This window comes from Melospiza melodia, chromosome 1, assembly GCF_035770615.1.
Source record: "Melospiza melodia melodia isolate bMelMel2 chromosome 1, bMelMel2.pri, whole genome shotgun sequence".
Lineage (NCBI taxonomy): Eukaryota > Metazoa > Chordata > Aves > Passeriformes > Passerellidae > Melospiza > Melospiza melodia.
In genome coordinates, this window is record NC_086194.1 from 156152622 (window position 1) to 156296800 (window position 144179).

The following is a 144179-nucleotide window of genomic DNA, read 5'->3' on the forward strand; positions in this document are numbered from 1 at the left end:
TCAGAGCTGGGCAGTGACTTCCATATTGGCCCTGTTTTTGCAGTGTTTTGTCATTTTACTTAGTTTTGCGCATTTTGTATATTTTTATTCCATTTTTGGCATAACGAGAGATTTTACTGCGGCACAGCCCGACTCCTGTGCAGCCTGACAGAAATCGGGAGGTTTGTCTCAGATTAGCAGCAGAGGGAAGCGATTCCTGAGCAGTTCCCGCCCGCCTCGCCGTCCGCCCATCCGTCCGTCCGTCAACCGCGGAACCAACGCGGGCTGCGCGCGCTGCCGCCGCCCGCTCCCCGTTGGCCCGGCCCGGCCTGGGCGGGAGGAGCGGGGCGGGGAATGGAGGCCGCGGCGGGGCGGGGAATGGAGGCCGCGGCGGGGCGGGGAATGGAGGCCGCGGCGGGGCGGGGAATGGAGGCCGCGGCGGGGCGGGGAATGGAGGCCGCGGCGGGGCGGGGAATGGAGGCCGTGGCGCGGAGTTCGGAGCGGGCCGGGGCCGCCATGCGGAGCCGCGCCGAGGTGGACGCCACGCTGCAGACGGCCAAGCTGAACCCGGCGGAGCTGCTGCCGGCCGTGCACTGCCTCAGCTTCGGCCCGCAGGCCGGCGGCGGCGAGTGCTGCCTGCTGCAGCTGGAGCCGGGGCTCTGCGCCGAGCTGGAGGCGGGGCGCAGGTACGGTGGGCGCGGGGCTGTCCCGGACACGGGGCTGTGTCCGCACTTCTGTGTTCTTCTGATGCGGTGGGCGTAACTGCCCCTAAAATCCCTTAAACCTGTCTCAGTTACACTGGAAACGAAAAGCCATTTCCTTATAAGCAGCATAAGAAGCGTGTTTTGTTTTTTTGGGTTTTTTTTTTTTGGTTTTGGTTTTTTTTTTTTTCCTCTGTGTCTGTGTGGTGTTTTAGTTTTTTTGTTGATTTGGGGTTTTTTTGTGGAAAGCTTTCTGCTGTGGAGACTTCTGAACAAAACTCAGAAGATGCTGGAATAGGCTCTCCAAAAAGTGGTCAGAGCACCAAGGCTGCCGCAGCTCAAGAAGCAATTGCTCAGCGCTCTCGGGCACCTGGTGTGATCCTTTGGGCAGTCCTGTGCCAGCCCAGGTGTGATCACCTGGTGTGATCCTTGTGGGTCACATCCAACTCGGGATATTCTATGATCAGAAATACAGGTTTAGAAAAGATACCATGCCTCTAAAAGAATTCTGCTGACTTTGTGATTTTCCTGTTAGAACTCTTGAGGCCTGATGGATGGCAGGGTGCCTATAAGTTAGAAAATTGCCAGGGAAGGATGTGCAGTATGGACATGCAAATTGGCAGGAAGGATGTGCAGTATGGATGTGCAAATTGGCAGGAAGGATGTGCCCTTCTATGCATGGGCATGGGGTAGGATGGTTATGTGACGCCCAACTCTGAACCAAGAGCAGGTTCTACGCAAGGTTTTGATACTGTTTTAAATTTCTTCCTTTACTGCAATGCCAGTGACACAAGGAAAATCTTTGAAGTGATACAAAATGAGAAGTCCCTCTAAAGAAGGCAGTTCTCTGAGATGCATGTTAGCCATTCCTATTTCATGCAATACTGATGAAGTATTATCTGTTAGAGGCCTGAATCGTGTGGATCCCTTGGGACACATCTGAGCTTTGTTCGTGCATGCAGGCTTTGGCAAACAGGAGAAGCATTGAATTGAATTGAATCTGAGCACTTAAGTTAGTGTTTGTAGCCTGGGAGGAACTGAATGTTCCCCTGTCGTGCTCCTGCTTTGGTATTATCACGTCCTCATGCAGAATCTTTACTTCATCAAGTATGTGAGCTGAAGAGGGTGCTTTACATTGTCTCTTTGTCCAGAATTGTTCTAAAAGATTATTTTCTTTCCTGCTTGGAATTACTTGCAAGAAAATAGGTATTAATTATCTGAAGGGCTCTGCACAATAAACACAATTTCTGTTTGCTTTTTTGTTTCACAGTGGGCCAGCTTCAGTCCTCATTAAAGAACAACTCTAGTTTGTTATCTAATTTTTAAGATTAGTGAACTAGTTCACACATTAAGCATCACTTCAGCGGTGTTTTAGGGGATTGAGAGAATTGGTGTATGACTATAGGCATTCAATTGTGTTCTGCATGAAAACTTGGAATGCTTGTCTTTTGAGTTCCCACACTAAAAGGAGAGGGAAAACCACAGTCAATTAGATTAATTTACATTTTTTTGGTGAACTGTGACTGCTGCTACCAAACAAACCTGCACTTTGTAATTTCTTTACAAATGTATGAATGTGAGAAAATATCAAACAAGTTTAATAAGAGTTCATCCTGAAACAGAGGTAAAAATGCATCATTATTTCCATGTTGTTTTTTTTTTTTCCAGCCTAATAATCCGTGGTGAAAAGGATGAACATGCAGTGTTGTGCAGCAAAGATAAAACTTATGACATGAAAATAGCAGATACCTCAAATATGCTGCTGTTTGTTCCTGGTTGCAAAACTCCAGAGGAATTGAAAGCAGATCAGGCATCTTGTAATATTATTCATTCACAGGTATGTCTTTCAGGGTTTTATTTGTTTGTTTTAATTCTGTGCTTTCTTATTCTCTGTAATTTCTTGTATTTTGTCCAAGATGCATATGTGAAACCCAGCTGGCATTCAGTTGCCTAAACATAGACTTTTAATGCCATTTTAGACACCCTGTGGTATTGCTTAGCCACTATTGCAGGTTGCCACTGGAGAAAGGACGAGTTTCCTGTAGCTTCTTTGTGTATTGACCAGTTCCAGGAGGATGGATTTATAAATGTGCTTTTTATACAGGGCCATGCTATGCCTTAGGGTGTCCAAAATGGCTTTAGAGCCTTTCTTCAGGCAGCTGAACTTTCTCTGTAATGTATGGTTATTATTTCAGAGAAGTTAAAACTGTGCTTTATTTTCATTGCACAGTAATTACTTGTGGTAGGTATTAAAAGCTTGCAAAGAAAATATAATTTCTCAGTGTTAGCAACTGTTTTTAAAGTAAGCTATTTACAGGTTGATTTTTAGGAGTGCTTTTCCCAAAAGGGAGATTTTACCATGTTGTATTTGAATACTATTTTTTAAATATAGAAATGTATTCTAAGGTGGCTCTTTCAATTAGTGTATCAAAATACTTGTCAAAGTGAATGATTTTAGAGTTCTCAGTTTAAGAATTCATTGTTCTCTGCCCTCCTGAAGCATAGTTAATAAAATTCTATTAAAAATAGCTAGGCAAACATTATTAGTTAATTATTTTCTGTAATGGACATAATGGCGTCATTGAGGAATAATCCTACTTCAACATCAGTTCTTCCATGAGGTCTAATGAGCTAATGTAAAAAGTTAATTCAAGCTGAAGTAGATTAATGAGAAAGTAATATTCTTTCATATACTTTTTTTTTTTACTACATTTAATCGTTTCACTATTCCTGTGAAGTTACACATCATAGAAATGTGATTTGCTTAGGAACTATTTAAAAAGTTTTATTTCTAAGAGCTCTCAAAATTATATCAAAAAGGTAAGATGGTTCATTAACACTGCATATTGTGAAACATAGCAAAAGATACTATGTGTACTCAGTACTTTGGGGCTTCACTGCCTTTCACTTGCTGTCTTGGTGCTGATCTTTGTATCACTTTCACACTGATACAGCCAAAGCATCTGCCATTTTATTCACCTCACAGAGCTTATCTCAGGTTATGAGCTTTGGAATATTAATTAGAATTATTTATTTCCTTTTCTATGCAGAGTATCTTCTTATTACCAAAACGATCAGAAAACAACTTGGCAGGAAAAAAACCTAGCACTTAAGTAAATGCTAATTGACATGAAGCTTGGAAGTTTGTCAGGAAGTTGGTGTTTAGCTGAATTTTTTGCCAAGCCAGTTATGTAATAGATTAAAATCGACAGATTTCTGTGTATTAGAATTTGTATACAATTACTTCTATATATAGGTGGTTTTGCTTATAGTTGATTTAAATGGAAAATGATTTTAAAGCTTTAGTTGTTGTTTTTGGTTTGTTTTTTTTTCAATGGAGGACTTCTAAAATACCTCAAGTACTCCAGTAAAGCACTTAGGGTATTTTAAAGCACTGTCTAGAGGCTTTTTCATAGAAGCTGTTTTAACATGGGGCTGGTGATTGGGTCAGGAGTCACTAAGCTGGAGCCTGTTCTGCCTCTGCAATTCTATTCCCATTTCTGTTGGTTTGGTAAATAGTAGAAATGATGCTGAAAGGCCTCCAATAGTCTGGCCTCTTCCAAGAATCTTGCAATAAGTCAAAGCTGTACCCTGTGAAGCATCTCAGGATTACTCTGAAAGTAAAGCTTTGGTAAGTCAGTGTTGTTGAATCAAGAACAGCCAAACTTCCTGTTGCACACTCCTCATTTTTGTGTTGACTCAGGGAGAGGAACAGAGATGTCTTGTCAGTTGTGTGCAAGTGTAGCTTTCTGTCCTTGTTACTGTCTGCTTTGCTTGAGCTTAGGACTATGATGATTCATTAAAAAGACCATGAAGTAGATCCCAAGCTTGGGAAGAAGTGGGGAAGATGGACACAGGTTAATACAGGAAGGCTTTTATGGCAGTAACACAATTTACTGTTAAGGCAAAAAGCAGTTTTGAGGGGAATTGTGCAGAAATATATCCTGTGGTGGTTTCCTATCATTTGCAGGCAGAGTTGAGTTGTTACCTTTGTCTTATGCACTACAAAGATATATTTTATCAATCAACTGTGGATTTTTATTCTTCATTGTTTGTACTATTTTTTTTTCATTGAAAACATTGCAATGATTGTTTTATCTTTAAAGTAATTACCCTATTAATAGTTATTTGTTTTCAATGACTGGGTTAACACTGCTTGCTGATAATTTTTGGTAAGCAGCTTTGAATCCAGATGCTACATTAAAATGTTTAAAGAGTTGCTGTTTTCTCTTGTAGATTGCTGGTTTCTCCAAGAACTATTGGGAATTAAGGAGATGTCGACCAAAACTGAAGAAACTGAGGACGCTTTTAATGGAAGATCCATATGAAGGGCCTGATAGTCAGAAAGATCAGACGTCAACATTTTCAAAGGTAAATCAGCTGTGTAAATTGCTTTCTTGTAATTGGTAATGAGCAAATTAAAGTGAAGATACATCCTTAAGTAGAAAAATCCCTTTCCTCATATGATTCACAGTGCTTCTTTGAGTTAATTTTTTAACTCTTCTATTCTAAACAAGTTGATTGTTGCTAACACTTCCAGTGAGTACAGGTAAGCAGCCTTTTTATTAGTTAAAATGAGGGACATGGAAGGAGACTGGGCATTTCCCTTTTCCTGTAGGAAGTTTCTTGGAGCACAACCTTCAGAATCTTTTCTAAATTACTTGAGAGTAACATGACTGCTAAGGTATAGTGCAGCCTTTCCTTCTTTGTGTCTGCCATATATGAGGTCAGAGCACACCATCTGCAGATTGCTTGCTAATCAGTAATTGGTGATGACAAGGAGAAGAAGGGAGTTGAAGAGAGTAACAGGATTATCTAAGGCATGGAATAAGACACACTAAAAGAAGGAAAAACACAAATGAAATCCTGTCCTGCTGTCTTACAGTGTTTTCAGGAAATTCATTTTGGGACCTAAAGAGTAATGGGGAGACCTGGACTGTGCAGCATATGATCTCAGCTAAAAGGCTGATAGAAATTATGAGACTTTGTTAGCTTGGTTGGTTCTCCTTTTGACTTGAAGACCAAAAAGTAGTTGTTCCCAAGTATTTTATGCTGAGGCATGATTGAAGCTGACACCACCAAACCATCTGCATGTGTTTGGATGTGCAAACACAGATGTTACTTTTCTCTGGAGAAGAAGGATGCTTCTCTCTTCCCGGATGATTAACAGGCTGATTTCTGATCAGTTACAGAATCTTGCCCCCAGAATTGCCTACCTGTGCTGTTCTAGGCATAGCAGGACATACAGCAAAATAAGGGATGGCAAAGGTTCGAGGGCTTAAATTGTCTGAAAATTATAAGCATTGTCAAAGGCTAGCAACATGAAAAAGTCATATGAAATAGTGTTTATTCATAATATCGAGTATTATTAAAAGATGTCAGTGTCTCCCAAACATTAATGACTGATTTGAGGATTCATCACTATTTATTTTTGAAGGAGAATGCATTTCCTCTATGAGCTTACTGAGTAACAACAACTAGGTATATCTGATAAATGTAGACAAGTGTTAAACTTGCCTCTGGTGGAACTCCTCAATGAATCTGAAAGCTCTCCAGGGGAAAACTCTTTCCATGGGACTAATTTTCTCTGAAATCCCAAACAGTATATGTGTAGTAATGATTTCCACTGTTTTGTTTGCTTACACTTAATATTTATTGTGTGCTGGGAATTAATTGGCCATCTTTAATCTGTTTGAAAACAAATTATTCATTTGTTTGTTTACTGTAAGCTTAGTCTCATGATTTTTCAGGACTGTATCATACACAGAGAACCCTAGCAGAAGAGCCATAAAGATCTATAGCACTGTAGGGAACCTGTTGCATTGTGTTTTGATTTAGCACACTAGAGGAAAGCTTAAAAATATATAGGCTAGTACTGAATTTTACTGTGAAATGACAGGGCATACTCAGATGATCACAGACATCTGATAAGAAAAAGAATAAGAAACATATTAAATACATTATCTGGAAGTTGCTGGTGTGGGCGTGGTGCAAGTCAACGCATTCCATTTTATGTTTGCAAGGGCAATGCAGCTGATAAAAGCATCAGAGCTGAGAGCAGTGATGTATTCAAAAAAGCTGTTGGGATTGCTGGGCTGGCCTCAAAGCAGAAATGTGTCCCAAGGACTTCTGTGCAAGGCATCTGAATGGCAACAATAATTAAAACACACATGCTGATTTGGGGATATTTTTGCTCTCAATTGCTAGCAGTGTGGTTTTTTTAAGTATTGTATGATAGGGTCATCCCTCATTGACATACTGATGGGAGCTTGGCTTGGTGATAGCAACAGTATGTTCCAATCATCTGATAGGAATAGCATAGCAGGAAGTGGAGGCCTTTCTGTATTTATTAAGTGGTTTTTTAACATGTGAATGTTCCATATTTAGTGTTGGTTTGTTCCATTTGTGTTCTCATAGTCTGATAGATCTTAATCCAATACTTAATCCAATGTTTTTTTTCTGATAGGAAATATTCTTGAGCTATAATCAACAGAACTTTAACATTAGAGTTGATATAAAAGGCTCTACTGTGAATAAAGGAATAGGTGTACTATTTCCAGTGCACTGATGTCTGGTATTTCTTCTATTTACTTCACTCCTCATGATAACTTCTGATCCAGCCACACCTTCATAAACCCATCACCACAGCCCCTTCCCATCTCACCACAGAAGCGTTCTGCAGGGAGGTGTTTGAGTTCTGGCTGGGTCTGTGCTGTGCGTGTGCCAACTCAATTGGGAGACACCAAAGCACAACATGTAACTGTTGAGGTGATGGTGGAGGAGACTTTCCCTCAGTGGAGGTACTAAGTGCAGGTTCTGACTTTTATCCAAAAGTGATACGTGATTTTTGCTTTGCCTTTACTTTGAATCTCACAGATTAAAATATGTGATTTCAGAAAAGCCAGAACACATTCACTTTTTATTCTTGCTGGGATAAGAATCTTCTTATTCTTCACTTGCAAGGTCTACTTGTGCTAGTTTGACATTCTGGAAATATAGGTATATTACCTAGATCTGGTACAAAAATTTTCCTGTAGTTAGACTGCCTTTTATATTGAATAACCCTTTGAGAAAATGTTTTAAGTTACAAGAAGAGTTTCAGAGAATGTGGCAAACCTTAGAAAATTCCGTCTGGGGGAAAAAACATCTGTCTTAAGTCTTTCCTTCAGTATAGCTTATAATGCATTTAGTATGGTCACTGAAGCAAAGAAGAAGTAAAAAACCCTCTTTTATTTCCTTTATTTTTCCCTTGTTGCAGTATACAACAGAAGATTTGTTAAATCTGATTCAAGCAAGTGAGGAAGAAATACTCCACCAATTGCAGGTCATAGATGCCTGCAAAATCGAAGGTATTTGTATCTAAAGAATATTCTTACCTATGAGGAAATAACCCTCCTATTTTCCCCAAAATACATGTCTCCCTTTTTTAAGGCCTATTCTATATCCTTGTCTTTCAAGGTGCAAGTTGCTTTAAAGTTCTAAGACTTGTTCCCATAGATCCATGTCCTCTGCTGCTGTGAATCTGCTAAGAAGGATGAAGCTGAGCAGGCACTGCCAGTCTCTCTCTTTCAGGATAATTCCTTTGCTGCTGCAAACACTGGCATCAGAGTATCCCACCCACAGCATGAATATTTTTTTAGCTGGTCACCCTCTTCATGAAGGAGTGGGTGCTGCTTTCTGTAGTTCTAGAGGCAAAAATAGCTGATTCTTAGGTAGCCCTATCCTTTTCATAGTTCTTTCTTCCTCCTGGACTTGCTTTATGTCAGTGTCTTCCTACCATGTGAGGGAAGGCTGGAGCAATGCCTCACCTTGGGACAGGTCCTATTTATCCTATACTTGGCCATGCTCAAACATTCAGTAGAACACAAGTTGATGGCAGTCCTAGAGTCATCTGGATTTCTGGATTTTTGTGAACTTCTCTGGACCTGAGCTGTTGCTTTGCAGAGCCAGTGCAGCCCATCCTGTTCATGCAGTTCTGTTCCTCAACTAAGCATTAGTTCTTCCACATCTTGGAGTGATATTTTCAGTATCTTTGTATCTGTGGCGGTTAAAGAAGTACTGAAGAATTCCAAACAGTTGAGATAATTAAGTTTCATTCTCCTTTACATATGCTCTTATTATTTAGTTCCTTTTCTGAGCTTTTAATCCTGAAAAGAACACAATGGTACTGCATATTATAAAGGTGTGACCTGAATGTCCAGACTCCAGTAATGTATCTTAATGACAACAGAATTAAGGTGTTAATGTTTTCCTTCTAACAGTGTTCTGTGGTGCTCTGTTTGGCAGGATATTGGAGAATTCTAGACTTTGACTATGAGATGAAACTCTTGAATCATGTGACTCAGCTAATAGACTCAGAGTCCTGGCCTTTGAGTAAGGTTCCTCTCTGTGCCTGCCTTGAAGAACTTGGATCTCTAGAACCCAGGTAAACAATTATTTTAGTACTTAAAATTGCCTACATTCATTATTAACTATGTGTAATTACAGTACTTGTTAACTGTCTATTAGAATTATAGTCTTGAAAATCTGGATTCTACTTACTGTGATATAAATGATACATTTTCTTTGTTTCTAAAAATACTTAAGGGAATTTTTAGACAGGTGAGTAAACTGATTTTAGTGTTTATTGTTAGTATTTTCATTGATCCACAGTAGAAACATTACTGCTGAGTTGTAAATGATGGAAGGAGCGTGTACTTAAGTTGTAAATTGCTCAGCATCTTGAAATAGTTGTTCTGAAGCTATAGCTAGCCAAAAATGTTTGGTTTACCTGTTGCATGCTAGTTGAGAGGGGGTATGTTTTCTGGTGTAATTCAAAAGTACCATTCAAAGAAAGTCTTAAGTTTACAATATGTAGCATTTTCCATTTAATTGCCTTTTGGCTCAAAAAGATATCTGCAGTTAGGCTATAATTGATGACAGAGCTTCAGAAAATTGCCTATTATTCAGTAAGGGATAATTAATTGCCAAATTTTTGACTTGCATCATAGGATCATTCAGACTGGTAAAAAACATTAGGATCATTGAGTCCTACCATTACCACACCACTGCCAAGTCCAGGACTGAACCATGTCCCTAAGTGCCACATCTACGCGTCTTTTAAACACCTCCAGGGATGGTGACTCCACCACTTCCCTGGGCAGCCTGTTCCAGTGCTTGAGAATGCTTTCCATGAAGCAATCTTTCTTATATCCAATCTAAATATGTCAGGCCATTTCTTCTGATCCTGTCACTTGTTACCTGGGGGGGAAGAGACTGACCCCCACTGGCTACAGCCTCCTTTGAGGGCGTTGTAGGGAGTGATAAGGTCTCCCCTGGGCCTCCTTTTCTCCAGGCCAAACACCCCCAGCTCCCTCAGCTGCTCCTCACCTGAGTTGTGCTCCAGACCCTTCCCCAGCTCTGTTGCCCTTCTCTGGACATCCTCCAGCCCCTCAATGTCCTTCAGTTCTGGTCTGAGGGACCCAGAACTGGACACAGGATTTGAGGTGCAGCCTCACCAGTGCTGAGGGGAACAATCCCTGCCCTGGTCCTGCTGGCCACACTTGCTGATACAATTCTTTCTCATTGGAAAAAAAAGGTATTGCAAGAGTCTATTCCTTATTTCCCTTACACATTTTAGTCTTTGCTAGTTATAACGAGATTGTGGAAGAGACTTTTGGGGGAGATCCTTCTCTCTTCTATTTTTTACCAGTTTATTCATTTCACCCACAAAAATGTGTCTCATCATCTGTTCTCTTCAGTTTATTTTCTTCTCCATATCTGTTTCTTAATCTTCTTGGTAACTGTTTTGGTAGTGTCCTAGTAAACGCTAGTATTAGAACATGTTTTCTGATTTTTTTTTTTTCCAGACAGATGATAGAACATGTTCTTTTAAGCTATGGCAGGAAATATGTTGATGATGGTAAGTTTGGGAAAGATAACATGGTTTAACTTTGCATAAAAGAAATAGTTCTTAGTGAGGAAATGTAGGTTTTTGAAGAATGGCCCAAAAAAATTACTCTGCTGCAGTGCAAAGGAGAGAGGGAGGAGGGAGCAAACTGGCTAAAAATCAGTACAGTTGTTAAAGGAAGTTTCATAGGTAAAAAAGGCTATTAAACTATACAAACCAATTGTAAACAGAGGTACTGGAACTGATTTATTAGGTGTGTACAAGCCATAATTTCGTGACTAAAGACAGCTCACTAGTAAAATTTAGATGACATCTCTCTTTAGATACCCTAGAAGATCTCAGATATTTAAGTAATTAATTGTGCTATTATGAGTAGTCAATGGCATGAATTCAGCTTGCCTGGAGTAGGTATCTGCCTGTGATCTCTTGAACTGCACCACAAGATCTGCTGGTTGTAGGGATTAGATTTGCATTGTCCATCTCATACACAAATACAATACTGCACTGCTGTAATTCAGTCTGAATTCTTCCCCACAGTGGCTTTCATCTCACCTTTGGCTGAAGCAGGAGTTGCACTCAACCTTAAAGAACATAAGGAAGTCATTGGAGTGACAACAGACTCTTGTCGTAGCGTATTTAGGCAGTTTGCACAAGGAACAAGTCTGAATTACAGAGGTGGCTGAAACAATAGAAGGAAGTGTTTATACCTGATTTGGGTCAGAAATTTTAGCCAAGTCAGTGTGAGAGAAAATGAAATCTCATCTCTTCATGATCTCATAAGGGTGATTAAAGAAGTGAAAGTTTTGTTTACAAGCCATTCAGAAATAGGAGGAACAGTATACTGAAAGGGGAAAACATGGAGGGCAAACACATTTATTGATACAGATTAATACTGTAGTTGGGACAGTACTGCTGTATTCTGCCTGATTTGTTCCTGAGAATGAGAAGATACCATAATTTATCCAAATTAATACCAAGTCAAATTGCTTCCCAAGGGAAAAAAAAAAGGATGCTTGGTGTATAGAAGACTGTAGAACAGAATGGAAATACAAGGCTGTTCTTTTATCAAAAGGCAAGAACCCAAGATGACCTAGTTTTTGCTTCTCTACAGGGGAGGTTTTCTTTGAAATGCATGAAGATAAAATATGCAGAGCTATAGCACAAATGCTTTTGCAAAATGCAGTTAAATTCAATCTATCAGAGTTTGAAGAAGTCTGGCAACAGAGTGTCCCTGAGGGGATGACAACAAGGCTTGATCAGCTTCAGGTAAACATGTAAAGAAGGATGGATTATTTTGTGAATGGGCTGTAACTGACTTGTGTCATATATAGATTTTAGCCATTAATGGGTATTGTGTTGTTTCTGTTAGCTTTTGAATTCAAGTATGCTTTATGATATCCTCAATGAGCACCAGTAGTCTGGAATCATAATTCAGGTTTCTGTAACTAAGGCATGTTTCACTGTTTGAAGAAAGGTTGCAGCTATAATTTACTACTTGTAAATGTGACTGGAACAGAAGCTGAAGCTGTTGTTGAATAGATGGTAGTGACAGCCTGTAGAGTAGCAAACACTCCTGGAATCCTTTTGCTTAAAGCAGGCAGAGAGATGTTGGAACCCAATGGATTCTCCCTTCCTTCTTATCATAGAAGAAATGATAAATAATGCCTGTAAAACAATGCCTTTATGATACTTCTTCACTTTGCCTCTGGTAGTGAAGTTCTGGAAGGCTTTGGATCTGCAAAGAGAAACTTGCATGGGATGTTGTCAGAAAGAAGGAAGCTTAATTGTTCTGTCAGTACTTTTTATTTCATTTGTGATGGTGTTCTGCAGGGCTTGGCTCTTGTGGATAGAAGTTTAAGACCAGAGACCATCTTTCTGCTGAAAGTGGAAGACTTACCTGAAGACAATCAGGAAAGATTCAACAGCTTATTTGGCATACGGGAAAAGTGGACAGAAGTGGATATTACCCCTTATATACAGTAAGGATGTATTTATTTTTATTAAAACATAATTAGTACCATATTCTTCTCTTTTTGTATAGCTGGCTTCTGATGAGCCATCACTGCCTCAGTGATACGCTATACTTTGCATTTTAAGTTTAGTGGATTCTCTATGAATAGAATACCCACCTCTGGGATCTGTAACTCTTTTTTGGACTTAAATGTGTGTAAGAAGTTGATCCTACTGAGTTTAAATGGGTGATAACTCTCATTTGATTAAAGCAGACAATTCAAAGGCTAAACTTGCTGACATTTACTCTATATTTACAACACTAGAACTATAAAGCAATAGTGCTTCCTGTACTGCATCTGTTGTTCCTTTGGTAGTTAAGACTTACACTGCACATTATCTGGAATGTCCAGCTGTGATATATGTGAGAAGATGTTGATGCTGTCCCAGAGGTAACTGCATCAATCCTTTATGAGTGACTCTAAATTTCCTGTAATATAACTGAATTGTTCAGAGCTAGCTAGATTGAAAACTCTATTAGAGAACAGTAATAATAAAACTCTGCCTAAAACCCCAAATTCTTTTTCTGAAGTAAGTAGTGTAGTTTTGCCTAGTGTGTAAATGTCAAGGTAAGTTCTAAACTTGAGGTAATTTAAAGCATTATGTGACAGTTACAGTAGTTCTGGTTTTTTTTCTAACATCCAAATCCAGTTTATTGTTGTAGTTAAAAATGTTTTAGATTAATTTTGTGTGATAGTATCTTTAAATGCCAATGTCCTGTGCTTGATTTCCTCTGTAGAGACTTGTGTGCAGAGAAGCAGACTGTTGGTGCTCTTCTGACAAAATATGCTCGCTCCTCAATGCTGAATGGTGTTAAAGTTTATAATTCTAGAAGACCCATCTCATAACAAGTATTGTTTGAAGAACTGAGGATACTGAATGTAGTAACAGTGAATGTTACTTGCTGCTGCCTTCTGGGGAAAAGAGTGGCCAACCATCATTATACAGCTACTTGAATATGTTGTGTTCTGTGCTCAGCTAAGGAGAGTGTGAGGACACTTGTGGCCTCTGAGGAATGATATTCAGCTCACCTTCCTTTGCCAGCCTTCTTTGCCAACCTTTCTTTTCCCAACTTCTACTTCTTGAATACACGTAATCTGTTTATCCATAAGTCTGAAATGAATATTAAAAACCTTCTTGATAATAATTCAATGAATTCAATTGAATAGCAAAACAGAAATTTTAGTCTTCTGCCCATTATTGGCCATTCTTAAAGATTAAGGTTTCAATGCAGTGTTCACATTTTGAATGGCAAAAAACTCATCAAGCTCATGAACAAATCATTCCCCACTGAGACTACATCAGTCTTGATTTTGAAAATGGGTTCCTTTTAAGGTCATGTCTATGAACAACATGAGCACCTGACACTTTAATACTTGGCAGAATGGCCTTATATATATTACCAAAAAAAACCTAATTGCAGTGAAGTGTGAATATAAGAGAGAGTAGTTGGATGTTGTGTTACAAATTTCCTATAAACTGTCATTAAAATGTAGCTGAGGTAAAACTAATGCTTTACTGACAACTACTTGTGCTTTTTTAAAAAGAACCTACAAAACATTGTAGTACAATTATTTTTTAAAATTTTGTTAGGGCAAATGACAGCACATAGAAATTGTGCCTTACAGTTTTGTAATGATAATACTGTTTTATGTAAATGAAACATTCTGTTTTGATGATACTGCCATGAAGTGGTGTACCTGAGATGGTAATTTTGTAATCATTAAAAAGGATTGTTTGCATGTCAGTAAACAAGAGTTTCATATTAGATCGTTTTCAGATTTATATTTTAAGCTTAACAGTTGTTGGTTATTTGATACAAAAAGTATTCTTTCCATCAGACTCAGATGTGAGGTAGGAAATACCTTGGAACTGCCAACATTTCAGCTGTAGAGTGAGTGGGGAGAGTAGAGAAACTCCTCCTAAATCAAACGTAACTCAAGATGCACACTGTGTGCATACTTGGAATTTGGTACAGATAAAAAGCTGAATAAAAGCTTCTTCCTGAGCTCTATTTATTGTTGCCCAGTGCTGCAAGGTCAGTGTCCTTTGCTGCACATTGTTGGTGCAGGGCTGTGGTGTTTGACCAGCTGTGTGATGTAGAAGGGCTCTCTGCTGGGAAGGACTGCCTTGTTTGCTGTCTGGTTCCAGCAGCTCTGGTCCCCCAACAGCAGCAGCAGGTTCACTCCCAGAGATCAATGGTTATATGAACAGAAAAGCCTTGGAAATTCCTTCCTTTGCATCACAGAAGGCCCCTTAGTTGAAATACGCAACACAATTGATACTTTTATATTTGTGCTCCAAGTTTGTATTTACATAGGTGTTTCTTTGTAAAACAAAAAAGAAATTAAGTGTTTGATGAATAGAACTTTATTACGGCTATGAGAAGAGTTTGTTTACATTAATTTTGTGTGTGTTATAATTCCATGCGTGCAGTGCTCCTGCTTGGTTTTGTTACACATTGAAAATGAAATGACCCTTTCAAACTCCCACCAGTTTCTTCGACGCGAGCATTTATTTTAACCTAAAATAGATGATGAATCTGAAGTTACTTATAACAGTCTTGGTTATAAAGCAACTGTGTCTCGCGTCACCTGCTCCCACCAGCGGCGCCCCCCGTGAGGCGGCAGGCGGAGCTCGCTGCGGGCGCGCGCCTCTCCCGCCGCTCCCGCCGCCCCTTCCCGCCTTCCGCCCGCCCGCGCCTGCGCCAGCTGCGGCGCCTGCGCACGGGGACACGGCGCGGCCCCTCTCCCGGCTTTTGGGTGGTTCGAGAGGGTTATTTTATTCTTTCTTTTTTTCTTCTTCTTCTCTCCGGCCACCGCCGCCGCTGTAAAAAGCAGCTGCCTTTCTGTAAAAAGGAAAACTCCAGCAGCCTTTCCGGCTGAAGTGACAGAGCTCAGTCAGTCGGGCCGTGACCTCTCACCCGCGGGTCGGAGGTGACTGCCAAGATGGCGGCGGCTGCGGAAGATCCGCGGCTGGCGCGCTGCTGAGGGAGACACGCGGGGCCGACCCTGCCCCGGGCCCGGCCACCGCCCGGCCCGCTCCGCCCTCTGCCAGGCCTTTCCCAGCTCTCAGCGGACGGCGCTGCCCCAGCCGGGACTCCCAGGAGCGCAGACCCCGGTGCCTGCCCGGCCGTCCTGGCCGCGGCCCTCCTGATTCCGCCGCTCTCGCCGCCCCTGCCCGCTGAGCCGGTTGTTTTCCGTAGTTCCCGTGGAGAGGAAGCGCCTCTGGACTGGTTCCGTAAGCCCCGCAGACCGAGGGGCTGCGTGTGCACCCACGGGAGGTTTTACACAAACACTGCTTGGTGGTGATGCTGTGGCGATGGCGCTCATTGGAGCTGAGGATTCCTGACTGCTGGGGGGTCACACATCGCTGAGGAGATGAGAGATCAAATACGGCGTGACACGGGGGAAAATCGAAGGACCCGCTGAGTGAGGATGATGTTGGTGCCAGTCTGACGGTCAGCAGAGTGCGTTTAGTGCTGCGGTTCAGGATGAATAGGAAGAAAGGAGACAAAGGATTTGAAAGCCCAAGACCCTATAAATTATAAGTATCCAATTTTTTAAATTGTTGTACTTGAAACCAATGCACACTGAATCAGGCCAAAGGCTGATTAATAATGATTTATTTAAGAAGGAGCTGTTGCTTGTGGTGTAGCTTGCATTCAGAAAAGGTGTGTTGCAGATAAATGTTTGAGTGTGTAAATGGACTTACTCAGGGGCAGCAAGTCTGTCAAACATGCAGTCTCATAAAGATATTTACATTATGCTCTTCAAACTTAGGACATCTCTTCACACAGTGTCAGTACTAAAGACCACCCTACGATGTTCCATATGTACTGGTGTGTCAAAAAGCCTTTTGACTTAAGGGCTTTTTATGTGTAAAAAAAATGTTTGCCTTTGCAGCAAGCCGCTTTGTTAAGCAAATTGTCGTTTTCACGCGTTCACTATTTGGCTTGTAACCAAGCTATAAAGCAGTTGGTGGTGGATTTCAGTACATTTTAATAGATTTCTTGTTATACCTCTTTGATTCCTTTATAAATCTGTTACACAAATGTATTGGTAAGTAGAATCAGTCTTCTCATACACACTTAATGTAAGTAACGTCTGAATCTGTTTTTAGATGTAATTCTCTTATAAGAATTTTTTTATCTCATCTGAAGCAATTTCAGTTCTTAATGCACAGGATATGTGCAGATAAAGCATGACGTGCCACAGAAGTTGAATTACTTCAAGGTTTTGTCTTGAGTCATGAAATGCACTACTGTAAAGATGACACCCACTACAGAAAATTGTACAGAAATAACTTACAGGATTTTTAGAAAGTTGGCATTATATTATCTCCTACCTTTTCAATCAGTTTTATTTGCCAGGAGTTCTAATATGTCACTCAAAATTTAAGCAAATGCATTTGACTAGTATAAAATACATATCTTGATTCATGTATTAGCATTATTTTAAATTATAAATTCTTATGGCATGCTAATTGTAAAAGCACATACTGTATGTTTTAATGTGTAATAGTTGCTTATATAAATGATGTATGAGTGTCAACTTTCCACAGGTTTCTGATTGCAAGCTCATGCCATTACTGATACTGCTCATCACCACAGTGTTAGACCTGGACACTGCTATTTCTAATTCTTTATTTTTGCATAAAAATAGGTGTTGTTCAAAAATTATGTTATCTTCCTGTATTACTGGTAATGTTCATCCTGGTATGATAAGTGTTTTATTTTTGGGGGGGAATTTCCTGACATTGTGGATAACTTCTATTCATTATTTGGTTTGGACCGCATAAAAGATTGGGACAATCGTTAATGATTTTTATAGAAGTATTTTCTATTGGGTGTATTTATGTACATATATCCTCTGTGGCTCTCTCTTAAACTGGGTTAAAGCATTATTTTAAATGCTGGCATTTGTGCAAAACCTTACTTTGTTTTTTTTGTTTTTTTTTCTTCCAGCACAACTCATCAGGTAGTTTGTATCAACAACATAAATTTTCAGAGAAAGTCTGTTGTAGTAAGTATTTCTTAATAAAGTGTGAAGTAGAAATTAAGTGTCTGGATTTTCTTCATACTTTTAGAGGAAAAAACTGCACTCACAAGCCATTTATGCTGTTCAGCTACTTTAAATGTTATACTTTCTAATCTGATGCTTCTCATAAGTCTGTCATTGCTTGACATAAAGTTCTTTCTAACTGTGAGCACTTTTAGAAAAAGATTTCTAAATGAAAGCTGCTGCATTGTAAATATTACGGAGCAATTTGCAGTTCAGAATTCATGCTCACACTGTGTTAGCTGATGTTTGGGATAGACTTACAGTTTCCTCTCTTGTATGTGAGTTCACTTGGGCTTTGAAGAGACTTTCATCATTTCAGGCCTAAAGTCTTCAAGGGTCTTTGTCAATTGACATATCTGTTTAAAAGCATTCTGCTTAGGTTTTAAGAATTCTTGTCTCAAATTCAAGTAGCAAAACATAATGATGCTAATAACTTGAAATCTAGTCAATAGAGGCAGATTTTCTCCAGTAAAGCAGGCATGATTGTCAGTCACATTGAATTTTTTGTTTTGTCTGTTTCATTTACAGCTGCGAAAATTCACCTGTTAAATGGCATGAAAGAAAATGCAGAAAATCTAAAGGGCAATTCATTTTCCTTTTTAAATATGAAAATACCATCTTTATACCAGTGATTTTTTTAAAATTGTATTAGTAACAATTTTTCTGTATGTCTCTAGTTTTTAAGTTGTTAAAGATTTTACAGAAGATTTTGATTTGTGTTTTCGTAGGGTTATGTGGAACTCACGATATTTCCCACAGTGGCAAACCTGAACAGGATCAAGCTGAACAGTAAACAGTGCCGCATTTACAGAGTGAGAGTCAATGATTTAGAAGCAGCTTTCATCTATAATGATCCCACACTGGAGGTCTGTCACCATGAGTCAAAGCAGTAAGTGGTGTGTTTAAGACTCTGCACATGGAGTGTTTTCTGTTGCTCTTAAGTATAACCTATTCTCTTTTACAATCAAGTTTTACCTGGTAATTTCCTAATGGTAACTTTTGGTCTGGTCTAATTTTGGGGAAGTATTTTGGCAATAATTTTGATTCTTACACTAGTCTTCTTTAGAGTTTCCTCTGCTCATTTATCTTTGTATTGTTTTGTGAAAGTATCAAAAAAATTTCTGTAAAGTACTTCATGGGGAAAAAGAGCCTGGGATTTGATCTGTGTGCTTGAGACAGACACTGTGTATTCCTTTTTTCATCAATTATGCAAGAGCTTCAATAATTCAGTTTGCAAATACGGTGTTCATTTATACAGGACACTGAATTTATTATCAGTTACGAAATTTTCTTTGAGTTTTGATACTGAACCGTTTGGGTATATTAATTCTGTAATTCTGTTTGCTTTGTGACTCGATGTTTTTGTTGTTGACGCTTTTGCTCATCATGTCAAAAATTCAGAATCCTTTATTGTAGGGATTCCAGACTGTTGTGAAGTGCTAAAAAGTAAAGCTTTTGGCCTTTCCTAAGGAATCAAACTTTCATTATTTATTGTTGTAGGTAACAGTATAAGTCCTAGAACCTGAACTCACTTCAAAATTTGAAAGGAAAAGTTTCAAATTTCTTCAACATCTCATATTGAAGAGTATGTTCAAAATCATGTGGCATTCTGTATGTTCTAGGGAGCTGATATGGGAGGGGCTTTAGCAAAAGATCTTGTAGCCATTTCATTTTTGGTGAGAGCATGATGAGCAAATGTTTTCCCTAGATAATCTCTTTTGATTTGCTGGCACATTCATACTCTCACACCTTCTTTTGGCTGGCTTGGTTGAATTTACAATTTGCTGAATTGTTGAAAAACTTCTAGTGAAAGTGTCGTTTAACAGCAGCTGATAAAAAAAATCAGTCCTTTAGGCTGGAAAAGACTGACTGAAATAATCCAGTCCAGGTCCCCTCAGGGTCAGGTAGAATGGATTCCACAGGGCTGTGTCCATTTGGGTTTTGAGTATCTTTGGGGATGGAATCTCTGCAGTTCTCCAGGCAACTTTGTCCAGTATTGATGACCTTCTCAGTAAAAAGCATTTCCTCATATTCTGATAGAATTTCATGTATTTTAGCTTACATCCACTGACAGGAGCAGACACAGTGGGCATGATCTGAGACATAGGAGGTTCCCTCTGAACATCAAGAAACAGTTTTTACTGTGAGGGTGACTGAACACTGGGACAATTTATTCAGAGAGACTGTGGAGTCTCCATCCTTGGAAATATTCAAGTCATCTGGATGTGCTCCTGAGCACCTGGTTGTAGGTGACCCTGTTGGAGCTGAGGGGTTGGACTAGAGGACCTTCAGAAATTGCTTCCAACCTCAGCCATTCTGTGATTCTGTAATAACTGGAATCCTGTGTAATTCCTGGAAGATGTGAAAAAGGAGCAGCATTTTAAATTATAAGAGTGAGCACTCCCATTATGTTAAAAAAGGGATTAGGAGAGAGAATTCTGTCATTTTGTGGAGAAGGTGAGGAGTTTTTTGTTCAAACTATTCAAACTTAATGGAAAATCTCTCTGTATTTTATAACTCTTATGTTATTCATAGTTATGAAAGACAGAGGTCACTAAATATTCATAACAAAAAACTAGTATGCTTCTTTCTGTATCTCAGAAGTTAAAGGCAATGTGAGTTTCAAAATGTTAGATGAAGTTAGTTGTATTTTTCCATTGAAATACCTGGTCACATTTAGGTAATTAAGTACAGCATCTCTGCTCTTTAGGCAGGATTGCAAGCAGAATTACTAGAAATCTAAAAACTCTAGAATTAGTTCCTCAAAAAAATCATCAGTCTGTTTTCTCTGCCCTTCTTTGCACAGAACTTTCTTTACATAGAACTGCTTCTAGAAACAGTGGTTTGTGACAGTAGTCTTCAGTCTTTATAACTAATCATACTACTAAAACAGTAGTCTTTATATCTGATGATCTGGTCATCTCTTCCAGGTTCTCATTCGTTATGGCAAGTTTAGTGATGATGTCCTTTTGTGCCCTTGAAGCTGAACTAGCTGCAGCAATTATTTTGAGCAGGGCACAGATTAGACATGATGATTTGTTTCTGGTCTTACAGGGATCATTACCTTTTGCACTTTTCTTAAGTAGTCTGTTGAACTAGTAAATGGGAAATGAAGATGGTTCTTGGTAACCTGTTTATTTTAAATATTTTGTTTTCAATCTTTAGTTTTCCCTGTGATGTGTAAAAAGTATAAGTTTGGGTTATACATACAGGATTATATGTAGAAACATTTTCTTTTGTTTTGATAATGCTTTTAGTTTCCTAGATACTGTTTTCTAAAAGACTTAAAATCATGGAAGCATTGAAATTGGAAAAGACCCATAAGATCATGTCAACTATCAACTCAGCACCACTATGACCAGTAAATCCTGTCTTCAGGGGCCATGTCCACAAGGTTTTGAACACTTTCAGGAATGGTGACTCCATCACTTCCCTGGGTGGTCTGTTCCAACCTTTACAGTCTTGTCTGTGAAAAAAATTTTTCCAAGTAGTTTATCTGGGGCATAAGTATTTGGAAAATTTGTTAATTTAATGGACACTTCCCTACCATTTTATCAAAGTAAGGGAGTAAGACTTCTTACTCCCTTAGTTAGCAACAGAATTCTACTTAAAATTGAAAACTCTGTACGGAGTAAAGATTAAAAAACCTGCTACAGTGTCTCTGACTTGAAAGGTTGTGTTTGCTGATAGAAGGTTAAGAGAAGTGGTTTACTGTTATGTTGTGCAAATTTTGGCATGCAAGAAAACAGTTAAAAGAGGATTGAGAAATTCAGCTTTATGTATGACACAATTCTTCTTCAGAATTCTGGCTTCACTATGATGTTCTTTGCTACTTCTTGGTGAGATATGTGAGATCACCTCTTTGTATTCTGAATTGAAATATTCAACTTGTTTTCAGTTGAAACAGTACTATTGGGTTTTAGCATACTTGAGGAAAAAAAATCATTGACACATGGTCTCTGTCATTTCACATTTTCAGTGTTGAAGAAGGTGAAACAATTTTTTTCAGTCATGTATTTTTTCAGTTCCCCTGAATATTAGAAAAACTCTTACTAAAAAAGTAATTAAAATTTTGTGAAATTTGTAGGAAAGGTTAGAAGCCATTAATTAGCTCATTAAGTATATTTTTAGCTTTGATGCCATTTTCATATCAGAATAGGTGGATGAACTTAGATAATGCAGTCACTTCCTTCCTGACGGAGCAAACACCTGAACAGGGGTGTAAGGTATGAAATAATCCACAGTGCTTTACTGTGTGTACACAAGATGGCAGAGAATCCCATTTTACTTGTGCTTTTGAGAAGAGTTTCAGATCTTCTGGAGACTGCATGTAGTGTTGGAGATTGTCTGTTTGGGTCATGTTTTGTGGCTGCTGTTTTTGAATGTTACAGTTGCCTATCCTCCTCATCTTTCTTTTTCTTGTAAATTGTTGTGGTTTGATTCCGTCAGTATAAGAGAAATGAGCTTGCTTTTTCTGGGCTATACTTCTACATTCTGTGTAGAAGTCCCAGTACATATTCTGAATACTGAGACAACTGCTTGTATCTCAGCCCTATTTATTTAAAACTGGCAAGGGAGATATGTTTTTTCCTTAATCTTATGGTTGAGATTGTAAACTGTTAAATAGGTGCAGCAAAAGTTTGTGTGCAGTGGTTTGATCTGTGATAAGTGAAGTTTGTGAGGATCCTGTTGCGCCTGCTTATGTGCTTCACCTTTATGAGATAATTAGGGTGCCAGGCTGAGAAGCTGTTGCATTTTACTGTTATTATTGTGTAAAGGAAGCTATGTTTTTGTATAGCTAGCTAATGTGCACATAATGCTTTCCTGTGTATTGCTGGTTCATTTGTCTTTTTTTTTAGCTTGAAGCCTGTAGTATTTAAACATTACAAATAGGAAGATGTTCTGATATCCCCTGACTTCACTGTTGCTTTAATTACAAGCAGCAGTAAGCTGTGAGAGGGAGCAATGTGGTAGCCTTAAGGGCATGTCAGTCTTGCAGTATTTTTTCTTCTGGGAAGTCAATGATCAAGCCTTTAGACTTTGTACAAAATAGACAGATTTCTGGTGGACTGAGCATGTGTTGCCTTGCTGCAATAAATAGCCTTTATTTACACTGATATAATGCTTGTCTAATTGAAAATTCATTATAGACTTTGTTAGATATAAATAAAGTGTCGTGGCCAGGACATAATTCATTTTTGCAGCAGTCAGGAGCAGGGAAAGGCTAAGATCTGGAGATTATTCTCTACCACCTTGCCTTATTTTCCAGGGATGGGAAAGAGGCTCGCTTCCAGATCCCATAGCATGGCAGGGGGTCAGGTGTTTTCATGAGTTACCCGGGTGAGCAATGCCATGTGAAACATTCGCCTCTTTTCTCATACATATTGTCATTGGTATTGTTACTGTTACTGTTTGTTGTCTTATTTCACTGCTGTCTCTGGTAAATTGTTCTTATCTCAATCCATAAACTTTACCTTTTGTGGCTCCAGTTCTCCTCTGCAGCCCACCACAGAGGCAGGGTGGAGGGATGGAGTGGCTCGTGGTTTTAAGTAGTTTCAATGGAAACACTAAATGGGACAATTCCTAGACCACGACACAAAGGTGCAGAGCACTTTTGAAAAGAGATGACAGTGCCCTTAAACATGACCAGGAATGAAAATCGGGTTTTTCAGCAAAGGTTCAAATCATTGTCCTATTAATAAATCACTTATCTGTGCATGTATTATATCTTTCACATGGTATATCATGTATGTACTCCAATATCAAGTGCTTATTCTGTATGGGAAGCAAAGTAAAATAGTAATTGAATTACTGGTTATGAAGAGTAATGCATTACAGGCAGAGCAAATAACTTATTGGCCAAGTTGATGTTAAGTACTGTAGGAAAACAGTGGTTTATAGACTATATGTTTGGCACATACATTTGTAGCACTGGTGGAGCTACTAATAGCAAATGCTATGGAAAGTTTGAAATCAATTAGTAATTTTAAAAATAAATCTCTGTAGCATTGCTTCTTTAGTCACTCAAGCTGCATGCACTTGGGCTGTAATTGTGTGTTTGGGGTGAATGCTGATAACAGAATGTATCTCTGCTGGGAAAAGACCATGAATACATATTTGTTTTTTCATTGTCAATCCACACTTAGCATTAGGAAAATTTATCATTGTTCCTTGAACTGTAACTTTTGGCATGTGCTCTGTTTTTCTTAAAATGGCCATATGTAGTTTATTGAGAATAGTTCAATCTATGAAAAGATTAATCTGTGGTACTGTGCCTTTAATGGATTCCTTTTACAATGAATCACCCATTTGACCTAGAACACTTCAAAAAAATAGAAATATAAGAATAGACTTGTTTTCCATAAAATGTTAAGCTCTGGAGTCTCCCTACTTTGCTGTAAAGTCATAACCTTTTCCTGCCTGTGAACACAGTGACGTTTGAAGTGTAGCCACAAGCTCATGACAATTCTCAAAGTTTGAACAAATTCTCACTGTGTAGGAAAGGGATCCCTATCAATAACAGTCAATTTTCAGAAACAGTTTGGATTAAAATTAAACACAGTCTAACAGAACATTACTGTGGTTTTCTGTTGCTGGCTTTTTTTTGATTACTAATAGTTCTTAGTCATACAGACTTTTTTTAAATTGAGTTTTCCCAGTGGTATTTATTTGCCTTTATATAAGGTATAGGGTGCCATTGGAAGGACAGCTTAAAGCAACTTTGCTCAGGGAGGTTCTTTGACCCCTCAGTATGACAGATCAACTAAAAGCTGCCTGATTAGAAAAAAAGGACATACTTTCCCATTTGACACTTTCTGCTGCATCCCTGTAGGATCATATGAACAATCTCCTTAGTGGGTGAGGTAGTAGTGATGTGTGAGTGAGGCTAGGAGGCAGCACATCAGCTGGAGTTTAAGTGGGCTGGAATTGTTCTGGAGCCATACCTGAACTAATACTGTATTCCAGGGTACAAACTGAACCTTTTCCTTTTGAAACTTGTTGGCATTATATCCTACCTTTAGGTATAGTTAAGTGTGAAAAAGGAAAAGAAAAATATATTCAGACTTGAGGTTTGTGAGTTTCTCTACTGAAATGTTCCCATTTGCTATTCAGAAGCTTTCAAGCAAAGTAGAAAAGTTTACTGCTCCTGACATTCTCGGCCATGGTAGTGGTGCCAGGGAATTTGTGCACTATTATTGCCAAAGATGAAGAACTACATGAAAATGTGTTCTCAATATATTTCAGAGTTTTAGCAAAATTTTTTATAGTTGCGCAAGACTCGGAATATTAAGCAGGGTGTTTGACATACCTAGACTTACAGAATGCTGCTGGTGGCATGGTTAATTACACTTTGTTCTTCCAAGTAAGGTACTGTAATGTGGGTTGTTTTCTCCATGAATGGTGAATGGAGAATGGTTAGATGAGAGCAGAATCCTGAAATGAGATCATGTCTGCATTGTGTAGACTTCAGATTCCATGGAAGGTGGAGTCTCCAGCCAAAAGTTAATTTACTCCATTGTAGTGCTCTAATCCTGCACCTGGGTCAGGACAACGGCCAGTATCAGTACAGGCTGGGGGATGAAGGGATTGCAGCAGCCCTGCAGAGAAAGACTTCAGGGTGCTGATGGATGAGAGGCTCAGCATGAGCTGGCAGTGTTCATTTACACCCCAAAAAGCCAGGGGTGTCCTGGGCTGTATCACCAGCAGTGTGGGCAGCAGGGTGAGGGAGGGGATTCTGCTCCTCTGCTCTGCTCTGGTAAGATCCCACCTGCAGGGCTGTGTCCAGCTCTGAGGCCCTCAGTGCAGAAGATCATGGAGCTGTTGGGGCAGATCCAGAGGAGCTCACCAGGATGGTAAGAGGGATGGAGCACCTGTCTGTGGGGAAAGGCTGAGAGAGTTGGGATTGTTCAGCCTGGAGAAGATAACAGCTCTAGGGAGATCTTACTGCAGCCTTTCAATGCTTAGAGGGGGCTTTATAAAAAGGATGGGGCAAACTTTTTAGTAGGGCTTGTTACAGTGGGACAAAGGGTAATGGTTTTAAACTAAAAGAAGGTAGGTTTGGACCAGGTGCAAGGAAGAGCTCTTACTGTGAGGGCAGTGAAACCTTGGAACTGGGTTCCCAGGTAGGTGGTAGATGCCCCATTCCTGGAAACATTGGAGGTCTGGTTGGACAGGACTCTGAGCCACCTCATCTAGTGCAAGATGTCCCTGTCTTCCCCCAGGAAAGTTGGACTAGATGCCTTGAGAGGTCCCTTCCAACCCAGAGTGTTCTGTGGCTCTGTGATTCCATGACTGCTTTTTGCTTGATTGTGTCCTGCTTGCGCTTGGATTCATCAGCAATACCTAAATTCTGTGGAAAAGGTGATAAGTTAGTCAAACACTTTCTCTTCAGATATAGAGTTGTGTAAGCTTTTGGAAAACTGCGTGTACTGGAGAATTAGAATTAAGAAAGATTTTGCTCCCATGCTTTAAACAGTTTAGAAATCCATTTTGAAAAAGTATAAAAGCTATCACATACAGCTATAAAAGCAGGGTTATTTTTGAACTTGACTGGTCATACTCCAGTAGTTAAATATAATCACATTAAGTAATAAGGTAACATCCTGCTCATAAGTACTTTAACAGAAGACAGATGCTTGTTCCTGCTAATTTCAGTGGAAAACAATTAATCTAAGTCATAACTGAAGTAATGATCTGAAGTAATGAAGTGAGCAGTTAATGAGCAGCTGATTTGTAGCAGTGTGGGGTTTAGATGATGGATGCTGTTACCTGTTTCCCAATAAGCATCTCCTGTGGAAAAGCAGCTTGGGTGAGCACTCAGGCGAAGCAGTCAAGTCCACACGCACCACTCACCACAGCTAGCTCAGCAAAGAGAGGCAGAAGGGCCTTTTGTATGCTAAATTCCAGCCAAGGTGTATTCCAGCACAACAAAGGGGAAATCAGGGACAGAAAACCAAGCCACGTGGTGTGCACAAGGTTAATTAGGGATCAGTGGTCTGAGGGCTCAGGGGTAGTACAGAGGGCAGGACTAAGAGTATTGCCCTACAGGGAAAATGGTGCTGGCCACCAGGGATACCACAACCAAGGAGGAGACAGGGAAAGGAGAAACCACAAGCATTGGGAACACATGGGGAATGAAAACTAGGGTGGATCAGTGCTGGGAGGCTCCATAGGGAAGTCTTCTTTTTCAGCCTAGGTGGAGGCTCTATGGTATATTCTTCCAAGGTAAGGCCCTGGGGATTTTCCTGAGGGGTTCAAAGGAATCCACACTGATACATAGTTGCTCAAACCTGATTACAAAAACTGTGTTTGCATCTTAAATAAATAATGGTACACTTTAAAAAAGAAGAATGTTTTGAAACTAAAAATTATAGCACATATTTCTGTATTTGTGTATTAAGGCCAGGACTCTTAACATATTTTATGTGTTATTTAGAAGTGCATTTAAAAACCCCTATTTCTGTCCATCAAGCTAAAGGGGAAAAATACCATTGCCAAGCTAAAATCTTACATTTAGAAAAGCAAAACAAGAGCAAGACTGCAATATATGAGGATGCAGATCTTCAAGACAGAGCTTTAGAATAAAGATACAAACTTCATCCAAATAAAACCCAGAATTTTTAATTTCCATTCCAGTAAATGTAGTTATTACTCTTATTGGCGGGAAAACAACACTGAGCATTTCTCAATTTATTGGGAGTTATTAATGTTTAAGTCTTTTTGATCACAGATCACTTCTGCAAGAGCCATATTTTAAGTTCTGGTTGTTGAAATCTAATCTTTACTCCTTTTCTCTTCCACTCCTCCTTTAAAAACAAAACAAAACACTTGGTTGTCCATGCACCTTGAAATTCAGTGCATAGAAACACAGTCTTAACATCCACAGCTGTTTTTTGTGGTTCACCACAAGTGTACTTTAAGAATTAACTGGCTATTTCTGACAGGAGGAATCTCAACTATTTCTCCAATGCCTATGCTGCCGCTGTCAGTGCTGTGGACCCGGATGCTGGAAACGGAGAGCTCTGTATTAAGGTTCCCTCGGAGCTGTGGAAACATGTTGATGGTAAAGAGACCATACTGAAAAATTAATTTAAGATGTCAGAGTTGTCAGCTACAAGTTTGCTTAGGAAGATAGTAGCTTTGAAGAAATAGAAGTAGTATAACATTATTTCATGAATTTGTGACTACTGTTTCCTTTTTCCTCTCCTTGAATTCTGAAAAATAATTTCACTTTTTAGTAATAGGGAGGAGTGTTGCAGGGCTTCTTGACACTATATACAAGTGTACTCTTCGGTGGTCATGACCCCAGGAGAATACTTGGGGAAGTGGGAATAATGAAGCTTGCTGGAGAGTTAAATTGTAATTTTTAAGCTGCTTACAATATATATGGTCCAACAAAAAAATCATTTACAAGGATATAGTATATACATCTTTTTACAAAGCTCTACTAATTTTATGCCACCTCACTTTGAGGAATGGTCACTTTAAAATTGATTTGGTGTGAAAGTAGACTCCTGTATAAACTGGCATACTAGATCCTGGAATAAGGAACCGTTTTAATAAGTTACTCTCTGGTGTTGTGTATTTTCTTACCAGGATCTACTAGTTTCTTGTATTATTTCTTGCATGGTTTTATTGGTTTTTCCCATGGATTTATGAGATCTCTGAGAGAATAACACGAGGCTGACTCGTGCAGTATTGTCAGATGCACCTTAATGGGAAAGACATTTTTGTTTATTTTATTTTTTGTGTAAGTTCCTGTTCCCTTACACAAGACGAGCAAGACTAGAAGGGAAAATATTCAAACATGTATGATTTCACTTTTCAATGTTTGAATGCCAAAATATGGTGACACTTGTTGGATAAATTTCAGCCTATTCTTGGATTGCCAATCTATTCATAGGTGAGATTACTGTGAACCTAAACCAAAGTGAAGACATGTAAGTTACAGGAAAAGTATTAACTATAATAAGAGATTTTAAGCAACTGAAAATGATAATAATATGTCTTTTAAGAATGTGCCTACTTCATAGAGTTTTTGGAGAAAATTTTTTCAGCAAGATGCCAAGATCATGGTTAGGATACAGACTGTATAAATATGCTTTAGTGTTGGGGAATTAGAAGATGAAATGTGACTCCAATTGCAGTTTTTATTAATTAGTAAAGATTTTTGTAAATGCATCTCCTATAAGTTGTGCTTAGGGAGGTCTCAGTTTTGTAAGCTTTGAGCTGTACTTTGTAAGTGGACTGGGAAGTCCATGAGAATGAAGTTATCATAGTCTTTAAAGACCTGGAGTCCAAAACTGAGTTACTATTCTACAATAACTTTCATGTAAGTTGTATATACTTACTCAGTTTTGGTCTTTGTGCTGCAGAGTTAAAAGTCCTGAAGGTGCATATAAACTTTTCTCTGGACCAGCCAAAAGGAGGCCTTCATTTTGTGGTACCGGACATGGAGGGCAACATGGCAGAAAGAGGGGCTCATGTCTTTTCATGTGGTTACCAAAATTCTACAAGGTAAGAAAACTGTCTTTGAATGTTAGATTTGTATTTCTTATTTACTCTCAAAGTGTAGGAAATACAAATAATTTCTTTTAATTATTTCAAGTTTAAAAAGTTATAAAATTTAATTTGTGCTTCAAAGGAGCTTACTGATGTGAAGTAGCATCTAATGACTAGTAATTAGAATGTCTCGTCTTTATAGCTCAGCAAGAGGTAAAGACAAAAAAGCTTGTAAAGCTTTATAAAGTTAATGTATTGTAGAAGTCAGTATGTCAACATTCATATATTCTTAAAGTATTTAGGGATATAATTTGGAACTTGAAAGAAAAATCACCTGTGAAAAAGAGTATGATTATTAAGTATAATTGATAACCATTTTCCCCCTAATCTTCGCTTTTCTAGATTTTGGTTTCCTTGTGTGGATTCATATTCTGAGTTGTGTACCTGGAAACTTGAGTATACTGTAGATGCTGCAATGGTGGCTGTTTCAAATGGAGATTTGGTAGAGACTGTTTACACCCATGATATGAGAAAGAAGACTTTTCATTACATGTTGACTATTCCAACTGCAGCTTCTAACATCTCCCTGGCAATTGGACCTTTTGAAATCCTTGTTGATCCATACATGCATGAGGTAATCTTCATCAAAGAAGCCTCCTTTTTTTTTTCTAAAGAATGACTGGTGTTTCATGTTGCAGTCAGTATATATTAGTCCAAGAACGGGTATTTCTAGATCAACCTTCATTAGTACAGCTGTATGATAAAGCTTGTCTTGTAATGCCTGCATTTAAATTTATCTCCAAAAAAAATGCCTTTAAATAAGCAGCAATTCCATTTATGTCTTAATTTATGGGGCAAATGTAGTTGAAATTGGGTTTCTTCCCTGAGATATATAATATACTTGATTTTTATGTGTTTAAATATGTTTGTAGGTCTTGTAATAATTTTCCTTTGTTTGTAGGTGACTCACTTTTGCTTACCACAACTTCTCCCACTGCTCAAACATACCACATCATACCTTCATGAGGTGTTTGAATTTTATGAGGAGATTCTTACCTGCCGCTATCCTTACTCCTGTTTCAAGACTGTTTTTATAGATGAAGCTTATGTTGAAGTAGCTGCTTATGCATCCATGAGTATTTTCAGGTTAGTATTTGAGAAAATGACACCTTTTAAATCCACGGGCCTAGGAGCTCTAGATCCAAGACTGTTGAGAAATGTGTGAAACTCTAGTTATTTTTGTAGCCTGACTGTTGGGCTTCCCAGTTTGAAAAGGCTTGTTTTTATTGACATTATGGGCTTTTAACGCCATTTCCATTTTTATCTGTTATAAAGATGTTGCATTTACTTTAAGAAAAAACTGGTGGTGATTTTCCTTCTGAATTAGAAATGCCATGCATGAAGTAGTTAATCTCAAATTAAGTGCAGAAATATGATTGTGTTTTATTTTGCTCCCGCTGGAATAAGGTATCAGGAATCCAAGAGAGTGTCACCAATTAAACTACTTAGACTCCATACAGACAGTTGTGTATAGATGATAATAGCAGGAGATCTGCCTGAATTAAGATTATTAAAAATTACAAAATCTGTTACTATCTCACTGAAAAAACACTGAGGAAATTATTTTACTTGTTTTGGTTTTTAAGGCAAGGTCTCTTTTTGTTTCTTTGGAGCCAATGCTCATGTTGTGTTATTTTCTTTTTGTGGGGATCCAGCACAAATCTCTTGCACAGTGCAATGATTATAGATGAAACTCCACTGACAAGGAGATGCTTGGCACAGGCCCTGGCCCAGCAATTCTTTGGATGTTTCATATCCAGAATGTCCTGGTAAGTATTTTACCACAGTATTCTGCAAAAAATGGGGAAGATCTAGGAAGTTCAAAGTTTAATTCGCAAATTGCATTTTATCAAAAAAATAAGTCAAACAGTAATTGTAGAAGAAAGCAAAAATGGGAAAAAATGTAAGAATAATGAGCTCAATAAATGAAAATCCATTAGTATTTTTTGTTGTTTTGAAAGGAGAATGTGAGAAATAAAAGCTCCAAAGATTGTATAGATTGAATATATCTTCCTGAATGTTGTAGTGTGCTTTGGTGTCTGAAAATTTTAGAAAGCTGATTCTTTTGCATTATCAATTTCTGTTAGATATTTTGGATAATAAAGTACAGCCTGCATGCAAAGTACTTGTGGAGCACAGAACTAATAAGTTAAGTTTTTCAGGGAGGAGAATGCAGAAATTAGTGTCAAATAGGAAAATACCTGCTAAGGTGGCTATAACTCCATGTCTCAGAAAACCTCTCCAAATGGCGCTTGCAGTTCTGATCAGTATTTATGTTAAATCCTTTTGCATGCAGTTTACTTACTAGGGATAAGTAGCCCATTACTGTTTTTAATGGCAAAAGTCTATGTCCCAGAGCATATTTGTCTTAAAAACAAGGGAAATCAACATGTTCTTAAATTGATGTTTGTACTGTTGTAATTTCTATGGCTTTTTTCTTTATTTCTAACCTACTTCTGTGATGAAGGCAATTTTTTGCATCCTTCATTACTCCATTTTCATATGTTCTTGTTCTGTTTGCTTCATCATATCCTGTGTACAGTGTCATTTTTCTGTTTAAGGTTCTAGTCATGATCATGATCTAGTTTTAGTTTTTGTCTATTTTTTCTCTCTTAGAACATAACTTAGAGAAGGTGTGTTTAAAAGGGTGTTCACCAAATTGTGAGATAGGTATTTTGTCGACTTGCTGTCCAGGCCTTCTGCACTTCACAGAGTTGTGTATCAGGAAGTAAAGATCATATTGATTAGCAGTTGCCTTAACTTTAGTGTCCATTTCCACCTGTTTATTATTATTGTTTCAGCTAAAATAGGTTTTATATTTTAATCTGGATTTCTGTGGTAAAAGTTTAGTTTTCACTGACTTTTCAGTTTCATTGGTTCTGTCCAGGTGCCATGTTCCATAAATGAGTTAACAGCTCATCAGACTTCTGTTGACTTAGAGAAGTTATACAACCTCTTGAAATTTTTGGCTATTTTTGAGCTGGTCAGAAATACCATCCCTTACAAAATATCCTCTGAAGTGATATAATTCATGTTTCTTTCTTATACTAGGTCAGATGAATGGGTGCTAAAGGGAATCTCTGGTTATATTTATGGCCTTTGGATGAAAAAAACCTTTGGTGTTAATGAGTATCGCCACTGGATTAAACAGGTAACATCATAGCATTTTCTATACCTCTCAGACATTTTGCATCAAAGAAAATACAGTATAAAACCTGAGTATAATATAGCTTTGCATTGCAATCCAAAGACCTTTATAGTAGTGACAAACCTCAGAGCTAAAATATTTTTACCACTTGCTGCAAGGAAGAACACCAAGCATACAAACCAAAATAGATTTTTGTGACTGACATATGAATAATGAATAATAATTGTTGTTGTCTCTCCATGCAATCAGTTTTCCTCTTTTTGTTTGGACTCCTGAACAAAAAAAAAAAAAAAAAGAGTCAAAAAAAGATACTACTTTTGTAATATTTAGAATAGAATATAGGATTCATAAGTGTTTGTATTTGGTGAATGTCTTATACTGTGATGGCTATCCATATAGCTCAGAAAGGCTCCAGTATTAGCTAGGATCAGTGGTGTTTCAGGTATCTTTTAGTATCATTAAAGTACTAAATGAAGTAATGAAACAGTACAAAACTCCCTGTTTGAACTGATTTCTTTTCTTGGAAAAAAAAATTTCTATCTAGAACTTACATTTCCAAATGTAATCTTTGGGACAGGTACTTTCTAGTGATAGCAGCAATGACTCCTCATTCTTTGCAAGTAACATTTATTCACAAAAAGATAGGTATCTTCTTTCTCTCATCACCTTCTCTTACTCTCCCTATTCCAAAAAGTAAATCCTAACTCTACTTGCTCCATTTACATCCCTTAGTCACCTGGGGACCCAGTACCATGTCCTTCTCTGCCTAATGCTTGTTCAGTTCACCAGTCTGGTGGTGTCTGTGCTAGAGGTGTGGGTGCTGCAGCGAGCAGTAGAACTGGGTGGAGGTCTTTTGGAAGAGTTCACTGCTGTCTGCAGCAGAAGTTGCTCATGTTGTTCCACATCTGTCCACACTAAACCAGAGGTGTCCACGTAGAATTTGAGGTGCTACTGTCACAGGCTCCAGTTCTGCCTTTTTCGTAGTGTATTACCAATATATGAAGGTGTGCAAGTTGATATGTATCAATAAATCTCAACACATATAAACATTTGGAAGATCTTTACAGTACACTGTAGACAGGCAGCAGTTTCCATTTCCTGTCCTTAAGCTGACACAACTTGATTCATGCTGACTTTTGGGTGACAAAAGTCACCCTTACAAACATCCTGCCTTAAGGTGTGCTTGCTAACCTGGCATCACACAAGTTCAGACCCAGCACAGAGCTTGGGCCAGACATATATATATATGTTTATTTATATCTATATTTAATATATTGTATTTATTTGTGTGTGTGTAGCTGTTGCTGTTTTCCACTGCATGAAATACTGATCGCATTTATTTATTTTGGTCAAAGACAACTTATTTATTGAATAATAATACTCTGGTTATAAGGTAGTTCAGCACTGTTGGGCATTAGCCCCCTGTTCAGCCCCTGAACAAGTATGAAATACTAATTTCTACTATTTTATTATTGTTTGTCATTTGAGGAACATCCCTGATTTTTAAAATACTTATCCAAACTTATTAGGAGGTATGACTTGAACAATATTAAAAGCTTTCCTGTCTTCTTTAAATAATTTTTCTGCTCTTCAAAATTATGCTTACTTATGTATTTTGTTCTTAGGAGTTAGATCAAATCGTGGCATACGAACTGAAGACTGGAGGAGTTTTACTGCATCCAATATTTGGAGGAGGAAAAGAGAAAGACAAGTATGTTTATTTAAGCTGCAAGTCATTGCAGGGTATGTTTTTATGGGGCCATTAATATATGCCTTGGGTGTGTTGTGTAGCACAAGGCCAAAGGCTGAAGATGTCAAGCTGCCCAAGGCATGTATTACCAGTCCCATAAAGTACATCTTGAGTATATTCTAACTGTTGGGGTTTTTTTTCCTTTCAATTTGAATCTCAAAGGAAATGAAGCATAATGAATGTTTTTAATGCTGTTATGAAACTGCTTTTTAGTAAGAGGATAAGAGAGAACATGGAGCCAGAATTTTGATGTGAGCTGCTTCTGGAGTGATTAGTGATTTTCAGGCTTTTTCATGGTATCATCAGCTTTCTATTTCTTTGCTCTTTTTTCTTTCTGCTCTCAGATACCACCTTGTAGTCTTAGACTGAGATTTCTTAGTATATTGGGGGTAGAAAATTATTAGATCAGTCATCTGTGAAGTTCTGTTAGTTACCAGTGGGAACTGGCTGGGTTTTTATTTTCCCAATAATTGTAGCTTCGGTGTGTCCAGCTTAGAATTTCTGATTCCCCTTCCCTCTCTTGTAATACTCCAGTACTACCCACTGAGAAGTGCTAAACACTGGAGGTGGAAAATACTGCTACATGTCAGATCATTAAGTTGATATGAGTTTCAGTGACAAACTTGCTGGGTTTTTCTTTTCTTGCAAATGTTGATCTCCATTTAACACAGCCTCACAAGAGTTGCTTTTGGAAACACACAAGCAGCCTGTGCACAGCTGCAAGGTTGAGCCTGTGCAGGTAGACTACTATGTCAACTTCTGTTCTTTACTGCACAGAAGCCCTTGTCTTTGGAAAATACAACCAAAATTGTCTATAACAGTGGTTCTTTCACACTTGATAGTGTGCAAATCCTTATTTTGTTAATTTAAAGTTAAAACTCCGGGTTTAGAACTGAATGAATTTTGAAAATCACTACATTCATTGTAATAAGATCAGATGACACTAGAGATAAGGGGCACATTTTTAGATAAGGAAATTCACTAAAATCAAAATCTCTTTCTAACTCTTAATTTTACTAGTTGCACTATATTTATTCTAGAATTGGACACAAATAGTTGACAAAATCTTGTCGAAGTGCTCTTAAAGTTGTGTTTCCTTGCTGTGATACATTGTTGGAAACTGTTTCTAGTTATTTTACTACTTCATTGTGTTGCAGCTTGTTAATAATAACCACAGCATCACTTAAGTATGAATTACAACTTGCTGTTCTTTGTAGATTGCTATGTAAATTATGGATGTGTTCCAGATTCTGAGAGATAATTTGTATTGAAGGAAAGTATTTTCATAATGGGGCCTAGAACATTTTTCTCCAGTACATTCTATGCATTTCATTTCTTTGTTCTACTTGTTATGATACAGCTGGCAAATGTATTTGCAGCACAGCAGTTCTAATTAATAATAATATGAAGGAAATTTGTGTTAAGTAATAATCTCATTTTTCAGCTAAATTAGAAGTAAAATATAATAAATCATCAGGGGAAATAAAAACCAAAAACCCAACTTCCTTCAGACACACAAATTAATTTGTGTGCAAAACAAAGGTCTCAGATTCTTCCTGTTTATGTCTGGTGTAGTAGCAACACTGCACTCCAGAGTACTTATTCTAAAAGTCAAAGTCCCAGAGCCTGGGAAAATGCAGGAAAGAAAACTGCAGATTAACTGCTGTGTGGATGAAAGCTTCAGAGGGAAGCTTTGTGTGTAACCTTTTCATTTCGTGTCCTCCTCTCTCAGACTGTGGTTCTCTTCAGCCTTTGATTGTGCTGGTACCACCCTACTGTAAAAATTCAAAACTTTGTTTCATATGAAAGAAGCTTACTAACAGGGTTTATGTGGAATGGCTGGAGTCTTTTCAGGAGCATGAGCATTATAAAATTCTGTGGAAAAGGTTCTTCATTTTCTCCTTTGACAAAGGCTCTAGGTCCATATTGGTAATTTTAACACTGTTTTGGTGCCAGTTCAATAAAATAATGATTGAAGAAAAATATAATATGAAGAAACATATTAATATTGAGTGAACTACAAGATGTAACTGTCAAATGCAAACTTGTGTCAGTTTGTTTTGCAGTTAAATAATGTAACCAGTACCAAAATCAATCAACACTTAGTAAATTTAAAAAGAGATCTTGGAATTGTGGGTACTGACTCAGTTGTAATTTGCAAGAAAGGAATTTTACAAAAGTCAATCAACTGTATAATTTGAAGCTGGATAAATAGTTTTTATTCTGAGACCAAATTATTATATAATGTCTGAGCCACAACCTCAGTTTCCTCCTTGAATTTCAATTCTTTCATGGTTACTAATCCTTCCCTACCTCAGAATAGAGAAGTATCCAGAATAACAGGAGAGTTGTGATAAGGAGAGCTTCAGCAATGCTTATCAACTACAAAGAAAGAGTTAACCTACATCTTTTTCACAAAATTACTGTACCTTAGAAGGGTAATACTTGCTTAAATTTAGAAACAGTTCTCTTTTTGTATCTTCTTAAGATGTTTAAGCAGATACTCATGAGCAAAGTCAAGAGATTCTCCCAGTACACAGAAGAATGGAAAAGTTATTAAGGTATTGCAGCTACCTTGGTTCTTGCCATCTGAAATATTAAGGGCTGCAGTCAAGGAGCTAAATGCTGGTACTGTCTTTCTAGAACACTTGCTAGTGAACCTCAGCAAACCTGGTTTCTTCAGATGTGTGTTACTCATTCATGGAAAACTCAGATGTCCTGTGAAAAATACTAAAAGAAGAAACATAGCAAAGCAACATACAGTTGCCATAGGCTTGGTTCATCAAGAAAATTAAGTCAGACTATTAATAATTTCTTCTTCTCAAATAAGAGTCTCTTTAAAAGGAGGCAAAAAAGTCTTCTTCTTCTCAAGGATTAAATATTACCTGCCTAGTGTTCTTTGCCATGTTACCTGATTTAGAAGATACCAAGTTTGCCAAAATATTGGAAGATAAAGTTGCTAACTAAAATAAAAGGAAAGAAATTCCTTAGGCCCATTACATGAAAGTATTCTGTGAATTGTAAAACTCCTACTTTTCTTGAATTGCAATAATAGTTTATTTAAATACAAAATATTTAATATATACAGTCACTCTTAAATGGAAGTGGTGCAGGAAGATTGCTGATTCATGAGTAATTTCCAGACTCAGTCACAGGTTCCTTGCTCAGTGTGCCAGTGCTCCCATTGTCTCTACAGCCCTAGACAGCAGCTATCTTGTGCCATTAATCTCTGTACAGTACTTGCTGTATGCCAGGTGCATACACCCCTGTCACCTCTCTGGATAAGTGTGTGGTCATTTTCAGTGTGCCATGATTTGTAACTGAGGCAGTACAAGAAATCCTAAGTAATTGGTGCAGCTCAAAGCTTGGTTGCTCAGGTACATTTTAAATTTCATTCAATAAAATGCAAAATAAAAGTTTTTTTGATTTTTTTTTTCAGCCCTGCTTCACATTTACATTTTTCTATCAAACACCCCCATACACTGTCCTGGGAGTATTACACGATGTTCCAGTGTAAAGCACATCTTGTTATGAGACTGATTGAGAACAGAATTAGCATGGAGTTCATGTTACAGGTAGGTATTTAGATGATTATGTGGAATATAAAAAACTCCTTGTCTTCAATTGCATTTCTGTTCATTAAATAGAGTTCAGAGAAGTAGAGAACAGGTCATCATAGGATTTCATCTGTGGTTTCAGTTTTAGCAGGACTGCACAAACATTTGGTCATTTGGGTTAGGATTCTTATGCATAACTTACAGTACTTTTTATATGGTGCATATTCTCTTTAATCTTAAGGTGTTTCGTTGGTTTGGGTTATTTTGATTTGTTTTTAACACTGAGAGCCAGTTTTCCTGTCCCTGACTGGTGTTGCTGTGAGCTAACCTAATGAAGTTATAAATAATGAGAATCCAGCTCCAGCTCTCTCATTATATGAAGTTTTCAGTGCTAGATGAAACTTAGATGCTTGTATTAGAGAAGCATTTGAATAGAAGATTGTAATTTTATTCTGAAATACTGAACTTCTGCAGAACTGTAGTTTCTCTTCTTCACTAATTATCTTTTGTGACATACTTTAAAAAGAATAGGGTGCTACAAATAAACAGTTAAAAATTAGTGATATTTTCTCATCTGCTTCAGGTTTTTAGGGGGTTGGGAGTTTTTGCCTTGGTTTGAGGTTATTTTTAAGGAAAACATACATGTTATTGTGCTAGAGCTATTTTAGGTGGTGGTCAGGTTGAAAATACTGCAGAGAATCTGATGAATGTTTAATTTCTGAAAAAGAAGATATAGTCAGTGATTTCTTTTACTGTAGATAATTGTTGAAAGTTGATAATCTTTTAATGGATTTTGTATATGTATGTGTAACTTGGAGGAAGATACATTTGGACTGAAAATTTCTGATACGGTCAAGCAAATAATTTCCTGTTAAGTCTTTATTTTGCAAACCTTTTTTTAAAGCCAGTTATCAGAAAGTGAGTTTATTGACCTTTAGTTGCAATTAAACAGAAATTAAACAGAAAAGCTTATTTTATATATAAGTGTTTAGGGAAAGTAATAACGTTTTATCATTTTAGGTTTTCAACAAGTTGTTGAGTCTGGCCAGTACTGCTTCATCTCAGAAGTTCCAGTCACACATGTGGAGTCAGATGTTGGTTTCCACATCTGGGTTTTTGAAATCTATCTCAAATGTCTCAGGCAAAGACATCCAACCTTTAATAAAGCAATGGGTGTATCCTTTTTATTCTTGGTCTGGATTGTTAATATGGAAAATGAATTTGGTTTTTTAATTGGCACAATCAAAAGAATGTGAAGAAGGGCACGAAATATTTTTGCATAAAACAGTTAAGTACATTATTCTGTGAATTAGATATATGTGTGAGCCACAAGTTCGCAATCTTTTCATAGTCCTTTGAACTGCACTGGCTTTTCTACATGTTCTTTACTAGAAGGGATTTCATTATTTTAAGTTTTCATTTGAAAGAAACACAGGAACGCTGCTGGAATTTAAGGCCAAATTATACTAAAAGGATTCCAGAGGACACTGCCCATAGAAATATGCTGAACTGGGACATGGAAAATACTATAGTCTGGTGCATTTTAATATGTGATTTCCAGTAAATCACCATGAAATTAGTAACCTAAAGCACAGACTATTAGTTTGCAATATACTTTAATAGCTTGGTAGCTTGTGTTAATAATACAGTTTCAGGTAAAATAAACCTCTGTGTGTTGATTCTTCAAATTTAAGTGATATTAGTCAAGAAACAGGGTTTCTTATTTTGAATTGATATGAGGGGCAATTTGAAGTGACTCCGTTTAGCAGGTTTCATTGTTAGTTTTATTTAATGTGACTCCAGGCTAGAGTTGTATGTGACTGCAGCAAAAACTTACCTTACTGTTGTAACAGACAACAAAAGAAGGTATTTAATTTGAGCTGACTTAACAACATTCATGCATCTCAATATCTTAACTAAAAAGCACTATATAATTAGTATTTATAGAGTAATTTGTGAGATTAGTATTTTATTTGCATCAGAAGTGTTCATAAAATATAAATACACATTATTCTGATTTACATACCTTGCTGTGCCAAGCACTTAAGAAAAATAGGAGTTCTGTGTTCCCACTGCTGTGACAGCTAAATGTCAGCATTACTATCTGAGCTAGGTGAATCTTAACTGCATCTGTTCTGTAAGGAAGAAAGAATTGTACCTCACACATTTGGGGATTATTTTCACCTTTTCCATACTTCGGCCCCAAGGTTGATCCTGGTAACTATAACTTGTATTTAATTCTGTGATTGCAACTTCCCTAGCATGTTTCAAACACTGCTATTCCTGTGACAGTGGATTTCCTACCCTGTAAGATCCTATGATCTTACAGAAGGTCTTCATGTTGTTTGGGAGATCTTACTGCTGTTAAGTAGTGCTGGCTGTATTATGCCATTAGCAAGGGTTATGTTGATGCTGAGTGTAAACCTCATGCTGAAAAAACACTAAAAATGTCTTAAACTGTACCTGATGACAAAGTCCCAGAGCTTCATGAAGGCAGCATCCATGAACAGAACCAGTCTGAGATATTTAGTCAAATGGCCAAATTTTGAGAGGAAAGTTAATAACCTCTGTATGAGAAGAAGTGTCTTTGAATATTGAAGCTCTTCCCTTAAATGTTGGGACATGAAAGAACAGATTTTCCTCCCTTGCTTTTGTCTCATATTGTCAGAGACTTGTGAGCGTGTGCATTAGACCAAAATGCTTCAGTTTAGGGTTTTAGTTTACTATAAGTCAAGTGTAGTAATGGCTGTGATACAGAAATGAAGAATGAAAATATTCACAGGAAAAATTGTCTTGAAGAACTCATTGCCAGGGCAAAAATTCAGAGTGAGATTGTTACTTTTTATCATTCATATTGTATACTTTGATGTATACCTGAACACACACACACACACACACACACACACACACACACACACACACACACACACACACACACACACACACATATGCATGAATGCTCACATGACCTAGTTTGGAAAACTATAATAAAATAATAGAGTTAAATGTAGTGTGGGTAGAGGACAGAAATTAATGTCTACATTTTCCCCTTAGTTTTATTTAACTAAAATACATAGTAAAACCATATTGAAATTACTGAAGTCTTACACAATTACTTTTTCTGAGAGCATGCCAAGGACATTGGATGTGGTAGAGTCCAGAATAGGTTTTCATAATTAATTTCCTCATACTAGGTAGTTTTCATTTAATTTCAGTTTTTCTCCATAAGAAACATGAATGGGAAAAAAATTTAAGGAATGTAAAACCCCAGAATTTCATGAATGAACATGAGTGATTTTATTTCCAGATTTTCTTGGAATGGGAAATTCTAGGAATAAAGAAGCATAAAGCAAGTTTTAAGAATTGAGAATTATGGATTTTTATAAAAATTGCATTGTGCACTAGAATTCCTATACTGCTTATTAGGGATCAGAGTGGAGTGGTAAAATTTTATGGTAGCTTTGCATTTAATAGAAAACGGAATGTCTTGGAATTGGAAATAAAACAAGATTACACATCTCCTGGGACTCAGAAATACGTGGTAAGGTGCATTTTCCATATTTAACCTACAAGTACAAGTATGGTGTATACATTAATAAACATAAGTTTAATGTTAATAACAAAATCTTCTGAACTTGAAGGGTCCTCTTAAAGTGACAGTGCAAGAACTTGATGGCTCATTCAACCATACATTGCAGATTGAAGAAAACAGTCTTAAACATGATATACCTTGCCATTCCAAAAGCAGAAGGTAAGAGCTGAAATACTAACTGCAGATATTTTTAGTATGGATTTATGAAAACATTTAGGGCATTTGATGATAAATATATGCTTCTTCTTAATCTTACTGAATAAGATTTACCTGTGATGTAAGTGGAGAATTTCATACTCTTTAAGGACAGCAAGAAACCTTACACAGTTCTTAATTATAAGTAATTTTGTAGAAGTTTTATGAAGACCTCATTTATATAGAATAAGTTGAATGAAGACTCTAATTAATCAAATTATTCAAAATGTCTTTGAATGAGAATCACAAATTAGAGGGAAGACACATGTAGGCCAGAGGAGTGCCTCAAGTGAAGAGAGTGCTGGGACTGTTGGGTAAACCTAAGGAACAAGGAAAGTGACAGACTTCCCTCATAGAGTCTTTCTATCTTCTAATGGGTTTTGATAGTTACTTTGAATTCTGCTTCTCAAGCTTCTGTGTTTATCTGTAATTGTAAAAATAGTGGGACTAAAAATTATGGAAATGGATACATAGCTCAAATTTGTGAATATTATGCTTTTGTGTGGTGAAAGGCATGGAGTACTTTTGCATTCTTAAACTTAATTTTTAAACATATATTTGCCAGTCTGGTAAGTAATACTTTTTTTTTCCCTCTTTTTAAATAGAAATAAGAAGAAAAAGATTCCATTGATGAATGGAGAAGAGGTGGACATGGACCTTTCTGCTATGGAGTAAGTTGGCTTGTTGGAGTTTCTCAGTGTGAATCTGAGCCATCTTCCCCTTGTCTAAAGCATGCTATTTTGAGGGATTGGATAATAAAGTTGTACTTTATTATATGACTGACAACTTTCAAGACTATCTCACATTTCTCTGTCTTTAGTGAAACTTTTCTGCTGTAGCTAGGAAATGCTGGCAAAGTGTAAAAAGTATGGGTTAACCAATATAATCAGATTTTATAAAAAATCTGGACATGGTATGGTGATAATAAATTTCTTCACACTAACACATTTCCAGTGATAACCTTTCAGCTGACTTCATAGGTAAAATGTAAACAAGAATTTGTTTGAAACAAAGTGAGAGCAATTTTTATTGGATTTTGATGAAGACCATTTAACTGCCACTAATACAGACAGGTTCCTGAAATCTGTAATTACAAAAGAATTCCTCTGGATTAAAATAATGATGAAATGCTTTGTACTGAAATCCACACTGACATTCATTTCAGTTGGAGCTGTTAAGCCCTTTGGAAGCAAGTTGTTGCTCAATGTAAATACCTGCCTTACCCTCCTTCACTTGGAGCCATCTGTACCCTCAGAGACAGTGGAGGTGTTGGCACCTGGTTTTCTGGCTGAGGGAAGTAAATATTCTGCTCTTGAAAGCCAGTGGTGTCTCTTTGAAGAAGGATAGATTGCTTGTCACCTTAAAAGTGTTGCAGATTCTCATAAATTTAACCTCATCTAATACATTATGAGAAAAAAATTTGTAATATGTATTTACATTGAGCAAGTCATTGCTACGATTTCCATATGACAGCTGACATATGAATAGTTTAATTGTATTGAAGGATAATTACCCTTAATATTTGTGACTATTTTTGCTCATTTGTGTTCAGGTCCCTGCTGCATTACACTGAGCTGATACTTCAGTGATCTTAGAATGACCTTTGAACTGGGATAGGATTTTATGCAAGACACTTGCATTTGATCTGATAACCTGATCTGTGGTGTGGTCGTTCTGCTGTCCAGTTTGGGCTTCTCTGCTCCAAGCATGCGTGATAATACACATTCCATTTTCTAAATCTTGTGTATACACTCTTGTACTGTTGTTTCTTCTCTAGCTACTCACTTGGTGGCAATTCTGGATTTTCTAAAAACATATACAGAAATACACATCATATTTATAATGATGCTCTTTTCATCAGTCCAAACTGTCTCCTAATGCCTTACTGTATTTTGATTTTGTGATTTTGTATGGAAAAATGAGTAAGAGAATGTATTGCATAATTTGTGCTTGTCGCTCCAAAAATTACTTCTGCAGTCACGGTGCTGTGTGAATAATAAAATGTAAAATGTGTGTTTGGATGGAATACAACTGAGTCATTTTATCTGTGGGATAACTTTAATCCTGATTTTTATCATTTTCATGGTTACCCTTGTCTGCTTTCAACATCATAGCATGTGAGTGGTTGTAAAGGAGTTTCACATCTATTGATTAAAAAAAGTATATTTACCACCAGATTTTCTTTCTTGGATTTTCTTTTTTTTTTTTTTTTTTTTTTTTTTTTTTTTTTTTTTTTTTTTTTTTTTTTTTTGTAGTCTTATCCTTTGGAAGGTGATAAAGTGCTTATCAGTTAGGAGTTAGGAAAATTGTAGCATCCAAGCACATAGAATTAAATATACTGGGATCATACAGTAGTTTACCATAAACAAAGATCTGTAGGTTAAAAATACTAAACCACTGTATTCACTTTGATATATTGGAGGTGTGGACAGATTGCCCTGGGAGGCTGTCGAATTGCCATCCTAGAAGCAAGAGATTGGAGCAGAAGACTTTCAAAAGTTCTCTCTAACCTGTATTTTGTTATGGTTCTTTGAATTTAAATACTTTCCAAATAACTCATAACAAGTTAGAATATCTTTAGAATTTCTATAGTCTTGAAATTTTGTAAGTTATTAATGTTTTTTATGTCTGTCTTAGTGCTGACTCCCCCTTGCTCTGGATAAGAATAGATCCTGATATGTCAGTACTGAGGAAGGTGGAGTTTGAGCAGTCTGATTTCATGTGGCAGTATCAGCTGAGATATGAGAGAGATGTGGTGGCACAAGAAGAAGCCATTCTGGCCCTGGAGAAGTTCCCTACTCCGGCATCCCGGCTTGCCCTGACTGACATCCTGGAACAGGAACAGTGCTTCTACCGGGTGAGAATGCTGGCCTGCTTCTGCCTTGCAAAGGTGAGCTTGTGTGCAGTGAGGGAGGAAATCCACTAGACTTTGTAAATGGCTCAAAATGGGTCAAAACTCATCACAGTTCCTAAACTGGCATGAGATTTAGCTTCTTAAATGTATTCGCCAAGTATTTTTAACATGACTGATTTGAAAGGAAAATTGTATTATTTTAGTCTGTAAATGGAGACTGTAGAAGGCTTTCATAATTGTCAAAATTGAGATGTCAGACATGAAAACCACAAGGGATTTTTCCAGATTTCATTAAGTAGCTGAAATAAAAGACTTTTGTTTCATTTTTTTCAGAACCAAAGTATATTTTTTATTATTTTAGTGGGAAGTTCCTTGGCCAGTCTGTTGAGAACTCTGAAGTGCTGAAATTCATCTTTTCTTAATTGAACTTCAGGTTGCTGCTCTGTATCACTTCAGACTGAATTGAGTCACAAAAGAAACATCAAGTTGTGATACAATTAAATATTAAAAAACCAAATAATTGTTGTAAAGGGAAGATCTTTTTTTTCCTTACACATAAATTTAGCATTAAGAATGAAAGTTAGTAAACTCCTAATTTTACAACAAGTGGGTGGAAACACAGAAAAACAAGAATTTCTAAAATGGCATATTGGTGACTTTTATGCACATGAAGACATATTGATAGACAATTTGTTCAGATTATTGACATATAGCTTACTTTCTGCTGTGTACCTGTTGGGAATAATTTCATTCCTGTACAGAAATAAAACCTTCAGCCATATTTTGAGAATGAAAATCCCAGTGTTTTTGACAAACTATTTTAATATGAGACACTGATATGGAACTACCAGTTTATGTTCTAGTATTGGTGCTGCCAGTATCTGACTTAAAATATGCACTTTTTAAAACAAATTCACTTCTAATATTTGTTTGTATATATTCCAGAGGTAAATACTAAAAGTGCAGTTGTTGCAACTTTAAATGCTATAGTTTTTTCTATCTTTACTGTAACTTATTTGGCAGTTGGGCTGCAGATAATCATTGCTAGTTTTGTTCAGTTGTAATTGTATGGAGAATCTTGGGTGTGTGGATAAGGTGGTTGACTTGCAGAAAAGAAGATAATAAGGCAAGCAAAAAGTATGGCTGTGACATGAAATCAAGGTGAAGGAGAATGGCAGAACAAAGTTGTAGATATGTTTATGGAAGTACCTGGGAGGAAAGTGTAGTACATTCTATTACTGATTCCAACACCAGGACATTAATAAGAGTAACTTCCTGTTATCGTCGAGTTTCATTTTCTCAGGTTGTAAATATTCAGGATTTGTATTCTTTATTGAAAAAAGCCAAGTCCCTCGTGATTATTCAGGAGGAGGGTTCTTTTTTTGTTGATTTACAGTTTCTAGCTAGGTTGCAGTTACTGTTGTCAAATACTCTCAGTGTACTCATGTTGATACAGAGAAATGATATGTGACAATGCAATTGTCAAACTGAATTTGCTATACTTTTTTGGTATACCTCATTGTAAAAAAGGACTTCAATCTCTCAGCAGTGAAGTATCCAGGAGACGTATTAAATCCTTGTTGATAAATTAAGGATATGTGTGAACATGTGTGCACACACACTGTGAGTCTCATTCACGAGTCCTTCAGGACAAATAACAAATACAGAGAAAGGAGAAGATCATGTCACAGTCTTAATTCCTGAGGTTCCACAGGCTGATTTCCCAGTTCAGGTCCACTGCAGTGTAGGTGATGTGTTATAAACTTTGCAATAGGAACACTACCATCACAAACTTCTCCCTCCCAAACGTTGAGGAGATTCATAGATGTGCATGTGAGTTAAATCTTTGTCTACATTTTTACGCTGTGCTGAATTGAATGGTGCAGAAATGGAGTGTGCCTCCTGCCTTTTTAAGTAGAAATGCAACACTGGTCATTTGCACTACTGTATGGGGAACTTGCAGTTACATTTAGTTCAGAATGTGTAATGTCTCAGTAGACTAAGTAGAAAAATCAGATTCTGTCAGTAAAGAGAAAATCAAATGAGTGACAATGCATGATAAGACAAAAAAATACTGAAAAGATGATGGTTTAACTACTGTTGATTTTAATTGAAAATAGTTGTTTATCTGCAGACTTTGTGAAATTAAATGCTTACAATAAGAAGTTAATATTTTAAAATATACACCCTGATATTAATGGAATGGTGAATATCACGTAAACATAGGACACTGTGATCTTTTGGGGATTGAGTTTTATTGGACATTGCTACATAAATTTTGTGTATGTAGTTTTAAGTTCTTTATCATGGTTTCTAAGCCATCTTTGGGATTAATCTTCCTCTGCAGGAAGAGTTACTGTAGCTTTCATAAAAGGCTACATCTTCAGAAAAACCTTCATCTTTAGTTCAAACACTTCAGCTATTGCAAGGGGAAGATCAATTGCAGTATTTTCCCTCTCTGACTTTCCCTTGAAGCCTGACTTAGTGGAAAAATGGTTTTTAATTATAAAGCACCACACTTCCCCAAAAGCAATGATGAAGTGAATTGCTGTGCATTTTCACATAGCCTCTTGATTTTTCTTCACTTACTGCATATGTAATAGCCTTTGAAACAAGCTACCTAATCTAAAAAGAAATCATCAAATTCAAGTTTTTCTTTGTAAGAACAGATTTTTCCTTAGTTTGTGGTGGGTCTGTAATGGGAATTCCTGCATCTTCGTAGGGTGCATTGGTCCCATTTGTGCGCACACACACATCAGGCAGATCAACCATCAGCAGGCACAGGTGTTCTGCAGGCTTTCAGTGCTTCTTACAGCAAATGTGTGAAACCCAGGGTGCTGGGAAGGTACAAAAAGCAGTTCTGTCTTTGTGGAACCTTAACTGTCTTAAACCAAAGCAGACTATAGCAATAAATTGTTCCCAGTGCACAGTCTTCAAAAAATGACAAGTAAAGTTAGAGGGGACTGCCTTGCCTTTAACTTTAGGGGTGGTCTTTTATTCTTAGGGTGGCTAAGGCCTGTTTAAAGTCTAGGCTGAGGTTACTGGCAGGGTAAATTTGGGAAGTTGGTATTGCAAAATCCCCTTTCATGACTGGCTTCTGTAGAGTCAGAGAACTTGGCTTAGTAAACACAGAATATTAATCTAAAATATATAAAAGAGAAAATAATTAAGAACAGAAGTTTATCATGGAAGGATAGTTAGTTGCAGATGTCTTCCAAATGGAACAATTTCCATAAAACTTAACTTTAATGTAGATAAGATATATTGGGAATGACAGTGAAAACTTAGCTAATATAAGATAATACACTCATGAAAGTAAGTATCTATTTAAAGGAGAGAATGTTCTTGGCAATTACCCTTTTTGATCATGGAAATGTGTATTTTTCTACAGCCAAACTAAACTTGCAGTGGTCATGTTAATATGATTTCCCTTCCCCCTACTTATTCAGATTGCAAATTCCATGGTAAGTACGTGGACAGGACCACCAGCCATGAAGTCACTCTTCACCCGAATGTTTTGTTGTAAGACTTGTCCAAACATTGTGAAGACCAACAACTTCATGAACTTTCAGAGCTACTTTCTTCAAAAGGTAAAATTAATTTTTCTCAATGAATGTTTTAAAAGAATTGTCAAAAATGTAAAAATGTTCCTCCAGTTGACAGTTACAGGAATGTGGATAGCATAAACCTGATTTATTCAATCTTATTAAAATCAATTAACAAATTATTAGCTATTTTTATCTGATTAGCTGAAGTTAAATTAGCAGTTTCTTCAGAAGAATGGAGAATTATAAATTATTATATAATTACTTGCAATTATTTGTGAGTTCATTCTTAAATAGGACTGTAATTACTGTACTTTTATCTTTTAGGTGAATTCAGCAACTGCCTTTATTCTTTAATAGCAGTTATATCATACTGCAAGTAAAATCTTATAACTCTTAAATTGGTGGACATCTTTAGTTCAACACATTGCGTAATCCTTCTTGCCCTCTTCTTTCTACTGTCAGCATCACATATTGCCACTGTTTATTTTGGTGTTAGCACAGGTTTTTTTGCTGTAACCTATGGTTGTTCATTGAATAACAGGGTTAATGACAATGTTTTTCTCTCAAGATTCACTAGACTGGGTGATTGAGTTCTTATTTCATAGATTTCATATCAATGATTTTATAGAGGGCTCCAATTTTGGTTTTTTCACTCTGTCCAAAACTGTTTCATTCTTCATGTCATTCTTGGACCTTCTTTTTGCATTTTTCTGTTTTTTGGCATTGTTCAGTCTTTACCACTAAATCTTATCTTTTTCTACCTTTTTAATCCTGTGTGCCAAGTTTGTAAATCTAGAGTAAGATTCTTAAATCTGTGTTGAGTAGAGCCTAGAGATCTGCTTAGCTCACTCTGAAATAACTGCCTATTCAGAATAACAGCTGTCTGGCTAATAGTTCTTCAGGCTTCACTGACCCTGTTGGGTCTGTATGTCTCAGTGAAAGTGGAAGCTTAGACATCATGTTCACATGAAAACTCTAAAATTCAGTGTCTATCTCAAATTCCATCACAATTTTCTGTGTCTTCTTGTTTTTCATTTGATACCTTTTTGATAATGTCTTGACTTGAGAGTCTGTTTTTTGGATGTACATGTTTTTTAAATGTCTGTATTGTGACTAAGTACTGAGCAATAACTACGTACTTTTTTTGATCTGAAAATTATAAAGTACATGGTCTTACTGTCAAAAATTATGTAAATACAGCTTTTCATACACCTGCTATTGTAAATTTGTTAATTGCTGATTTTCAGGATGTACCTCTTTTCAGGGTGTAACTATCATTTCAATAATGTAAAGAGTGATATTAATTAATTTTATTACACAGACTATGCCTGTTGCCATGGCCCTTCTGAGAGATGTTCACAACCTTTGTCCTAAGGAGGTTTTAATGTTTATTTTGGATTTGATCAAGTATAACGATAACAGGAAGAATAAGGTAAAGACAGTGTTTATTTTAATCTCTCACTGATTTTCTTTTGGTGAAAAAAGTTTTAGTTAGTACACTGCATGATCTTTGATGCCACTACTGCAAATACCTAGCTCAGAGTTGATGAAAAGGTGATGTGGTAAATGTTAGAGAATGTTCTGTAGCTGACATCTCTATGGCAGCACTTCTTGGATGTTTCAAAGCTCTGTGTGCTTGTTGTTAATGCTTGTCTTCCTTTGCGCACATACTTTTCTTGCTTTACTCTTTTTCATTCAAAGACCCAAGTGTTTGGAGAAAATGTAACATGAGAAGTTCAGCACTAGTTTTTTGATGTTTATTTACCTTGAGAGGAGTATTTGAAAGAGCAAGGAAAGGAAATAATCTTTTTTAACACTATACAGGACTCTAGAATTCTGTGTTCTGAGTATCATTTCTAGCTCACAAAACTAGGTTGTCTTCATCTGCTTAAATAACAGGTGAACCACAGGTTTATGTTGTTCCATCACTAAACTGAACCATCTGAGTTGGAAATGTTGTCACCCCAAGTTCCTTCCCAAACAGATCGCTTCTGAAGGATGATTAGAGGACCTTTAAGATCCTGAGATGATACAGAATTCCATCTCTGTAGCTAGGAGCCTAGCATAATCTTCCCAATAAGTATTCAAAGTGAAGTGGAACCAGTCTAATGTGTCTTAAACTTCATTTTTTTGTGTGTGTAGAACACATACTGTAACAAGACACGTGCTGCTTGTTACTGAAATAAGGATGATGGATGGAGAGAGGTAGAGAGTTGGACATATGAATGCAGGCATCAGTAGTCACATAAAAGGGTGACATGTGCTGACATCTCAGCCTCACCTTTCCATGTGTCCCTTCTACACATGTTTAACATCTACTGCTGGATCTGACAGATGTTGGGTTTCTTTAGGTTAAAGTAACTAATACTCAAAGCTAGTACTTCTTTCTGATTTTTTAAAATTTTATATGTTTTGCTGCTTATTAACACAACCAACAGATGCAAAAGACAGCATAATGGAAAGGGTGAAACTATGAGCCCAGGTAAGAAGGGTGAAGGAAGAAGAAAGATTTTTTTTTTTCACTAAGCACCAGTGAGCTTACTCGTTTGCTTCAGAGGCTCATGAAGTTGCTGGCTGGATTAATAGTATGATTTTCAGGACCTTTTTTTCCTGTTTTCCTTTCTTATGCAGTTTCTCCCATGGTCTTGATTTTAAGATCTGTTCTGTAACAGGGCTTAAACATTTCTTAGCTTTGAAAAGATATATATTTTTATATTTTCTTACGTTAAATATCGGTTTTATGTAGTTTTCAGACAACTACTACCGTGCTGAGTTGATTGATGCCCTAGCCAACTCTGTGACTCCTGCAGTCAGTGTGAACAATGAAGTTCGAACATTGGATAACTTAAATCCTGATGTGCGACTTATTCTTGAGGAAATTACCCGTTTTCTGAATATGGAGAAGCTTCTTCCCAGTTACAGACATACTATCACAGTCAGGTATGGTTTAATGACATTGCTTTTCTTGGGTTTTATGTACCTTTCTGTAGTTAGCTTTTGAGATTTTAGCTTGTATGTCTTAATCTTAAATGTCAAATTCCTTTCAAGTTTCAAAAGCTGATAATGCTTGATAATAAGTTTGTCTTAATTGCTTTACTTTTCAGCATTAGTTTTTGTCAGTGTAGTGTTTGTAGATCTTTTGTAGCAGTCATAATTTGATCATCCCATGCCTCTTTAAGAAGAGTATTTGTGAAAGTTTTGCCTTGTAACAATAACTGTAGGGCATGCAACATCATCTGAGCTGTGTTTTCTCTAAGTTATTGTGGCTGTACTGAAACCAATCAATGGATTTGACAGAATGGAAAATTTTGTTTGTGTTTCTGCCTAATTCAGAGATAATAAGAGCTGTGTGTTAATGCTGTGAAAGAAATTGTAACATGTTCATCATGTTAATGTGGATAACATAATTCAGAAGATTTGCAGTTCTTGATTTGGAAGAAAGTAATTTTATTTTTCTTGGCTGATATTCCATAAAGCTGATGTGTATTTTATTCTGCTACCATTTCCAGCTGTTTAAAAGCCATTCGGGTGCTTCAGAAGAATGGCCACGTCCCAAGTGACCCTGCTCTCTTCAAGTCGTACGCAGAGTACGGGCACTTCATCGACGTCCGGATAGCGGCGCTGGAGGCTGTTGTTGATTATACAAAAGGTACTTCCTTCCAAGTACTTTGACATTTTGTAACAATTCTCATACAAATGTAATGCTTACCTCATTAATATTAGGTTGAAATAGTGTCCACCATTAAGACACCATAGGTATATTAATAAGAAACTGAGGTTTCTATTACTGTTTTGTCCCAGCAGGTACGACTGTTGTGAAGATGTGCTGAGTATTGTTTCTCAGTGCTTTGCAAATTGAATCAGATACCAATGTTTTGAAATAATGATGGCAGTAAGGGGATTTGGTAATTTGTCTTTAACACTCCAGTGACTTTGATTTAGTTGATTTCAGCCATAATTGCTAGTCAAAGTCACTGATTTTGCTTTACCTTTTTCCTGATATCTTAATTGTGCTTTTTGCATGCATTTTGTGGTTATAAATTTTAGAAACTTAGATTATTGTAGAGATATTTTTGCTGATTCTGTTTTGCCATTCCTTATGCGTAGCTTACGTTTGTGAGATGCATTCTTTTAATATTACCTTAATCCTGGTTGACTATTGCAGGTCCAAGAAAAAAAAATCCCAGGACAGTTTCTTAAATGATCTGTAGTTTATACACACTCCTGACAGATTTCTAATGGTAGTTAGAAATTACAGCTTCAGTGATTTGCATTACATACAGTTAATTTAGGGTTAAAGTTAATTTAGACTTCTCAAAGTAGATAAGCAGTGGGAGGTTTTAAGGCAATTGGAATCTTTGAGTGAATGCATTCGGTGAAACTCAGGCATCCAGTCACAGACTGAAAGCAGGCTGTCATTCCAAACAGCTGATAACTGTGAGGGAGGCTGTGCACCCAGCAGGCTCCCTCCTGTAATCCACCAGACACTCTGTATCCTTAATCCACTGGTGATCCTGTGAGTGATACGCTGCTAGAATTCAGTGCTGTGCTGGTGCTGTGCATATCTCTCTCTGGTGGGCTAATTGCTTACTCATCAGCTCTTTTCCTTTAGAAGAATCTCCTCACTAATTCATCCCCCCTTGTGGAAAGACAAACTGATAGAAATAATGTTTTCTCATTAAATTCTTGACCTTCTATGGATGATATCTATAGTTAATAACTGGCTCGAATAAGGAAGTGTTTGTACTACAAAGTAATAAATTACATATTTAAAACAGCTGATCAAACGGGGTGTTATATAAGCAAGACAATAGGGTAAGTTGCTTGAAACCTACAGGAAGCTAAAACTTGAATGGTGAAAAGTAGTAGATTACTTGAAATCAGTGGTTGAGCTGAACAGTTTTTGACTGAGCTCACTGAGATCTGATAACGACAGACTAGACTACTGCTGTACCTAACTGCCTTGCACCTTGCTAACAGCTTTTTTTTCTGATGCAGAGGTAGCAGATGCAAAAATCTACCTTCTATAAAGTTACTGCAATTCACCACACAGCCTGCTATCTAGCTGGTCATCAGTCATTTTTCAAATACAAGCTTCCAGTACTGAGCACAGGAGCTCCTGCTCCTGCTGTAAGACTGGTGGGTTTTTGGTGGAGGGATGATCCAGAAACTCAGTGTGCTAACTGACTTCTTCCTTTAGCTATAGAGAAATTAGCAGTGCTTGTCTTGCAGAGCCCTAAACCTGGCTTTGGTAGGAGAAATGATTGGCCCTCTATTGCCAAGAGATCTGATTCTTGCTGTTCCCAGTTACCTGGTTTCCAGTTCACACTGGATGCAGACCAGCAGCTGTCAATGCCTGTTGCTTGTGCCAAAGCTGGCTTTTAACAGTTCTTGTAAAGGAAGCTGACAGATTTTGTAATTTCCATAAAAAGGAAAGTCTGTGTTTTCTGGGTGGAACTTTCAGAGTAGGAATAACACTACCTTTTTTTGAGTTACTTGAAAAGAAGTAATTTCTTCATGGAACTGAATAACTTGTTTTCTTTGCCATTAATAGCAAGGGGTTTTTTGAGAAATGGTAACTTTTTAAAATGCTTGAGGCAGCATACAAGGCCTTGGACAGTTTATCTGAAGTGGCTTGAAGTGGACAGAGGTTATTAACTTTTTAAAGTTAACTTGTGAGAGGCTATATTACCATTAATAGTTAGTTGTATAGAACAAGGCAGTTGCATACTTAGAAGAGATAACAAACTATTCTAAATAAATAACCATTATCAAATTTGATGGATGTTAATGTTCAGTGTCAAAGATATCTGCTGCAATTGAGAACTGAGACAACACTGCTTGTAATTTGAAAAAAAAATCACAAGGGGATTTTTGTTTCAGAAAGGAATCACATGTGTTTATATCTACCAGAAGTATGAAAATCTACACATGTTGCTTTTCCCACAGCCTTCTCCTACACAAACTGGCAAGCTACAGACAGGATGGGTGGTCAGTGCAGTGGGTAAGAATTCAGATCATGGTCCACACTCAGAGGGTGGTGATCAGTGGCTTTTACTCAGGCTAGCAGTCTGTCACAAATGGGTCCCCCAGGGAGCATCTTCAGAAATTATGTGGAGAACAGCACTGAAAGCAGCCTCACCAGGTTTATTGATGAGAATGCTGGTGGCAAGGTGGACGTGTCAGAAGGGAGAGACATCTCACAGAGAGACCTAGACAGGCTGGAGAGCAGGAGAGCAAGAGCTGGATGAAGTTAAACAAGTGCAAGGTCCTGCACCTGGGACAGCATAACCAAAGAGCCCAGAACAGGCCAGGACCTGTGCTTGGGATGCAGCATCACTGAAAGGGACCTGGGGGTCTTGGTGGATGAGAAGCTGCCCACGAGTCAGCAGTGTGTGGCTGCAGCAGATAGATCCTGGGCTGCCTCTGCAGGGGCAATAGTAACGAGACCAAGATGTCATCATCCCACTCTACTTTGTACTCAGTCTGCACTTCAAGCAGTGTGTATAGCTGCAGCCCTCACAATTCAGGAAAGTTGTGGGCAGACTGCAGAGGGTCCAGAAAGGAGCCATGGAGATTATCAGAGGGGTGCAGGACCTGCTCTGTGTGGGAGGAGTGACAGAGTTACCTCTTTTCTCCCTGGGTAAGAGAAGGCTTAGGGGGGCTTCATCACAATATTCCAGTACTTAGAATGCAGCTGCAAAGTGGATGGAGTGTCTGTCTCCTCCACATGGAAAGAAAGATTAACAAGTACAAGTTGCACCAAGAGATGTTTCATCTTGATACAAGAAGAGATTTTTTTGCAGTGAGAGCGATCAGTCAGTGGCACAGCTTCACCATGGATGTAGTGGAGTCACTGTTGCTGGAGATTTTCAAGATGCAGTTGGGCAGAGTGCTAGATAATCACATCTAGGCTCCCTTCCCCATGGAAGGCCAGAGCAGATGATCTTGTGAGGTCTCCAAACCAGGCCTAGTATATGGTTCTTCTGGCTAATAAGATTTGTTCTGCCTGAGGTCAGGTTTAATTTGTCATTGCTGTCCACATTGTTTCATAGTTCCTATATAAATTTGAAGAGCAGGTCAAATGCATTAGTAGCAAAGCTTTGGAAGCCTAGAAGGCTTAGTTTACACTATAAGGCAAATAGCAGGGAAGATTTACTTAATTTCTAGCAGAAATAAGTTTAAAACACTTTTTTTTAATCACAAAAGTGTGATTACCTGGTTTTGTTATCCAGCACAATCAGCCTAAAGGATTAATCTCCCAGACTTTTCATTTTCTAATTAAAAAGCATTTTAAAATCCATTTTGTTAGTCAAAATAATTACATTTTCCTAATGAGTGTGACTTCATGTTTGCAGTGTTGCAATTCGTTGCTATGTGGTAATAAAGTACTATTTTTGTTTCATGCAAAACAACTTTTGTTTGCAGTGTTCTAGCTGCCTTCTCTCCCAAGCCAGAAAGAGCAGCTGTGCATTGAGCTGAGCACAGGAAGTCACTAGTCCCTTAAAAGTATGTTCTCTGCATAGTTTTTCAAAGGTTTCTAGTTTTTAAGGCAAATCTGAGATTGTAGTTCTGATGTGTATGGATACAGATTTGCTCTGGCATCATCCAGAACTGTGTGGCCATGCTCTGAGCAGTGCACTGTGGGAGCTACACACAGGGTACATTCTGCCTCTAAACAGGGCTTAGTGGAGCCTCACCAGTGTAACCAGCTTTGTTTTGGCTGGGAAGAGCAGGGCTGGCTTGCAAGTGGCCTGCAAAAGACTCTCCAGCCATCCTCTAAGCAATATTTTAATGTAGTTGATTCTCCTAGCCCAGAAAGGGGTCTTATGTTCTAGTTGTCCAAAGCATTTTTAAAACTTATAATAGAATGAAGTGCTGGTTCTTATATTACAAACAAATGCCTCTTCTGTTAAAAGCAACTTACTGTAGTGAAATAACAAAAAAATAATAGGTATTAGAATTAATTGGACTAAACAAGATATATTTTTAAATTGTTGGCTGAAAACAATCCAAAATAAGGAAGAAAATTTGAACTTAGGCATTTAGAGCTAAAAAGACAATTAGCTAGGGGGAGAAAGAAATGTATTGCTAGGACCACAAGATGGAAAGCAATAGAAATGGTTTTGGACCTCTCTATTCAGTAATGATTAATACACTGTCTTCATTGTTTTGAGAAAATGAGAAGAGAATGCTGCTGTAAAAATCTTTACAGTTATGCACCTGACAAAAAGATCACAATAAAAATTCTTTCTTGTTTTGTGTAATGAGTGATGATGATTTCCTGTGTAGTTTCCTATTCTGCAATATTACTCTGATAATCAAAGAAATTTTGTAATATAAGTTAGATTTCAAACTAAGAAGCTGACTTTGTTTCCAATTTTCTACAAGCATGTGCTGATAGGTTTCAAAATCCATTTTAGCTGCAAAGTATAATGATTTGTAAAACTAATGAAGGCTAATGAGGGGAGCATGATTGCAGTTTTATATAATCCCTGTAGTAGTCCTCCTTCTGTCCTATGTAAAGATAGTAATCTTTCACAGATTCCTGTGTATGAGAATTGCATATTCTCTGCAGAAGATGTTATGCTTCTGATTCTTGAAAGGATATTAGAATGTGTTCATTTTAGGAAGCACACAATATCTAGATCAGCCTTTACTCTGATTTTCCCAATCAATGCTCATGCAAATAGTCAAATTGATTGGTATTGAACCACTGAAGCATGTAAGAGTTTTGTAAATGTTCATATTTCCATGTAAAGTAAGACAGTTTTTACTTTGAATTTACTCTGTAATTAGTGGAATTCCTCTTTAGTTGCAATGATTCATGCTCTTTATGTGCTAATTCACAAACTCATGATTGTCTTCATCGAAATCCTTCCAGTTTATATATATTACTAGGCATTTTGTTTTATTTTGCTTTGCAGTTGATAGGAGCTATGAAGAATTACAGTGGCTGCTCTCAATGGTTCAAAATGATCCTGTACCCTACATAAGGTGAGTTAATAAAGAGACAGTTTTTTTTACTAATGCTGAGGCTATTAAATAAATTCTTCACCTGGAATCACTAGAATAGATCAGATCCTTAAGTGCTTCTTCTCAAAACTGTTTTTCCTTCCTGTTATTTTACATTAATTTAAACATGTTTAGATGTTTCAACAGTTCACATCTCAAAAATTAGTATGTTCTGTTCTTATTCTGCATTATGTTATTTTTGTCTTTTTTGTTCTACCTTGTGACAGAAGTCTGAAGTTAGAGATTCTTTCCTGATCATAAATAAAGAGTATAAATATGATGTTGCATATGGCAAAAAAGTTCTTCATGATATTTAGAAAAGACAGAGGCTGAGACATAGTGCACACAATATTTGGACACCAAGGGGTGTAAAACAATTATCAGACTGTAGATGGGGTGAAAGGATCATGTGAAAAATGTGGTGAAATTTCTAGTATTTCTTGTTTCAACTTCATTTTCACATGAGTGGTTGGGTATTTCAGCCAACCACGTTTATTACAAACCTGTGAACACCAAGGTTCATAATAATTGTTTTTTCCCAACACTTTATTGTTATTACTAGCATTGAAATACTGAGTTTCAAAGTTAAATAATATTACTTTTACTCTCTTTTTATAGGTGATTACTTAAAATACCATAGCTGCAAGGTTGTTCTATTTCATTTCTGTCATTCTTGTTAATGGAAATAAATACAGATTTAGCTTCAGTTTAAGAAGGAGATGTAATTTTATTTGTATCCTTTTAAAGAGGAGTTTAAATTTTGAATTGAGTGCAATATTTTAGCCTCTTCTAAAAGAAAATGCAAAAAAAAAAAGTATCTGCAAGAGTCTTCTGTTCCAAATGTGTCAGACTGCAAGGTGAAAGCTGGCTATAAGTAATGAAACAAAGAATTCATTAAATGTTTTCAAGGCCAGGTTTGAAGAAAGAAAAATGTATCTCCTTTCAGCTCAGTCTGTAAATACTGTAAGCAGCATGGTAAGTTCGGGATCTTCAGTAACCAAAGTAACATAAGAGATGGCATTGTTTGTTTCCAGGAAAGCGTGCAAGTCACTGGTTTTGGGCCTGCCATTTTGTATCAGTCATAAACATTTACACTAATTTAAAAGCTCTTTGATATCAGTATGTAAGCAGTTTATTTGCCAGTGTTACATCTTCTTGGTAAACTTCCAAGTTAATGTGCAAAAAATGATCATGACTAAATAGAAGAGCTTAATGTAGCCTACAACTGTTAACAGTTATGTGTAAAAACATCCTGCTGCTTTGCACCTTACTTTTTATCTCTGAGTTATACTGCTGATGGTGAATGTGTGTCTAATGCTTATTGTGGACAGAAGGAAGAAGAAAGAAGGCATAAAACATTGGTTAAAAATTTGGAAGTAATCCTGTAAGTTTAATAAGTTTGTAAGAATATTGGAAACTGAACAGACTTTGTATCCTTAGGGTTTTTCTTTTGGATTTAATAAAGATTATTTTTGTGCTTCTTTCAGGCATAAGATTTTGGATATGCTGACTAAGAATCCACCTTTCACCAAGAATATGGAGTCCCCTTTATGTAATGAAGCTTTGGTTGATCAGCTTTGGAAACTGATGAATTCAGGTTAGGGTTTTCGATTTGTTAGTGGTTTTGTTGTGTTAGACTTTTATTGTGAGGTTTTTTGAAAGAAGTATTAAAAACTTGCTGCAGAATATGCCAAGAGCTCTCTTAGTTTCAGTAGTCAGAAATTGAAAATCCAGTCTCAGAAGCTGAATATCATCTATGTACTTCCAGAACACTCTTAGTGACATAGGCTACCAAACCTTGTTTTTAATTCTTCTGGTTACTGATGTAGTGTGCTTTGACGTCCTTCTGCACAGAATCATACTTGGAGTGTTCAAAATTGTACAAAGCAAGTGTTTCCTCAGATAACAGTGTCTGTGTTACGCTTAGAGTTTGCTTTACATTAGATGGTCTCTTTTTGTCCTCTTTTTCTAAACTCTCAGAGAATATGAGAGGACAGCATTGATACAGATAATTTAAATGAGATTTTTAGAAGTGCATTATAGACCTAAAACTCAATTTGCCCTGTGAGATTACAAATGATCCTAGTGAGAGAAGGGCTTGCATCTTTACCATTGACTGTTCTTCATTACAGAAGCAGTTTTATCCAGTCCTGACAAACTGCCCTTTAACATTTGGCACATTTCCACACAGATTACATATAAACATTTATGTAGCTTTTTTAGGTCATTGCAGGCTTTCTGTTCTCTGTGTGTCATTATATTCTGTTTAAAAGTTTACAGCTGCACTCCAGGGGTTGAAGTGGAGAAACTACTAGTAGTTCAGTTTCATAGGAATTGCCAAGTGTCAGACACAGAAAATAAACAATTTTGATGTTCCCATCAGAGAATTTGTTTTTGCTTTTTCATGAGAGAAGAGTGTGTGCAGTGTTACAAGCATTACTTCTTTTTGCAAGTAACAAATAGGGTATACATGCTTATTAAGGTTCATGGGGCTTTAAGCACCTAAATTTCTATGCCTCAAGATGACATAATGTTTCAGTTAATTTTCTGTAAGGGATAACTGTGGCATTTCAGGGTGCCTTGAGAAAAATTGTTGAGATGTGACAAGCTAGCAGCCAGGTTTAAAGGTGCATGATTCTAGAATCATGAGTTGCTTTCATTTAGCATAAGCACATGTAATGGAGAACAGACTCTGATTGATATATGTAATGGGGTTTTTTCTGTGTAAATCTGAATTAAATTGATAATATCATAATAGTTCTACAATTAATATTTTTGAATGTGTCATTCTCTGGGGAGTATTTTAATATTAAAAATGTCCAGATTAATATTCATGTTGCTTTCATTTGTAACTGGGTATGTGTAGCTGGTAATTTGTAAGGTGATTTGCTCTGGTAAGGGCAAGCTAAGCTTACTCCAAACACTATTTTGGCCCTATAAAACTACTATTTACAGGGATAGATCTTGTAATTTTATTTTGTGCTAAGTCTTGCACAGCCACATTAATATGGCAGTTGGCACATCTGTGTCTTGTTTACCAGATATAGTTCAATTCCTGCTAGGGAACAATATGTTCAATAAACTTGCAATCAGTCAAGAGCTGGGCTGAGTTAACACCAGAACTGCTGTATTTGCAGCACTGCACCAGATGTTAAATGTCTTTCTGTTGTGATTGGTGCCAAACGTGCTTAGACCATTTGTCTATGAAGATATTAAAGCAGTACACAGTTTGTACTGAAAAATAATAAAAAAATAAAGCATTTCTTTATGCAGTAAGAATACATACTTTGAGTATGAATACAGATTAAAGTATTGAGTATTCAGTGAAGCTCATGACGTAGTAATGATGTTAAAAAGCATGCTTGTGCATTTCTCTTATTAGTGCAGTTTCCAGAGAGTAAAAATCTTAGTCATGCTTAAAGCTCTTACTATATTTTGTGGAATATCCAGAAATATTGGAAATAATATAATACAGTATAATAATATCCACAAATATTTGTGGATATTCCAGATTTATGGAATATCTGCAAATCCATTGATACAGGAAGCCAGTTTGGTAACAAAGTCTTCTATTTACTTGTCCAGTAAAAAAAACTTAAAGAGTGCAGCTTGAAAAATAAAGGCATATGGGTGTGGTTATTTTTCTTCTATTTTTCATTATGTTATTATAGCATTTACTTTTCCAGTCTTGGTCTACTAAACCTGTCTAACTTGGAACTCAGGAAACTTAAAGCCTTCCTTTAAAACAGGAAAGTTTACAAAGAAAGCAAGTAAGAGCTAATAAGAGGCAGGAATAATGAAGGAAGTGTATCTTAAGCACAGAAAATGCCATACTCTGGTGGGCCTGGATTACTTAAACTGTTATATTTGTGGGAGAGGAGGAGATTTTATCTCTGTATTAACAATCTCTTTTGTATTTTAGGAACTTCACATGACTGGAGATTACGATGTGGTGCTGTGGACCTCTATTTCACACTCTTTGGCCTCAGCAGACCTTCCTGTTTACCATTACCAGAGCTTGGACTTGTTCTTAACCTGAAAGAAAAGAAGGCTGTACTCAATCCAACAATTATCCCTGAATCAGTTGCAAATAACCAGGAGCCTGTGATCAGTTCTAACAATCACGGGCAGTCAGTAGGATTTCAGAACACCGTAAGCACAAAACATCTGCATCCATCCTATTCAGCTGGCTCTGAGTTCTTGCATGGGTTGATGATTTAATTTTGTATTGTGTTCAAGCCTCTCATGCTTTACCTAAGCTACCTTCTGACCTCATTGCTCTTTATTCTGTCCTCTTGAAAAGCTGGTGGTGTACCATGACTTTTTATACATTTTTTAACTGTTTTGCATTGCGTATGCAAGCTTTTTACTTGGTTTTTTTTTCTAGTCTCATCATTTCTGTTCTTTATGAAACTTTATATATTGCTTATGAGATATGATTCACAGAAATGTTTGATGCTGTGATGAAAGCTTTTTTCATGAGACTGTTTCTTATAGGCAAGTTATCCAGTTTTCCAAAACAAAGCCTTTTATCAGTAAATCTATTGCATCTTAAAATACATGGATACTCCTCATTTTAAACAACTTAAGGTGATGTGAAAGTTGAAATTTTAACATATCTGCATTGAACTTTGGTATTGTGCTCTGAAGGATTTGTAATACATACAAATTCTGAAGAATACATACAGTTTGGTATCTTTCTGGATTTGGAGGCTTCAGTCCTAACACATATTCCATTGCATAGTTAGAAAATAAATTTTTATGAACTGTTAAGGTCATACTTTCCTCAAGAATAGCTGCCACTGCTGCAAGACCAAGTATTTTTTGTTGGACAAATTTAATTGTGAGGGGGGGGAAAAAAAATCAACAGACATGGAAATAAGTGAATTTTTTTTAAGTTTCAAAACCAGCATGTGATTAGCATGTTTGAAACTCTTTCCACCCTTTTGAATAGGATGGTTTACTCTTACTTTATAATAGTTAATGTCTAAATAGTTTTTATTGAAAAGTATGCTGAGAGTACTAATTAACAGTACCCTGCAAGCCCTTTCCAGCAGGGGGAGAAAATGCTGGTAGAGTCAGATATTGTTAAACTTGTCCTGCATATTTACAGAGCTTGTTGTAAGTCCTAATTTGCTGCACCTAATCATTAGAATTAAATAGCAGGAGGCATTTTGTTGGCAGATTTTTAGGCTGCAGTTTAATGAACACCCAAACTTTTTTTGCAACTAGACTAACAAAAGATTTCTTCTTCTTTTTTTCCTAAACTTTCCTCTCCCTTGTGCTAGCATAGTAGTGGTTGCTGCAACAGTGAGCTGGATCAGGGAGGATCTGGTTGAACTGTACCTTTTTATGAACAGATATTTGAGTTTCCTGAGCCAGTTTGTCACATAGTTGTAAAAATGCTTGTGACACCCCAGGAGAGAACTGTGTATGGATGAGGCTGCTTCATTTAGCAGTGTACTGGTTTGCACTGGTGTGGAAATACAGCACTGGTATAAGCCTCAGTTTGTATTTCATCCCTTGTATCTTCTCCTATTCCTCATCTTCATTTTCCTACCCCTTACCTTAAGGTTACCATTTTCACTGTAACTTCCCCAAAATTCAAGGAACTGATTTTCCAGTAGTGTAAAACAAAGACTGCCTCTTGCATCAGACAAAGTTAATCTAGAAGTGTTTCACGATAGCAGTGCCTTGGACAAAGTAATAGGCATGAAAAAGGGAAATGCATATTTGAAGGGAAATAAGAGTAAACAGGTGATAAAATTTATCAGATTAACTAGATTCTTTAAACTAGACATACACTGAGAGCATAAATGTGTTAAAATCAGTACTGATAGAGTAGTGCCACTGAAGCTGCTGAGGATGATTGAAGTTACCCACTTCATAAAATGGAGCTTGAATTGTTCAGGGCAAGAGTTTTGGGGCTCGAGTGCCCTTTGTAGGATAGAAGAAGAGCAGTTCAGGGGAACAGTATATGCCCTTTAGAGTGTATGGTATCTATGCCTGTTATACTTTTTAGTGAGCTTTTAATTATGTTTGCTTCTGTGGATGCTTTATTTTACCTTTTAAATTTAGTCTGTTGGATTTCTTGAAACACCTATCTCCTATTTTCATTACTATATGTGTAACTTAGGACTCTCCTATTTTTCTACTTCTTTGACCTTGCTCTTTTTATAATCTAAGCAGTAATTTACAAAACAGTTTTATTCTTTTTTAATAAATATTGTAGAAAAATAAAGAAAAAATTATAAGTACTCATGATTTGTACTAAGTAAAGTAAGCTTTAGCTTTTAAAACAAACTAAAAGAAGATTTAGCTAAATCCCATGTGTAGATCAGAGGCTATCACAGTTTTTCAGCTGAGATTTGTCCTGAGGAGAGTCTGCAAGGCACAGATTTATAGACAGGCTATTCAGAGGCAGCAAATGTTGTTGCACACCAACAGTACCATGATTGTGGGAAGCGACAGAAAAGATGCCAATGCTAGATATGCAGAGGGAGCAGGGATAGAACTAAAGAGAAACTATGTTTGTAGGAGTGGTTGGCACAAATCCATACAGGATTTTAGAAAATACTTCTTGCCAGAACTACAGAGAAAACTTTGTTCAAATCACCCACTTTACTCAGAAGATTTTTCAGGTATCAGGTCGCTTTCTCTGAAACATGGATCTTGCTATCTTCTAATTTTGGTCTTTTAATGCTGCTTCAGGAGGATGATCATCTTATTAAGGAAACAGCATCCAGCATTTCTGGTCATCAGCAGGGGGTGAAGAGGAAGGCTGATATGCCACTCGGGTCTCCATTGGAGCCAGGGCAAATACTAGAGAAGAATGAAGACAGTAAAGTCAAACTCAAAATCAGAGTAAGAAATGGAAATTCAACTTGCACAATGTGTAGGGTGTTCAGAATAACAGCAATGGCGTCTGCTGGCTTCCCTTGAAGCTGTGTTGAAACAAAAGGCTTGCTGTGTATATATGTACAGCAGTTGTTTTGCTTGCTTTGGCAAAATCATTTCCTATCAGATTCTTTATTGGCTGGCAAGAGCTAAAGTTGACAGATAGTGCTCTTGTTCACACAGCTTCACAGTAAATTAGAAAGAAGGAAAGACACTGACCCTTTTTAATTTTACTGAATTTTTATTCTTTTGCAGTGGTAGATATCACTTCCTTTCCCTCTCACCCCCAGTTTACCTCAAAAATAAAATACATTAAATTCTGCTTAGTAATGTTTTTATGAATTATTAGCATCTGCTTATTTTTTTTCCTGATGTCTTAGTTCTCAAACTCTCAAGAGGAAGAGGAAATTGATATGGACACAGTTCATGACAGCCAAGCCTTCATTTACCATCATTTGAATATGCTGGAGAGACCATCCACACCAGGTATGAGTAACTTTATAGGCAAGGTGGTTGTGTTTTTTTTAACTACTTCACTTGTGTGGTGTTTTTTGCTACTGCTTATTTTCATACTTACAGTGTTGGTAAGTGTTAAATGTTACTGGAATTCCAGGAACTGCAGAAAGGGTGCATAAGAATATTTCTTTAGGTTTCAGTAGATGCACAGAGAAGTGTATACATATGTATTTTTACACATATCTAAGTAAGACAAGTATAAATCATGCTGATGAAAGTGAAAAGCTAAGGAATGAATAGAACAGCACCAAGTTTAATTAGAATCCCATAAGTAATTAGGTAAAACTTGTTTTGAAATTGTTGTCATTTAAAAAATTACAATTTTGAAGATTAAAAAAATAGAAAGAGTCCTCAGATAAAAAAACCTCTCAAATATTAATGATTTATACCTTAACATTGGCAAATGTCAAAGATATTTAGAAGGGCTTTCCAAAGTTGAAAGGATTGCATCTGTGAGTGAAATTGTTTCATTTCAAGCCCTTACTTTCTTTAATTGCTTCTCTTAGTATCTTTTTTTATACAATACTTGACAAAATTATTCTTAAGTCATAGTGTTTCTTAGAAACTTTAAAACAGGTTGAACTTCCACCTTTTTTGTTTCTCTGTCTGTAGCCAAAAAAATTGGTGGTTTGTCTCATTTTCTCAAAATGTTTTAACAATGTGTCTGAAGTTCAGTTCCAGAATGTGCCAGTGGAGCAAAGCTGAGGTCATGTGACAATGTACCAAGCATTTTGAGGGATCTTCCATACAGATTCAGAACAAGATTTTAAGGTTGCAGTACTGTATTGTGTAAAAGTGAAGTTTTTGTGTTTAGATTTCAGAGTAATTACCCTCTTGGTTGTTTTTCTGTTTTTATCCAGTGACTGCCCAGTGTAAAACAGAAACAGACCTTAGCAGCAGGATCTGGAATGTTGGTTCCATCTTGAGTTGCCCTAGGTCCTGAGCTATGCTGACAGGTGACCTTACCTGCTTTCCCTGTGACCAGGCAGTTTAGTGGCCCCATTTAAGAGAAGGGCTGGTGGGAGCTGCTGCCCTGAGGATCCTGCTGAGGTTGGTGCCTTGGTGCCAGTGGTGCAGAAGCTGGAGGCTCATACCCCGTTATGAGCCTTGGGCATAACGTTTTTCCTTCCTTGGCAGATGCTCTAGCCACTAAGGGAGTTTATTTCTTTCTTTAGATTTTTATTTTTTTTAATAAAAGGTTACTCCTGTCACTTCTCAGCTAAGAAATTAAGGTCATATGGGGACATTAAAACACAGGGAGGTCTAGTTTCTGGATTCCAGATGGCCTTTAGTTAATGACATGTGCCTACAGCCAACTCCACCAGGACAGCTTTGCTGTTAGGTATCTAGAGTAGCAAAACCCACAGCTTTTTTACTAATTTCAACAGGGTAAAGGGGCAGGTTGCATATAGGTTACTCTCATGAACTTAGGAGCCTATATCTGCAAAGCTTTAGTTTAAACTTCTCAGAGCTGCTTTGAGTTTTGTTCTCAGTGTTATCAACCATCAAATTTTCTGTTGTGGCACAGAATAAAGCATCCAGGGCATGCAAGTGCAAAGCTGATCTGCTGAGGATTAGTATCTATAACTCTTACATGATATTTTGGAACAAATTTTTCACTAGATTTACACACTCTATGGAATATAAAGTCATAAACAAAAGTCTGCCAAATCCATCACAAATGGGACTTAGGGGACCCTCTGTGCACCAGCTCTGTGCTCCAGGACTGTTGTGGGTTGAGTTTGTGCTGGGGGTCAGGAAGGGTAAAGTCTGACCAAGAGTGGAGCAGTGGCCACTTAACTGGTGCTTATATAGACTCTCAGCAGACACAAGCTACTTCAAGTCTCACTTGTGTCCTGAATGACCTTCTCACCTCTGTTGTTTACACATTCAGCACACTCGGGTGCATTTTCTTTGATAGGTAATAATGAGACAAATGCCAGGTTTTGCACCAGAATTCATTTTAAATAGTAAGCCTTTGAAAAACATTGTTTTGAAACACTTCAGATTATTTTATTCTTTTTATTTTTGTTTGTGTGGTTAGAAACAGTTCCACTTCACATATTTTTTGCTTCTAAAATTTCACCTGTTTCTTATTCATGGCATTTTTCTTAGAAGCAGAGATATATGCTTTACAGACTGAGTATATAAAGCTAGTTCAATCTTTAGGAAATGGTATACTGCTGAGAAGAAACAGATGGGGAAGAATAAAAGCATACATAAATAAAATTGTTCACACATAGGAGTGTTCTGTTTTACAAAGGAATCCCAGGGCCTGTGAGGTTTTACAGCAGTGATGGAGGATGGGTGCATTTCAGGGAGTGATTATTGTGAAACAGATTGATAGGAGGCTCTGAAATGGTCTCAGTGTCTTGTTAGTAAATCTGCCTCAGTTCTGACTCCTTGGAAGGAGTGAGCTCTTAGTCTGCCCACAGTGCTCCTCCCCCAGCTGTGGGCTCTGTCCCCACGTGTCACATGAGGTGTTAGGTCATCAGCTGAGCACAGCATGTGAAAAGCAGCTGCCAGGAGGAAGTTCACGTTGGGTCCTGTAGTATCTGTGGTTTTTTGCTGGATTGTTGTGTTATTGTTTTTTTCCATTTCCCAGACCACCCCAAATGATCATTTGGATTTGGTCAAGTTGATGTAACCCCCCTAACAGGAAAATATTTTCCTTTAAAAGTCAGGGTTGGGGGAGTGAGGGTGAGAATGTTTTTGCATGGTTCTACCCATGGATGTGAAAAGTTAAGGCTGAGACAATAACAAAAAGTTTTCTAATACAACACGTGCTGGATTACAGGTTTCAGTGTTATAATTACAACGCCTGTCCCAGTTCATACAGAAAATAATTGGTTTAAATCCTACTAAAGCATCCTAACTATGATAGTAAAACTGTGGACTCTGGCAGTTATAGGGGAATCTAATAATTTTATCAAGAAACTATTAAAACAAACAAAACATTAGTTGTGAATTGTTTAAAGAATGCTGTTGTGATGATTACTTATCTGCCCTTAGGGCTGGAAACTTGGTAGCCTCCTTTGAACCTCCAAGGCTCTGCAAGGTTACATTTCTAATGTGAGAACAGATTTTATTCGCTATTAATCATCAAGAATATTAGGAACACTCCCTTCACTTAAATCTTAAGATAAAAGACTTTCAAGATGAGATTTTCTGTAAGCAACAGATTTGATCTCTCAGGCTGCAAGGTGACTTGTCTTGCTTTGTTGACTTCAGTGAAATCAGATAAAGGTACACTTCTTTAATATTTCACTCATCTGAAAGTACAGTATGTCAGAAGTAACCTTTAAAAGGTTCTGCTGTATCTGTCAGTGGTTATTGATTGGCCTAGTCTTTTCTGCTTCAAAAATAAATGCCTGGCTGTAGGCTGGATGATCTGCCAGTGACATGTCATTATAGCTCATCACTGATGAACACTTAAATGAACTTTTTCCGACTAGTTTTGATGGTTTGAAAGTTGATAAAAAGCAGCATCCAATTCTCTCTTTATTTCTGCAAATGAAAGAAAAATGAGATACAGTGATGTTGTCTTAGTGCACTGGCATTCTTTTTCTGATGACATTCAGGGGCAGTGAGCTTTGAGGACATCCTGAGCATTCAGACTCAGTTCAAACAGATTCCTTGGCCATTCTGTTAAATCCTTTGCAGTTTTCTGGGATAGTCAAATTGGAAATTGGTGCTGCTGACTTTGTGGTTGCTCTGTTTACTGAGTAGATGAAACTTTGGAGGTCTAGACCACAGTCATAATGTTGATCAGATTGTGGTCTTGTTTATCACAGTTACTGCACTTTCAGGCAATTATAGTTTATCTGGATTGACTTTTTTCTGAAACATTTTGAAACTGGATATACTGCATATGCTGCAGTAAAGTGTAAACTACTGTAGTTATTATGTTTAAACAGTACTTTTACAGCAGCAGATCCAAGCCTGGGGTGCAAATCACTGCACCTGGAGTTTGGATGCAGGAGTAAACAGGAATTCAGTCCAAGCTGTGTGAGAAGCCCAGTCCTCTGCAGTTAGCTGAGAGTGCACCAGTACCTCAGAGTCCACCCTTTAGTGGCTCTCTGCCAAAAAGTGCTCTGAAAACATCAGCACACAGACAAATACATAAATGAACACTTCTTGGATTTGAGGGCACCACTGACAATGATGGCTTTTTGCTTTACATTCTAAGGAGGTAAATGTTGTTACAACTGTTCTGATAGAATACCTTTTCATAACATATAGTATTAATACAGTATCTGTTACACTTTATTACTCAAGATATAACTGCTTCCAAAGTGGTAGCTCATAGGCTTTGAGGTTTTAGATAAATTTGTCTCACTAAAGTAGTATGTGGTTAATAGTACACTTCACAAGGAATGGTGTTTTCCAGTGATTTACTCTAAAAAAAGCAGATTTAATATAAACAAACCCTACAGATAGTGACAACAGAAATGAGAATTGCATCAGTATGTGGCTGCAGTGTGGCAACTCCATGATTTAATGAAAAAAACATAATACTGTAGCTATGTCTCTGAGAAAACAACTAATCACTCTCAAATCTAGTGGATGAGTAAGGCTAGCAAGTTTTCAAGTGAACTACCTGAAACTGATAGAGGAACACAAAGTATTCTGAATTGGCTTCCTGATTTAGATGTTCTTTCTTTCAAAAACAGGGATTTCACTAGAAAGTTCCAGAATACTAAAATAAATGTAGTAAAAGTAACACCTCATTTAAGATATTATTTTAGTCTAAGGCAATATAGTTGTTAAATGAAAGTCAGATGAGAAAAGTAAACTTTTTACCAGTAAAAACTGCATTTTAGTTAAAACACCAACTTGTCTATACAATACTTTAGTTTTATCTGTGGTATAGGTATAAGAAATTGTCTATCTGGTTTTAAATCCCACTAAAAAATTGAAGTCAAATTAATCTGTAAATTTTAACTAGTTAAAATGTTTATGTTGGTTCCAAATTAACTGATTTGTTTACCATATCTTCAGAAAACCTTTTGGCTGGTTTTGTTTTTTTAACTAGACCTTTGTTTTTCACCCTCAAACTTTAATTTTTGTCCCATGGACCTTAAAAGAGCACTTTTCTAGAGAGAAAATTGATAACCCTTTTCAGAGATGTATAATTTGAAAATTCTGGTGCTTTAGACTAATTACAGGACATGGCATTCTGGAAACCTGAAATCATTTATGCTTGGTAACTTTTTCTATGTACTTTGTTGGTGGTTCAACAGATGCATAAACACAGCATTAAATTAAAAAATAGTGTGTCTTGGATGTTTCCAGAGTAACACTAAAAAGAAAAGAAGAAATAAGGAAAAACAGGGTCATTTTGAAACTGTTTTTATGGTATTTTCCATTTTCTGAATGTTTTCTCTTTAGAGAAAATGCTAGTCAGAGATGCACGTCAGCTGCTCTGCAAAGAGAGTGCATTACCTTTCTCATTGGTGAGCTTTCTTTGGCTTCTGAGGGAGACACATGAAGTGTTTCTGCACTTGTATCAACCTCCCCCTCTTCCCAGAGCCTGTCCTTGTCAGGTGCTGCAGCACCAGCCTGTCCTCAGGACCAAGGGCTTCAGACTTTGCTATGATTTGTGAACTTGTCTTCTCCCTCTCTGATGTTTCAGTAAATTAGGGTGCAAATGGGATTTCAAACAAGTGTCAATTTGTAAAAATCCTGTATCAGCCAGCTTACGTTTATTGGCCATGCAAAGAAACAGAGGCTGTAAGTTTGTGGCATCCCACTCTCTTCACACAAAATCAGAAGCATAGGAGGGACCATATGAAACATCTCACAGAAGCCTGTTGGCATGTTAAAGTCTCAAGTTACAGGTTTTCATACTGTAAAAGTTCAAAAATAAAATATGGGAAAAATAGGTGAAACACTCTACCCAACAGTATAGTTCAGTGCTAATGCACCAATGAGCACTAAAACTTAAGTGAACAGGGTATTAGAATTATCTGACACCAATTTGTATTATGACAGCAAATGTTACTTTAATGCTTATCAGGATCCAAATCCCTTTAATTTACAAGATCTGTGTTTTCATATTTTATTCTCTCTCACAACATCTACAGCATTTGTATTTGTCCCTGGGGCAAATGGTACACAAATATTCTGATCTTTCCCCTATAGTATCATAATCCTGTCTAATTTTAAGCACCTACCCAGCTAGCTGGAACACCACAAACCCAACAATTACATTGGCCTTTCCACATCCTAAACAGGAGATCCATGTGGACAGACACATGTATGTGCATTTTCTTCCAAGGAATGCTACTAACCACTTCAGAAGGAGCTCCTGGGCTTGCCCTCCACTCCACTTATTTTGTGTTTGTGTGTTTTGTGAAACCCGGGTTTCAGTCGTGCTCTCTGTGCCAGGAAGAAGTGGGTTCCCTGCAGGAAGAGGGAGTGCTCTGTGCCTCTTTGCATCAGTCCTTCTTCCCCTGTTGATAAAAGGATGATTATACTTCCCTGTGAGGCAATTTCTATTTAGTCTTATTTTCCTTAACTACACTTGTCATGTTCCTGGCATAGGCTTTAAGTAGGAAGAAAAAAAGGTTCTGTAGATTCAACACTGAATTTTACGCATGGAGATCTGTAACATTTTTGATAGAGCTTTTATAGGTCTGTCCATTTTGGCATACAACTGAGTTTAGTAGTTTGTGACCAGTCTTTTGGAGCCATCATCCAGGATCGATATATTTGATTCTTGGTTTCAAAGCACTCTTTAACAGTAGGAGGAAATTTTCTGGATAGCTTTTATTTTTGCATTTAAAAACCCAAGAGACTAGTGTCACTATTGTGGCTCTCTGAAGAAATGGTGTGTGTACTCCTGTTGCTGGCTCAGTAGAAGCAGATTTTTGTAATGTCATTCTTTCATTTCTTACTGATGTCTTTTCCATATTACCAATGTTTACTGCCTCCCTAAGTGTCAGTAGCCCTTGAGTTGCAGTTGGATCTCATTTCTCCCTTTCCTGAAGATCATCTTGCCTCTCTAGGTGGTCACCACCACCCTTTGGTCCTGATAGTTTCAACTACTGTTGTATTTGCTCCCTCACTTACACCAGTCACTGGTGTTTAAATGCTTTAACAAACAGATTTCTTGAATAACACGCCTAAAATAAGTAATGAGGTGATAATACAGTGTTGCCTTAGCAGAGCTGGAAGTTTAGTAAACTGCGGGAAATTAGCACAAGTGGCAGGTCATGTAACAGAGTCAGGAAAGTCTGTTTGGTTGCATCCTCCATCTTCACTTGACACTACTGCTACATCATCCCTGCAGATTTTAACCAGTGTTTTTATACCAGTTCTGGTTAATTTTTTTTTAGTTCAGAGGCTTAGCTTCAGTTTGAGGTTGTTACAACTGTAGTGTCTAGACTTACAGGTTTAGTTTCCATACAAAAATAACTCCACAATTTGGAATTAATGGAGCTTAGAAGTTTTAAGAGTTTGTGTCATGTTGTGTGGGTTTTTTCTTCTATTTGAAGTTGGTTTGATTTTGCCATGTGTATATTAATGTATCATGTGCCTGTAACTTGAGAACATATGAGAATGTTTTCAGGACTTTAGGTCATCTTTTGTACATTTTCCATACAACCAACCAGTGGTCTTCAGGCTTTTTGCCAAGACCTTTATTTCTGTGTTTCTGGGAGCTCTGTTTGTGTCACTGCCACAGTTCACCTGTAACTACTGCAGCTTATTTTAACAGTATCAAATACTGCCTGCTTTGGCTTTCTGAGATACAACCTCCACCCTTTCCTTTTCTAATGCCCTGAGCCAGATATACTTCTTTTTTCACCATTGTGTCATCTGTTTAATGGCTGGTTTTGTATTCTTGCAGCTGCTAAATAAAGTTGTCTAAACAGTGGATGTTTAGAGAAAGGAGTCCAGGTTATGGGGATAGATTTAGATATGGGAGGAATTCCTTTTAAAAATAGAATTGGAAATAGTTACATAGTAAAGCAGTCTTGTACCTTTTTGCATCAAATGCAGTATACTTGCACACTTGTCTTCATTGTTGAGAATAGCACCAGACAATGTAAAAAAAGTGGTAGTAGAAATGCATTAAAGTCAGCAAGTGGAAATTGAAATTGGTGTGCATCTCCTCTACCTGCCATAAGATACATAAAAAAGTAAAGTTGTGAGTTCCAACAATAAATTTTTGCATTGGTAACATGAGCTTACTGCTGCTTAGTTCTGATTAAATAAAATTTAAAGCCTTTAAAAATAGCTTTATATTAGAGATATATATTTCAAGTTTATACAAAACTATTGTACTTCAAACTAGCCTCCTTCATAACCTCAACAGAATTTTATATTGCGCCATATTCCTCTCTTCTGGTTAAGACCAAACATATTTCTAGAAAGACATCATTTTGCTGCTTAAGACTTCAAGCAGTAGAAATTCCACCATGTCCTGTAGTAAGTTATTAACTATCCTCACTGAAAAAAAAAGAAAAATTCTGTTTCTATTCTGACTTCTAAACACTTCATATAGATGTAGATTTTGTTTTTCCCAGACGTATTTATAAACAAACAAAATCCAGAACAGCTGTACATATATGTATGCACATATATAGGAAAATCTAGAGTTTTTCATATATATATGCAGGATTGAATCAGTCTTCAGTCTTTCAGGTGAGGATGGAAAGATTGCATGGAAATTGTTCTCAATACTTGCTTGTCATAGTACAGGGAGCTGTCTTTTTAGACTTCCAGGAATCATTACCACAGACAAATCATTCTTGCCTTTAGAGTTACACAACCAACCAACAAAAAGATGTACTGGGAAATAAATGTGTTTTCAAATATACAGAAAAAGATAACTGCACAGGAACATCAAATAACATAATTTCTTGTTATTTAATTGGGATATTTTCACCAAAAACTGGATGGGAGAAAGCCCCATATTTAAAGTAGTAATGAAGAAAATCTGTTGTAAGTAATACTTAGAGGATTAGCTGCCTTCAAAAGTCTGCTGGTGCTTTTCTACATTTATGGAGTTGTTAAAGCATCCTTGCAATGTGAGTGATCTGATTCAATTTCTGAATAAAGCAATCTGAGTATTCCTACCTTCCAAGTGTTTCCACTCTTCAACAAAGGTATCCTTAGAGTAATGCCCTGTAATCTCTACTATTGGAGCTATTGTAGGCTGTCTGAAATAATGAAATATTAAATTAACCAAAGAGAATGAAAAAGTCATTCCTGAATTGAGATGTCATGGATCATATCTCCTTCCTCAGGTTCAGATACCAGGCTTGCTCAGGATATAACTAGTTCTAGTCTACTTGTGAAATATATAGTGATAAAGATGGTATCATTATCTTTATTGGGATTTGGTTGTGTTTAAGAAAAAAACACTTGCATGATCTTGAAATAAGCTAAATTGGTTGCAAGAGGCAATTTTTAGAAAAATCAGTTTAGTTTTCCACTATCAAAAGGTTTGTATGTTCTTGCAGGGAGCTTTACCTCCCAACTAAAAAGAGTTCACATCCCAAAAATGCACTTTATTATGCCAGTCTTAGCACTTTATATGAGAATTTTCACAAGCAATTATATTTGCATTATTCAGTGGCCTTCCTACTCTATTTAGAAGTGAATTTCAGGAAGCTAGTATGACTTAAAGTTTCTTAGAGCTCTTTACAGTTCCCAGTTGTCTGGGACACTTTTATGCTATTGAGGAAATAAGGACCATCTCTAAAAATTGTCAGCAGTGTGAGAACTTGAATGGAATGTTCAGAACCTTCTCTGAAGCTAAATGGTACAAGCATTGTAACAGATTCCGTGGTTTTATGTTTAAATGATAATGTAGGTTTTATCTAATGCTTCAGAATTCCTTATGTTTGGAAACAATGCAGGTTAAACATTTGCTAATCCCACTGAATCCATTCTTTCAGGTAAGGAACAATCTTCAGGGGAGATAAACATGCACCCTGTCTCAGCAGCTCCACTCTCTGTGTTCAGCAAAGAGTCCAACTCCTCAAAACACAGCGACCACCATCACCATCACCACCATGAGCACAAGAAAAAGAAGAAGAAACACAAGCATAAGCATAAACATAAACATAAACATGATACTAAAGAAAAGGAAAAGGATCCTTTTGTTTTCTCTAACAGTCCAGCCAGTGCACGATCAATCCGTTCCCCATCACTTTCTGACTGATACCGATGGCTTCTCTGGAGTTCAACTTGAAATACTCTTGGAGTGGTTAGAAGGATGTACATAACTATAGCTTCTATCTTTTTTTATGGAACTAAGAACATGTGAATTGTCTTAGCAATTCAGAAGCTCTGCCACCTTTGAAGCCTTCTTTTTGCATGTGTGGTTGTTGAAATCTGATTCAAAAAATATGGTTTATGATTCTGACTCATTTTGTATTTCACTGTTCTCCACACCTCCCACTCTTTTTTCCATTTTAAACAAAGAAAACAGCCCTTTATGTAAGGGCCCCATGTCCACTGACAACCCCCTGCACATCACGCTTACCATGTGTATTGCCAGAATCAATTATGGTTTAATACTTTGAAGAATGTTAGAAGCAGAGTATGTTTTGAGCAGAAGCCAATTGCCAAGCCTTTGGTGACAGCCTGTTTCCAGAGCAGTATTGTATGACTAAGTGTAGGTCTCCTCAAAAGACAGGGATTTTCTTTAGTCTTCAGCTGACCTGTTTCTTGCTTTAACCATTGCAACGTAATGTCAGACTTCTAAAAGAACAACAGTATGTAGAACATTTGCATTTGTCTGATACTAAAACTCATGAAAAATTTCAGGCTGCTTTTAAGCTGGTGGTATTTATTATGGATATGAGCCTTTTAATATGATTAAATTCTGCAATTGTTTTTGGAATTTTAGCAAAATGCATAATGCATGTTTTGTCCTGTAATTAGGCTTTTAAAAATCCAATAAAGTTTGCGAATTATTTTGACAGAGGCAGGATTTTTTTCTTTAAGCTTACATTGGAATATGTTTTTGAAAGATGCTTGCTAAAATTTTAAAGATTCTTAAAAGTTTAAAAATTAAAATATTGAAAAATACATATTTCTTCCTCCTGACAGGTGGTTTGTTCGAAAGCAAGATCAGCTCAGGAATCCACAGGAGAAATATGTCAGATTTAACTAGGTCTGGGAATTGAAATGATGGATGCATTTAAATTTCTTTAGCTGTGTTTTATGCAGTGTACTGTTTACACCTAGGAAGTGTTTTATTTAAAAACTTAATTTTAAAAAAGTTTTAATAATAGAGATAAATAATCTCTGCTACTTTTTATCTCTTCTCTTTATATGTGTAGAGGCAGTGTTTTTATTTCCATGTACTGGTTAGCTTCTGTTGCCCAGAGTTCACATAGCATTCTATAAGATGATTGTATTTGGGTTAAATATTTTTTTATCAATTTTCACAAATTTTCATGAGAGACTGATTCTCCTTCTTAGAGAAAGAGAGAAAGTTCAAGAGGGACGTAATAAGACTTTTTTAAGCCATATTCTGTTTCATGAAAGTTAATAAATACTTTTGTATTCTATACCTGCTGGTGAATCCTGTAGTTCTTGGAATAAAAAGTTATCTGTAGGCTAGAAAGATGATAGGCTCAGGTACTTTGTAATATGCACATACTTACTTTGTTATTCAAACACCACATCCTTTTAATAGTGCACAGATAGTTGTGCTAATAATTGCCCTTGGAACCCATTTGGGCTGGATTCAGACACAACAGGCCTGGGCAGCCCTGCAGCCTCTCTTGATTTGCTTTGCCAGGTCAGGGAAAGCCCTCCTGGGTTTCCTTTTATCAGTAACTGCGAGCTCCTGGAGCTTAGGTGAGCTGAAGGTGCAAGAGGAACACCTAAGCATGGGCTGGATGAGGTGCTGGGTGTGTTCTGGGTACTCGCCATGTGCACAGCTCAGCTCAGCACTCCTTGTGAGACAGCGAGTCATAGCTCAATGGAAATATTCTGAGGTGTTTTTCCCTTGGCTAAGCAGTGATGTAACAGTGCCAGGGGTGTTTGTGGGAGACCTGGGCTAATAAGCAATGAAAGCTGGCATTGTTTGGGAGATTGAAGGCAGATGCATTTATGTTTTAAAAATGAGGTCATGGATAATTTATATTGGTGTAGTTTCTACTTTCAGAGATGTGGATTTACACTCTTAGGCTGAGAGGAAAAGTATTGTTCAGTGATACAGGCACAGAACTGAGGCAGAGCTGTAGCACAGGAATTCTGCCATCAGAGGTTTTGCTGTATGACTAATTGAACTATTAAATACATGCTGAGACAATATAGTGAAGATACTGCCAACAGAAAATTGGAAGGTAAGGGAGGGAGGGGGAAAATCTAAAAAAAGTTTTTCTAATGCAGTTTCTGAGGTTACATCATGTTCCTGGTTCAGAATATCCATTAGTGTATTTGATGGAATACAAAGTTTGAGGTCTCCAGGTGGTGCAACATGGACAGGCTGTGTTCACAAACTGGTAAGTGTGCTCAGAAATCAGAATAATTTGGCAGATTGCACAGGTGATTCAAAGAAAGCAAACTGGAATTCAGAAGGAATGAATGTGAAATACTGAACTCCAGGGAAAAAGAAGTGCATGAAAGCAAGCCATTCTCCCCATCTAGTATGCTGCAGTGAAAAAAAGCATCTGCTTGCACAGAGGTGAGCAGTTTGATACTATGGCAAAAGTAGAAGTTACTTAAGGATTAACAGGAATTTTTCAATATAAGATCTGAAAGTAATTGTTCTATTGAGTGCCAGTGATTTGGGGCAAAATATTTTAAGAAGTGGGCAGATGGAAACAAGATTGCATATAAGAAAATACATAAACAGAACTGAGTATTCCTGTCTAGAACAAATTAGGTCTGAGGGAGGAATTCCCCCTTCACATACCTAAAATATTGCTACAACAAAAAGTGTTTATCAGTTGTTATATTTCCCTTGGGATGGGAGGTATTACCTTTATTCACAAGAAAAAATATTTTTGTTGAATATTAAGATAAAAAGCATTCCAGCAGGCACCCAATGATGAGGTGAAAACTCATTTCTTGTAGGCTTTAAAGCAGCAGATTGGCAACTGTTTGGAGGGGATGTTTATGGGATGCTGCACCCTGCTGCAGTGCAGGGACCTCACTGCTATGGTTGTTTTTGTGGTTTCTTTAATCTTCCATTTTTGTCAGTGAAGTTCTTGTGGGGCCTCCCTGGATGTGACCAACACTTGCAGAAGGTTTAGGAAACTGAGATCTTTGCTCTCACCAATTGTGTTTTAGGTTGAGTTTTTCTTCTGCTGGAAACCTGATGACTATTTCAAAGTTATAACCTGACATTGATTCAAGTTAAAATTTGATATTTGGACAGTGGATAAATCTCTCTGTTCTCTCCACCTTCAAACCTCATAGGTTGCCTGTAACCCATGCAGTTGCTTTTGATCTGATTTTTAGTTAAAACTCCTGCTTTATAGTGCATTCTTCTTAGAACAAAAGTAAAAATATTTTATTTGAGTGGGGTGTTATCCAAATACTGCAAGAATGCACATTATACATATAAGTAGAAATTAATGTGTTGTTGAAAATAGGCAAAACAAACTGGAGAATTTATTTCTGTATAACAGCTTTTAACATTAATTCCTTTATTTTGTCTATTTTGTAATATAAACATTAGAACCCACATAAGTGTAGGGCAAATATGTAATGCTGAAATATCTGTATGTGTTTCTAATGCAGACTTTTCATTGGGTTTTTTCTTTATTTCTCAGTATAATTATAGAATAAAATGTCCACAAAGTAAATCCTGCATCTCTTAAATTTGTAGGCATGCTGAAGCATCTAGTGAGGACATAGCTCCTCTCCTTCGGAGTCCAAGTAAGCAGGAGTTTCAGGAGTGTCCCAGTGCTGTGGAGGGAGGGACAGCAGGATGTGAAACCTTCTTGGAGTCCTTGGGTGAGCTCAAAACATCCCTGTATCAATAAGCTCTGCTGTCCATAAAGCGCTCAGGCTGACACAAGGACTCCTAGCAATGAAAATTGGTGTCTTACACTGTTCAGCCTTTGGGAATAAAAGAGCTTCTTAGTTTTAGTTGATTTCATATTCATAGGAATAGAATTTTTTCAAATTCAGATACAAGAAATTTTGAGTCGTGTCATTATTTTCAGTTCTTTATGATAGTTTATTCTCAGAACTTAAGAACCCAGATTTTAATGGAGCATTGGTATTAAACAACAGCCCTTAAAATACACAAAGTAAGTAAAAATGTTTTAGATGAGATTGAAATACTTTTGTATGTTTCAATGTTTATATATTCATTAAAATATATATTCTAAAATACATGTTTACTTACTGATTTTATAATTTTAAATGACAATAAAATATGAGTGCATATGAATTAAGTCACAGCAGCTAATATTTAAAGTTGCATTATTGCATAGGCATCTGGTACCATAAATATACATATTCTAAACACATTTCTAAGGCTTTCTTTTACTATTATTTTTGTCCTGATAAATCTTCAATGTTAGCAATCTTTGTAGATGTAGAAGAGTCAGGATTTCATTTGAACCACTTTGCATTTTACTGAAAAATCCTTCAGTTAGTATGGTGCTTAGGTTGTGATAACCACTATAAACTGACAGAGCAAATGAAAGCATATGTAGCTGGATTTCCTTAATCTCTGAATGAAAGTGAATCTCTGTGGGTATGCTTTGGGCTGGTTTAACAGCTTGTCTCTCCTCAGCAAGAAGCTCTTTTTTCCCCACAGCTCCTGACCCCACAGCCACATGTAGGATTTGTTTTTGCTATCATGCCACTGGGCTCTTCAGTGGCATGATACAACTCTCTAACCCATGAATAAAATTGGAGTTATTCTTGCACTGTTAGTGAGCTGAAACTTTTGAGCAGAGGCTGAGTAGGCAGCAAGACTCATGCCTGGCTTGTGAAGTCAAGGGTGGAGTGAGAAGAGGGAGGGAAGCGTGAGCAGGAACAAAACCCTCTTTGGCAGCAGCAGCCAGTTCATCTGGCTCCACTGCTTCTTGGGACTTTGCTCCGAGAAAATCATACAATGGGGAGAATTCAAGTTTTCACATCTGCACCTCTTTGGGAGTCTTAATTTTGTCATGAATTGGTTGAGTGATTGTTTTGAATCAGATTCATTTTGGACATTTTGGAAGGTTGGAGCGAGATGAGCTTATGACTGGCAGTTACATTTTTAATTTGCTGTGTTAAAAAAAAAATGGTCTCAATAATAGAGTGGAAAAGAAACTCACTTCAGAAATTACTCCAAAAGTCATTTCAGGTCAAATAGAGTTTTGTTAATTACTTTTGTTATTATTATTAGTAGTAGTAGTAGTACTAGTAGTACTACTCCTACTAATAATAATAATAATAATGTGTTTTTCTATCCACAGAATTGAATTTCACAAGAGTTAATCTGAAGCAATTCATTCTGAAAATGCACTTTTCATTTTCTAAATATTCCTCTGTTTTGTAAATAAAGCACACTGTGAAGTGTAAGTAACTGGTTAAATCTCTAAATTTAAAAATTCCCTGAAAAAAGGCAGAGTTTGAAAATAGAGTACAAATGAAAGCATATTGCAAGACCTGATTGATTCTTCCCCTTTTCAAAACCATATTTCTGGGGAAAAAAAGTCTCTTTTGAAATTTATGTGCTTTGTAGCTCATTCCCCACCCAGAAGCTGAATCAAAGCATATGAGGGAAAAAGGTTTCTTAGAAGTTTTGAAACTATTTGTCTACAACTTTTCAAGCTGATACAGAGCTCAAGGAAGTTTTCACAATGCTAGTTTTAGTCACTTAATTCCTAGTTTTTCTGTACAGAGAAAAACTTGAGATAGGGAGGAAGAGAAGGGTCTGGGGTGGTCTGTTACCTCAGGGAAGAGAGGCTTGGCGACATTAAAGGTCTCCCATCAGCTCTGTCACTCATCCTCCTGAGGCAGCTTCTGCTGCTTTTAGGTATCACAGATACTGCTGCTGTCATCACTTGTTTTCCTGTACTGTTTCTTTGCCTTCAAGTCTTCTTCCAGTTTATAGATGTAATAGATGTCAGAGGGATGTCCAAGGTTCCAGAAAGACAAATCACTCAAAGACATCCACTAAAGCAGAGGGTTTAAGCTGCTTAGGAGCAGCTATCCTACACTTGAGGGTTTGAGTCTTGTCATGGCTTTTCATGGTCTGTTCCCAGTTCTGTGGCCAGCAGGCTGCTACAGCTTATTTCTCCTCTCTGAGAACCAAACACAGACATTCCTTGTCCCTTACAATTCCTTGTCCCTTTACAGTTCCTGAGTCTGTGCAAGCATCTTGCTTGCGTTTGAAGCAGTATGTATAAAAAATACTTTTCCATCTCAAATGTCATTTTATAATGTTGGAATTCTGTTTGTTACTGAGTAGTTGACTAATTTCAAAATACTGAACACTTTCTGTTGCTTTTATTTTGAAAGTCGGATTTTTACAGAGACATATTTTTTATAGCACTGAAAATCTTCCAGGTGTTCTGTGAAACACAGCACTTAAGTAGAATTAAGACACAAAGTAGGAGAGAGAACAAAAGGTTTTTGTACATCTCTTCATGGAAGAGAAATACAATTACACAGTAGGAGAACTGATAAAGGACTTCAAGGAATTGGTTGTTGGCTACAGTTATGATCAAGAGATATGAAAACCTCAGAGTAAAATAGTATGGAAAGAGCAGCTGATAACAGTACTCTTTTTGCAAAAAAAAAAGTTTAAAAATTTAATTGGAGATAAAATCACTTGGGAAATGAAAACAAGAAAGTGGTAATGTATGTAACGTACAACAGCTGCTCAATTTTTGACCACTGTCCTTGAGTGCTGTATTCTTTAACTGAGAACCCAGCAAGAGCCCCATTTCTTTTTCAGAGTCAAGCAGTTTATCATGACTGAATATCTGTCATCCCACACAATCTAACAGCTTGGAGGTTCACTTTTCATTTTCCTTTAGTGATTTGTGCTATCAGTAATAGAGAAAGCTTCTAAATACGTGATTTACAGCTGTTTTACAAAAATCAAATAGACTTTGAATGTGATTTACCTGTTCTGTAATAATGTATGTGATGTATACTTGGGCTGCACAGAAACACAGTTGGGAATTAACCTTTGAGCTGTGTTTTTAGCAGTGTTTCTGATTGTGGCTGTGAGTTGAGGCAATGACTTGTACCTTTCCCTAGAGTCTGAGATGATTTTGGGTAATCAGTGCCACCATTTGAAGAGATATTGCAATGCCATTGAGAGCCCCTTCCAGCTTCCTCAGTTTGAGTGCCAGTTTTTCTCATTCATCCACCTTTCTTGTACTTAAATATGATGGAGGCTTCACCCAAGGATGATTGGAGGATTCAGTCTGGGCAGATTTTCAGGCTGAGGTGATCCTGCTCCATGTGCTGGGCTCCTGAAGCAACTCCTGGCAGTTACTTCTCTGCTACAGAAAAGAGGGAAGCTGTAAATCCTAGAGTGTTTTTTGGTAACTGATGTATAATGTAAAGATGAATTAGTATAAAGCATCCACAATGCTATTACTGTTAAAAGAAGGTGGTGAGTTGTTGCATGTGTAATACTTAATATTCTCAGGCCTTTGACATTCATTGGAGGGATCAGACCATCCCAGCTTTTTGGATCCCAGTATAATACAGAATTTTTTAGTTTCTTTTTGTATCTGCAGAGTTCATCTCTGTGAAGGCAGCATCTCCCTCTTCCTTCAAATTACTGCTCAGATCCTCTGTTTACATACTAATTACTTCTCTGCCCTTTCAGGGGGGCAAAAAAGCACTTGCAGGCGCCTGGGCTGCAGTGACAAGTTCCAGGACTTTTTCTCCAGCACACCTTCTGCATTGTAACTGAAATGTTCATCAACCACACAAATGAGCTGTTTTGGACATTTCATGTGGCAGCAGGTGCTGTAGCAGCACCTTGCCAGGCAAGGAGGGGATGGGCTGGAAGGTGAGCCCCTGTGTACCTCTCACTGTGTACCTCACACCCCATCAACTCTCAAGCTCCTCTTCTCCCCAGCCCCATCCCCCTGCTCTTCTGTCTCCCCTCTTCCTTCTCTCCATTTTCTTTTCCTCGACTATTGTTTCACAATCATCCAGCTCAGACATGATTTCAAACCTCCTTGGGATGAAGAGCTAAACCAGAAGATGGAAGTACCTTTATGCATAGGCCATCAGTACATGCCACCAAACAGTCTCTCATGGCCTTGAGACCCTTACAGAGGTGGTAAAATCTGCACATGCAGTGTGCAGGTGAGGGCACTCTGCTCATTTGCCACTGTCTACTCCCCAGACTTGTTGTTTTGCTTTTGCAGAGGTTTTGACTGTCTCCAGTGTTTTCTATGGCCCAGATGGATGCAGTGTTCTGCCCTTGGCACAGCTCTGGGGTGCTGGAGTGACTGGGGACAGGGAGCAGCACCAGTGCCTGGCATGTCTCTGCTTTCTGGACTGGGGGTCATGCTGGTGCTCCAGCAGCAATCAGAGATCTGTTTGATCAAAATACAGGCAGCAATTCACCTCCACATACTGCTCATGTCCAGCACTGTCTACAGGCTGGCCAGGGAGCAGGTGACTGAGCAGCATTTTCAGCCTAGAGGAAAATAGGTCATTTTGTTTAGGATTGGGTATTTTTTCCTTTTTGGAAGGCTACTCTGTTAAACATCTTAAGCATACAAAATTGACCTAATAATGTACTATGTCCTTTCCATTCAGAGACTGTAGATTTCCTTATATATATATAAATAAATAAAATTTATTCTGAGTAATTGCAAGATTTCTATATAAATTGACTTTATATGGCACCGATCATGCCCCTCTGGGTTAATAATGCTCATACTAAGGTTTGATTCTGAAATACAGCAAAACCTTAGAAAGGCATAGGGAAATGAGAGGCCCCATTGTGAGCTAATGACCTCTGTGAATGAACCAACATGTCAGCACTGTAAAATGAGATACACTTAATAGCTTTTCAAATGGATGCTTGTATACGATACACATCAGCGTACTGTGAAGTGGCTTGTTATGATAAGACCATAATATAGAACTTTTCTGTTGAAATGGTTCTCTCTCCCTACTTCTTGGGAAATATTTGTTCAAATAAATATGTGGGTTAGTGAGGCAACAGATAGTTATTTGTCTCTCAAGTGTGAGTAATGTAATATGAACAAGCATTAATGACCTAACTCTTTAATTCAACAGGAGATCCTTATTTTTCTTACACGCTAGCTTATTTCTTAATATTTTGGAATCGATTGCTCAGTGTGTGTTGTGTGTTTCCCAGGGGAGCTGAGAGCAAGTTACAAGCTCTGGATTAACTTTCAGTTTTGCTCAACTTTATTATCTCTTGACTCTCTCTGGGGCTTCTTCAACTCAATGGTTGGCAACCATGTGTATCTGCTCCCTGCATCATCCACTAACATCTGCCTGAAATACTGAAAGACTCACATTTTTCAGTGGACGTGAAAGGCAAAACTGGCCAAACCATTCACGTGATTTAGAAGTCCTTGCCTGATTTCCAGAGGAGACTCCAGGATGGCAAAACCAAAGCCCTGTGAATTTCTGTGAGTTTGCACCTTGATACAAGGCTCAAGCAGTTCACATAATCACTGCCACCAGGGCAGAGGCAGCAGAAGTGAGGGAGCTAAGTGAAGCAAATGGATCAAGAACTGTGAAAGGGAGCCAGTGACAGGCCATAAAGTCAAAGAAATTCTGAGAGGCAATAGCAACAAGGAAGAAAAGCTGGGCATCAAGGAACAACGGGCAAAGATGATGAGACAGAATAATTTAGAGCCACGATCCACTGGGTTGTAGCCAGAGGTTCAGGAGTCTCACTGCTCCTGGCCAACAGGTTTCATATCCATTTGCTTAAAGCACGTGTTTTATTCCTCTGTAGCTGTGAGTTACCAAAGGGATGGCAGCCTACAGCAGCTGTGGTTGCCAATCTCTTACCTCATGCAAGCCAGACATGTTCCAGTACTGCTCTTGAACCATGAAGGAGGCAGCACATCACCAGCACAATAGGAATTGCTCTTCTTTTTCAGTCTTTTAAAATTCAGTCTTTTAAAATAATTAAAAAAAAAAAACAAGCCACAGAGCACTCTCTTTGGAGAATATGAATAAGGCCATTTGAATGGGCATAAGACCATCTGGGCAACTTTATGCAGTACCTTGGCATTCAATGAGACAATCTCAACACAGTGTCTGAGTGGGGAATGGGGCTGCAGGGAAATCTGGTCATGCTCAGATCAGCTCAATCTTTTTCTGGAGAGCTGGATCCTGTTTCTGTGTCTCCATAGACAGAATTGTTATGAGATGCTGCCAGGTCTTTTAGAAAATTTTTAGAAAATGTTGGCTTTTAGCTTCTCTGAGTTCAGCACTCAGCAGAGCCCAGCTCTGATTAGGAGAACTGCTGAGTCTTGATGGGTTCATGTGAAGGTAACAAGTCTGTGCTGCACACATCCAGTACAGCCAGTCTCTGGTAGTGCTTATTACAAACTGTGGTAGTAGTGTATTCTTGAAATTGGCATTCTTGAAGTCTTAAGATAGGCTCTTAAATGTAATAGAAATGGTTTGTTAATGTCCCTGTCTCTTATTTGCAAGTGGTGCTGCCTTTACCTGAAAGGAGTGCTGTCAATATATTTTGGTAGCTGCTTGGACACCACTGCAAGGACATTTTTTGATCATCGTGTCCAGAGAGAAGCTTTGAATGGTGCTCCTTAGTAAAGAAGTAAGGAATTTGTATGCAGTGACTGTGCTGAGCTGCTACGCTGCTGTCAGTACCACTGGCAGCACCTGGAAGATTCAGCTGGTCCTACAGCCTGATGTGCAGCTCTGTAGCATTTGAACAGCGAGGGTGTGTTCTGTGCCCTTTTTTTCTCAGCAGCATTTAGCATTGCTAAATGGATGTGTCTGAGAGCAAGCTGGTTCAACATTTCTGATCTGGAACAGCTCTCTGCCTGCGTTTGCTGAGTGGTGTTCATGTGAGAAGCAGATGAAGCAAGGGTTTAAGAACATCTGTTTGTTGCTGTGGCTGATGTTGCCTTAAGCAAGGGTCTACAGCACCAAGACCTGTACAGAAAGCACCTGAACAGGACATATATGAGCCAGAGCAACAGACATGAATCAGTGTCTGACCACAGGACAGAGTGGCAGTGGAAATCTGTCCTAGTCTGAGTGACCTAGAGTACATTTTGGGTGACGTATTTGAAATTTAGGTGATAGTGCTGATACCCTAAGAGCATGTTAAAGCTGGCTGTTGCAGAGATATGAACATACTAAAAAGTGCAGGAGAATTGTGGTCCTACACTGGATGTCTTCTACAACACAGAATTGGTTGCCACCTTGATCAGGTCCCCACTAGCAGAGAAGCACAAAACCAGCTGGGAGCTCCTTCTGCATTAGGCAGGAGGTTTTCCCTCAGCCACACTTCAAGCTCCCTTCAGCCTTGTGCTGCTTGTTGAACACTGTGTGGCTTCTCAGTACTTGATCACTGTTTGTATTTGACAGGTGACCTTCGAGTCAAGTCAGCGGCTACTTGCCATCCCTTGTTAAATCCGCCTGGTTTAGGGTCATTGTAAAACTTTAGATGGACTTTTGGTGAATATAATTGGTTTTCTCTTTGGACAACATTCCAAATTTAGCACATCTTCTCCAAAACTTAGCATAGCACTTTGCTGGAGCTGCATCAAATCCCAGCACTCAGTGTTTAAAACTCAGCGTTAATGCCTGATGGAGATGATGTTGTAATAGCCTCTGTCACACTTTGAGTGATAGTCTTGTTTTCTTTAAATCTCTCTTACCATCTTGGAGATATCAAATTTTGGAATCAAACACTGACTTTAATGCAGGAATGTTCCCCATGAGCCCTGATGTTTTATCCAAGAGTCCCAAACTTTGTATACAATTGCTACTGTTGATTTCCAGTTTAGGGGACTGTCTCAAACTCCCTCCCAAGTTCGGTGTCACCAAAAAAGCTCACATCTCTTTGCAGGTATTCAGAAAGAAGGGCTGGGCATTAGGACATCATCTGAGTTTGTAGACACTGGAAGAACCCTTGATTAGTGGCTGTTGAGCTGAAGATTTATTAAGTGCTTTTATATATTATATTCCTTTTTGAGTGACTGAATGCATCTCTTGAAAAAATGAGACATCCCTTTTCTGCTTCTCTCCATTCTGCACAGTTCATGCTCCCCAGGGATGGGAGGAGTTCCTTCAATGAAATACAAACAAAAAAAGTCAAGATTCAGTTGCTACATGGGAATAGCAATTAGTATTTTCAATGTTTTAAACCTTTAATATGTTTTAACCCTCTCATTCTTGTTTTCTAGGTGAGGAAATTGTTTTGGCTTTCCTCAGAAAGGCCTGGGTAATCCTGTTTCTGAAATATATAATTTCTTTGTGTAATGGAAAGTGCATGAGCTGGGGAGACAGAAAGTGCCAGCTCCTGGATTGTTTTGTCAAACATTTGCAGTGGATTTGGATTAATTCAGGGAACTTCTTGGTTTTGTCATGAAGGGTGAACTTGACAATCATGTTGTTGCACCTCCAGCTCAGACGTATTTTGATGGAAGTGAATTTTTTATATAAAATTCATGTCCAAGCTGCTCTGTGGCCCCATATGGGGGGTAAGATTTAGTATCAGGTAAAGGAAGGAATCCCTGCTCTCAATGAACAACCCAGCTGTGTGTTACTGTTGGGCCTGTTGCTAATGTTTTTTTCTGATGAGGCATGTTTACTTACTTTCACCATGACTGTCCGGAAATCCCATGGCAAGAAATGTCAGAACATTTGCCAAATCACTACTTCACCCATCAAGCTGATTGTTGTGTGTTACTCAGTCTGGTTCACATTAAGGGTCTGCTCCATCCCTGCCTTTGCTCTTTTTGGGCATATTGATTACTTGTGGTGGGTTTTATAAGAAACAGCCCTTTTTGAGGGATTACTCCCCCCTTTTCTCCCTGAGCCTGTGGCATGTTAGTAAATACAGGACTAATTTTTTCTACTTCAGACACAGTCTATCTAAGGCAGTTCATCCAAAGCAAATCAAAAGCAAACTCCTTCCAGTGGCTGATTATTATATTATAATGTCTTTTGGAGAGCAAACAAAAAAGAAAAAGCCTACTTATAAAATAGAAGGAATGTAATAAAACTGGAAGAGGCTTAATTTCTCTTCCTGACAAGTATCTTGTTTTTCTCGATATAAAAAACTTTTTCAAGAATCACAAGTCCTGCAAGCAAAGGTAGGCTGGTGCTGCTTGAGAGCTGGCCTGTGTAAAGGGAAGGTTTGGCAGCCTGGGGTCTGGCTGGCTGGGGGTGCCCACAGCCAAGCCCCCTCGCGCCAGCACAGCCAGGGGCCTGCAGTCTCTCCAGGGGTTCCTCCAGAGCACAGGAGGAGATCTGACTGATAAAGACAGGCCTGAAAGGCTGTCTCAGATCTGCTGTCTGCAGTCCCTGTGAAACTCTGCAATGGACAGAGGGGGCCTTTCACAGCCTGGGTTTGGAAGTCTGGCATCCTCCCCAGCCTCTGATTTAACAATTTCATCTTATGTCCAACCTGAGATGAATGGCAAAAGCATAAGGGATCAGAGAGAGTAGGCTGGTGCTTTGCAAGAGAGAGGCAGCACTCTTGGAAACCCTCTTGATGTTGTATTATTGCTGTTATTTATTTGCATAGTTCCACATTAATCCTGCTGGTTTTACCTACTGGTAAAATATGAGCTGAATTAATATATGGGTGAAACTCTGCTGGAGAGTACATGCTCCAATAATTAAATTTTAAAAATTATTACTTGTTTTATTTCTACTATGCATATATTGCATTTATACCTAAATTGGCTTTTTGTTGTGCATCAAGTATTCCTGCATGTCTTGCAGGTAACTTGGGAAGGAAACATGATGGGATTGTGCTCTACTAATCCTTTTAAATGGAGGAAGACACCTTAAAAAGTCATCTCTTAAAGTATATTTGGGCTTAATTTTACTTTTGAAATTCTTATTGGTCCCCTGGAAGATGTGTGAAGACTGACAGTTCAAACAGCAAAATTCTACTTCAGTAGTAATTATGTATTTTCTGAAGGTGCTACCTTGTTAAAGGTAAAATATGTTTTGTGCAGAAATATGTTTATATGCTAAAAATTATGTGGAAATCACTGTCTGTGAGGCAAGAAGAGAAAGTGGAAGAAGGATGGGTGCTGTCACCTGTTAATTTTTGCCAGTCTTCTCTTTTGCCAGTCTTCTTGTTCTATTAAATGTTTTTCCCTGAGGTAATGGATGTAGGGGTGGGATGATAGCAAGAGGCATAGCAGGCTGAATCTGGAGGTGTTTTCACCTTTTGAGCCAAAAGTGGTGATAAGAATCAGCAGTGGTATTGAGAATAATGGATCTGGATCTTTGAGATTAAGCAAAAAATTCTGAAACCTGAAATTAGGCTGTGATGAGCCTAACCTGAAATTAGGATGTGAAGAGCTTTTTGGAGTTTTCTAAGCTCAACAGCTCTTCATTAATGCAGTCTGACATATGTTTATTTCAATACTGTGATCCATAACAGCTAACTCCAAATGGAAGCAAGAAACTCAGCTGAGCACAACTTGGCAAGTTGCTGGGGTGTCTGAGTTTTATATGCTCTTCTGGCTACATGGAAGAGATTGCAACAATTTAAACTGGAAATACTCAAAGCCCTAATGAAAGGTTTCATATTTGAGATGTGGACCAAGATTATACTCTAGGCATGAGCCAGAAAATGAGAGGGAGTAGCTGACATCACCTTAGCTAGATTTGAGCTTTTGTTGGCGGAAAAAAAGGTCTGAGAAAAAGTACATCTCTGTAACAGCAAATTGTGTTGCTTAGGCCACCTACAGGGACTCCTTGCTGTGCTGTTCATTCACTGGCATCCATGTCATGAAAGCAGCTGAGAGCTGTCAAGAAGTACAGTGCTAGGAAATGTAAAGAAAATAGAGGTGTTCAGCTCTCACCTGCCTCAGGCCTCTTCCTGGGCATCCCCTCACAAGTGCATTGCCTCTCTGTTCCAGTCTCACAGACTCCTGCCCTGTGCACGTGGACTGCCAAAATCAAAAAAGGAATCAAAACAAAACCAATCAACCCTGGAGAAATGGCTTTTAAATTCTTTGTTTAGTGAAAGGTGGCTAGGCAAGTGATCAGCACCTCACATTTACTGTATGGGTCCTTGTCTCTGCTGGGATGTTTGGGAGTCTGGTTGAAAACTAATTGACAGAAGTAGTATTGATGGTAAGAGATCCTGCAAGAACTAAAGCAAAACCTCAGGACATACAAATAAATAGCCATTTCTTGGTATTCCTAAACACTAACTTGCTGCTGCTTGTGAGCAACATGGTGCAGCTAAAAACTCTGATCACATTACTCAGGTCCTGCTTACCCTTTGCAGGGATGGGAAGGGATACAGTGCCATTGACTAGCTTCCTTTATCTAGGCCACTTTTCTGTAATATTTAATCTCATCATACAGCTAATTAAATATGAAAACACTTATTATAAATTATAATAGCTATCGCTGGGAAAATTCAGCAGAAGATGAGTCTCCGAGTTTTCTGCTGTAAATCTTGATGCATTGGCTTGCTGGCACATGGTTAAAACACAGCCATAAATCTCCTTGTGAGACATGTTGTGAGGAAGGAAACACACGGAGTTTTTCAGCAGAGCAATTACAAGGAAAAAGCTCGGAGCTCCTTGCTGCTGCCAATCCAGCCCCACTGGTGTCCGAAGTAATTAACGAATTCCTGGCTTTTTACCAAGGCTGGAAAGTGATAAAAAGAAACAATCAAGTTGCTTTTACCTTGATTCCTGTCACTGAAAAGTTCAAACACCCACAAAAGCCTTCAGATGTTTTCACTTGGGTTCAAGTCAAACATTGCAGTTTGCGGTTCCCACCCCCCACTTTCTGACCTGGAGTATGATATAATCAAACTGTTTGCATCCTTACCTTAAAAGTAGCCGTACAGCTAACATGCCAGCTTTGAAATGCATTTAGGTGCTGCTAAAAATCTGTCCAGGTCCAAAAGCTGCCATTGTTTTCAAGAAATCTGCACTATTTTCTTACACTTTTTGTATTGTAAAATGCTGACAAAAAGGAGACAGTGTATAGAGATATGCAGCCAGAAGGATAGATGGAGCTGTGTCTTTCTCTTCCCTAATTCATGTATGATTCTACAATTAGTTGATACAGGACTTCTAAATGTGGTGGTCTTGTCCTCCTCCCACTCCACTTCTGGGGATTCCTGAGAATCAGCCCAGAGGCTCAGCTGGATCTGGTGAGTCAGTTTGCTAAACAGCCAGAAACCAGATCCAACCAAAATCACGGGGGAAAAAACCATTTTGTGCCTTTTGAAGGACTAAACTATATCCCCTGGGTGCCAAGTGGGAGCCAGAGATGGTACAAGAAGGGGGCAGTGGTGCCAGCTGGGGGCTGCCAGCTTCCAGACCTGCAGGGCTATGGGTGAGATCCTGTTCTTGGGCACTAGGAGGGAACAAACCCCACGGGAGTTGAAGTGTTTGGTGTCCAGCACTCAGCAGTACTCAGTAAAAGGCAATTCCATCGTGCGAAGGCCACGGGCACAGAGCTGCAAGCTGGAGGCAGCCATGACGCAGTGGATTTTGTGAGCAGATTTGGAAGGCAGCATGTTTGGCCACTACAAGTGGGAGGCTGTTCCCTGCGTGCAGAGTGGGGACACAGCTCTATGAATGGAGGCATTAATTGGGAGCGCGGCTGCAGCACCAGCTCAGGAAAGCTGCTTGGTGCTTGCTTGTGTCCCTTCGATTCCATCAAAGCTCGAGCACTTCATGGAATAAAGGCATATGGGACCAATAAAGCAGATTTAAGGAGATGGAGTCCAGGTGGCAAAAGTGTATAATGGGAAGTGACTTATGGGAAAATGTTGCATTCAAAACTCCTCTGTTGGTTTAGGTGACCCTGTAAATCCAGGCCCGGCTTTTATTCAATGGGACTACTCATGAGAGCTAAATTACTTATGTTGCAGGATTGAACTTACTGAAAGGAAGACTTTTCAAGGAGGTCCAAATAAATGTTCTAACTCAAGCTTACAGTGTTCTTAGTTTTAGCATGAGCCCAGTTGTGAACACAGACAACCAATTTGCTGTAATTTGTATATTTGGTTGGCATGTGTTTACAGAGGGGAGATCTGGATTTATTTAAAGAACTATTTTGCCCCTGGTTTCCGTATGCTTCCCTTAATCTCTCTTCACAAAAGAAGCTCAAACAAAACCCCCATACCCTCCTTTCCCCCACTTAATGCAAAACTTGAAAGCAAGCCCTGCACAGTGTACCTTTCATATGCACATAGGTACCTTGCAGTGAAATGAGAAACAGCAGAAGAGCTCTGCAATAACCATGACTGAATGTGCAAGGAAAAAATCAAGCCTTCAGTAGAATACTCCTTCGTTAGATCTTAAAAGCAGAAAAAGTCCCCTAGAAATAAATCCTCAACATGATTCTCATATGAAAGAGAATCTTTCCACGTTGAAACCAAATGTTCAAAAGCTCTGTGCTTTGTTGTATTAATGCCCATAATTTATTCTTCTTAGAAACTATCCCTCACAGGCTGTTATAGCACTCAGTGTGGTACATCATAATAAAAACAACTTAGAAGGCAAAAACATTAGAACAAAAACAAAACTCTGAAAGCTTTAGTGAATAAAGACTTGTAGGGGGGTCTGGAAAAAGGACACAAACGTTGTGAGAAATCAAAAACAGAAGTATGAATTGTAAGCAGAAATATAAACTAAGCTTTGTGAACAAACAAGTTCTTTTAGAATTCTCAAGTAGTTGCATGTAAAATTGATTTGTGCAACCCAAAAACCTTCACTGCAGTCAATTCCTCTCTGCAGCATCCAAAGGTAAACAAGCCAGTTCACTCTTGGGGTTTTTTTTTCCCAGAATTGAGTACATTTCAGTGCAGGAGGAGCTGTCACTGTGATTGATACCTGCTCAGTCTAGCACTTGTTAGGCCCTAATCCATGTTGCAGCTGGGCTTGTAGCTTCTTCTCACAATGGATTTTCACACAACAAGGATGAGTTGTTAAATCATGTGAAACAGCTTTTAGACCCCATCTGTAGATGATAAGAAATAAAAAAATTTTATTGTCATTATTATTATTATTATTATTTACTTCTTAAAAATTTATCCAATTTCCCCTGCCCCAAAAAGACTGAGATGCTTATTTTCTCTGGAGATTCAACTTTCTTTTCAGGAAGATGAAAATCCAAGCACTACAGTAATGGTGGCCAATCCCCTGATTTTGAATTACAAATGCTGCATCTACACCCAGGTCATGTCACAGCTTGGACCAACAGCTTCTTGCTGGTACAGTAGATGGTGAGTGGTCCAAATTCCTGACTGTGCTTCAAAGGCTGGTCTTGGTGTATCACCTGCAAATCCATGTGTATTTTCAACCCCTGCCCTGCAGAGGGACCCTTGGAAGTCATCAGTCCTTCCTCTGTAAGCCTTGTCCTCTAGGGTAAACCTCTGTTCTCTGGGGTGGATTGACTATATTTGTTGCTTATGTCTGTTGCCTACTGTCACCTATGGATTGGTGTTAACATCTGGAATATAATGTAATCATTATATTATTTTTTCTTTAATCTTCATAACCCTCATTCCTAATGCAGCATCTCTTGTCAGGCCTTTATAGTCAGGTTTCAACACTGGATTTTCTGTAGCAGGTAAGAGCAGGCTTGAAATTTATTGTGTTCCCTTCTCTATGGATTTTACTAACTTGGTCCCTAGTTACAATTTGTGAGTTACTGTTTGATTCAAGAAATTTGTACATCTTGTTCAGGATGTAGACTTTGACTTCACTTGAACATATTGTGCAAGACTAGGAACTTCAAAATTAGGTGGAGCTGTTATTGTGTTAGATTAAAGAGATGTTGTTTGGGATAGGGCATAAGGGATTGTCTTTGGGACAAGAAAACCAGTAGAAGAGAAGGATTGAAGGTGTAGAGAGCAATGTCTTAGTGATAAGGCAGGTAGATAAGGAGCCATGGTGTCAGCCCTCAAGCCAGGGAACAGGATCTGGGCTGATGCTGCTAATGCTCTGTTCTGCCCTGTGGCTCTTTGCTGGCCTTATCCAAGGCTTGGAGTGCCTTGCATGATGGCCAAAGTGATAAAGCTGTGAGCTATCTCAGCTAGTTCTTGCTCGCTCTCTCAGAGGAGAGCTGCAGCCCATGCAGAGTCTTCTCATGTTGGTCAGGGAGAACTAGGCCTTAGTTTACAATCTTTATGATTCTTCACACATCCAAACATTTTCTCCTCACACACATTTACCCCTAGCTACAGTTTATGGCCATTTCTTTTCCATCCTAAACTCCCCATGGCAGACACCCTCACAGAGGTGGATCCTTCTGGTGCAGGTTTGTAAAGTTGTGATATTTTATGACTGCTTGTGGCCTGGTATACTGTGGTTAACACAGCCCAGGACAAGAGGATTAATATTTTTACAGATGATTTTTAGAAGCTCTGGGTCTGATGATGTTTCAGAGGGAAGACATGTTTTTATTTTAACTGAGGAAAAAGGATACTGTAACATCCCCACTGGTGGGCAAAGTCTACTGGAAATAAAAAACATTTAATGGCAGGAAAAACATTGTTTAACAGAAGTGGTAAAGCTCTGGAGTTTGAACAAAGCTTTTATGTAGCTGTAATACTGCCAATGAAGGGTTAAGAACAAGAAAATATGCCAAAGCAAAGTCAGAGATACAAGACCACATAATCCATTCAGATTGCATACGGAGTAACTCCAGCCATGCCTAGAAGGTAACTGGACAAAGTATGTTTTTTCCATTAGCTCAGCTCACACTATTATGCTGGTACAGGATTACATATTTCTGCACAGTTCTGGCCACATAAGCTATTTCTTCATGCTCAGATCTGCTTGCTGGAGGTGAAACTGAGCCGGGTCATTGGAGCTGCAGAGAAACTTATAATGAAACAAAATCGCATGAGGTTGTGCTTTGCAGGGGGTGGATGGCTGGATTAGGCAGCACACTAAGTAGTCCCTGGGGATATTTTTCAACTGCAACGCAAGCTCAGTGATCAAATATGGAACAGATTAACAGGAGGAGGGGTTGTATATTTCTTGTAAGTCACAATCTTCTTTTATTCGTGACTATCTGCAGTGCAATTTTTTTGAAGCACTGTTTTTTATGGTTGATTTTAGTGCTGTAATACCCATGGCACATCAAGCTGCCAGTATAATTTTCTGATGAATTTATTTGCATTAATACTGTTTAAAATGAGTGCAGTAAGTGCAGAGATTAAAAGAAGTTATGTTTAAAAGGTCTTTGTTTCTAACTGTCTGGCTTATCTGTAAACATAGCTTTTAAAAATAGGATCTTAATGTTAGCTCCATATATATCCATATATAGTTGCTCAATGTGTGGCCTGATTTAATTATATAGCTACTCCCTCTGATTGCATGAGATCAGATTTCTGATTCTGAGGAGAACAGCGTCTTTAAAGCTGAGCTTGTACAATCTTTTCTCCTATGTGTTCTGAATATTGAAAAATAAATAATATTTTTTATCCTTTTCATTAAACCTTAGCTACACATGAAAGCATGAGCCTATGCCCCTTCTAGTGAGTACTCTATACTCTCCTCAATGCATTTGTTGTAAAATCAAATTCCTGAATACTGATATCTGAACCCAGTGTACCAGGGAAGTTACCACTTTTGTTTTCATTATTTTGGATGTTTTGCATGATCAAAATAGGACCTTGGTGTCTGACGTGTTTTACTTGCAGCTATACCTGTGCAAGTGCAGCCCTGCCCTGATCTAAGCAACTTGTGCCTTGCTGCTGCCTAAAGCCAGGTCCAGAAGGCAGATCCAACGTCTCTGATCACAGCTCACTGAGGGTTTGCTGTAGCAGAGGCTCTTTGATATTTTCACAAGGGCATGTAGTGGTAGGGCAAGGAGAAATGGCTTCAAACTGAAAGAGGGCAGGTGCAGATTGGATATTAGGAAGGAATTTCTCATTAGATGAGTTTTAAAGTCCCTTCTGGCCTAAACCATTCTATGATTCTGTGAAAATGAAGTGATGGCCCCAGCCTGTAAAAGAGTGGTGGTGGCAGTGCACAGATCACCTTTTAGGGATGCTAAATAACTCCTTATACATACACATTTCAAAATTTTGTGGGTTTGGGTAGTAATCCATTCCCAAAGCCCTTCAGGGCAAGCAATGGCTTCCACTTCCATCAGTGTGTGTCCCTCTGCTCCAGGTCACTGCTCCTGCTTGAACTGAGGTAGTTAATTCTGGGGAAGCAGAACCTAAAGCAATACCCACTGCTCCCCATGACACCGAGGGACAGCAGCATCTGTTTTGCTAAATAGCCTGAATGTGTTTATACAGAGTGAGAGTTGCCTAAGATTTATTTTAATTGAGTATGACTCAAAAGTGAGTAGCTCTATGACAGAGAATGTTGTGGTGTTAAACTGATGTAAAGATTGACCAAAATATTTTTAGAGTGCAATGAATATATTGGGAAATGCTAAATCTTGCCAGTTCCTGCAATCCATGATGGATTGAGACTAAGTAGGGAAGCTTGTGCTTGTCTTCAAACACAGGTATATATTAACTCTGTAAATGTGGAGAAATAATTTAATTTATAATGTAGACGTCTTTATTCAATAGAACACTTGTAACACTAAGTTTAAGCACCTCTGCTGTAGAATAGATTCGTTTTCATGGTGTAACAAATAATGAAAAGTGATAAGCTAAAATCAAATTAAAAAAAGGAAAATTATATTTAAGTGAGATGGGGTTAAAAGGCTGTCAATGGCATGGCAGGCTGCACATTAGCTTCTAAGGCAAGTGAAATGCATCTTTTTTCACATGGAATTCAAGCAAGTATAGGGAGCACAGTGTTGGGAACAGCCTGCTATGTATGAGGTGGAGATCTGTGCGTTTGCTAGTTTGTTTCTTCTTCTCTGGTACTTTTTTGCTCCCTTTGCTCAGATATTTTGTGTTTAGATATTGCAGAATATATGTATATATTAATTTCCTTGCATTCATTGCTTGTAGTACTCTAACTGGATTTGTATCTAAAATTCTTTGCAATTTTAATATTCCTCAAACACTTGAAATCTGTCTGCTTCTGTGTTCTCTGTGCATTATCACATACTCTGTGCTGTCTTTCCAACAGACACCCTGTTTATCACAGGACCTATGCAATAGCTCCTCAAAGCTTTGATTTTATCCTCCTTCTCTATGTTCCCTCTCTTAAAAGACTGATGTTGAAGGAAGGGGCTGTAGGGAACAGGGAGGATGGTTAGGAAGATTTCACAGTGGGGTTTGGGGTTTTTTGGGGAGTGGGCTGAGATTTATTTCAGCACAAGAAATTTGCTTTCCCAGCATGCTCAACACCACACTTTTTATGGGAGAGACTCAGGCTCTGTGTGCAACTGTGCTGAGGGAGTGGTGTGTGAAAGACAGCCATGACCACACTCCTGGACCTGGCTGGGACTGTGAGCACCTTTTACAACTGCTTTCCTTTGAAATAAACCTGCTGTTTTAATTCACAAATTTCTGTTGTGACCCATGGTCAGTGAGGGCCTCAAAGTCACCCAGAGAAGATGATCTCCAGAGAGCTCAACCACTGAGTGTGAGCAAGTTGCACACAGTGCTCAGCATACACATAGATCTCTTAAAGATCTATAACTTGACAAAATTTGTATGGAATTTGGTAGCAATAAATGAATGTATTCATTTGACAAAGGCCATTCTTCCCTGGTCCCCAAAATCTGGTCTGTTGCTCCAGGGTATATAAGCCTGAGATCTGTTTATGGACAGGACAGATAATTTTGGTTAACATTTGTATAGAAAAGAACACATTCTTTGTTTTAATCTCAAAAATGTTCAGTGTATTTTGCTGCAAACTAAAAATAGATTAAAAACTCCCAACTCTTTTCAGCACAAAATATCAGTGCAAATATAAATTTGTCAGAGCAATAAACAGCAAAAATCAAGGTCTTATAAAGGAAAATTCGGCTTACCTCAGAGTCACACTGCTATTAACTTTCCCTGTAACCTAACAAATAATCACTCTGAGGGCCCATCACTTCACCTGCAGCATTCATTGCCATATCCCAAGGTAAAGGTAATAAATTCTGTCTTCACACCTACACCTCCAGCCCAGCTAGCATGATATTTGGACTTCATGCATACTGTATATTGACAGCCACTATTTCAAACCCATTCAAGTAAGAAGCCTTCAAAATACTTAAAAATCATAGTTAAATTAAACAATTTTTAAATACATTTATTCATAATAAATTTATTTAATAAAATTTAATAAATTTTATTTAATAAAAGCCACTCCAATACATTAAAAACCCAAAGGCTCTGCTGTTGTTATCTGGATGCACAAATTTAAAATGATATGTACTCTAGCAAAGGTGGCCTGAGCTTGGATGCGTCAGAAAAGGAGCTCCTGATAGCAGATCCCGGTGAAGGACTTTGCAAAGTGAAGAAAGGAATCTTATCCATTACTCTATTAAATGATGAGAAAAGGCTCAGCACCACCTTGTTATCTGCACATGACCTCTTCTGAGGCATCTGTGGCACAAAATAAAATAAGCAAGAGCCCGAGAGTTCTGCATTTGAAAGCAGAGCTTCAGGACAGGGACACTTTCCAAAGAACCATTTCAGGCAAAGGTCACATGTATGCATATAAAATCATTCCTGAAAGCAGCGCCTTTGTCCCCAGCTATCTCCCAATGGAGCCATTGTGCTGCCGGGGCAGCTGGCACCCTGATTCAGCCAGGCCGCAGCGGGGCCGGGCCGCGGGGCACCCCCGGAGCCCGCCCGGCCGGGGCAGCCCGCGACCTCCCCGGGACAGTCCCGGCCCCGCGCATCTGCCGGAGCCGCTGCGGAGCCAGCGCCGAGCTTCTGCCATGGAGAGAAAAGACCCGCTGGTACGGTAGGAGCATCTGCACTACCCTTCTGCCCTGCGTGTTTTCCTGGCTTGCCAAAGTAGCCTTAAATAAATAATATAAATAAAAGCTGACAAGCAAGGTCAGCTAATGAAGTTGCATGAATGTGGTTTTGCAGAATGCAACTCGGATTGGGATTTGGCAAGCAGGAAGTCCTTCCAAAATGCATTCAGGGGTGATGTTGAAAGTCCCCTGGTTTATAATAAAAGAGAAAATATTATTTAATGCACAGAGAAGAAAATGTATTTTGGAAACCATAGTAGTTCTTGTGTAGCTTGTTTTGCCTCCTGAAGAGATCTCCTCTCTTAAGCTATTTAATATAAACTGCTTTTCATATATATTCTTACCTTATAGCAATATCAAAATTGGCATCCAGCACAGACATGAACAAAGTATCTTGTGTTTTGTTTATATTTACCTCCTACAGTATTAATATTATGCAAGTACATAAACATGAGTTTAGAACTCCTCCATCACTTGGCTTTTGATTTATATTAAAATTTCCAGTGTCTGGAGCTTCACTGGTAAAGTTCTGGGCTTGAAGGCAATCTTTCTCAATAAAGTTCCTGTTACAGTACCTCTCCCTAAGCCTTTTTCTCCAGGGGAACTATATGGATTCCTTTAAGCAAGGTAGTAACACTTCAGGTATCTGTATTTTTTTCCCATAACTCCCTATGCCACAACTGTAAAGTGCTGATTAGAGAGACAAATTGGATAAGGAGCAATGAAACACTGCATGCCTGATAGTTACTCTACTCGTAATGGACTCACGATGATTTTGATTATTCTGATTTTGAATTATTAGTCTTGGGTCCTTCTTTCAAGTTTCTTTTGCTTCTGATTTGCTTACATTTTTATTGTAATTTGCTTCTAATTTCTGTTGATCTATCCAAGCTTCCTGTCAGCATGTGTCAGTGCTGTGCACCCTGTTCCTTATTGCCACCACATCTGTGATGGAAACTCTGAGCTCTGCAAGTGGAATTGGGACACTGACTTGTCCATGAAAAACAAAACAGGGAATTAGGGCATTTCAAGGGTGTTGGTTCTACCTGAAGTTTACAGGAATGCTCCAGGTCCCCACTGGACCTGTGGGGAGGTGGGTGGGAGCTGGCAGAGAGCAGTGGCTGTGCCTGGTGGATACTGGGGGGTTGCCTGTACCTAAAAGAAAGCAAAGGTGACTGTGCCCCTAAGATTGGCTGCCCACAGAAGACCTGTTGTACCTGTTAAGGGACAGATAGAAACATTTGTAGATTATGAGCTTTTCATGAAGTGCAAGGCTGGGGAATGTTTCCTCCTAGGAGGCTGGCCTGTATAAGATGTTAAGAAAACAAAATAGTGCTCCATTTCTGTAGTAATATTTATTCTACAAAATCTTAGCTTATTTCAGAGGTTGTAATATGAAGGTTAAACTATAAGTTTAATGTCACTGCAGCAAGGAGGTTTCCAATTATTCATCAAAGATGCCAGCTGAGTTTGAATGCCAGACAGCTGAAGATATGTTAGTTTCATTCTTGGAAGCTGGATCTGTTCATAGCAGTGCCTGCACTGCAGCCTTTACCAAAGGATGCCAAATGAATCCTTTGACATTAGCTGAACTGGAAGTGGAGGTAATGAATATTTGTGAGAGATGAATGAAGTGCATGAGACTGCTCCTGGCAGTGCTGGGGCTAGCAGCAGCTTGTCCGAATGCCTGTGTGCTGTTTGTGCTCATTTATGGTATTTCCCCAGATTAATGGACCACTTAGGAAACACATCAAACCTCATATTGCTGACACACCAGTAACACAAACTGTTTTTCAGGTGCTTCCAAATCTGACAGCGTCCTTGACCTATGCCACACCTTGCTGGGTGAGGGGTTTTGAGCCTCCCAACACAGGTCTCCCCATGCCACCCACACCAGCCCAGCTGGGATGCACCCTCCCCTGTGCTCACCACCGGGAGAGATGACAACTGTGTTTGTAGGGAGCCAGACCAAATGATCTCACAGGCTTTCTTTGTCTCAAAACCCAGGAAACTCTGTGTGCTCCACATAGCTAGAATAAAAGAGAACTGTTGCCTTGGTACACAAAAAAACCCCATAAATATAGAAATAAATACATATTGGCTCTGTCACTTTTGGGGAAATATTTTCCTATTGTGTACAGTGTTTAAATTCCATAAGATTCATGGTAAATGGTCTTTTGTCTTAGAAGGCTTCATGTTTCAAAACAGTGAAGTAATGAATTGTTTAGAAGTTCTAGTTGATAGTGCTGTATGTGAAAAATTGGATAAAAAGAGATTAAAAATACAAGATAATAGCAGGTATGCTCAGCTCCTGTCCTCTTGCCCTAAGCCAGACAGAACTTTCTCCTATTGCAGCTGGATTACATCCATGACTGGGAGATTGTGTCCAGACACCTGTTCTTCTCCAGATCTTAGCCAGCTGTTTTCTTTTCATTTCTTTGTGGGGCTTCATGCCCTCCTTCCATACTGTTTTTCTTGTGAAGTAACTCAGAAGTCTTGTCCAAAAGCTTTCCCCTTTGTTTATCTAACTTTGTCATTTCTTGTAGTTTTTTACTAGGAAGCTGTGTTGGGTTGGCCTTGTCTGCCTGCCAGATGCCCTCTCTCATTCCCCCTCTTCAACAGGCCAGGGGGAGAAAATAGGATGGAAAGGCACATGGATTGAGATAAAGACAGGGAGCTCACTTTGCGAATTAGTGTCATGGGCAAAAAAGACTCAGCTTGGTAAGAATGAATTAAATAAGAGCCCCTCTCTGCTGCTCCCTCCTGCTCCCCCATCTCCCTGCCCCGCTCTGGAGCCTTTCCATGAGCCAGGACAAACCTGCTTCTCTAAGGTATTTTCTGGTGGCTGCAGGGGAATCCCTGCTCTGGTCTGGAGCACCTCCTCCCCTCCTTCCTCAGCGACCTTGGTGCCTGCAGAGCTGTTTCTCTTACTTTCCCCTCACTCAGCACTACCTGCACAGTGCTTTTTACCCCTTTCTCTTTTGTTCTACCCCAGGCGCCGCCATCTTGGCCTCGTGAGGGGCTGGTGAGGGCCTGAGCCTGGCCTGTGGTGGGACAGGCTGTGTCTGCTCCATGGCAGCCCTGGCCTCTCCACATAATGCACTACTGCACATGTTTCTGCATTCTCACCCTCTGTTCTTCTGTTTCCATGTATTTTTAGGTTAGTTAAAGATTTTCACCTGAAAGCCTTCTAGTTTTGAAGACCTCTCTGGCTTTGCTGTCACTTGGCTCTTCACCATCCTTGTCCATAACCTAATATTTTTCTTCCCATGTCATCTGATGTAGAAATCTGCAGAAACACCACTGTTGGGACATGGCCAGGGCCATTCCTGAAGTCCTCCCTCCCACAGCACTTGCCTCCCATCCCCCTCACTGAAATGTCACATTTTATTTCCTTCACAGATTTCTGTTCCCCGCTGCTTGCTGTAAATGGCACGTTCAGCTGAGGTCCTGCCTCTCATACCTGTGGTGCTCAAAGAACTTGGGATATATGGATTGTCCTGGGTAATAATGCTTTGTTCATGCAGGCTTCTTGATCTATGCCAAGTTCCAAGCTCTATATTGGCACATGTGGCAGTGGAGGTGGCGGCTGCGACATGGCAGGATGAGCTGCTGAGGCTGCCAGGCCACACATGCACTCAGCCAGCACTAGCCCACTGCTTCCCAGACACATCCATCAGGGAATCACTCCAGGTTTTACAGAGAGCCCTGTGCAAACCTGGGACAGGACTGAAACACTTCCCTCACCTGTTTTGCAAACAGCATAACAAAGCAGAGGGTAGGAATACAGCCCAGGGACACCTCATCCCACACCCTGAATTTTCAATTAGTTGCCTACAGCAACTGGGCACTGCAGAATTGCCCCAGATTGTCTAATATAGTCCTTGAGGCAGGAGATTTTGGTGCAGCACGATGCACCAGCACTCATGACAAATAGCAGTAAAAAGGGCAAAGACACTGAAGTGAATTCCAAGATAGGAATTACTATCCACAGGACATTTGTGCATTTGAACCTATTGTATCTTACTCTGCTGAAAAATATTTAAAGTAGCATTAGCTTTATGTCCCTGCTGCTGTTGATGAATGTGACAGCTTGAAAACCTTTTCTGGCCAGTGACAGGAGAAAGGGGTAATGGAACAAGAGTTTTGGAGCTGCAACAGGATGGTGCTGAGGAACCTGTGTTGTGGCAGCAGCAAAGGAAGACCAGCCCTGCACCAAATTCAATGTTGGAGCTACCAAAGGGGACAGGGAAACTGTGATTGCAACTGCAAGGACTATAACAGTTGAGTGCCCCTCCAGCTGCACCAGCCCGTGGTTTGGTGTGTCAGCATTGGGCTCAGGTGTGAGTGGGATGGTGGGAACTGGCACTCATCTGTATCAGGACCACTGAAGGATGGTCAGTGCAATACTTAAAGACTTCACAGGCTGTATAAAGAGAAAATATGGCTTGGTTCAGCCATCTTTGGAGAAAGAAGAGTATGAGTTTGTGGCTGCAATCTGGTACCTGCACCAGGTGACACTAGAATTGAGGTACGGCTTCCTCAGTTGTTTCAGGCATTCTTCAAAGGCTCTTTGCACACCCACAATGAATTTTGGCTGGGACAATCATAAACATCCATAAACATGAACATGAACATAAACATGTTTATAAACTGGATATCCAGGGGATGAAAATATGGTAATTATGGGGTAAGAGAAAATGTACTGATGAAACAATATTTTGTAAATATTGCCATCACCCATGAATTCCTGTTTTTATTTCTTTCCATGTTGAGGCTGAGCAGCTAAAATGGCAGTGAAGACAGTAGGCAAACCCCAGAAAAGGTCACCCCTCCAGCTTGGAGAGAGGGCATGCTGTAAGATGGGGTGAGATTCCCTTGGAGCTGATGACCCTTCATCTGGAAAAAATGTAAGAAGCCCTTAAGTGCCTTTGGGATCTCCAGAATAACAGGATTCCTTTCTCTGCTCAGGGGAACAGCATTTCTTTGTATATTCCTTGTAAATGACAGGATTGTACCAGAGAATCTAAGTCTCTTCTTACAGGAAACAACCTGAAGGGTCCCAATCTCAGCTGGCTGCAAGTCCAAAAGCACTGGCCCAGGTCATTTGTGCTTGACTACATAAATTCAGTGCACCTAAACACACTCCACTGCTTTGACATTCTCTAACATATAATGGACTTGTGCAGTAGGGTACAACTGAAAGAGCATTAGCAACAGGGCAGAGATCACAAGGACGGTCTCCTCCTTCCAATCCTCACAACAGCAGGAAGAAGAAGGAGATTCCCTTTTGGAGTCTCCAAAACTCTGTTCTCCTAATATATTTCATCTCCTTTCACTCTCAACACTAAGATGTCTTTTTCTGCCCTCCCATTGCGCTGCCAAGCCAGCCCAGCATTCCCCACAGATGGCAGGAGATGGCTGTGACAGTCGTGGGGTATTGGGTACCCTTCATTTACTGTGCTGTCCTAGCAGTTGCTGCTGGCAGCATTGAGCCTGGTTTGTGTGTTGAATCTGCCACTTCTCCAAAAGTTTCCTGTGCCTCTCCCCTGTGCCTTCTGTCCTGCAGTCTGACTGTACTTCCACCTGCACTTATACAATGGAGTTTGGAGTTTGCCTTATTTGTTTTACTCATAATGCATCAGAGTAGGAAGCAACAAAACTTTTCCTAGTGTTGCTTTTTTTTTACTTCAGTACCTCCCAAAACTATGCTAGAATTATCTGCAGAATGAAGCAGATGATTCAGCAGGCTTAGACTCCCAGGAAGCAGGAGTATGAACATGAGGTTATAGTCCCACACTCATTTTCAAACCAACTTTCACAGCTTAAGCTACCAGAGAGGCAGTTTGTGCTCCCGTTCTGTCTCGGTGCAAAGGGAACTCAGTTCACACAGGGGTAGGGGTACTCCTCCTCTGATGACTTCAGCTGTCACCTGAGCATATTGCTGCTCCTTGCCTCTTTCCATCATCCATCCTGGCTTCTTTGCCCAAAGTGTATTGGGATTTTTTTTTTGTTTGTTTTGAAGGTGATTTACTCATAGTATTCCTCCTCTCCCAAAAGACTGAAATGTTGAGCTTGCACATCTGAGCAGGGATAGCAGGCCCTGGAGGCCCTCCCTGCAGCTGGTGAAGGAGATGTCCTTGCTCTCTTCACCACAGCAGTAGTTTACTCAAGTCTTTTTTACATGGGTTAGATCACATGTTGCCATCAAAGTTGTTTGGTTTCAGTGTTTTGGAGAAGGGTTAGCCATGGGCAGTGAAAAAATAATAAATTAAATAGCTTTGCAGGCTCTCTGTGGATGCCCAGGAACATCTGTCTCAACCATGGAAATCTTCAACAACTATAATTTTAAGCTGATTTCAGTCTTGTCTGCTGTGAAAAGGACATTTACCAGGGCGGGGAGCCTTCTCTGAAGGCTAAGCAGAGCAGAGCTGCTGTTGGTCTACAGCAGTCAGCAATCACTAAACCAATGAATTGTGTCTTTCTGAAAGTTTTGTTTTGCTAAATAAAAAACCAAAATATGAGTTAAACAAAGCTTAACTCAGTAAGATTATTTGCTTTAAAATAATGAAGAAATCTATTAATATTTAAGTGACCTGAGTTTCCCTGCAGTTTATTTGTTTAATCCATTACAAAAAATACTTTACTCCTTTCCAAAGTTTTATGCTGAGAAAGTGAAAAAAGTATTTTGCCTAAAACCCCCTGATAATCCTTATGCAAATGAATGCAGAGTAGCATATTTTTGATTATTAGCATTTTTCTTCATTATTTTTATATTGTATTCCTGCAGACTTTGAAATTTTTTCATTTACACATTATGATATGGGTTTTTAAAGCAATCATTCAGCAATGGATCACATTGTTTAGTTGTTGAAATGTTGCCTATACTTTTCTCACCCGTAGAAAACAGGGAGTACTGTTCCAACAGGATGTTTTTCCCTTTGTACTTACATTTGTCATCTTTGCACTCAGCTGAAATCAGAAAAAAAAATGTGACCTTCAACTGAACTTGCGGTGACATGTTTCAACTTAGGAAAATTTGTGATGCTTGGAAAGTGGCCCATCTGTCCGAAATGACCCAAAAGCAAGATGTGATTGTTTTACCCTTTTGTGCTTTGCCATTACAACGGGCAGCAGCAGATGCCTATTAAGAAATGCAGTGTGTTTAGTGAATGCTGAGGTGACATCGCTCCCCTGGGAGCAGAGGGAATGGGGGGACAGCAGAGCTTGTCCCTGCCCCCTCCCCACTCCTCTGCCCACGGATGCTCCTCAGTTACCAGCAGCAGTTTGCAGCTCACTGTGTCTCACTGCTGCCAGGGCTGAGGACCAGGGCAGGAAAATTGATCCAACTGTAAAACCTGTCAAAGGAAGGGAAGTTTTTAACCTGTTTTGATTTGCAGTGTATCTCTAGAAATGGTTGGGGTGAGAGGATGGAAGAGATAGCAAGGATTTGCCAGTCTACTAGGCCTGGTGGTAGACATTAGGTATCTGGATTCTATTTGCTGTGTTTATTTCTGTTCTGAAGGAAAAGGCCAGAAGAGCCAGTTATTTCCAAGGTGTGGAAATATCTCACCCCTCTCAACAGCTAGGGATAGCTTTAAAAGATGTGTCTTTCAACTATGAGATAAATCAGTACATCCAAAAAAGGGCTACAGATGGGATTAAGTTTATTAACATGTTAGCTGTGTCCCCATTTTATGCAATTTTTCATGAACAAAAGCCTGGACAGTTCCTGTTGTATCTTCTGCCACATAAATGTTCATGTGGCCAGTGAATCAGATCAGGCAGTTTAGGCAGCATTTAATAATTGTTGTTTTTCTCTTTAAGAGGACATCTCTTCTTTATCAGCTGTCCTAACTTCTTCAGGATTTCCTTCTCTTTGTGTTGGACTGATAGCATTTAGTGGTGTAGACCTGCAGTCCTTATGCAAATAAAATAGATCTGCTTGAGTCAGGCTGAGGCTCATATGGAGAAGGTTCAAGCCCCAGAGGGACCACAGCTTTTTTTTTTTTTTAATTTTATTGCCTTAACTGCAACACTGCCAAGGTCTATTCTATGTTCATGCATTTATTTACCATGCTAAAAAAAAGCTTTAGGTGGAAACACACATCACCATAACAGCAGCCAGTTCTTCAGCCTTAGATGCCTCTTATGCATAGAACCAGGAAGAAAATGTGCCAATCTGAAGGCATGTCTCCATTTGTGTGGGAATCCTCTGTTCCAGCCTGACCCCACTTTGATCTTTCTCAAGTACTGATGCTGCAAAAAAAAGCCTCAGCTGCAAGCAAGTTAAGAACAGTATTCTTAGTGACATATCTCTTTAAACTGAAATCAAATAGGATTCTGCTGCTTTGAAAATATCAGGTTGGGTTTTTTTTAAGATTAACTAGCAGAAAGATATTAATTAAAATATTTCTTTTTTGATCCAAGTGCTGAAAACATGAAAAAAAGTATTTCAAACAAACAGAAACTCTTGTTTGCAAAGAAAACAAAGTAAACAGTATTAATTATATCCACATTTTACTTGTAGGGGAGAGACTAGCACTTGGAAATTTTTAATCATATCCAAACCTTGACCTTGAAAATGTGCCAAAATGGAGTTTGAGCTGAGGGTAAATGTAATCAAGTCAGAGAGATATGTTACAGAGTTATTGCAGAAGTCATCTCAAGAAGTTTTATATACCCAGGAGATTCAAAGCTAATATTCTACTGAGAAAAACTTGAAAATGGTAAAGGATGTACATAGAAATTAGAAAAAGAAACTGGAGAGATTATTTCAAGTCTAGAAAACCTGGTTTTTTTTTTTTTTTTTGGTTTTTTTTTTGTGGGTTTTTTTGGGTTTTTTTTTTTTGTTTTTTTTTTTTTTTTTTTTTTTGTCTTTGTTTAGCTTTTTTCACTGTTGCTTGTTAGTTTTTGTTTTGGTTGGATTTTTTTTCCCATTTAGCTTTAATTCATTATTTTAAAGAGTCTATGGTTTTTGTGGGATGTAATAGGTTGTATCTCTTGTAAAATTCAAATAAATTAACAGTGATTGTGTGCGGCATATGCAAGGTACCATGCAAGGCCTTTGAAACCTCCAGACTGCTATCTGGGGGGTAGGTGGGTGGATTTCACACCACTGAAATCTACAACTCTTTGAAGAAGACCGATGTAAAGCTGTTAATGGGCACCTGTGACATCCATATCAAGCACTAGAAAACCAGAATGAGGACTTGAATACACAGCTTTTGTGGGCTGTGCTAAAAACACACATGGGCCCTGTGGCTCCATGTTTCACTCCTTCATATTCTCCCTGAAGATTTTTCATTACAGAACAGTTTTTATTCTGCAGTTGCTAGAATTTTTATATATGACTATCTTAAGAAATACAATTCTCAGTGCATTTAGTGAAGTACTTGAGCTGCTTCATAATAGTAATATAGTCCAGAAACTGAATTTGGTATATGTAGTTTCTTTAAAGATGAGGAAGCCATAGATATGGAACTGCTGTTAACGCTGCTGCTGTCGTGTGTGGCTCTCAGTGAGAGGTGAAATACCGTGCCTTGGAGTGGGTGGTGTGCTGGGAGACAGACAAACACCCAAAGCTTTCTCCAGGTCACTGAAAACTCCTCTCCTCTCTCCAGCTGACCTAGCTCTCCTGCTAAAAGACATAACCTGGCTCATAAACTTTGTTCTGCTTGTGCCACCACAATGGTGATTGTGTGTAGAGAGTGCACTTGGGCTAACACCCCTCCATAGGCATCATAGGCAGCTTCTGGAGCTGCAGTGCTGTCACCAAATCCACAACCCTCACTGAACCACTGAAGCTGTTGTATCTGATCTGGGGTGTGAGAAAATTTATTTCTCTGCTGCATTATGTCCTCCTTTTTCTCACTGGGCTGCTCACCAGTGTTTCAGTTATCCCAGTGAGGATACAAACATTTTACGTAAGTAAAGCAGAGACAGGGACTCGAGTCCTCCCCTGGCCAGTGGTTCCTCTTCTGTCTCCGGGTAGGCAGAACCCGGATTCAGCCAGGCATGAACCCACTGTCCCTGTGTTTTGAGCAGGACACGTACATGAGGGTGAGGTGAGGAGGGGTGCAACGTGCTGTGCTGGTGGTACTCAGTGAGTTTTGGCTGTATCTGGGTGCTCTCCCTCCAGCCCTATGAACCCTGCAGGCATCATATAGAATGCTCGGAAATGCTGATGGGCCTGTATGTGCCTAAGGCACTTGGTGCTTCAGGGGCTGGGCTGCAGCAAACTGCAATTTTGAAGACTTTAATTTGTCCATGATTGTCCCTGAGGGTCTGGCACTGCCAAGAAAGTCATCCTCAGCACAGCCCTCCAGGGCAGCAGGCACTATGATTTGCATACCATTCCCCTCGGGGCAGTGATGAGCAGACAGATAATTGAAGACTGGTGGTGTTTTGAGAAACTGCGGTGAGGAGGGTGTACTTTCATGTGAGCACAGCCTGGTTTGTGGGTCTCCCCAGGCTCATGGGGTAGCAGAGGGCATAGCTCCTTGGCAGTCAGTCCTGTGCCTTCTGAAGTTCCATCTGAATGTGAGGAAGAACTTATTTACTGTGAGAGTGACTGGAGCAAGCTGGAACAAGCTGCCCAGAGAGGCTGTGGAGTCTCCTTCTCTGGATATATTCACCATCCTTAGAAATGTGCTCTAGGGAATCCTGTTTGATTAGGGAGGTTGGACTAGATGACCTCCAGTGGTCCCTTCCAACTTTAACCATTCTCTGAGTCTGTAATTAAAATGTGGTTTAAAGTCCTTTATACACAGGAATCAGCTCTACTTGATATGTTGTGCCTCTCTGACTTTGTTAAGGCTCAGGGTGTCTTCAGCAAGGTACTCAACTCTTCCCCATGCTCACTCTGACTGTTGGAAGTTTATTTGGTTTCCCAGTTCTTATACCTGAGTACGACTGATGTGGATACAACTTGAATTTCTATGGTTTATCCAAAGGTTTTGTTCCTTGAAATTGCTATTTTGTGCACTCAACTGACTTTTTCTTGGCCACAACTATACGTGGATGCTGTGTTTAGGAGGATGAGAGTTCTGAGGCACTATAAAGAAGTCCTTCACCTTTCTGTCTTTCATGTTGCTGTCAACCCTACTGGAGGCTTTCACCCTGGTCCCCCAGTCACCCCATACATCCAGCATCCAGTGCAAAGTTGACAGGAGTAGCTAAAAAGGCTCATTTTATTGCAGTCCACTCCATCCCCAACCTCTGACTCAGCCAGCATACTTGATTTCTCTGCATTCCTTTTCTCATTAGAAAAACTGCTCAAGAAAAATGAGTTTATATAAGACTGTAAGTACACTGCTTTGCTTATATTAACTCTATGGAATAGCTGATACCACTTCCCATAGCATTCTTCTGGAGAAATTGGTTATTCATGAGCTGGATGGGTGCCCTCTTCACTGGATTAAAAAACTGCCTGGATGGCTGGGCCCAGAGAGTGGTGATAGAGTTAAATCTAGTTGGTGTCCAGTCTCCAAGGCTCAGTAGTGGGGTCAGTTATGTTTAATATCTTTAATGATGACCCGAACAAGGGAGTTGACGGCAGCCTCAGTCAGTTTGTTGCCCAGCAGAAAAGCAGCTGGGAGAGCTGATCAGCAGTGGCTGAATGTGGGCCAGCGTGTGCCCAGGTGGCCAAGGCAGCCAACAGCACCCTGGCCTGGATCAGAAACTGTGTGGCCAGCAGGGCAGTGACCTGGCACTGCGGAGGCTGCACCTTGAATCCTGGGTTCACTTTGGAGCCCCTCACTTCAGAAAGGACATTGAGGAGCTGGAGAATGTCCAGAGGAGGGAAACAGAGCTGGAGGAGGGTCTGGAGCACATGATGAGGAGAAACTGAGGGAGCTGGAGCTGTTTAGCCTGAAGAAAAGGAGGCTCAGGGAAGACCTTATCACTATTTACAACTGCCTGAGAGGAGGCTGCAGCCAGGTGGAGTTTGTTCTCTTCTTCCAAGTAACACGTAACAGGATGAGACAAAATGGCCTCAGGTTGTAGCAAGGGAGGTTTAGACTGGATATTAGGAAAAATTTCTTCACAGAAATTGTTGTCAAACTGCCCAGGGAAGCTGGTGGAGTCACTATCCCTGGAGGTATTTAAAAGACGTTTAGGTGTGGCACTTAAGGACGTGGTTTAGTGGTGGACATGGGTTTGGACTCTGTGATCTTAATGCTTTTTTCCAACCTAAATGTTTCTGCGACTCAGTGAATGTTTGTAACTGGAAATGGAACAGCACGAACCTCTCCTGTGAGGCGCCATCTGGTGTCTCTTTGTAAGCTTTGCAACCCGTGTTCAACAATCTGGCTTGTAATCATACAAGCCTGAAAAGCCCAAGGACAATTTTTATACACAAAAACTGAGGAAGAGGCATTACATATTCTGATGATCTTGTTAAAATTCCTTTTTAACGTGTTTCATTTAAGTCTTAAAACTTCCACGGAATTGCTGAATTTGTGGGCCAGGAATACATTATTTCAGCTTTAGTCCTTTCTTTTCTGATTAGTAAAATGGCAATTAGTTGCTGAAAAATTAGTTGCCAGTGATCCCAACAGTGAAATTTTTCCTGAACAAAATCATTAGACCTTGTTTATGCTAATAAGTTCCTTTTGAATCTGTGGGATAGCTTCAGGCACAAGCCTTGTGACAAAAAGAACATTGTGCATCTGACTGTGTTCAGTTGAGAGCTACTAGAAAATGTCTTACATAACACGGATGAAAAAGATTAGCCTTTTCAGAGTCATCATCTATAGTTCTAAAGGACATTACAAATGACCTTAATTAATTTAATATTCTTGTAGCATGGACTAGGAAACATAAAATAAGCTCTTCCATTTATGTAAAATTGTGAAATTTACAAGCTCCAGAGATGTTACACGAATGGAAGAATGAAATATGTATGTTTAAATCGGTAGAAGTCATTCATAATGCTGTATTTTTTGGTTTTCTTTGTTAAGGTTTTTTTTCCTGAATGGCCATTTTTAACATATGTAGGAACTTTCCAAAAAAACTGAGGACCTGTGTGTTAGAAAGATATGCAGGAACGGCAAAGGGTCTGAAATTGAGAGCATCTCAGAGACTTCATGTATTTGTTTGAGCACACAAAATTGGCCACCTGATTTGAAAAGTCCATTGTGTTTTGCCCAAGTCCCTTGGTGATCCGAAGGTCCTAGCCTGGAGGAGAGTTTGGAGCTGCCGATTCCCATATTTTGCTCGGAAACCATGAGCTCCATTAGTTAAGATACATGGGCAACACTGTTAGCAGTTTCATTTGTGACACTTTAGGTTTCCCTTCTGCTGCAGTCACACACTGCTGCACTTAGCTGGTTTGGGGATGAAGTTGTTTGACCACAGGATATACTAGAGGCTAAGGGCAAAGAATTTTATAGTAAAACCTTTGATGATTACTTTTCTTTAGATCTCTGCACAACAGCTTTTTGCTAGAAGAATAGTGCCCATTGCAACTTTTTTTCTTTTTTTTTCAGCCCAGATAGTGATAAAGTGAACATTAGAAGATGGGTCTTGAATGCATAGTCTCAGCTGGTGCAAGGAAAACGAATACAATGTCCTTGTGTAGGAATTTTCAAGCTAATTACATGGCCTTGAGCCTTGCAATGCAAAGCTGCAGCTGCACAATGGAGCCACTTTCGGTTAAGAAACTGCATAAAAAAGGATCAGGTCCTAGCAAAGGCTGGCAGGCTGACACTTGGGCAGCAAAGAGAAGGGATTTTTAGACTCTGTCTTGTAAACGTTCACGGTGGGGGAGTTATTTCAGCAGGTAAAAGTTGCCTCTAAACAAAGTTCAAAATTGTATGTGTTTAATACTGCAAAATATTTTAAAGAAAACTGCACTGTGTCTTTCAATGCCAGTATAGAATATGGGACAGGTCCCAAGGGAAGCTCAGTCCACCCGAGGGCTTACAAACCTTGACTCTGTCCCTTTAAATGTAATTGTTAGTAAACACTTTCATGAAAGAAGCTTTCATCAGAGAAAAAAAAAAGTGGCAAACTACAGTGGTAAATAATTTGCCTGGGCAAATAATATTTAAGCCACTGATTTGAACCGTAATTCTGTTCAGCATTATCATTTGCTTTGTAAATAAAAGTGCTTATCCAAACAGCCAAGTTTTCTGTTGTTGATGAAAATGGGGAAATGTGGGGCAGAGGGAACGTGTCACTTCCCTTCCTTTCTGGAAGTTTGGGGTTTCCAGCTATTCAGATGAAACTGCTTGTGTTTCCATCGATACGAGCCTTGCCCTGCCACAGCAGCCCGGGAGAACACGGTTGAAAAACGCCCCCCTGCCCCCAGCTCTGAAGGTGTCTCCGGTTTCGAGAGGCCCCTGCTCGGCAGCGCGGTGCGGAGCTCGGGGAGCAGCCGCGGAGAGCGAGCCCCGGACCCGCCCGGCCGTGCCAGGGCAGCGGGGCGGGCGCGCCCCGGGTCGAGCCCCCGGCGCCGCCACACCTGACACCGGCCGGGCCGCTTTTGCGGGGGGGCAGCGGCAGATCTGCAGTGCGCAGCCCCCGGCGAGCTTCCCCCCTCTTCTTCTCTGAGCCAGATGGAGCCGCATTTGGTTTCTCTTTTAAGCATGTTACTTTTGTGAGGAGAATAAAACGAGCAGGAACAGCTCTTGGCCGCAGCGGCACAAGCGAGCCCTGCTCTGCCAGAGAAAACCACATAAAAGCGCGCGGGTGTGCGTTTGGGGGGAGGGCGTAGCGAGCGATGATGCCTGGAGCTTCTTGCACTCGGAGCTGCGATTTGTGAGTGAAACATGATGAAATCACCCCCTGGACAAATCACACGAGCCTGTCAACCTCACCAGGTGGGATTACTCGTTGCTAATAGCCTCAACTCCCCGAGCAAACAGAGCTCTGCGCTCACTATAAAAAAAGGCGACAGTGCGGCGTAGGCTTTTCAAGAATTCCCTGGTATGGCTAAGCAGGGCTGCGTCCACTCGCACCAGGTAGGAGAGGAGAGGAGCGTGTTTACTTTTAGAGGAGGAGTAGCCCGTCTCTCATTCCGAATAAGTTCCTACAAAAAGGAGCGTTTCAGCTCCAGAAAGAGATGTTTTATTCATAAACCCCTTCTGGTTTGTGTTACTCTCCAACGGTGACGCTGTCAGCTGCTGCTCCAGTGATGGGAACTGCAGTGCTCGGGAGCTCCAATGTACTAAGGACCATCTCTTCCCTTTATGCATAATGCTCTTAGTGCAAAAGTCCTGCTTCTTGCCCAGTTTGCTTACTTTGCTGTTTTACTTTTGCAGGTTATATCCTTATTTGCTTTTGCCTTTGGAGTAAATGTCTGCATGGGATTTACAACAAATCGATTTAGGAGATCTGAAGAATGGGATGAGGGCCCGGTCTCAGGTACAGTAACAGACAGAAATTGTACATCACCATATACCCTTATGTTATAGACTGTGGTTAGAAACCTTTCCTACTCTGTAACAGTAGTTTGCTTGTTCCTTTTCCCTGTAGGATATAGAGAAGAATAAATAACTCACTGAGCCTGAGTCAGTTGACCTTTGGGACTCACCTATAGGTCTCCTATTTACTTAAACTTTTGCTCTGTGTGCATGTGACTATGGAAAATTTAGCTTATTTTAGGACTGAGCGCTGTCAGTCTCACAGAGACTGGTCTCCTCAGCTTGTGAAGTGTTTGCTGTGTTCTGTACTTTGCATGGCTTCCTTCTAGCGCTAAGAGAAACTCCCTGATGGCTTTAAGGGGGGCGGATTTATTTTGGTAGCGCTGAAGCGGTTTCTAGAAACTTGATTAATGCTTTCAAGAGGCACTGGTGAGAAAAGCTTTTGGGATTTCTGTGGCTCCTGAGGTCATGCTGGTTTGTGAACAGTAGACGGCAGACATCTGACGGCAGAGAGGGCTGGGAGAGGAGAGCAGGTGTTCGTGCACATGTGCTGTCACCGAGCCCTCTGCTTTTCTTACTTTTTTTCTTTTTGGAAGACAGCAAGAACATGCTGCAGAAGGAACTGTTATTTGTGTTGTGGGGCAGCATAGGGTTCTGTGAGCTCAAGCATAGTCCAAATGGAAAAATGTGTAAACCAGACAACTAGTCTTTTTTTATTCAAGAAAAAGCAGGCTTGAGTTGTGTCTGTTCCTTTGGCAGGAGAAGGGAAACTCGCGGTCATTGACTTAGAGCTGGTTAACATAACTGAAGTGAAAGGGTTTCATTTGCAGTGCCTGTCTGTAATGATAGCGTGTGAAGTTTAATTATAAAATTGCTTGCTGTGGCCAGAGTTTCTTGTGTTCCTGGTAATGTATCTGTGTCCTCCTGTCCTCCCTCTTTGAGGAATTGGTGTCTAATCACAGCCAATGTCAGGGCTGCTGGTCGCTGAGTAGAGGCATTTTAGGTAATCAAGAAGATAGTGGCTGTTGCTTTTGATCTTTTTAGCAGTAAAAGAAAAATTGCTTGAAAAATAATTTCTAAAAGTCTTCTAGGATGCTAACTGTAGAACAGATGTGTAGTGTCTGTAATAGGGATAGGAAATATTTGCATTTCAAATCCTGAGTGACAGTTGGTTTGCTTTCACTGGTGACTGTCTAGGGTAGAGCTCAGCTGTTTTTTCCTAAAGACCCAGAGGTCTGATATTGGGGTCCCATGGCAGCTGATTGATGCCAACCCTGCTGAGCCAGCAAGCAGTGTTCAACACCTCCAGGGCTGGGAACAGTAGCTGTGTGCTCCTTCCAATAGCAGGAGGATTAGCTCAGCATTCCAGAAAAGAAGAAAGAAACACAGGATCTCTTGAAAAGGGCGGGAGATGGGGTACTTTTGGAAATATATTGAAAATTTGTTTACAGGTGGGACTGACCCAGCACCTGGCATTGAAGTAGTCCAGTCAAGGGTGCAATAATGAGAGACAAAATAATGGAGGATTTTGTCCATTTTTTGTTTATATAGCTTGGTTACTTTTATTGCAGGAGAAAAAAAAATTACAGAAAAGCATAAAGGTGTATAGTAACAGTAAAATATAAACAGTAAAAAGTTACACTGGAGATGTACAGGGTTTTAGCTAACTGAAAGCACTGTGATCTAAGAAACTTAGTCACTCTTAACTGCATGACTTCCAATTATAGAAGTTCAATGAAATGTACAGAAAAAAAGATTAGTATAAATTCTTTTTTAACATCACTATTCTTTAGCTTTTTTGCTCCCAAGTGTCTTGACTTGAGAATTAATTATTTTATGTTGGCAAAACACTTTCTTTACCAAATATTATTGTAGAAATCAGTTTGTTATTTCTCCAGAGGTATGCTGTGATTGTAAGCAAATTTTCATTTTCATCTAGCATGAAACTCTGCTGTGAGCCAAAAACATCATGGTTTTTTCCTAGTCCCTTGCAAATGCACTCCAAAGTACTATCAAAGTACTACCACAGTGGTTAAAACACCCCTTCTTGTTCTCTTTTTACAGTGTACAGATGTATGTCTTTATACACTTAACACATTGAATGTTTGTACACAACAAATTGTTTAATCAAAATAAATTTTTACTCAAAATTTTAAGATACAGTAGAGAACGAAAGCTCACAATTTTCCTTAACTTTGCCTTTGTAAATTACTTGCTTTATGAATTTTCTTAGCCATCTTTTAAAGCACTTTCAGGGAAAATGGCCTTAGTAATCTCTTGAAGCATGGTTCTTGATCACAGTAGGATAACTTAATGCTTTGGAAGGAGAAACATTTCTCTCTTCTCACTGTAGTTTTAAGCATGCAATTAAAAATGGATAATGCTTTTCTTCTGTTGGAACACTTGTATTTTTCCCTTACCTGGGCTGGCAAATTTTTTAGTAGGTAGTCTCCTTTTCATAATGACTCTGTAAGCTTGTCTATATTGTGTAATCCTGCTTTAAACACTACTGCAAATAAATCGATTTCATTATTTTTAAACCTTTTAATCAGACAGAATCAAAAGAAATTATTTGATATGGCACTTTCTAAGATAAATAGAACACCTTTAAAATGGAAATGTAACAGCTTCCTTGAACTGAATCACAAAGGCACTATTGCCCTATTTAGGTTTGCTCTCTAACCTATGATATACAAGACAATTAGATGACTGTTTTGAACTTAGTGGCAATAAAAGGAATGGATGGAAAACAACGTGAAAAGCTTTATGTATGAAATATTGAAGGAAGGATCTTCAGGCTGAGGTCCCAGTGCCTGCTGCACCATCTGACTGCAAGAGCTGTGGAGGGATGCAGGAGTTTTGAAAAGAATTTTAAACTGTCTAAGTTTGTTCTATACAAGGGTTTTTGTTATTTTGAAAGTGCTCACCAGGGAGAGAGCTCCTGATGACATATTTTCAAACTATTCTGCATGCACCAGTACCTGTGCCATGGCATTGTGCATGACCTGAAAATCATGGTCTGGCTGCAAAGGAAAGGTCAAGCATGAGAAACAAAGGAGTGATCTTAATGTATTTGGAGAAATTCAGCAAGTTCTCTTTTGTGCTGCCTTATGGAAAGTGTCCTACATTGACTCAGGACGTGTGACTTGAATTTGCTAAGTGATTTGGGATAATTCGCTACATCACTAATGAGGTGGTTCTCAAGAGATGTGAAAAAATTAGACAAGGTAGGTGGGCTAAACCTTTCTTACATTATATGGAAACCCTTCTTGCAGTTATAGAAGATGGAGCTAGAAGGGATTTTGAACAGCCATGTAGACCTCCATATCCCAAGACCTGGTCAGTTGTTACAGAAGTACTTCTGACAGATCTTCTAGATCTCTAGCCCTTCTTCAAAATCTTCAAGCTCTGAGATTGCACAGCTTCTCTGTGGGTGGTTTTTGGTGCAAATGAGCTGCTCTTTACAACAGGTAGGCATTCCTAGAATGCAGTTAATTGTCTCTTACGTAATCTGCAGTCAGATTTACACCTTCTCGTTCCTAAACACATGTTGATGTGTTGGTTTTGGGGGTTTTTTGGCCCTCTGAAAAGGTCTCCCTCTCTGCCCTTTGAAATGAAAAGGATAATGTCCAGGTAAAGATTTGGTTTATATGCTGGTATGCAATACCTTCAAGTTTCTAATACCTTTGATTTGCAGTTTACTGGATCTGTGATTAGGTATTACCTACCTTCCAAAAAAGAAAGTAGTGGAAGAGATTCAATAACATGAAAATATTTTTTGGTAGTAGATTTTCAGAAGCGTTTGATGGGAAAGAGCTGTCATCAAAAATAAGGACCACAGCTTCATAACTCTGAAAATTTGAGTGTTAACATGATTTGAAACAATTCTCATGTGATTAATTTCTAGCGTAGATTTGTGACCTACTTATGTAAGCAAAGAAAATACTGATCTGTGTATTGCCAGCATAGATGCGCACTCTATCTCCTTGGAATTTCAGATAGCCAAAATCCTAATGGCTCACTGAGAGCATGCTTGCAGGGTAGGTATGTACCTGTAGAGTGAAACTTCACTGTGTGTATGATGTTTCTCATCCTGAGCACTGCTGAAATAAAAACCCCACAAAACCAGAAAGATGGAGTTGTCTGCTACTACCTTTTCCGGCAGTTATAGGAGTGTGCCTTGAACCTGCTATGAGCCATGACTGCAGCCATGGTACATTTGGGTTTCTTACCTATGATCTTGCTGCAACACTTATTTTCTGGCAGGTTAACTCCCTGAAGTGGTTTGTGCTGGTGTCCAGTCAGTGCCACTCCCAGGCAAGTGGTGGAGCAGCAGTGCATGGGATGAGAGCTGGTGACACATCACCTGCTACAGTGTCACCTCCAAACCCCCCCTTCATCATCTTTTCCATCCATTCTCCCAGTGTTCACTTAATGCCATCTTATTTGGGAAGAGGTTTCCCTTCAGTTTATGTGGAAACTAAACTCTCAGCTATGTAAAAGTGTGGGGGGAGAAATACATAAGAAAATACCAGAGCAAGTATTTCCCAAAAGTGCCATTGCGTCAGTCCTCTAAAAGTCATACTCCTAATCATGGTGAGGTCTGCCAAACCCAAAACCAAACTATGGCCTAAAAGAAAACAAAACAGAAGACAATTTCAAATACTTAATTTTAATAGGTCTCTCAAGGAATAAAAGGCATTGTGAAATTTTTGGAACACCTCTATATTTAAAGGATAACATACATTCCATAATTTATTTCATAAAATACAATTAAGCCTCGAGAACAGCACACAATTTTCCTGCTTCATATAAGCTGTTATGTAGGATTCTCCTACAAGAAAAACTTTTAAAATATATAAAGTGTATAAAATAGTAACTTTTGAGAAAAGAGCCGACATATATCAGCTTTGACATTAAGGGCCCTTACTAATAAATAGATTATTGAAGTCTAATACATTATTCATGGTTTGCAGACTGGCAGCCCTCCATTTATTTAGATATGTAATAGTTATTGATTTCTTAAATACTTCTGTATTTTAAAAAGTTTTTATAATTTAGTGCTTTGCAAAAGCCCATCAAAAAGTCTTACTTTATTTCTCCATTAATTTATAGAGCATTTTAAAGTTTTCTTTCATGCTTCACATTGATTTGACACCTTCCAGTGTAGCAGACCAAGTCCTGCTGTCTGCATGTAGATTAATTGGAGTCCTTTCCTATGTAAACTGTCCAGCCAGCCATGAAAATGTCACTTGGTTTCTGAAAACAAAGGCCTGCTTCTGAGGAATAGCTGCAGCTCCTGGAATGGGGCCTTGGAGACTTCAATACATTTCTGCTAATGATCTCTTGATTGTTACAGAGGTAAAGCCAGGGCTGTTTCTTTGCAGGATGTTATCACAGCATGCTGCTTCCTCTTATTTTCCCCAAAAGAACAACTTTTTCTGAATTTGTTCTTTTTTTGTTTTGTTTCTTTGAGCAGTTCTTCTGCGCTCCCTTCCCTTTCCTGGAGCAAGCATCTGAGGTCTTGCTCATTCGAGTGGCTCAGGGCTGAGCTGCCTGTCCCATCCCTTGCCAGCCTGACAGATGTTGCCCTGTTTCTTGTTCCACACAGTCCTGTCAGATTCCCCCTGGATCAATACCTCTGGCTCCTGCAAAAACAGATGCTTTGAACTTCAAGAGGCAGAGCCTCCTGGCTGCCGCTGTGACAACCTGTGCAAGAGCTACAACAGCTGCTGCTTCGACTTCGATGAGCTGTGCTTAAAGACAGGTATGATGAGTCTCCTGCCCTGCACTGCCAGGCCCTGCTGACACCTGGCTTCTGCCAGTGGTCAGGACCTGCTTGATAAAACAGCACTCCTTGGCATAACCTACATCTCTTCCTCACCTTGCTTTGGCTGAGCAGGCTCAGCTCAGCCCAAAATGCAGCCCAGGTTTCCTTGCAAGGGGCAGCAGGACTGTGCACCTATTGCTCCTTACTGTGGGGAGCAGAAAAAGCAAGGTACTCTTCATACCACCCTGAAAAGCAGATCTTCTGACACAAAATTAAAAGCAATAATCAATGTTCAGGCACCCATCTGACCTCTAGTTTACAATCAAAAACCATGGTAAAAACTGGACATTAGTCATTTTGTGTCAGCCATCCTTTTTCATCTCAACTGCTGACTTGGTAGTGGAGCAATTCAAGCTCACTTGAGAGAGTGCCTTGGAAGGTGGGATCGTTGAAGGGGTGTGGGTCCTCTTGGAGGAGGGGACAGCCAGGTTTTGCTACCCATGCCCCAGATCCTGATTTCCAGGTGTTAGGATGCATATTTCTGCGCTGGTAGAAACATTTGACTTCAATTTGTTGGACCCTGGGGAATGGAAATATAGCAATAGGTTCATTTTCTGGTTTGGAATTTTTTTTTTCCATGAGTCATAGGCAAGGAAAACTTCAAAGAGGGACATGAGTTATATTTTACTTCTTAGCATGGTGCATTTAAATTATTAGTTGTACCCATCTCCTTCAGTGTTTGCACAGTGGTCAGAGTTGACACAGGTGCCTTTTATTTTTGCCATTGAACTTGTTCTTGCTTCATTGAAATATTATACTTAATAAGCAGCCAGAAGAAAAGTGTAATGATTAAAAATATCAGTGCCCATGGATGTGCCATGCTTGAAAGTCCTGACTTCCTCAGTTCTGTTTATGATTATATAATTTTCATAGATTGGTACCAAGAAAGAGTGAGCTAATCTAGTATGAAAAACAAGTTTGGTTCCAGGCCACAAATGTCTGAATTTTAGGCTGATGCTATTCTGCCCCTGCTGTAAATGGCTGCAGAATGAGAGGTTCTTTTTGAGGACTTTCAGCACAATGTCTGCTACCAAAGGGCAGAATTTCAGTTCCTTACCCTCCTGTCCACAGCAGACACATATGTTCACATATGCATATGGATACTTTATAGCCCCTGGGGCTGTTGTGCTAGCGATCATATACTCCCACAGGCATTTATTCAGGCAATTATCACATGTGTGATCTGTAAATATTACACACTTATAGGAAAAAGCCCCAAATGAAGCAGAAAAGAGGATAAAACACATTACTCTGATGTGTGGGTTTTTTTACTGGGTGCATGTTGTCTAAAGTGATTTTTATAGTTTCTTGTGTGGGCCTTATTGTGGAAAACCATATGTTTAAAACCATAGCCCTGTTCCAAAGCAATGTACTACCCTTGAGAGAGCATCTAATTTACACAGGCCAGATCTTAAATTCATTTACAAGAGAAGAGAAGATGGAGTTCTCACAGCATCCATGCCATGCTTTTCCTTGAAGAACAGCTCTTGCTTTTTCATATCCTTGAGGTTGGTGCTGGATCTGCCCTATGGGTGTGGAACTGATGGTGGGAGTAAGGCATCACTTTGCATGGATGTAGTCTCTTTTCTACTTTCTTATTTCCTAGGGATTGAATAGGGGACTGTAGTAATTGTGAGGAAAAGCAAAGGTTACCCAAGAAACACCGTAATTCTTAGTTTGTGCTTTAGGTTCCACCATTTATCTGTGAAGATCCTTTTTTGTCTTTTCCTTTCCGCATTTTTTGTGGCATTCAGATTGTACAAAGCTTGGAGTACAACACCTGAGGGTAGCAGAAATACTCACACATTGGTTTGTGGAGGAGCCCTCCTGCACTTAAAGTGATGGGAGTCCTTTTCGTTTCTGGTTGACATACCTACTTTAACGACTAGAGTGTTTTCCTTGTAGCGTGAATGAATACTTTTTGTTTTGATTGCAATCTCTCATTCTTGCTTACACTGAATATTTTAGCTCGGGGCTGGGAGTGTACCAAAGATCGCTGTGGAGAAACCAGGAATGATGACAATGCTTGTCACTGCTCTGAAGACTGCTTAAGTAGAGGAGATTGTTGTACTAATTACCAAGTCGTTTGCAAAGGTAGGTCTTTGGTCTTTCTACCTCTTATCTTTCCAAGCCCAATAGAAGGCAGGGTAAAGAGCTTTCATCTGAAAGAGGAACTCTCCTTGTTTCGCTTTGATTTTTTTTTTTTTTTTTAAGGAGGTGAGGGAAGTGGGGAATCGCATTTGTAAATTTCTGGGCACTAGCAGAGGTAAATAGTAGGTTGAAGGATGTTATCTTTGCCTGTAGAGGTAATGGTAGGAAGAGAAGAGGTGAAGGTGGGTGAAGTTTAAAGCTAAGCTCTAAAGTGTTCAGATGCGTTTTTCTGCATCACAGGGAGTGCAGGGGTATCTAATGATTCCAGAAGGAACGGAGCATTCCTAGATATGTTATCTCTGTCCCAAAGACCTCTCTCCACCCCCACCACAAAAGCTCCTGCTCCAACCACTTGGCCTAATATCTGTAGGTTCTGTTTCTTGTGGAAGAGGAGTTGCAAGGGCTATGGCTGGGCTTCAGGTGACCATGACACCATGGCTGCAGAACAGCCTGCACTGCCTGGTGGGTGGATGGGCTTTGAGGACTTTGTTTTCATCCACTGCTCTGCTCTTTTAGAGTGTGGATGCCTGTCTAGTGTGTCTGCCATTGACAGCAGGCCTTCTGGTCCTTGGTAATGAGCTCTGCAGGTTTTTGCTTTTGTATCTCACCGAGTTCTGAGGTTTTTTCATTCATTAACTTTGTGGGGGCAAGGGTTACAGTTTGAAATTGTTTCACCATTTTGGACAAATGCATGTGTTCACAAAATTGTAATTGTCCAGATCCATCCATACACCAAAAATGGGCCTTTTTGTTTACTTGGGTTTTGCTGTTGGGAATCCAGATGGAGTGTGTAATTTTCAACAAATCCCCGTGGATTGTCCTTCCCCTTCCCAAATAAACCAGAAGCTGAGACCACCTAAATACTGGTATAGATTCCAGTTCCTGCCTTTTTTGTGAGCTTCCTCTCACAAGGGTCAAGACAGAGGAACTAGTATGTCTCTAGCTTTCATGTACATAACCTTCATTTAATTGGGTATAACAAACTATCTCATCGACCCTGGAACTCTGACATGACTAAGCTTTATGTGAGAACAGTGTTTCCTCTTTTTATGTGCCTTTGGCCATCTGAGGATAGTGTGTTGGGTTTTTTTTTCCCTTGGAAATTGTCCATCCACCTCCTGTCATGGTCAGATGGAATTGCTGCAGCACACATTTCCAACAGGTCTTTTCTATGATGTTTTTTGTTTCGTTCTTTTAATTGAATTGCAGTTCCTTTAATAGTGCCAGGTTCAGAAAGTAGGGTTGTTAGTTAATAATTTGTTTTTTTTCAACTGATCTGTAAAAATGCAAGTCATGAGCCACTCTATAGACAGCATTCAGCAGTGAAAACCTTAAGAAAATAGTTGATTACACAAAGTAATTTTAACTAATGTAGCTCTGAAAGAGTATTTAATGCTTTTTTTAGCTTGAGTCTCACCTGATCCATGAGCTGATCACCTCTCTAAGCCAACTGGAAACTATTTGGAGTTGTTTTTCTTCCCCAGAATGAATTTTGTTCTATGCCTTTAGCCAGCTGAATCAGCTCATGGAGCCATGAGAGCTGATGGTAGGAGGGTGGGAATTCACAGACAGAAGCAGCACTACTTGTTTTTGACACATCAAAAATAAAAAAATTAAAATAGATGACCGCTGTGTCTAAAGCATTACCTCTGTCTCCTGCGGTCAAAAGGACACTCATAACTCCAGTTTTAGAGCTGCTTGTAGAAGTGCTAGTTTGGATATTTTTGTTGAATAGAATATAACCAGATCACTTGTTCAGCTTTGTGAAAAGACATTCTCATTATTCATGGGAAGTATGACAAGGCAGTCCATTAACTGGAGCTAGACTTTATTTTTTTATGTATATTTTCTGTGAAACCTGTGGCTGTATCCACAGATTTTGTATTTTTTTGTTTTTGAAACTCCAATGTGACTTTTCTGGTAGGAGAAACCCACTGGGTGGATGATGACTGTGAAGAGATAAAGGCTCCTGAATGTCCAGCAGGGTAAGTGTTTGTTTTGCTTGCATCTGGAAAGGCAAATGCAGCAAAGCCAGTGGTCCGTAGCTCTGCCTTGGACCTCTGCCCATCACATTTCTGCACTGGCTCTGTCATGCAGGCTGAGTAACTGTGGATTGGATGCTTTCCTGGGCTTCACCATTTCTACAGTTAGGCTCATAATACTGTAATGCATTTGCCTTTATTTAGGCTCATAATATTGTCATGCATCTGCCTTTGTGCTGCTGGATGAGTAGTGGTGGATGATATTTGGGTTTGAATTCTTGGTCTTCAATCACCTGCTGCTGGGTTTGCCTGCTTCACTTACATGCATAGGGAAGGTAGCCAGACTCCTCTGAAGTCAGTGGAAAGGCCTGGGTTTTTCTGCTTTCAGTAAAATTCTGGTTAAGCCATACGTGAGCACAGTTCAGGCTGTTTGGTTTTTTTTTTTTTTTAAGTGTAATTCTGTACTTTTAGCATTATGCCCTTGAATGAAAGAGTTTCTAAACTGCAATGGGGTACAGACTTAGTGAGGAACTTGAGCATATGAGTAATATGGAGAAAGTAAGTAACTTTTGAAACCATTTGTCTCATTATTATCCCTAAAGAAAGCATCTGCTCTGGTGCTGTGTTGGGTTGCAGCTCAGCCTGTGCTGTTAGGAGGATAGTTTGGAGATGCTTCTCCTGGTGACAGTGACAGATGCTAATCTCTGCAGCAGATGACATTAAAAGTCCAGATGTGTCCATCCATGGCATGTATGTGCCTGCTTGGACTTGACTTTCACTAGCAGTAGTAAATTCAAAAAGTAGTAAAGTGATAAGAAATACTGTCACCTTTAGTATGTTAGAATGAACTATACCTCACAGAGCATGTTCCACATGCCCCATGGACTTCTGTTTGAGAAAGAAGACCAGCAATCATGAGACATGTGGTTTTTAACTAGAGATTGTGTGCTGGACTGGGTACTTGTGCATGGTAAATTTCCTTCTCCATCACCTTCTATAACCATTTGCCTTTATGGGTTATGTGTTTTTTAGCTCAGGGAAGATGTCTTTTATGTTGGATATCAGCCCTTTCACTGGCTGTGAGTGAGCACTGGCTGTTACTAAGTGTGAGGATTGTCAGTTTCTCATTATCTGTTAAGTATGTAAAAGACTGTAGATATACAGTTTATACAGTAACTGAACTTCTGGATTTCCTAGAGGCTCAGTGAGCAAGTGGAAATTAAAAAAACTAAGATGTTGAAATGCTGCTTTGTATTCCTGGTGCTTTTGTCTTTAGCTTTGTTCGTCCTCCTTTGATCATCTTTTCTGTGGATGGTTTCCGTGCATCATATATGAAGAAGGGGAACAAGGTCATGCCCAATATTGAAAAACTGAGTGAGTACCTGTATTTTCTGCAAATAAATGAAAGACAGTCTCCTGCAGCTCAATTGCTTTCTTTGTTGAGCAACAGAAGGGTCAGCATGGAGATGAAATGGCAGAAGTCCCCTTTAAATTAGGTGGGATCTACTGGTGACTTGAAAGCACCCTGAATAATGCAGCACACAGCTGCTGCTTTGGGAAAGGCTGCTCAGAATCAGTGACCTTTATGTGGTTCTGTCAGCAAAGAAATTCATCTTTAGTACACGATACGTATACATACTTGCAGGCTAGTTGGTAGGTGCCCACAAAATTTTCCACTTGGTTCAGAAATGTCAGAGGTATGGATAAGTAGCTGCAGAAGCCAGACTTGGATGCCTGGTAACTGGCTGAAAACATGCCCTGCACTCATCCTCCTGGGAATGGGCATCCCCTTGGGTTTGTGGAGGACTGGGTGCACTGAATATTTGAGCCTCTCTGTACTGCATGTTGGTTTGTGTGTGCCTGTACTCTTGAAATGTGTTGGGGTTTTTCCCCTGTGTTTGTGCTGGCCCTCATATTTGTGTAGCCAACTATGGTTGGGTTCAATGATCTTGATTCTATGATGGGGGTGGGGGGGCTGAGGCCATAAAGCCCAGTGTAAAACTGCAGCTTTGGTGTATTTATTACTTAAAATAAACCTGTGTTTTCTCATGTTGTTTTATTTAAAAAGACACTTCCAATGACTCCAGATGGAGACTAGCTCAGGAAAAAAATCCAATCCATGGGAATATAGCTGGTTCTGTAGTCTACTGGAGGCATTATTTCAGTTGTCAGTTGTGAAGTACGAAGAGTGCATGAATAGATTTACTACTGCCTGTACTGCTGACTGCTGTTAAGCAGCAGAAAGTTCATTTAAATTAGTTAAAATTTAACTAGTTTCTGCATCATTTTGAGTCACAGAAATTACTTTCTGTTGTTTGGTTTTCCATATCTAAGAGCTTTGCTTCCTCACATTTGCATTTGATTTTTCAGGATCTTGTGGTACACATTCTCCTTATATGCGACCTGTTTACCCTACAAAAACATTCCCCAACTTGTACACCCTTGCTACTGTAAGTCTCTGGGAAGGATTTTTTCATGATAAAATGTTGCACTGGAATAGAAATATGTGTTATGAGAAGCAATGTTTAAAAAAAAATATATGTATGTATGTGTAACTGTTTCATTGTCCATGCTTTTGGTATTTTCTTCATTTTGAAGTATTTAAGTATTTTCTTTTATTTTGAAGTGATGAAATGGATTGTATCTCACCACTATACACTGTCACAGCTTTCCTGTGCTTTCTTATGCCTGCTTTTGCAGTTATTTGTACTGCATAATTACAGGTCAAAGTTTTCCTAGGGGAAAAAAACCCCACTCCTGCAATGCTGCCCTGAATACAACCAGCAGTTGTTTCTCTGCTGGAGCAGTCGGAGTCAGGGAGGCAGTGTGCAGCTGCTGAGTATGTCTGGCCCTGCAGAGAGAGGAGCTTTTGCTGTGCTGTGGTGGCAGGGCTGGCAGCCCCCACACCTGTGTGACACTGATGGTGCTCCAAAAGCTGCTATAAGGGACTCTCCACCTGCAGCTGAAATTTTTTCCCCTTCTTTTTTTGTGCATCGACTGCACAAACATTTAAATGGATGAGACAGGAGCATATGGAGAAAGAATAGGTTAGGAGGGGAGATGGCCCAGAGAAAGGAATTTTCTGCTCTTCTCTCTGAAGTGCTTTCTCTGCAGGACAAATTATGGTATAAAGCCATGGCTTTGGGTGACCTGCCTCAATTTTTTTTCTTGGAAATAATTTATCTAACAGAAGCAGTCATGAAGATAAAAATAGTATAAAATGGAAATGCTAAGTGTTACTCTTGCAACCAGAGAATGAATTACTGTGTCCAGAAAGGGCATTCATAAAAGAGAACTGAAAGTACAAACAGATCTTGTTTTTATACATATATGCTTTTTCTTTGATGACCTCAAACTATCTTTTAAAGAGTGTGAAAAACTTCAAAGTATTGAGTAACAGGAGTTTTGGGGGTTTTTTTTAGCACAATTCAATCATCTCTTACTGCTTTCATTAATACAGCCAGATTTAAATTTGCTTATCTGAAAGTAAAAATATTTTCTATTATGTAGGTACAAAGATAGTTATTTTAAAATAATTTAGTGGTACTTTCAGATAGCTAGGAAGCACTTCACTTGTGTGCATTAGGGTTTTACTAATTAATCTACTTCTGCACAAAGGGACTCTATCCTGAATCACATGGGATTGTTGGCAATTCGATGTATGACCCAGTGTTTGATGCCAGCTTCAGTCTTCGAGGGCGAGAGAAATTCAATCACAGATGGTGGGGAGGTCAACCAGTAAGTTTCAAATTCCCTCCTACTTTTTTCTTCCTCCCTTTTCTCCCCTCCCCCTGTGCTGTGGAACATAGCCAATAATAATAATTAAAAAAACCATATGTGAACAATTTGTACCTAATCCCTACCCCCTCCCCCCAGCTGGCCCTGTCTATCAGTTTAATGTAATGTTTTGAGTTGGCTTTTGCTTTTCAGAATAATAAATCCATTGACTATGGAAAGGTCCTTGTGCTGATAAGTATAAATTAGACACAGCTAGGATAAAACCCTCATTTGAAGCAGCAGTGTAACACTGTGATTTTGTTACTATGGCATAATGTTTCCTTTTCATTATGGGTTTCCTAGGTTTTTGTCCTAGTAATGTTCTTGAGAAGTTTTAGTGTAAATATTTTGTCAGCATAGCATGGCATAATTTCATAATTATTATTAAAGTCCACAAGTAATCACTGTTTCCTGATTCCTGTTACACTGTTCCAGAGGCTGTGGAAACCTGAGAATTAATTTCTGCCTTGAGCACAGCAGCAGAGGCTGGTCCAGTCTCTTAGATTAGTGTTGGGCTTGGTTTGTCTAGGTCTGAACCCTTATTCTAGGCAAGGAGATGGGAGTCCTTCCAGTCCCTTTACTTTTGCTGCTCTTTCCCTGTTAGTGCATGCTGTGGTGGCTTTGACAAAAGTAAAACCAGTAAGTTTTAAATGCAGGAAGCCAAGGTGCATGCACATTTCATTACACTGATTGCTTAGGAAACTATGGTTTAAATACTCTCTGATGAATTAACCCCACAAAAGAGTGAGATGGTAAAGGTGAGGAAATCAGAAGGGCTTTGGGAGCACCATAATCTGTCATTTCTCTTTGCTAAATTGATCGATATCATCCCTCAAATCCCTTAAAACAGAAATATCCCAAGAGGCTAAAGGGAGTTATTCTGACAGTTGTAGGCCTAGCAAGTGTCTGTGCCTGTCAGTGAGTGTAGGCACTCCCTTGGCTAGCTATGACCTGGGTTAGCTTTTGGCATGGGTGGTGAGGACAAGACAGGGTGAGGAGCATAGCTATTACTTTTCCAGATGGAAGCAAGGAATCAGGATCAAAACTAGGAGCAGCAAAAGAGCAGCAGTGTGTAACCTCTTTATCTCTGCTACAGCCAGAGCCACACAGTTAAAACCTGCTGCAGTCTGGAGTTGCACTCACAGATAATCCTGTGGCTCAACTGCTGTGTGACAATTCATTAAGCAGTTGGAATTTAATTATGCATTGCAAATTTAATTCTGCATCTTACCTTAATAATGGTTAGGTAGGAGTTAGTGGAGAACTAATTGTTAGGGCTTGTACAAGTGTGTCTACTTTTAAAATATGGTATTTTAGAAGTACAATATAAGTCTATGAAGACTTCATCACCTGCTGTGTTGTGTGGGGAACATTGTTAATTCCCACACCTATGCTACTCCAGGGAATAAAAGATTTTCTGGATGAAAAATTTCATCTGAGAAGAGTTCAAGAAAGTTATGCAATAGTGGGTGACCTTATGCTGGAGGAAATCCTCAGAGGATGGGGTGTGTGTTTGTGGGGGTGTTGCATACCCAGGAAGGGATGTTAAAATAAACCAGTTGTTCTGAAGAATTGTCAAAAAGGAAACACACAAATCATGTAATAAACTGGACATGTCTTTGGAAAATTGGAAGCAAATGCCCAGAGGAAGGACTATAATTCAATCCCTGTACACAATAATATGAGGGAAACACATAAATTGGGCAAATCTGATAGAGTGGTCACAATAGCTGGATAAGGAGATGATAGATCTCTTGCAGAAATATGATCTAAATTATACTCTCTCTGCATGTGCAAGAATTGCACATTTGATAAGAGAACTGCAAATTTTTATAAGAGAAGAACTTATCTCTGTCTATATATTGGTTAGATACAGTCAGTTTCTAACACCTTTTTATAATTTTCTTTTAATATGACATTGACATAGACTGCCCAAAGTAGCTGGGTATTGGAAGATGAGACAGTTCAATTAAGATGATAGAAAGGGATACCTGGTCTGTGTATCAAAGGAATCCTGTCTGTCATATCACATATTCAGCTGGCTCTTTTTATGTCCTGGGTCTCAAACTGAAGTATTCAAAACCTGCAGAGTGAACTATGGTTTGCACAGTATTGGAAATTACTATTTTTCTGTGCAAGAAGACAGAAAAAGTGTCAGAGATTCCCAGCTTTGTATTATGGCTAAAAGGCCTAGAAGAGAATGTAATTTAACATTGATAATTTCTGAAATATTTTCTTGCTCCTGGAAACTGGCCTACTGTGTATGGCTCTATGAAAATGTAGAGGGCTTTGGTGGTCTTTTCCTTCTTTCCTTCTTTCTTTCTTTAGTTATTCTAATGCTCAGTCTTTTGCTGAAAAACAGCCAGATTACCCCAGGCATCAGTGGGATTTGGCAGATGAATATCTGGATGCTTTTACTCTATGAATTATGAGAAATTAATAGCATTAGGAAAGAGAGAAGGGGGAGAAAGTAGCTTGGAAGTGTTTCAGGGTACTCTAGTTGGTTATGGGACTTCCTGATTTAGTATACAGCATTGATTTATTATATAAGCTTAAAACAACCTTGTTTTCAAAACAAATGTGTTTCGTAGGAAACAGCCATAAAACCACTCCTCATACTGCAACAGCATCTCACAGAAATGGTGAGCATCAGGGCCCATGGGGGAAACTAAGTTTACTGCTCATTTTTCATGACACTGACATTCTTGTTTTCATCCCAAGTAACTTTAGGCACTAAATTTAGGCCCCAGCCGTCTTTGGCTTGTTAAGCACTAGTTTTACATGTCTTGGTTTGATGTAGTGAGTTTAAACTTACACTACACATATTGGGGTTTTTTAAAGTGATCTTTCATGATCTTTAGAAATAACCCATTAGCCTCTCCAAGGTCAGAAGAAGCAAGGTATACAACTGCTGGTTAACGGGGACAGAGAGGCTCCTTCACAAGGTAACCAGGCTTGTATTTGAGTTTGATCCAAAAGATGTCTTTCACTTCAGAAATATCAAAATTATAAAAGTATTGATGGATGTTTAGGGTGCCTTGTATGTAGCTTTAAATTCACTATCAACCTTTTAAAGACTACAACCCTCAAAAAAGGCCTGTCTCGAGATACTAATCCTTAAACATGGCCATGACATTCCTAAGTATCAGACAGCATGTTGTGAAGCTGTGTTGGTAGTATTCAAGGTATGCCTGTGGGCATTAACTATCATCACCCTGAATCCCAACTTGATATTCCTGATAAATCCAAATTTATGTATCAGTATCTAGAATAAAACCATTATTGGAATTTTGTTGATTTTGTGTGTCTAAGAATTACAGATGGAGCTTCAGAATGCTGTCATCTGCCTTTTCCATCCTGAGCAGGTCTTGCAATCACTTTGTTGATTGGTAGAGGAAGCAGAAGGAGAGATGTCTGTAATTCTGTTTTATAAGTACTTCTTTTTATCCAGCTTGAGCCATGAACAAGCAACAGGACTCTCTCTATTCAATAGACTTCTTGTACCAAAAATCTTCTGTCTGGGCAAGAAGGCAATGCTTAGTTGCCCAGTCTGGGAGAACATTTCTGTCATGTAAGAAGTGTGGAAGGGGCTACTCCACATCTTACCTTGTTGGCAGAGCAAATTGCAAATGGTGCAGGAGTGTTATTAATTCTACATGCTTGCACCAGTCTTGTACACATTTCTTTACTAGCAAATGCTGTGATTTCATCCTTCCAACCTCTGCCTAGATCTGGAAGGGATTTCTCATTGCTACATCAGCTTTTGACTCATCTGACACATCAAATATGTGTCAGCCTTTGTGAAGTTGTGGGCTCTTGTTTATTCATGGAAGATTAAAACCAGGGAGGTGTCCTACTTTCTGTACAGGTTTTCAAAGAAAATTCCACAGCTTTCTTGAATAACTCTGGATTAAGTGCTTGCACTTGCACCTGTGTGCAAGTGTGTCTAGCAGTAAGAAGAAGGGAGAACCTGGGACTTCATGTTCCATATTACATCTAACTTATTGCTTAGCCTTGTCTACTTTCATCCATAAGTAATGGAGAAGAATTGTAGTCATTCAACGCAAAGGATATAAAAATAAAAGCAATTCAACTTGCAGGATATGTTTAATGTACATCTAGGAACGCATGTATACTATTTTTTGGGACACATGCCAGTGTACTAGGTTTGAATTTGTGATCACATATTTTAATACGTCTTTCTATATTGGAAATGCTGCATATTGTTGGTTTGATGGTAGGAAGGTAGAGTGGTTGATCACATTATTTTTCAAATATTTATTCCCCTTCTCTCTGCTTAAGCAAATTAATTCAGAAATATGTCCTTTATATAGTTTGCAATACAATTAAGCTTGTCCCCTATGCAAGCCAGGAGAGGACATTTGACATGGTTAAATTCTAACATATTAACAGTTAAACCCAACAAAATTATGTATGGCAAAAGAATTGCATAAGCTCACAAATGGTACTGAACTTGCAGAACAATAACCCTTATTTGCTTCCTAATTTCAGCTGGTTTGAATGGACAAAGTGGAGAGGGCATCTGGTAACTTTTTTCTATCCCACCCTCCTGTGCAACTTGTAGACTGCCTTGAAAGACAATGAATTTAACTTAACTTAGACAGTGAGAGGTGTTCACTGGTGATAAGACTACATTAAGAGTTTGCTGCCAACATTTCTACTGAAGTTATTATCCTATAACCAAAGTACTAAATAAACGTGCGTGCTTCCATCAGTTGCTCCAGTCTGTTGTCTAATTTTGCCTATCCGTTAAGGGGTCTGGGTAACAAAGGTATATGTAGTAGAAACAGCTGCTGCTAGATGCATCAGCAGTCTCAACTCCAAAACATGATGAGTATTTTATTTAGAGCTTGATCAATGCAAATAGAAATTCTTTCCTCTCGATATGGCTGCCTCTCTGCATGCTGAAAGACATCCACAAACATATTGCTGAGTAACAGTTTTAGGTACTGTGGTGAGTGTTGAATTTTCTTAATTTGGACTTAAATAAATCAAAGGGCTGGCTGGTTTGTTTTTTTTTTTTTTTTTCTTCCTCTTAAAAAACAAAGGAGAGCAGAGGTCCAGTAGTGATTTGTTGTAAGCTTGAGTTGAATCAGGATCTGCCTGCCAAAGTCAGGATGGTTTCATTGAGACTCACTCAGATGTTGCAGACAGATAGGGGCCCTTTGATTTGCTGATCTTTGACTTCAACAGATCCTTGTCTTAGCTATTCATCTTATTTCAAGTGCAGCAGACACATGTACTCATCTAAACTGCTAATGCCAATGTAAATGGCTGCATTCCTGAGGTGAAATACTGGCAGGTGCAGCTCTTCCCTCTCTGAAGCCTTTAGGCTGAATGCCTTTAGGCTGCCCTTATTGCTCTTAGCACTGCACAACTGGGAGCATCTCCATTTATGTGCATTACTCCAATGCATGCTGTTTTCAGGTGATGTTCATGAAGCACACTCTATGCTCAATGAGAATAAAAATATAGCAACCTCTTTCTCACAGATGTGCTAGCTACTTGGCAAGATACCAATGATCCAGTTATTCATCTATCAGGATGACAAGTATTTTACTTGCCTGGCTGGAGGGAGAGTGTCTTTTGGCACGTGTTTAAAATCCCTGCTTAAAATACACAGGGTCAGAGGGGAATTCAGCTGTGTAAGGAGCAGCACAGAATGTCTTCAGCTGCTGAGGGTTTGAAGTTGGCTGGTCACATTTAGACAGCCAGGCAGACTGGACAGTTTGGGCCCGTGTGGACCAAAGTACTAGGAATTCAAACTAGAGTTTGCAGATGGTAAAATTCAAACACAGAATTCTCTGGACTTAATTTGTTGGTACCTTCCCAAAGATATCTGCAAAATTATTTAGAATATGCAGGAACACAAACGTTTTCAAAGAAAAATCTGTTGTGGGGGAAATGGTTCTCCAAGTAGAGCAAGACAGAGCATAGCAACAGTAGGAGCTGACACACATTTCATGCTGAATGTGTCTTTGACCACCTTTCTCTGCCAGGACTGGGCTTTTCTCTATGAATAAATCTGCAATGCAAAGGAAATTGCTTTAAGTGTGGGCCCTTTTTCACTTGTGAATACCATGAGGTACTAATGAATATGTAATGAATAACTGCCTTTAATTAGACAGTATCTAGGCTGGTTATATACCCTGATGTGCTGACTTACGTGGCACAAACAAGCATCCTTGCATTGCAATCATACTTCTGACTGCAGTGTGTGGGCTGAGTGACATGGTCACTGGGTTGTAGGCATGCTTCCTTTCCTGTTCACTTGCATCCTTCTGTCCCATCCCATCAGAGCAAGTATCCTGTGATATTCAAACTTCAGTATCCTGAGATACTGAAAACAATATTCAACTATAACCCCCAAATTCCAATATAAATTCAAAGCAATTCTTTTTGGTAGTTACTGTGCAGCCACATCATTTTGTGATCATTGTCACCATGCAATATGTGCTGCTGGTGGAAGGCTGGGGCTGCAGAGGCTGGGGGAGATGTTTGGGGGACTCTCTGTTTGGTGGCAGCTTGAGTGTTTGTAAATATGAACGAAGCCTGAAGTCAGATTCTTCAGGAGAAGCACCTGAAAACAAAGAGTGGGCTCTAAATCCGTGGCCATTCTGCTTCTGATCTCGCTGCACATATTTAGTAAAACGTCCTTTCTATAGTGTTACTCTGGATGTAGTTTTCACTGGAAAAGAGGTTTCTAGCATTACTAAAAAGTTAGAAGAAAATGAAAACAAATGATCTTTTATAGATGTAATTTTAATTTAATTGGACTGAGTCCAGTCAGATTTGGTGGAGTAGAAGATGACAGGTAAAGGTTGTGTCCAGGGCAATGGAAATGCAAATATGACCAATTTTCCCATAAATAACGTTACAATATCCAAATCTAATTGCTTTTAACTGTAGCCTCATTGTGCAATTGATCTTTCGTTACTGTGCCAAATCAGTTTCAATTAAGACTGATGTGTGAATGATTCAGGCATGACGTTTGAATGATGCATGTCTAGATGACAATTTATAAGTGCCTCTTTGAGCAAAGTACAGGGACTTTGTATTTTTAGAGTTGATTTAAAATAAACAAAAACCTGCAATTATTACATAAGTGAGCTACATTTTGTCTTAAAGCTTCATTAAATGTATACATTGTAGTATGCATAAGTAATGGGAGGAAATGATCTAGCTCTATACACAGGCCACTTTTGAAATGAGTTTTGAGGTAATTTGGATAGTTCCTTGCAAGAGAAATTTAGTTCTGTAGAGCTATAAACAATGTTTGCTTTCCTTGATTGTGAACCTTTCTGATTTTCCAGCATTCTCATTCCCCTGCCTTGTGTAGAGTCATAGGATAGAAGAGAGAAAGAGGGTGGTAAGGATAACCAGGAGTATGTGGTATAGCTTTCATTAGAGAAAGATCAAACAAACCTGTGTTTAAAAAGGAATGAATAGAGGGGAATATCATGAATGTTGTATAGAAGTGGAAAGAGAAAAGATTAATTACCTGTTTTGGAGTATGAGAATGGTACCATAACCCCATTGAAAACCAGCAGGTTTTAAACTAAGCAAAATTAAAAATGTGCTCACGGAGTGTGTGACTGCATTGCAGAACTTTCTGCTGCAAACTGCTTTATAGCTAGAAAAATACAAGGTACTTGAAGGATTGAAAAAAGGGTTTGAAAATTTCATGGAGATTTTTTGGCCATTCCCAGCAATCACCCCATCGGATGAGCTCAAGAAGTTCTTAAACATCTGTGTAGGAAGGTGTCCAGGTGTCCTTCTCTGCAGTCTTAACACCTCTGTGTCACTCTCTGTGGCCTTTTTTATGCGCTCTCTTCTAACACGTCTTCTGCTGATGGTTACTGATTGTAGGGTATGGAGAAGAGGGACATTTATGCAGACACTGATTAGTGTTAAGGTATGTTCCTTTCTAACTGAGTATCCTCCAAAACCCGAACGCTAAAAGGGTCAGGTGAGTAGTACTGGGTTTTGAAAACGAAATTAAGTACTGGAGGAATTCCTGACCATGAAACTTAGTGCTTTTAATTCGAAAAACATAGAGATTTAGGGGTGAAAGTCTACAGCACAGCAGCTAACCCACTGCTACAGAGTTTGCATAGGTTTGTCACTCCTTGTTTTCAAATTAGGGCCGAGGCTGAAAACTGCAATTTTCACTTCTAGGCTCAGGGTAGAAGAATGTGTCCTGAAAACATTTTCTTTTGATTTCAGAAAGTAATTAGAGATCTGAACACATTCTAATCCTCTTATATTTTCCTCATTAGATTTGGATTACTGCAGCCAAGCAAGGGGTGAAAGCTGGCACGTTCTTCTGGTCTATGTAAGTACCTTCTGTTTTCTGGAGGTTTTAAACTAATAATTCAGAATTAATTCAATATAAGTATTTAGGAAGTTGTTTTCTTTTCTCTAATCATTTGGTAGATTAGGGACTTTATTTGTAGCCCTCTATTTGTGCAATGTTTCTGATAACCAAAGCTGATGCTACTGTTTGCTGCTTTAGACTCATGCACTGACTTCTAACAGTTGTCTAAGGAAAAGATATGTGCCTATGTGAAAAATTAGTCTTTCATTTCAAAGTGTGTTTTTTTGCTTCTTTAGTATTGCTAGCAATGTTTCTTAGTCCTCTGAGTGTGGAAGAATTCTTATTGTACTCTTATGTTAATTGACATCACCAGTCTAATTTACTTAAAAGTCTGATTCGTTCATTTTACAATGCAGTTTGTCCTTTGAGCAAGATACCCAATTTTCCTTTTCTAAGAGACAGCCTTGAAGATCTCTGCTGTTTGTTCTCTTGTTCAACGATTTCAACTTATTTTCCCTTGTTCCCACTAAAATGTATCTTTACAACCAAAAATGAATGAATTTTGATAAGTTTTGAGGAATTCACGTAGATCAGTCTTTCTATTACTGCTTCTGGCAGGATTGCAGGAGCAAAGAAAATGTTTAAGCTAGAAGACTGAAGTAATAGGGGCTTTGACTATTTTTCTTTTGTGATTCCTTTAGAAATAATATAGTTTACTCTTCTAAATATCATAAAGCACATTGAGGGAGTAATAAAACACACCACAAGCTGATGATAGGTTTAGGCTTGCAAGATGAAATCTGACAGAGCTCCACTCTGGTACTCTACAAACTAATCTATAGCTACATAGTCTACCCTGGCCAATGCATGCTTGGGGATATAAAATGTAAAAAAGGTGGCTAAGGACAGGTTGTATGAATGGCTAGAAAGGGAGTGAGGCAGACAATTTATGTATGATTGAAATATATATGTCTTAAAACTTTATTTTTTCATTTGGTACACAGAATATTTTTGGGAGAATTTTCAGGCAGACTTTTTCAGGAAAACAGAATTTTCAAAATGTTTTAGTCAGAAATGAGTTAATTGAACTAATGAATTTTCTTTTTTTTCATATTGCACAAGTAAAAAAAACATAAAAGTCAGACAGTATCCAAAATTATTATTCCATTTTAAAATCTTGCCTTATATGCAAATTTTAGTATAAATTCTCATTTTTATGGATTTTTACAACCCAAAGTTCTCCGTGTAGTTTGAGATTGAGGACTACTGTTTGTTTACAAGGCATTAAAAATGAAGGCATTTGGAAATGGCTGCTGCCATCTCTATTTCTCTTGCCAGAGATTTCCAAAGAGTGCTGAATTCAGTTTATTATGATGACTGATGGTGATGTTTGATTCCTGCCTTGGGATTCTGCCCCTGAGCTAATGGATTCTGATCTGACTGTGCCATTGTATTAAAATGACTGTGTGGTCACTGACCTGCAGAGCTTTTCCTAAGATGAGATATTTCGAACTTTAACAGTTTCTAGGGTTAGTCATTCTCGTAGCATGAACTTGGCCTCAGCAGCCAAGTGAGAATGGCAAGCACTGTATAAACAGTAAAGTGAGATGGGTCTGTTCTGCAGAGTGAGGAACTGTCAGGGTCCAAGTCCTGTGCTGCTGGCCTGGTGTTTCACATGGCTCTGTTCTGATTCACACCAGCCTAGCCCTCAGTGGCTACTGTTAAGGCAGTGAAATTTTTCCAGTGTCTGGAAACAGGAAAAAGGAGTACTACCAGAGCAGGGTGGTTTTTTAAACTTGTACTGATGTGAGCAGTATAGTGGATTTTGCCCATGCCAGCTATCCAATGGCAGCATAGATAAAGGTACATTTGGGTTAAAGGCACCAGAGTAGATCTTTTATTCACTCCTGCTTGAAGAGGTAAATTTACTTTGAGTTCTGAATATATTTGCAAACTTGTAATCATCTTTCTTTTGGAGTATGCAGACATTCGGGAGGTCTGATGTGATTCTGCTTGCAAATTAAGAATCAGTACTAAGCAAGAAAGAAGATACAGGATGCTAAAAGCAAATTATGCTATTATGATACATTATTTTAATATTAAATTCAGTTCATAGCAAGCATTTTGTTGATGCTTTTTGTATTCTGTGATAACAAGGTATATCTTTGTATTTTGTGGTCCAGTGTCATCCCCCATGAGCGCAGAATATTAACAATACTTCAGTGGTTAACCCTTCCAGACAATGAAAGGTAATTCACTTGTTATCTGCTGTTGGATAACTGCTAGTTTGTCTTCTCTTTCTAAGTAGCTGGAAGAGCAAGCAAAAATTTAATTCTGAAATTTATGTTTGTCTGTTACAAGCCATCACTGATTTAAGGATTTGTTTGGCTTTTGTGCTTAGTGTGAGTTCTTTGGGATTTGGGAGTTTTTTGGTTTGTTGGTTTGGCTTTTTTTGGGTTTTTTTCATATCAGGTTTTAACCATCCGCAGTTTGATTCTTCCAAATAAATGTATTATATGAATTTATTTCTTATCAAGAAGCATGTAATTACATGGATTAACTTGCATTGTTCTTGTCCTACTGAGCCTAATATGGTTTAACAACCTTACAGACAATGGCAGTTGTAGAACTGGACACCAAGCTCTAGGAAAATGTTAAGATTTTAATTATGAGTGGGTTTTACTGCACAAGTTCCCACATGCTGCTGCAAGGCTTAGGCAAGCTGCTGTTGGGATTTCTCCTCCAAGATTTAGAATGAGCATGTGTCCTCAGATGGTACTCCATGTGCCTCCTTGCTTTTGTTCTTGGGTTTAATAAAGCTGCAAAACAACTAATCGTGCCATGGAAACAGAAAACGGCTAAATAATTGTAGGGTTCTATGTCTGAGAAACAGTTCCTTTTCCATAGAGCTAAGTCTCGTTGGAAAGCTGACTCGGTTTGACTTTACCTGGCTAGCCTGTGTTTTTGTGGTGTTGTCAAAGGAAAATCTAACCTGAACAAGACCTTCCTTTCTTTCAGGCCTTATGTTTATGCCTTCTACTCTGAGCAACCAGATGCTGCTGGCCACAGATATGGTCCTTTCAACTCAGAGGTTAGCACAGATTTTTTTTCTACAGAAAAAGCAGGTGTCTCTAATACTTTTTTTCCCTCCCCAAAATATTGATGCTGCTCAGGAGTAACATTTTTAGCGAGTTTGTTCTCACCTGTTTCTGCAGTATGCTTCCCCTCTGCCAGAGAAAACAAAGTTGTCTTCTAAAGGATTGATCATGTAAAATTCACTTCTGGGAGAAGGAACTGCCTCTGCCTTTCAGGAGGAAATTTCTTGATGTGATACAATAATGCAAATGGAAAGATTTATTTGGTGAAGACAGGAGTATATTTGTGTGCAACAACATAATTTAACTTTCCTCTAACAGTTTATCCTTCTGAAAAGTAGTTGAAATATAATACAGAAAATATTGAGATAAAATGTAGAGAAGAAAAAGGTTTTCTTTAAAGCTGACAGCCAGCAGTAGCCAAAGTAATAATTCCAGTCTGTCAGGAAATGTAAAAAGCTGCTAGTTCCAGTTTCATATAGGCCCTACAGGGGTTCAGAAAGCTTTTCCAATAATGTTCCCTCAGGACCATACTGTTGAGTTTGGAAAAACTTTTAAAGCACCATAAGGCATTTTAATGACAAATTATGTGCAACATGCTGCAGTAGTTTAACCTCTTCTTTGACTTTGTGTAGTTGGCTGGGACTGATGGGCATTGTTTCCCCTGACATCACTGTCCAGGTGACAAGGACTTAGAGATAATGCACTTGTCTGGGATATGTGGGGAGAGAAAGTAAATGCTCTACCCATATATCCTGCTTTGAGTAGCTGGGATCTGGCATTTCCAATGATGTCTGACGTCTTGCAAAGGTCCCCTGGTTTCAGTGCAAATGCATGCCTGCAGATACCTATCACAAGACTGCAGGAGTTTTATATGTAAGATTTTCAAAGGGTAAACAAATGTTTACAAGCAACAAGTAAACAAGTGCAATCTTCAAAAAGTGAGGAGTGTATCTGATGCCTACCCCTTGGAAGGCAATGCCAATCTCCTTGAGCAGCCAGGTACCCAGCAGTAGTTTCTTATTTGTTTGGCAACATCTGCTGGCTGTTCTTGACAGTAGAAGAGAGCAAAGAGAAGCAGCATTAATATTTTGTAGTATAGTTGAGTTATTTGGGCTGTTTAAACAGTTTGCAGAGGTTATGAATTTGTTGTGAGCAGCAGCCCTGTTGGAGCAGTTTGAGCCATGGTCCTAAAGCAGTGGGTGTGATTATTCCAAATCAGCACTGAAGCACCATGTTGGATAGACAGAAGCAGTCCTTTTTCTGGATAAGCAGGGGTTAAGATTACCAACACTTGCTAAATTGACAGACATGGATATGTGTCCATGTTGTCATTTGGCTCAGAAGTTGTGTTTGATTCAGTCAGGCAAGGTACTGGTAATGAGAGCTCTCTGATTTAATGATGTAGCTCTTAATAATGCTTTATAGTTCCTCTTAGTGAAATGTTACAATTACTATATATGTGCCTTATGATTGAAAACTTTAATTTTATTTATCTGGATACAGCCACTTCCTTCTGAACAGAATGATGGAGCTTTGTCCATGGACTTAAAAGGGGAATATTAAGATGATGGCATCGTACATGTTCTTTCAATTGGTGGTGTTTAACAAATCTGCTTAGCATCCAGTGTGGCAATCTAGTTTCAGGTTAATTATGAGTCTAAAAAGTGAAGTGTAGCAAAGTGTTCAAAATAGGAAAAGTCATTATAAAAGCAAAAAGCCGCCAAAGGCTCTTCGCTGTAGGAGGGCTCTTGTGGATCGTTATCTGAAGATTGATCTCTAATTGCAAGGCAAAGCTTCAGCTCTTGATAAGTGTGAATTAATAGCTTATGAAAGTTTTGCAAATAGATAGTTTCATGTCATTTGTATTAAACGCAAGAAGACCATGAAATTGATATTTAGCAAATTGAGAACAGATGAGTTAGCAGAAGAACATGTATGGGTTTGCAGTTCAAACAGTGGACCAGACTTTGTGAATGGAAACTTAAGTAAATGAATACAGCTGTGTAAGTACACAGATGCTAAGCTTTGCTAGGGGCCTGGTTTCGGGATGGAAGAGCTAGAGGAAGCATTTTATATTGTTTCTCTTAACACTGGTTTCAGTATTTAGAAGCGATGAAATTTACATCATCTGGAAGACAGTCCTCAAAAGGATCCCCTCTAGCCAATTCCTTGATACCAAGAGCATGACTTCCCTGTGAAATAATTTTTTCCTTGTACATGACTGGCAGCAGTTAGACATTTGGAGTATTACTGATGATTTTTTTCTTCATGCAAAGGCAGATCAACCAAACAATAAAGTTTGAAAACAAGCTTGTAACAACTCTGTGTTATATTTACAATGGGTTTCTTATTTCTTCTTTTAAAGAGTGAACATTTCATGCTGATTTTTCTTACTGCAATTAGTAGTTTGAGGGATAGTTATTTACCTTGTAAACCTCCAAATCTTTATTAGAATAAAGGGAATTTTTATTTGAGCTTATTATACCAAATAATGTTCCAAATTTATTTTAAATAAATTTAAATCTTAGAGGTTTAATGGCATCCAGATGGCTCTTAGATCTTCCCAGCACATGCACAGCAGCCTATGTTCAGAGTGTCTTAAAGCAAGAAGCAAAGGGACTTAGATACACTTAAAATTTATTGGTGAATTGCCAGTGTTTTTTATATAAATGGAATTGATATTATAACTAGTCTCCACAAGTGTAACTTTGCATATCCACTAACATGAATTTCAGTGTAAATGAGTTGGTTGTCTAGGTTTTGAGGTTTGGTGGGGTTTTTTTTTTGTTTTGTTTGGGTTTTTTTGCTTTGGGGTGGGAGCATTTTATGGGGTTTTTTTCTTTAAAAACATTTTAGGGGGTATTTCAGTGGGTTCTGTTATGTTTTCAGGAACAGTTGTGGGAGTTATAAAATAATATGCTTGCTTTTGATTTACTTCTGCCTTTTTTTTTTCTTTCCCTCTCTGCTTCTGCAGTTGAACTCTGGTAGGTTGGTCCATCCAGGTCAAGAAGCAAAGCTTTGGCTGGCTGGTTACCCTTGTGATGTTACAGTTTCCTTCTGTAAGGGGGGAGGGATTCAGTTCCCTCCTCCATAACTCTGTTCTGACTCTTCTCAAGCAAGACTAAGAATTGGCTGGTTAATAAGAACTTGGCTTTTTTTATTTTTTTCCTAGCTAACTTTTTTTACATAAAATATTCTAGAAATATACTACCATAAGAGCTCTGAAATCCATCAAAATCTGGCAGTGCTAAGCCATTTCTGCTGCTCCTCTAACATGCTGTCTTGAGACAGTCACCTCAGTGTTCAGACTGCGGTCTCCTGCACTCGTGTGTTTCTGGCATTGTGGAGCTCTGTCTGAGCCAATTCAGAGACAGTGAAATGAGAGTCCTTCCTTTCCCTGCCACTCCTCTCATCAGGACTGCACAAAGCTTGAAGCGTTTTAGAAACAGAAAACTCTGGTGCTGCTTTATTAAAATGCCTTTCTGGAGAAAGACGAATGAGACTGGACTAGAATCTCCTTTCCAGCTGCTTGCGTTGGAAGCACTGAAACAGCATGGCAGATGGTAACATCCCCTTCTTCCCCCTTCCCTGTTCATGGAGCTCTGTAACTCAACAACTGGGAGAAGCTGCCTAAGTACATAGAACTTAAATAGCATGATAAATGCCACTCTCCCCAGCCCACTCAGCGTGCTCCATTGCAGATTGTGGTTTATCTCCTGGTAGGTGTCACTGTCAGCTCTTCTCACACCATCTCGAGCAGTGCCAAGAGCCTGCAAGTTGTGTGACAGTCAGCAAGAGTGGGACAGTTTGAAATTACAAGCAAGTTGATTAAAGGGAGAGTAATTTATTTTAGCTAGATTTTAAGGTTTTTTTCCTTCTACTTTTTTTTTCCTTCCATAAGTCTATCCTAGGTAATTGTGCATTTAGGAATAATACCATTACCCAATCAGATGCCACTCTGAAACAGCTAGGAAATTAAATTCTCAAAATGCCCATAAAGCTGGTAATAAGGGAGGTAGCAGCACAGGTTTCTCATGCACTGCCACTAATGTGCCCCACCCAGCTAATTTGAAGCTCCATGTTAATCGAGTCTCACCTGTGTAGCTCTGATCTGCAGATCCCAAATAGTGGCAAATGGGGTTCTGGTGATTTCAGTGAGGTGCAGGGCATGGCATTCAGTAGTGGTACCTGCTAGTGCTATGGATGAGAGGACTTGATTTCACTAATTCACTCAAAACATTGGTGTGGTAAACCTTGCAGAAGTCACTGAGATTGGACAGCCTCTAATACTCACACCTGAACTGTTGTTCAAATGAAATGTTGCATTTCCATCAGTACTCAACCCTGGACACTCATTAAGTTGTGTGCAGTGAATTTTGCTGTAATTGAAATTAACTTAAATCTCAGTAATATTAATGGATTAATATTTGATAACTAATACCCCCTATATAACTATGTCTTTTCAAATACAGAAGCCCCACCTCTCTTTAGAAACATCAATTTAATTTGCTTTTATGCTGTCTGCTCTTGTAACTGCTGTTCTGCTTTCAGTACAATTTGGTGAATTCCTCCTTAAAAAGGGGTAGATCCTAAATTGTCCAAAAGCCTAAACATTTGATAAGGCCATAGCATTTATGTTTCAGGATTATCTGGCACAGGTAGCTTTACTATCTGATGTGAGTTGAGACAGGCTTTTTTTCTGAGTCCAGACATCTCTCCCTGCCAGTACAGGAGAGTAGTTATGGCTCCCCTCTTACTCCGCCTAAGAGACCTAAGAGAAAGCTTCCTCCTAAGAGGAGACAGGAAAGACCAGTTGCAGCTCCAAAGAAAAGAAGAAAAGTACATAGAGTGGATCAGTATTCTACGGAAACTCGTCGGAAGAAAGTAAGTTCCAAAAATTTATGATGGAAGTGCCACTTTTTAGGCACTAAGCTGTCTTTATTTTTTTCAATTTGGGAGTTCTCTCCATGCTTCAGGTTGGGATTTTGCAGCCAAAACTTTTATAAATTTACTGAAGGACCCAAAGGAGAGCAGCCAAACCAGACCAAGCCTTCTGGGAGCTGTGTTTATCTTGTTTCAGAGTGTTTGCATTAGGGAAAGTTATCTTTATAATCTTTATTTTTTAAAATATGAGTGAGAAAAGCCATCAGCTGGAGGCAATGTCAGAAAAATCTGGGAAGACACTACCACTGCTGCTAAACTTTCTGAACTGTTACGAGTTCTGCAATATGTTGTAGCCTCCCTAACTCCCAGCTCATGGGAGCATGGTGATTACTTGAGGTTTTGTGTCTAGTTATGTTTCCGCAACATCATGGTTGTGGAAATATCCTGAAAATATGACTAATAAAATATGAAAGGAAAAGAACATTTGTTTT

General features: G+C 38.9%; 3 protein-coding genes across 5 annotated transcripts in view; all 3 read left to right on the forward strand.

Moving 5' to 3' along the window:
• Positions 1–429: 429 nt before the first annotated feature.
• DSCC1 (DNA replication and sister chromatid cohesion 1) lies at positions 430–14950 on the forward strand. Its single transcript, XM_063173111.1, has 9 exons — positions 430–665; positions 2349–2517; positions 4917–5051; positions 7939–8029; positions 8967–9105; positions 10529–10581; positions 11681–11835; positions 12400–12548; positions 13319–14950. The coding sequence occupies exons 1-9, from the start codon at positions 430–432 to the stop codon at positions 13425–13427; spliced, it is 1236 nt and encodes a 411-aa protein (XP_063029181.1). The 3' UTR covers positions 13428–14950.
• A 625-nt stretch (positions 14951–15575) lies between these two features.
• TAF2 (TATA-box binding protein associated factor 2) lies at positions 15576–75807 on the forward strand. 3 transcript variants are annotated; one of them, XM_063173130.1, is made up of 26 exons: positions 15576–16125; positions 17549–17603; positions 18371–18531; positions 27590–27705; positions 29018–29159; positions 29547–29778; positions 30106–30290; positions 30860–30973; positions 32256–32355; positions 33978–34063; positions 37542–37677; positions 38680–38834; positions 41086–41200; positions 41301–41410; positions 42052–42117; positions 44084–44336; positions 47750–47890; positions 49170–49280; positions 50595–50788; positions 51358–51497; positions 56776–56845; positions 58351–58460; positions 60786–61015; positions 63575–63727; positions 64141–64246; positions 74185–75807. In XM_063173130.1, exons 1-26 carry the CDS (start codon positions 16073–16075, stop codon positions 74448–74450), a joined length of 3600 nt encoding a protein of 1199 aa, XP_063029200.1. In that variant the 5' UTR covers positions 15576–16072; the 3' UTR covers positions 74451–75807. The 3 variants fall into 3 exon arrangements, with proteins under 3 accessions (XP_063029200.1, XP_063029190.1, XP_063029210.1); XM_063173120.1 differs by having other exon boundaries at positions 15578–16125; positions 27587–27705; XM_063173140.1 differs by lacking the exon at positions 63575–63727 and having other exon boundaries at positions 15580–16125; positions 27587–27705.
• A 22162-nt stretch (positions 75808–97969) lies between these two features.
• The window catches only part of ENPP2 (ectonucleotide pyrophosphatase/phosphodiesterase 2), a 71125-nt gene continuing 24915 nt past the window's right edge, over positions 97970–144179 (forward strand). The window contains 14 exon segments of the mRNA XM_063173155.1: positions 97970–98078; positions 98081–98144; positions 98146–98194; positions 98197–98244; positions 113527–113629; positions 119240–119395; positions 121427–121552; positions 123534–123594; positions 124868–124965; positions 125962–126041; positions 127210–127329; positions 135669–135724; positions 137890–137955; positions 138725–138797. Of these exon segments, the coding sequence (XP_063029225.1) occupies positions 97985–98078; positions 98081–98144; positions 98146–98194; positions 98197–98244; positions 113527–113629; positions 119240–119395; positions 121427–121552; positions 123534–123594; positions 124868–124965; positions 125962–126041; positions 127210–127329; positions 135669–135724; positions 137890–137955; positions 138725–138797 (1194 nt within the window). The 5' untranslated portion in view covers positions 97970–97984.

Coding starts and splice junctions, on each gene's coding strand:
- DSCC1 (XM_063173111.1), top strand. CDS start 430: ATGGAGGCCGCGGCGGGGCGGGGAATGGAGGCCGTGGCGCGGAGTTCG. Junction 666..2,348: donor GAGCTGGAGGCGGGGCGCAG/GTACGGTGGGCG, acceptor TTTTTTTTCCAG/CCTAATAATCCGTGGTGAAA. Junction 5,052..7,938: donor AGACGTCAACATTTTCAAAG/GTAAATCAGCTG, acceptor CCCTTGTTGCAG/TATACAACAGAAGATTTGTT.
- TAF2 (XM_063173120.1), top strand. CDS start 16,073: ATGAATAGGAAGAAAGGAGACAAAGGATTTGAAAGCCCAAGACCCTAT. Junction 63,728..64,140: donor AAGTCAAACTCAAAATCAGA/GTAAGAAATGGA, acceptor CTGATGTCTTAG/TTCTCAAACTCTCAAGAGGA. Junction 64,247..74,184: donor GGAGAGACCATCCACACCAG/GTATGAGTAACT, acceptor CCATTCTTTCAG/GTAAGGAACAATCTTCAGGG.